Source organism: Triturus cristatus, chromosome 1_1 (assembly GCF_964204655.1).
Source record: "Triturus cristatus chromosome 1_1, aTriCri1.1, whole genome shotgun sequence".
NCBI lineage: Eukaryota > Metazoa > Chordata > Amphibia > Caudata > Salamandridae > Triturus > Triturus cristatus.
Genome location: NC_140579.1, coordinates 389718827 through 389863005, shown reverse-complemented (window position 1 = coordinate 389863005; position 144179 = coordinate 389718827).

The following is a 144179-nucleotide window of genomic DNA, read 5'->3' as shown; positions in this document are numbered from 1 at the left end:
GTCTGTATCAAAAAGGGAACTTCTACCGCCAACTCCATTACTGATGCAAACCAAATTTGCGTTATCCAAAAGGATGTTACTAACACAATTTGGCATCTCTGCCTCCTCACCTGGACCACATATCTGAATCATCACAAAAGGAGGGAAAGAAAAACCTTTCAGATTCAGCCAGTTCCAAGTGAAAGTGTCCACTCCCATTGCTCTCTGATCCAGGTGTCAACTGAAATTCTTCTACTTCTAGAATGTCAAATGGGAAGCAAACAAATCCACTCCTGTAGGGTCCAACCCTAACTATCTCCTAAAAAATGTCCCTTCTCAACCCCCAGTTACTGCAGTCTCTTAAATTGGGGTGAATTCCAACCCATCACCGAATTCTCCTTCCCTGGCAGATATTGTGTTCTACATGTAACTTGTACTTCTGACAAAACTCTCTTGCAATATCTGAAACTTTCTTTGATCTGCTTCTCCCTAACTTGTTTATATAACTCACTGCAGTTATGTTGTCCATCCCCAATAATACTCAGCCACCTTGTAAATGGGACTTGAAACTGCGTAGGGCACACAGGCCTGCCGTCATTCCCAATAAATGTATATGCTCCCCCTTCTCCTTCCAATTCCATCTCCCTCCAGTGTCCTGTCCTAAACACATAGCTCCCAGCCATAACGTCTTGCATCCGACTCTACCATAAAGTCTGGGATTGAATCAAAAATAGTGTGACCATTCCAAGCCTCCAGATTCTCATACTTTTCACCTTGTCTCCATACCATAATTCCCTTGATAACCCTGATGCTTTCAAGCGTTGTAAAGCTCTGTAATGCAAGGGTCCTGGAAAGACATGAATGAAAGATGGAAACAGACCAATAACTCCAGCCAGCTCTATCAAAGTTATTTCCTCCTCCTCTCTCAAATGACATATTTCTCTTGTTATTAACTTTATTTTCCTGTCTGGCAACAGAAGCTGAACCTTCACAGTATCTATGGCAAAACCCAAAAACTCCATTGCCTGGGAAGACCGCCTCATTAAAAATAAAATCTAAACTCTCCAAAAATCATTCACCAAAACCAGATGCCTCTTCAAAATCCCCTTCTCCTGACTCAATATCAGAATGCCATCACATATATCATCATTCTCACTCCTTAGTCCCACAAACATCCTACTACGGGCTTTAAGACCTTTGTAAAGCACCATGGAGCCAAAGGCAGCCCAAACAGAAGACATTGAAACTGGTAGAACTGGCCTTCCCATCTGAACTTAAGAAACCTTTGACTATTCTTTTCTACTGGAACAGTAAAGTAAGCATTGTTCAGATCCAGCTTCACCAGCCAATCCAACTCCTGCAGAATATCCCTCAATAAATGTATCATTTCCATCTTGTAGTGGCAATAGGTTACACAATGATTCAAAGACCTTGTATTTATCACTGGTCATCAACCCCTGCCCTCTTTCTCTACCCGAAACAAAGTGCTCACAAACATTTTCTCCCCTTCAGAAAACTTTACAGTGGCCTCTTTGTCTAATAGCTGTTGAATTTCTTTAGCTACTACTTTTCTCTGCTCGAGAACGAAAACCAACTTCCATGGTTCCTTCTCCTGAGAGGGAACCTCTTTGAATTCTATTGCATAACCTCCGACTGCTGCAACCCATGAGTTATTGACCTCCATTTCTGCAAAAAATCTCTTAACCTGACTCCCACCTTTCCAAAGGTAGAACCAAAAATACTCCTCATACTTACCTTGCGACAAGGAGGTTTGCTGACCACGTCCTCTCTAGGCTCTGTTATTCCACCTCTACCTCTCAGGGAACAAAAAACCTCTCCAGACTGATATCCTCTGTAGCCTCCTCTCCCTTGATTATATTGGGCCTTAAAGTATCCATTGCAAAGGTGTGCCCTCTACTTCTGCCCCCACCATATAAGTTGCTCTCTCAAAATACCTTTTTAATTGAATTCTGTGCTTTGTCTAAGGCTGCGAATGTTAGTACATACTTTCCAAGGGATTCAACCAGCCCACAATAAATCACAGGCCTTTTGCTTAGTCCGAGGACTCTTTCTTGGCTAATTCACTCAACTTTGGGTTTATGTGCATCAAGACAGCCTTTCTCCTCTGAGCAATTAGGTTTGCATCCAAATTGCGCAGGAAGCATATAGACCACTGACTCCAACCTCTAAGAAGCACAGTGTCAATATCACGTCCTTTAATATAAGCCTACTCTACTAAACCAAACATATGTGCCAAAGGTGCAAAAACATCCAACAACGTCTCCTCACATTGTTTCAGAGCATGTTCTAAGCCTTTTCTAGGATCTCGTTCCATTTTAAACAAAAAAGTGATTAGCTCTGGGTCCAAATTTGGAGTCATCATCTCTTCTCCCGTACAACAGGTCCAAAGCCTTCAGCTCTCATAACATTCCTTTCATCTCTCTCCAAAGGCCATCTAATTCTCTCAATCCCCACAGAGAGTGAAGAGGTTTTCACTCAAGAACATCCTCCCAATGTCTTCAATTTTATCACACAAAATACTTGAGTAATGAAGCCTATGTTTGCACTAGTCCTATCTCAGTTAGGAAACCGTTGCGTCGGGTCATCAAAAGATACTTGAGAGGTCGTCTCACCCACAACCTATTGTGGCATACTTCTTCATTGGTGACCTCTCACACGGCGGTAGGAACAATGCCACGCTAGCTGACTCAACAATGCCACGCTAGCTGACTCAACCGAAGTCCGTAGACCTGGTTGTTCTTTTAGATGTATTTCAGGACAATCACACTGGTCCAGTATACCCACAGAACTAAAACAACTGTCGCTTGCACATGCCAACAGACTCTGCGGACACGCCGGAGGCAGCCCTGCTACTGAACAGAGGGTTTGTGTTTACGACAGCCAAGACTTGGTTGCTGGCAAGAGGGACTCACTTAGCCCCCAAAGAGTGGTTTTACTATACCACGTCGTCATTCTTCATGATGGATTTATGACTTATACGCACAATATCCACACTTCAGAAAAGAATTCTGGAATACACTAAGGGGGATATTCACAAGGATCTATCTCCGATTTGACGGCACTTTAGCGCAGCCAAAGTCGTGATAAATTTACCTCCCCATTCACAAGTCGGTGCAAACTGCCCACATCACCAGTTTACCCGTGATAGCAGCTGCAAAAAACATCGCCACTGATGACCCCCACAACTATCGCTAATGAGATGCAGAGTAGGCGTTACCGTGCCAAAAGCCGCGACAACACCTCTCCACAACATTCACAACGACCAGACAGAACTGCGATAAGAACACCAAACAGGCGATAAGGCGCATTAGCAGCAAGAAAATAACACCTGCTCTGACCTGGTGCAAAGTCGGACCACAGCCTGCACCACAAAAGGGAGCACAGCCCACAGCCACATCGTAAGGGCAACAGATGCACCCAGGCAACTGAACATGCAGCCCAGAGGAGCGAAAGGGCAACAACACCTGCCGCCACCACCCCCAGGACCCCCCTCCCTGGCACCCCCCTGACAAAAGACATGCAACATCAACTACACCTAAACACGTCCAAAATAATCCGCTTGACGTCGCACAATCACAACTGGTTACATGCATGTGTCATCACAAAAATGAGCGTTTATAAGGAACAAGGAGACCCTAGGAGTCAGAAGGGACCAAGGGTGTAAATATTATTATAAAGGAACAGTGGTCCCATTCAATTCGAGTAAATTAAAGTGCCACAATTAGTTCAATGAAAAATTGGGTTTTATGTTTAAAGACAATGCAAAAATAACTAAAAAATTACTGTAAATAGTGAGAAAATTAATAAAACAGTGAGTGAGTTGGTGGCAGGGTAATAGGAAATCAGCCGATTTCCGGTACCCAGGCAAGTGATTTTAAAAGGTGACTTTTTGGTGCTCAAAGGTAATTGTTATCAAAAAGTCAATAAAACATTTCATACTCCGACATTTCAATTTTGTAATACACTGGAGTTTAGAAATGATTGTCGACGACGTTTCGATCCCTTAACACGTAGTGGGATCTCTTCAGGACAAAAAAATGATAAATAATTGCCTGGGAGAAAGCCAGGGGAGCGGCGAAAATTAGGGAGGGTTGGTCCAAAAGGGCGAGTCAGGTCTGTGTTGTACACGATAGGAATTCCGAGGCAGCCCGGTCGGGCTTGTCGATGGGTTCGAAAACCTACATTCGTGGGGCGGAAGTCCGGGAAATAAGCGAAGGAATTGGTTAAATAGTTACGATGCAAGCCGCATAACCCACGAGGACCTGGGGAGCTCGCGAGGATCAAGCTAAGCGTCAGGGTGCGGGCTGTGAAATGTCGGAGTATGAAATGTTTTATTGACTTTTTGATAACAATTACCTTTGAGCACCAAAAAGTCACCTTTTAAAATCACTTGCCTGGGTACCGGAAATCGGCTGATTTCCTATTACCCTGCCACCAACTCACTCACTGTTTTATTAATTTTCTCACTATTTACAGTAATTTGTTAGTTATTTTTGCATTGTCTTTAAACATAAAACCCAATTTTTCATTGAACTAATTGTGGCACTTTAATTTACTCGAATTGAATGGGACCACTGTTCCTTTATAATAATATCACAAAAATGAGCATCACACATTCACTTTCGAAGCAGCAATTGAAACTTTATTAACATGAACACTGAAATGAAATGATGACACCCCGCGGGTCAATCCGTAGGTCACAGCCCTGCAAGACAAAAATCATGATGAGAAGGTGTGTCCTGCGCACATCAAAGGTCAGAGAGAGAGCGAAGGAGAGAGAGAGGGAGAGAGGGAGAGAGAGAGATAAGAAGAGAGGGGGAGAGAGAGAAAAAGAGAGGGGAGAGAGAGAGAAGAAGAGGGGGAGAGAGAGAGAAGAAGAGGGGGAGAGAGAGAGAAGAGAGGGGAAGAGAGAGAAGAGGAGAGGGACAGAGAAAGAGAGAGAGAGAGAGAGAGAGAGAGTGCCGCCCCTGCGCTCCCAGGCCACACTGCTCACCTGCTGCCACCGGTGTGTCTCCAACCACTTGCCGGTATGTATAGCAGTACACCAGGTCACACATCTGAGACACACCCGTCATCTGAAACAGAGTCCAGATACACGATTGGCACAGTACACACAATTGCACACGACAAAATCGCCTGCCTGCCCATGCACACCCAGGCAGAGGCACCCCAGCCCCTCCTGCCGCCAATCGAAGCATGCCCGCCCATGCCCACCCAGGCCTCACTGCTCACCTTCTGCCACTGGTGCGTAGACAGGAAGTCCCACCACATGCTGCTGCAAGCCACAAGCCCTGGGCCCGCGGACATGGCACCCTCAATACCATGCAGCCCCGCTCCGCAGGCCACCAGGTCTCACGTTTGGTGCTGGGTCTTGATTACTCCATGGCATAGGACATACCAGTGCACCCGGCATCATCGCAGGCTGCACACCCACTCAGCTCAATGGGTGCCACTAACTCTGGGAACCCGGAAGCGACGCCATGTGGCAGTAGGCCCTGCTGCCCGCTGGCTCTGGCCTACACTGCGGCCCAGCAGGCCACACAAAACCTGAGCTGTCCTGACCACCGGGAAGGGGCATCATCGCAGGCTTCACACCCACTCAGCAGCTTAAGGTGCCACGGACTCAGTGCACCCAAAGTCATCGTCCCGTGGCGTGGTGCCTGTGCCGGCCGCAATGCTCCGGTTGCCACTAACCCTGTGCAACGCCAGTCAGCACCACGTGGAGATAGGCCCATGCTGGCCGCAAGGCCTCGGGTGCCACTAACCATGTGCGCAACAACTCATGTGGCCTTTATGATTGAGAACCGAGGAGCGTCCGTCATCCAGTCAACAGCGGCAGAGGGGAATGTGACTTTGTCAGCCCCTTATGTTGGCGGAGTCACATGGCCTGTGACGTCTGTGCATGATGGGTGTGGTGTGCGTGCAAGCCTGCCCTCAGGGAGTAGCTGTGACATGCGGACAACTAGACTAGTGACCTGCACACCACCAGCGTGTACGCCTGCGACGGGTAGCAATGAGGGCCCCTCCTCGGAGCGTAAGCGGAGTGGTCTGGCCTGCCGTACGCCAGACCAACGCAGGGCCTGCAAAAATGACTCGTGGGCTCTAGGCGTGGTTCAGTCCATGTCCGGACATGGAAGTGACTGAGGACTGATGCATGTGTCACTGTTGTAGTGTTCACGGGACCCGTTACACAATATGCAATGTGGCAACCTCTGACTGGCATCCCACAGGATGAGCATCATTGACGCAAGGGAAATCACTGTCCCTACATTCATCCACACATTCATACATGAATGATGAAAGACATGACACAGCAGTGCGTCACTGGATGTTTATTGCACATCCAGTGCAGTTCTGCAGCTGGAGCGGGACAGGGAAGTGCCGAGCACACTGCACAATATGGGAACGTGGAGCCAGCCAGAGTCCATTCGGGGATGACAAGTACTGCGGAAGAGGGAGGGTACAGTCCGCAGTCTGGCCGCCATGTCATTGGTCATCAAACAGGATATGACAGTCAATGTCGCTGTCCAAGGTGAGCGCATCGGAGTGTATCAGTGGTTAGTGGACGGTCATGAGGCCATGTGCGGCACCAAGCAGAAACAAGCCAGGGGGCATAAATGAATGCTAGTGCCTCCTGATCACAAACCCATCCACGTCCTCGTCCCCGGATGTGTGCTCTGTCTCACCTGTCGGTGTTGCAGTACCGGCTGAGGCACTGTGTGCCACTGACACATCAGGTGCCGGAGTGGATACGTCTGCCGCACTGCGAGGCAATGGTACACCAGTGGATGGTGTGAGGGCAGCAACATTCATCTGTGCCACGCCTTGTGGCAGCAATGCCATGATGTTGATCTGCAGGGCATGGTAGATCCCAGCTACATTTTGCTGATGTACAGCGGTGCCATCGTTTCCGCCTCCATCCGCACCATGTCCTCCATGAGCCTCCGCATGTGTGCCAGCTCACGGCTGGTATCGCTGGTGCTTCTCTGAGCCGACAGGTGTTCTTCTCTCCGTGTCAGGACTCCAGCGATGTCAGTCAGGGCTCGTTGGAGACCATGGAGCGGGCCTAGACACCCATGGATGGCGTCCAGTTTGGTGGCCATGAGGTCGAACCCCACCCGCACCTGCTCAGCCGTCTCCCTCTGGGTCTCCAGCACACGGCATTGGAAGGCCGTGTGTTGTTCCTGGGGGTCTTGGGAGACTGCTGGGGCCGGGGGTGCCTTCTGCTGGGTGGTTTGGGTGGTGGGCGGGGTCTCCTTGATGCAGCTGGCCAGCCCTGATCCTGGAGGTGAGTCATGGATGGTGTCAATGATGTCTAGGAGGGCTTGTGCGTTGATGCTGGGGTTGTCCTCCTCGTCATCAGTGAAGAGTGACTGGGACTGCTCTGCAGTGGGTGTTGACGGTGGCCCTGCAATGTGAAGGGGAGATGGTGTATTGCAATGTGTCCACATGTATATAGCCGCATGGTACACGTTGACATTCAGACAGCATTGCATTGTACATTGTGACAGTCTATAGATCTGAGCGATGACCAAGAGTAATTGAGTGTGTGCACTGTGCTCTGCTTGATTGAGCATGTGTGCCATCGTGGCCATCTCCACCCATCCCCCAGTACCTGGTGGTCACTCACCCTGTTGCGGTTGTATTGTGTCCTGTCGAGCAGTGTCCGGTCCCCGACTCCGGCCACAGTATCCACACTGATGACTGTCGACACCAGCTCCTCCATGTCATCCAGCATGAGCTGTGGTGCTGGGCCCCCACCTCCAGTCTGCATTGCTGCCTGCTGGTTGGCTGCGAGTTTCTCCTTGGTCTTTCTTTTGATGTCATTCCATCACCTCTTGACCTCATCCATTGTCCTTGTGTGCTCTCCGACAGCATTCACATTGTCCACGATGTCCCGCAAAATTCCAGTTTTGGTGCCCAATGACACGTTGGAGGTGACGAACAGTTGTTGGTGGTGTTCCATTGATGGAGCGGGTAATACAACATTTTGTATACCCCCCCATTCTGCATGTTTATATTAATCCGAATAATCTATTAATTGTAATATTATTAATCCGTTTGAAGTGATAACTCACCAATTATATTAACGAAAGAATTACACGTGGGATTTGCATTTTGCATGGCTAAACTAATTGTATACTAATATATGTATGCTTTTGAGACGTAATTGTAAGTTGCACCAGATGACATCACTGGGTGAATATAAACGCTTTAAATGTTGCTATTATGCTAGGTAATTACATACACATAGGGGAATTAGTGAGGGTTTAACATTTAATTAGCCATTTCTATGTTTTAATTATGTTTTGTGTTTGTTTTGCTTAAGTTGACCGTTTGGGCCTTCGTAAAGATGGCTGACTTTTGACTCGACGGCCCTAGTCACCGTTCCACGAGGTTTCGGGTGAAATGCGCCTGCGCAACAGCAAGCAACAATGGCCTCGTCCTGATCCCAGGCAAGATGTACCAACCAAGGTCGCACTGGGAGAGTTGCCAGGACCACGAAACAAAGGACTGTCTTTAAAACCGGAACCAGCAAGTGTGATGATTTAATCGAATAGACTATGTGAGAACTTCACCGAACGACCCCCAACCCACCAATCAGAAACTCTAAAACTCATTCTTGATACATTTTGACATTAAAATCATTAGAAAAGTGGTAGAATAGTGAGTTGCGAGCGCGTTCGATTTGTCTTGCTGCGAATTTCCTGACGTTATGCTGACGGAGAGGACGGTGACACTGCTGGACAGCTGTTTCCATGAATCTTTGACGGACTGAATTGCGGCCTGACTTTGATGAATTAAAGATTTTTCCACGACTTGATTGACTTAGAGGACGACTAATAGCCAGATTAGGTTAATATGATGTTCTGCGGTTTGGTCGATGATTTTCTAAAATTTGCAATTAATTAGATAAACGATGCTTTGATTAATAGACAAATGTGTTGAGTTGTTTTTTTGAAGAAATTAGATTAAGAGAAGAGTATAAATAAAAGAATTGAATTACCAAATACCCAAATTCAACTAACTGATTCATCGCCAAATGAGGGGAATATCACGAGGTTTGAAATTAATAAAGGTATTCAATTTATAGTAGGGTTTAGGTGAAAAGATATTCCTTTCATGTCAGTGTATGGAAACTTTTCCCTCCCGGGAGAGCAGATCAATGAAGTGTGAGTGTTGGTGTTATGGGCCCCACCAATGAATGTATTGAGTTAATGTGCTATTGCGATATTTGGTCTGTGACGAAGGGAGGATTTGACATTCCACGCTGCATCAGTTTTTCTGCGGGTCATCAAAAGATACTTGAGAGGTCGTCTCACCCACAACCTATTGTGGCATACTTCTTCATTGGTGACCTCTCACACGGCGGTAGGAACAATGCCACGCTAGCTGACTCAACCGAAGTCCGTAGACCTGGTTGTTCTTTTAGATGTATTTCAGGACAATCACACTGGTCCAGTATACCCACAGAACTAAAACAACTGTCGCTTGCACATGCCAACAGACTCTGCGGACACGCCGGAGGCAGCTCTGCTACTGAACAGAGGGTTTGTGTTTACGACAGCCAAGACTTGGTTGCTGGCAAGAGGGACTCACTTAGCCCCCAAAGAGTGGCTTTACTATACCACGTCGTCATTCTTCATGATGGATTTATGACTTATACGCACAATATCCACACTTCAGAAAAGAATTCTGGAATACACTAAGGGGGATATTCACAAGGATCTATCTCTGATTTGACGGCACTTTAGCGCAGCCAAAGTCGTGATAAATTTACCTCCCCATTCACAAGTCGGTGCAAACTGCCCACATCACTAGTTTACCCGTGATAGCAGCTGCAAAAAACATCGCCACTGATGACCCCCACAACTATCGCTAATGAGATGCAGAGTAGGCGTTACCGTGCCAAAAGCCGCGACAACACCTCTCCACAACATTCACAACGACCAGACAGAACTGCGATAAGAACACCAAACAGGCGATAAGGCGCGTTAGCAGCAAGAAAATAACACCTGCTCTGACCTGGTGCAAAGTCGGACCACAGCCTGCACCACAAAAGGGAGCACAGCCCACAGCCACATCGTAAGGGCAACAGATGCACCCAGGCAACTGAACATGCAGCCCAGAGGAGCGAAAGGGCAACAACACCTGCCGCCACCACCCCCAGGACCCCCCTCCCTGGCACCCCCCTGACAAAAGACATGCAACATCAACTACACCTAAACACGTCCAAAATAATCCGCTTGACGTCGCACAATCACAACTGGTTACATGCATGTGTCATCACAAAAATGAGCATCACACATTCACTTTCGAAGCAGCAATTGAAACTTTATTAACATGAACACTGAAATGAAATGATGACACATGGTGGCTCCCCGCGGGTCAATCCGTAGGTCACAGCCCTGCAAGACAAAAATCATGATGAGAAGGTGTGTCCTGCGCACATCAAAGGTCAGAGAGAGAGCGAAGGAGAGAGAGAGGAAGAGAGGGAGAGAGAGAGATAAGAAGAGAGGGGGAGAGAGAGAAAAAGAGGGGGGAGAGAGAGAGAGAAGAAGAGGGGGAGAGAGAGAGAGAAGAAGAGGGGGAGAGAGAGAGAAGAGAGGGACAGAGAGAGAGAAGAAGAGAGGGACAGAGAGAGAGAGAGAGAGAGAGAGAGAGAGAGAGAGAGAGAGAGAGAGAGAGAGAGAGAGAGAGAGTGCCGCCCCTGCGCTCCCAGGCCACACTGCTCACCTGCTGCCACCGGTGTGTCTCCAACCACTTGCCGGTATGTATAGCAGTACACCAGGTCACACATCTGAGACACACCCGTCATCTGAAACAGAGTCCAGATACACGATTGGCACAGTACACACAATTGCACACGACAAAATCGCCTGCCCGCCCATGCACACCCAGGCAGAGGCACCCCAACCCTCCTGCCGCCAATCGAAGCATGCCCGCCCATGCCCACCCAGGCCTCACTGCTCACCTTCTGCCACTGGTGCGTAGACAGGAAGTCCCACCACATGCTGCTGCAAGCCACAAGCCCTGGGCCCGCGGACATGGCACCCTCAATACCATGCAGCCCCGCTCCGCAGGCTACCAGGTCTCACGTTTGGTGCTGGGTCTTGATTTGACATTCCACGCTGCATCAGTTTTTCTGGTAGCAGAATGATGGTTGTTATTGTTTTGGTTTGGTGATTATAGCTTGTAAATTGCTTATTGACTATTGGTTATTGATTGATATTGGTTTATGTATTAACACTCTATGTTGAGTCGCGTTGAGTTCTATGTTGTTTACAGGGCTTCTGGGATGTAGGAAGTCGGAAGTTTGTAACGGTTCCGTAGTAGAGCAGAGGTAAGCGCTGCTCTCGGGAAAGACGAAATTGTTGTTGCCCTGTAGGTACACAGGGAAAAACGTGTAACGATTGAAGTTGCACGACGCATTGTCTGGGTTCGATCCGGTGACATTGTCCTGTGTTGCCATTAGAAATAACTCCTGTATGAAAGAGGTGTATGGTAGCGAAGGTCACCTGTGAAGTTTTGGTCTTAGGTACCAGGAGTCCAAATGGCACTCCGATAACGCTCATCACTAGAAAGGTAATAGGTGCTCCCTAAGCTTGTTAGAAGGATAAAGTAGAGGGAAGTGCTACTTTATCAACGTATGTCATAATTCTGTAGTAGGACAGATTGTTCGCTGTTCTCGGGAAAGACAGGATTCTGTGTGAATGTATTACATTCTCTAGTGTGAAAGTGCGTGAATGTGAAGGCATTCGGGTTAATTGTGAAACTCGAGTTTTATTTCTCAGGAGCATTGGGTCTCCAACCAAGGCGTCGATTCCGATCCTGGAGAAACCGGGTACGAACCGTCAGACGGAGCATTTTCTCCGTCCGACTCGTACCCGGTCAAAAAACATTACAAACATTACAAAAATGCAAGTACGATTCGCATGGAAACATTATTTCCATACGAATCGTACAAAACACCGACTGACGAAAATATACATACAAATGTGATCCGGGAAAGCGCCGACGTGACGTCGGGACGCATTCAGGCTGCGTTTCACGAACCAGGAAGTACAATCCGCACCGACGTCACCCCGCACGGATTAAATTCTCCGGCTGCCAAAAACTGCTGGGAAATCAGGATGACGCGCACAAGGAGCACCTGTACGCGACGGACAGCCATGGACCCGAACCTACGTGTCATCCCAGCACTCATAGCAGTCCACCTGCTCTACAGGAACCGACGCAGATGCCGCAGAAGGTCAGAACAACACCCAGGGGCAAAGTGGGGGGGGGGCAGGGGCAGGACACATAACCCCCACCCAAGTCACAAATCACACATGCCCTGGACATACCTGACCTGCAGGACCTGGTCACCTCGAGGGGGTGGGGGCGTGTCCAGCAACACAATCGTCCGCCACAACGGAAGTGGCCCGTACCCACGTTCTAAAGGCCTGGGTACGGGCCGTACCAGCATTGTTGGGGTGATGTAGGGGTACGCGTGGTACGACCCGTACCCACGCTTTGAAGGCCTGGGTACGGTGCGGACCCCCAATAGGGTGCCGTAGGGGTACGCACCGTACCCAGCCCTTCAGAGCATGGGTACGGGTCGTACCACGCGTACCCCTACATCACCCCAACAATGCTGGTACGGCCCGTACCCAGGCCTTTAGAACGTGGGTACGGGCCGTACCGCCTTTGTTGGGGTGAGGTAGGGGTGGGCGTGGTACGACCCGTACCCACGCTCTTAAGGCGTGGGTACGGTACGTACCCAGGCCTGCAGATCGTGGGTACGGGAATGTACGGAGCGTACCCCCACCCGTGTATGAATGGAGCGTACCCACACCCCACCAGTGTATGTACAGAGCGTACCCCCCACCCGTGTATGAATGGAGCGTACCCACACCCCACCAGTGTATGTACAGAGCGTACCCCCACCCGTGTATGAATGGAGCGTACCCACACCCCACCAGTGTATGTACGGAGCGTACCCCCACCCGTGTATGAATGCCCAGACACAGGAGGGGTGGGTGCCTATCACTCCCAGCAGTGCCCAGACACAGGAGGGGTGGGTGCAGAGTCCTCCCAGCAGTGCCCAGACACAGGAGGGGTGGGTGCAGAGTCCTCCCAGCAGTGCCTAGACACAGGAGGGGTGGGTGCCTATCACTCCCAGCAGTGCCCAGACACAGGAGGGGTGGGTGCAGAGTCCTCCCAGCAGTGCCTAGACACAGGAGGGGTGGGTGCCTATCACTCCCAGCAGTGCCCAGACACAGGAGGGGTGGGTGCAGAGTCCTCCCAGCAGTGTCCAGACATAGGAGAGGTGGGTGCCCATCACTCCCAGCAGTGCCCAGACACAGGAGGGGTGGGTGCAGAGTCCTCCCAGCAGTGCCCAGACATAGGAGGGGTGGGTGCCTATCACTCCCAGCAGTGCCCAGACACAGGAGGGGTGGGTGCAGAGTCCTCCCAGCAGTGCCCAGACATAGGAGGGCTGGGTGCCTATCACTCCCAGCAGTGCCCAGACACAGGAGGGGCGGGTGCAGAGTCCTCCCAGCAGTGCCCAGACATAGTAGGGGTGGGTGCATATCACTCCCAGGAGTGCCCAGACACAGGAGGGGTGGGTTCCCATCACTCCCAGCAGTGCCCAGACATAGGAGGGGTGGGTCCCCATCACTCCCAGCAGTGCCCAGACATAGGAGGGGTGGGTGCCTATCACTCCCAGCAGTGCCCAGACACAGGAGGGGTGGGTGCAGAGTCCTCCCAGCAGTGCCCAGACATAGGAGGGGTGGGTGCAGAGTCCCCCCAGCAGTGCCCATGGAAAGAAAAGGGTGCAGTACCCACAGATACAATGCCCACAATTGTCAGTCAGGTGCTCAAAGACCCTGCCGAACACGTAACATGTGTGCGAGGCTGGGAGTACACACATGCATAGTGTGTAAAAGGGAACATGTCCACATGAAGTAACTTCAATATACTCCACACACAAGTACAGTGACCACCAAGGATGCCACAAATGATGCAGGTGGAGACATTGCCCAGCATGCATGGCCAAAGTTGAACAGATCCGTCACACACCAAGGATATGTAGACACAGCTCAGCACAACATTTAGGAAACACCCTGCAGGGAAGATGTCAGGGTCCACAGAGGAAGGAACACACCTTGGGACAATGTCACCATGCAGTAAGAGCTTACATGAACAAAGTTATTCCGCAAATACCTTGTGATGGCACACAGATACCAGGGTCCACCCCATGAGCAGCACACTACTACATTTCCCAGACACCTAACACATTATCCCCACCCCAAATCATGGAGCAGCACCACCAACAGCAATACCAGAAAAGCAGTAGTGTGCAAAGGGAAAAAAACATTGCTTTATTCAGCATTAAAAAACATTTGTTATTAAAAGTTCAATATGTACAAGGCCCATAGGGCAGTCCATAGTCCAATTCCTGGTGGGGGACACATAGGGACGCGTGTCCCCTAGCTTGACTGCACAGTTCATACCTCCTTTGCTTCCACAGGGGGGGGGGCATCATGTGGGGGGGAAGGACCAGGCACCGCAGGGACAGGAGGGGCAAGGGTAGGTGTTGTGGGTGCAGGGACGGAGGACTCCACCACAGGGGGTGGGGCAGCGCCAAAGGTGGAGGTGAGAATGGCGCTGCACACGGTTGCAAGGTCCTCCAGCGTCCTCCTTCGACCGCTTGCAGGGTGGTGTCACACTGGGGCTCAGGGACAGAGCGGCCAGGAAGGATTCTTTGGTGGAATCTTGGCCAGGAGAGCTGAGGGGAGTGGATTTGGAGGGAGTGGGTTGTGATGAATGTGGACTCCCACTGTGGCTGCGTGTCTTCCGTTTGCCCCCCGACCCAGTGGGTGTGCCTACTTCACCCTGTGTGTGCGTGACAGGAGGTGTGCGCTTGGCCTTCCCTGGTGGTGTGGTGCCTGTGTCTGGTGGGGTGCGTGCATGGGTACGTCTGGGTGTGCTTTGGACAGGCATGGGAGTGGGAAGTGTGGATGGTGCAGGGGAAGGGGGGGGACGTAGCGCTGCAGGAGACCCACTGCTGCAGTCAGTGTCGAGTCTATGGACCTCAGCAACTGGCGTTGGTCAGACTGCGCAGCTGAGATGCCCTCCATGTATGCCTCCATCTGGGTGAGCACTCGTGTGTGGCCATGAAGGACATTAAGCATCGCAGTCTGACCAACCTGCAACTGGTGCAGGATATCCACAGACTCGGCATTCACGGCAGCAGTGGAGACAGGGGCAGGGGGTGCGGTGCCTGGCAAGAAGGAGACACGTGGTGACCTAGCACGGCGGGAAGGGACCAGAGCAAGTGGGAGGCCGGTGATGGGAATGGAGGGGGCGGGTAGAGATCGAGTGCTGCTTTCAGCTGTGGGAGCAGCCTCCGCCCCCTCTGGGAGCTCAGCCTCGGACCCGTCAGCGTCATATTCGGTGGTGGTACTGGACAGGTCCTCCGCCTCACTCCCCTCGGCCTCCGTGCCACTCGATGCGCCAGACAAGACAGCACTGGTGCTCGATCCCTCCTCACGGTCCGTGCCAGTGTCTCCCTCGGAGTCCCCCGACGATGCTGTGGGCAAGGTGAAGAGACAGGAAATAATCAGACACCTGTATACATATGTCACATGAGTCAAATCTACATAGGTCACAGTGCATAGCCTGAAAAGCAACACGAGTAACATCTACAATACAAGGTACATATGTAGGCCCTGCAACACACAGCTGGTTGACCCACCATGCCACTGAGAAACAATGGAGAGCATGACCCAACAGCAAATTACTTGATATCAAATTGGACAGAGGAGCCAGGCTCTGGGGACAATCGTGCACAGCATCTGTACCACACAGCGTTGCCAAAAAAGGGACGAGCAGGAACCATGTCTATTAACTTTTTGCACATGCTGCAAAGCTAATACATTAAAACATGCCCAACATGACTGGGTCACTGCACCTTGAGTGTATGTCCAGACAAACATCACACACAGGCTGTTAAAATCTGGTTTGCGATGTCAACATAATCGGCGCCATCTTGTCCCCTCCCAGGCTCGCACGCTCCCTCAAGCAGTAGCCATTTTTGAAAGCGCCATGGCCCCTCTGCCCCTCCCCCGCCGACCACCAGCGCGTTCCCTAGGCGCTGCAAAACATCCCCCGCGTGCTGGTCGCCCCCGCTCCCTCATACATAGGCCATGAACCCTCTCCTTCTGCGCGACCCTGCCATGAATCCACATCCCGCACCTGGCCAACACCTCCTTTTATCCCTTACATGGTCATACATCCTTTCGGTAACCCCTTCCTCCACGCCTGATCGTCCGAACTGATCCCAGGCCACCACCTAGCCCTGCGGACGCAGTTTTATTGCCCCTACTGTAAAGGAAGCACCTCACATCTAAGGGATTGCAGTAGATCAAGGCCCCCAACCCCTGTGACCCGATCAGTCGCACTCACCCCCCCCCCGGGAATTGGCGGAATGTCCAGCTGTGTGATAGCCATCTCCTACTGTGGGTGGGTTGGGGACTTCCACTGTAGATATGTGTGGGAACGAGCTTGAAGTGGGGATTCCAAGGATGTCTTTCCGTACATCAAAGGCTCAACAAGAATGTGTAACATGTAATAAAGCAATAAACCTGTGTATAAGAGGCCAGGCCTCAGAGATGTGGTTAGAGCACCTCGTGATGATACCTTGCTGTCTGATCTGATGTGTTCTGCTCCGACGGAATAAAACTTTGTTTCCTGCCTTCCAGTCTCCGGCGCCTGCCTCTTTTGTTGGTTAATTATCGAATGGTATAAGAGGCGATTACCGCCGGGCAATACTTGAAGGTTATCAACTGAAGGTGCCGCTACCATTTAACAATTGGCGTCCCAAACGTGGGGCCCATCAGCGACACGTGGATCCAATGAGAGAGGTCCCAACGACAGAGTGAACGACTGCAACGATCGGGAAGAGCTCCTGCCCGATAGACCCTCGTCTGGCAGCCGATCATCCGAACTTCACTGGTTCCGAGCAGACCTCTCTCGAGTGATCTACGGTCCTGACTGGGAACCATCAGGAGTGCCGCGGCAAATACGGAGAGTAGAGGACGATCAGGAGCTGGAGGCGGAAGACGAGAAACTGTCCATACGGTCCGGGTAAGGTCGTGTAACACGACAAATTACGAAACAATTGATTGATTGATTGAAAATACTAGTATTGCTGATTGGTTGTTCTTTTTGAGGTATTCGCTGCCTACAAACGGGGAAGAGTAGGAATACTCTCTCTCCCTTTGCAGATAGTGAAGGGTAGGTAACGCGGACCTTTGTCCCCCATTGTAATCTGTCGTGCCTATTTCCCTCCCCACTGATTGATTGTCCGAATATTGATTGTTTTGAAGCATAGTACTTCTTGAGATATTCTCTGTTTGCAAATAACGTAGAATAGAAATATTCTGTCTAATCTTTGCAGATAGTGAAGGATAGGTAACGCGGACTTTTGTCCCCCGTTGTAACCCGTCGTGCCTATCTCTTTCTCACCATTGATTGATTGATTGTCCGAACACTAGTTGTTCGATATTGGTTCCTAGGAGGTATTCTCTGCTTGCAAATAACGTGGAATAGAGATATTCTGTCTAGTCTTTGCAAGCAGTGAAAAGATAGTTAGTGCAGACTTTTGTCCCCGTTGTAACCCGTCATGCCTATCTTCTCCCCACTGATTGGTAGTTGGTTCTGCCCGGACCGCTTATTAGAGGTGAACCATCCGGCTCCACTGGAAGGCACCCCTAATAAGGACATGTTCACTAAATATGGACTAGTCGCTGTAGCTTATAGCAAGCTATGGCATAAATATACTGTTGCAAAGTCATCCTGTGCCCTGGGCACCCCCCAACTTTTTGCTGACTGGAACTGGTGGTAACTGACTCTGACTGACCATGGGCTCTGCCTAACCAGGCCCAGGGCCAGTGCCAAGCTGAAAGGAACACATTAGATTTATATAATAGGGCAGGGGATTGAAACTACCTAGAGGTCCCCAGTATCCTGGGGCATGGCAGTTTAGAGGCCAGCAGCTTTTCTGCACTTGCATGTGTGCTCTGCTGAAGCCTGGGGTCAGTTTAAAACCAGCCCTGGTTGCCAGGACTGCTTTTAAAAAGTAAAGAGCTGCTCAAATTCGACTTTGATGCTAGAAAACCTGGTTAAGAAAGATCTGCAATATTTCTGCAGATTCAGAACCCCTAAAGTCTCCCTTAGTTGCACAGGGGGTGGGGGTCCTGTAGAGATTAGGGAAATACTTATAAAATATGTTTTTATAAGCCCTGGTGCTAGAAAACTGACCCAAGTCATTTTCCCCATTGCAAACCCCATGGCCCATAGGTTAACATGGTAGGAAGTTATTCATTAATAAATATTGAGAGGAGAGGACTAGCCGGACCATTCAAAGACTTCCCAGAATGGTAGTAGTAAATCCAACAATATTATATTGTTGAATTTCTGCTAACGTGTACATACAAGAAGTTATAAGACTTTCTTGTTTGTAGTCCAAATTCAGCCTTCCAGTGGTCTGCCCTGATTGGTCAGAGATAAGTGGATTAGCCAGGCTGCTTTGAAGAGGTGATAAAGAACCACTCTGCTGGGAGGGCAGTGTGCTGGTCTATAATGTATGCCAGGCCAGGAGGTGGAGTTGTAAACTATGCTCTTCAAAGGCAGAGGGGAGGCCTGGGTGTCAGTTTCCCTCTGACACTCTTGACCAGGAGTCAGGGCTAGGCTTAAGGAAGGTATGTGAAGATGGTAGGGGGAGAGTCCATGGAAATAGGCCATCCCAGGGGGTGTGTTTAGCCAGCTCTTACCTCCTTGCTGGAAAATCAGCCATTATGGATTTGGAAGAAAGATGCACTCTGGGACAACATAATGCCACACTCTGCCGGATGTGGTCATAACTATGAGGAGTTACCCTGCTTTCATTGGTCAGAAGTGACCTGTGGCTTGACCCAGAGAATTTTTAATAAGTATCTGAGAGGGGCAGAGCCCTCCAGATCTGCTGCTTGAAACTTACTTGAAGCAAGACATGCCCTGCTGCGAAGTGCTGCTGTGCAAAGACTTCTAAGGCCTGACCTCTGAAAACTGCGCCATCTGAAAACTGCAGCCCTGTGGATTACCTTGCTACAAAAGGACTAAGAAGTAGACTCCCTGCAAGCTACAGGTTAACAGAGCTCACCTGGACATCCCCACAAAGAATCCCCAGCCTGGAGTGCCAGTGGATTTGAAAGGGTTTTGTTCAAGTGGATTGCGGAATTGAAGTTTCACACTTTCAAGGACCCTCTTGGAGATTACAGAACCTTGGACTGTGTGTTGGATACTTTGGAACCCGCAAGCAGAACTTCAGGAAGGAGTTCTAACTGGACCTAGCCTGCTGAAGAAGGCTACACAGTGGTGAGATATTCTTCAGAACCGTTTCTAAAGGTGTGTCCCTGTCAGAGAAAATGAAATGACTAAAAGGGGCACTGTTGGTTTCTAAGCACTAGAAAGTGACTAATCTTTAAAAATTCATAACTCTGGTTCCCTACAGTGGAATTTTTTCGTTTTGGTGTCATTTAAAAGATAAAATATTACATATTTTTATAAATTGGTGTTGGATTTTTATTTTGTGTTGTGTCTTAATTATTTACTGAAATGGTGTTTTTGAATGCTTTACATACCTGTCTTTGAAGTTAAGCCTGTCTGCTCGCAGCCACGTTACCAAGGGTTGAGCATGGGAATAATTTTCTAAGACCTATGCTGGGTCCTATTATGTGTTAGTGGCCTTATTGCCAGTGGCAGACCTACATTTGACCCTACCAATAACCCACTTTCCAACATTTGGTGTTCAGCGGTGTGGATGTGGACTTGCATTTAAAAAGTACACCTTTCAGTCAATGATTTAAGATAATAAAAATCCTCTAAATTGCCTTAGAACAAAACTTTTGAGTTTGATTTTTGGAATTTGGACTAAACTGTTTTTAATCCATTGTTTTGATTTTTCCAAATTGTTTAAGTCTGTTGTGCCTAGTTTTTTGTGACCCAAAACTAGGGAACCATGGAGCTGGACCTGGCTAAACTGTCCCAGTTCGCAGTGGGCGATCTTAGGGTACAGTGTAGGCTTAGGGGGCTGCCTGCGTCCAACAAGATTAAGAAGACAGCGTTGCTTAAGTCCCTAATGGCCTGGGCTGGGGTAGCTGAGGAGACGCAAGGGGGGTGGGAGGATGTTCCCCCCAACCTCACCCGAGAGAGGGGTGAGGATGAGACCTCTCCCATTGTGACTAGTGATAGCCAGGTGAATGAAGGTGGTGGTGGGAGTGGGGAAGGGTCCCTTACTCAGGTACCACTACTGTCCCTTGCAGAGAGACAGCTTCAGGCTCAATTAGAGCTGATTGCCTTGGAGAAGGAGAAATTCGAACTGGCTAAGAGAAGATGGGAGAGGGAGGAGGAGAAGAGGAATGGTGGCAGCGAAAGTGAAGAGGATGTTGAGATGTCCAGGGGTGGTAGATTTGAACCTAAACTTCCCAAGGGCATAGTACCTAAGTACACTGAGGGGGATGACATTGACAAGTGGCTAGCAGCTTTTGAGAGGGCCCTTAAAATGAGTAGGGTCCACTCTAGGTATTGGGGTGCACTCCTGTGGGAGTTGATTCCAGTAGCTGGGAGGGATAGGCTCCTGACCCTGAAGGGAGAGGATGCAGAATCGTACCAGCAGATGAAGGCATGCTTAGTCAAGAGATTTGGTCTGACTCCAGAGCAGTACAGGGTGAAGTTTAGAGGCATCCAGAAATTGAGTTCAAAGTCTTGGGTAGACTTTGTGGACATTTCAGTGAAGGCACTGGAAGGCTGGATTGTTGGTAACACAGTCGGCTCATATGAGGGATTGTATAATTTGTTTTTGAAAGAACATATTTTGACTCATTGCGCAGAAGAGAAGTTACGCCAGTATCTAGTGGACTCTAAGCTGACAGACCCCAGAGAGCTGGGAGAAGCAGCTGATGAGTGGGTGAGAACCCGGGTTTCCATTCAGCACCAGGGGGGTGACCAGAAGAAAGGAGGACAGGTCCCTCCCCAGGGGAAAGCCCAGGGAAATGAAGGTCAAAAACCTAAGGAGTCCTCCAAAGACCCACAAAAACCTGCACAAGGAGGGGGGGGCCGAGCCAACCCAAATTCAACAGGAGGGGGTATCAGGGAAAGCCTGGTAGGTTCTTTGATCCCTCAAAGGTGGGTAAGTGCTTTGACTGTAACCAGCCAGGGCACAAACATGGAGATGCTGTCTGCGCCAAGAAGCTCCCCCCTAAGGGGCCATCCACAGGGATTGCCAGTGTCAGTGTAGGGGTGGAGAGTGGTGCCCCAGAGAGGGGTAGTCAGGTGGTGGAAGCAACCTTAGTGTCCCTGGGTGGGGTGAATATTGCAACCCTTGCTGCCTTACCTCCAAACATGGACAAGTACAGGCAGAGGCCTAAAGTGAATGGGGCTGAGGTTGAGGCTATCAGAGACACTGGGGCTAGTGTAACTATGGTCCTGGATGAACTGGTGCCTCCAGAGAGGTTGTTACCTGGTGAGGTTCACCAGGTGACATATGCAGACAGCACTACCAAACTCCATCCTATGGCTGTGGTGGATTTGGAATGGGGAGGTGTGACAGGCCCTATGAAGGTAGCTGTGTCAAAGGTGCTCCCAGTCCAGTGTTTACTGGGCAATGATCTTGAAGCCTCTGCGTGGTCAGAGGTGGAGAGAGGACTCCATATGAAAATATTGGAGCTCCCTGAGTGGGTATGTGCTGTGACTAGGTCACAGACTAGCCAGAAGGGAGGGGCTGGACACTTGGACCCTGGAACAAAGAGCCAAGCATCCAAGGACAAGGGCACTGGGCCTGGTGAGCCAGCCCAGGTAACTCCACAGGTGCAGGAAGAATCTAACCCTGATGGGGAGGATCTGGCCTCTGAGGGAGGGACTCCATCCCTGCCAGAGCTGTCAGATTTGGCAGAACTGACAGGAGCAGGTGGACCCTCCAGAGAGGAGTTCAGTCAGGGACAGCGTGACTGTCCCACCCTTGAGAGCTTGAGGCGGATTGCTTCTAAGCAAGAGGAGGGGGATGACAGTGGGTTTCACAAACTCTACTGGGAAGATGGACTGCTTTATACTGAGGCCAGAAACCTCAAGGAGGGGGCCACAAGGAGGTTGGTGGTGCCCCAGAAGTACAGAGAGTTCATCCTGACGTTGAGTCATGATATCCCCTTGGCAGGACATTTGGGACAGACAAAGACATGGAACCGGTTGGTGAACCATTTCTACTGGCCCCTTATGTCTGAAAAGGTAAAGGAGTTTTGCAGCTCCTGTGTCACCTGTCAGGCCAGTGGCAAGGCAGGGGGCAAGACAAAGGCTCCCCTAATACCACTGCCAGTGGTTGGGGTTCCTTTTGAAAGGGTGGGGATGGACATTGTTGGTCCCCTGGACCCACCTACTGCCTCAGGGAATAGTATATCTTAGTGGTAGTTGACCACGCCACTAGATACCCAAAAGCCATACCTCTTAGAACCATTGATGCACCTGCTGTGGCTAGAGCACTGATTGGTGTGTTCACCAGAGTGGGTTTTCCAAAAGAGGTGGTATCAGATAGGGGCACAAACTTCCTGTCCAGCTATCTGACTGCTATGTGGGATGAGTGTGGTGTCAACTACAAGTTCGCCACCCCCTATCACCCACAAGGAAATGGTCTTGTTGAGAGATTCAACAAAACCCTGAAGGGCATGATAAATGGGTTGTCAGAGAAACTCAGGAGGAGATGGGATGTTCTCCTCCCATGCTTACTGTTTGCCTACAGGGAGGTGCCGCAGAAAGGGGTTGGTTTCAGTCCCTTTGAGTTGGTGTTTGGACACCCTGTGAGGGGGCCATTGAGCCTGCTAAGAGAGTCTTTAGAGAAGCCTCTTAAGGAAGCAAAGGACAATGTGCTTGATTATGTGCTAGGCCTGAGATCTAGAATGGCAGAGTACATGTACAAGGCAAACAGGAAACTGGAGGCCAGCCAGGAGCTCATGAAGCACTGGTATGATCAAAAGGCTACTATGCCTGAGTATAGTCCAGGACAATTGGTGTGGGTGTTGGAGCCTGTGGCTCCCAGGGCCCTCCATGACAAGTGGAGTGGGCCCTATCCAATCTTAGAAAAGAAGGGTGAGGTTACCTATTTGGTTGACCTTGGCACCCCCAGGAACCCTCACCGGGTCCTGCATGTGAATAGGTTGAAACCTCACCATGACAGGGCAGACATGACCATGTTACTGATCACTGATGAGGGTGTGGAGGAGGAAACTGAGCCTGTGCCCGACCTCCTCTCCACTAATGTGCAAGATGGGTCAGTGGAGGGAGTTGTACTCTCTCCCAAATTGACAGACCAGCAGCACAGAGACTGTAAGCAGGTGCTGCAGCAGTTTGCTGGCCTGTTCTCTTTGACCCCAGGCATCACTGAGTGGTGTGTGCACCACATTGACACTGGTGACAGCCTACCTGTCAAAAATAAACTGTACAGGTTGTCTGACCATGTCAGAGCCAGCACTAAAGCTGAGGTTGCTAAGATGCTGGAACTGCGGGTAATTGAACCGTCTGAGAGTCCATGGGCCAGTCCCGTGGTGCTGGTACCTAAACCTACTCCTCAGGGGGGACCCAAGGAGTTAAGGTTCTGTGTGGACTACAGAGGTTTGAATGCAGTCACAAAGACTGACGCTCACCCTATACCTAGAGCTGATGAGCTCATTGATAGGTTAGGGGCTGCTAAGTATCTGAGTACTTTTGATTTGACTTCAGGTTACTGGCAGATTGCCGTCACTGATGGAGCAAAGGAGAGGTCAGCATTCTCCACCCCAGAGGGACATTATCAGTTCAAGGTAATGCCCTTTGGATTAAAGAATGCACCTGCCACCTTCCAAAGGTTGGTGAACAGGGTCTTGTCTGGGTTGGAACAGTTCAGTGCAGCTTACCTGGATGATATAGCTGTATACAGTTCTACCTGGGGGGGATCACTTAAACCACCTAAGGGAAGTGCTTCAGGCCATGCAGCAGGCAGACCTGACTATTAAGGCAAGCAAGTGCCAAATAGGGCAGAGTTCTGTGGTGTACCTGGGCCACCTGGTAGGTGGGGGCCATGTACAGCCTCTCCAAGCTAAAATCCAAACTATTTTGGATTGGACAGCTCCTGTTACCCAGACTCAGGTCAGGGCATTCCTTGGACTGACAGGGTACTATAGAAGGTTTGTTAAAAATTACGGGACCATTGTGGGGCCCCTAACAGAACTGACTTCTAAAAAGAGGCCCAAAAAGGTGATTTGGACCCCAGAGTGTCAGAAGGCTTTTGACACTCTGAAAGCTGCTATGTGTTCAGCGCCAGTGTTACTGGCCCCTGACTATACACAAGAGTTTGTAGTTCAGACAGATGCTTCAGAGCAAGGGATTGGGGCAGTGTTGTCACAGCTAAATGAAGGGGGCCTTGATCAACCAGTTGCCTTTATTAGTAGGAGGCTTCTTCCCAGAGAGCAGAGGTGGAGTGCCATCGAGAGAGAGGCTTTTGCTGTGGTGTGGTCACTGAAAAAGTTCAGACCCTATTTGTTTGGGACTCACTTTCGTCTTCAAACTGACCACAGACCTCTCAGGTGGCTCATGCAGATGAGAGGGGAGAATCCCAAGCTGTTAAGGTGGTCCATTTCCCTACAGGGAATGGACTTTACAGTGGAACACAGACCTGGGGTTGCCCATGCCAATACAGATGGACTTTCCAGGTTTTTCCACTTAGCTGATGAGGACTACCAGGGTGTAGGTTAGTAACCCATCACCTTTCGTTTGGGGGGGGGGCTATGTTGCAAAGTCATCCTGTGCCCTGGGCACCCCCCAACTTTTTGCTGACTGGAACTGGTGGTAACTGACTCTGACTGACCCTGGGCTCTGCCTAACCAGGCCCAGGGCCAGTGCCAAGCTGAAAGGAACACCTTAGATTTATATATAATATGGCAGGGGATTGAAACTACCTAGAGGTCCCCAGAATCCTGGGGCACGGCAGTTTAGAGGCCAGCAGCTTTTCTGCACTTGCATGTGTGCTCTGCTGAAGCCTGGGGTCAGTTTAAAACCAGCCCTGGTTGCCAGGACTGCTTTTAAAAAGTAAAGAGCTGCTCAAATTCGACTTTGATGCTAGAAAACCTGGTTAAGAAAGATCTGCAATATTTCTGCAGATTCAGAACCCCTAAAGTCTCCCTTAGTTGCACAGGGGGTGGGGGTCCTGTAGAGATTAGGGAAATACTTATAAAATATGTTTTTATAAGCCCTGGTGCTAGAAAACTGACCCAAGTCATTTTCCCCATTGCAAACCCCATGGCCCATATGTTAACATGGTAGGAAGTTATTCATTAATAAATATTGAGAGGAGAGGACTAGCCAGACCATTCAAAGACTTCCCAGAATGGTAGTAGTAAATCCAACAATATTATATTGTTGAATTTCTGCTAACGTGTACATACAAGAAGTTATAAGACTTTCTTGTTTGTAGTCCAAATTCAGCCTTCCAGTGGTCTGCCCTGATTGGTCAGAGATAAGTGGATTAGCCAGGCTGCTTTGAAGAGGTGATAAAGAACCACTCTGCTGGGAGGGCAGTGTGCTGGTCTATAATGTATGCCAGGCCAGGAGGTGGAGTCGTAAACTATGCTCTTCAAAGGCAGAGGGGAGGCCTGGGTGTCAGTTTCCCTCTGACACTCTTGACCAGGAGTCAGGGCTAGGCTTAAGGAAGGTATGTGCAGATGGTAGGGGGAGAGTCCATGGAAATAGGCCATCCCAGGGGGTGTGTTTAGCCAGCTCTTACCTCCTTGCTGGAAAATCAGCCATTATGGATTTGGAAGAAAGATGCACTCTGGGACAACATAATGCCACACTCTGCCGGATGTGGTCATAACTATGAGGAGTTACCCTGCTTTCATTGGTCAGAAGTGACCTGTGGCTTGACCCAGAGAATTTTGAATAAGTATCTGAGAGGGGCAGAGCCCTCCAGATCTGCTGCTTGAAACTTACTTGAAGCAAGACATGCCCTGCTGCGAAGTGCTGCTGTGCAAAGACTTCTAAGGCCTGACCTCTGAAAACTGCGCCATCTGAAAACTGCAGCCCTGTGGATTACCTTGCTACAAAAGGACTAAGAAGTAGACTCCCTGCAAGCTACAGGTTAACAGAGCTCACCTGGACATCCCCACAAAGAATCCCCAGCCTGGAGTGCCAGTGGATTTGAAAGGGTTTTGGTCAAGTGGATTGCGGAATTGAAGTTTCACACTTTCAAGGACCCTCTTGGAGATTCCAGAACCTTGGACTGTGTGTTGGATACTTTGGAACCCGCAGCAGAACTTCAGGAAGGAGTTCTAACTGGACCTAGCCTGCTGAAGAAGGCTACACAGTGGTGAGATATTCTTCAGAACCGTTTCTAAAGGTGTGTCCCTGTCAGAGAAAACAAAATGACTAAAAGGGGCACTGTTGGTTTCTAAGCACTAGAAAGTGACTAATATTTAAAAATTCATAACTCTGGTTCCCTACAGTGGATTTTTTTCGTTTTGGTGTCATTTAAAAGATAAAAATATTACATATTTTTATAAATTGGTGTTGGATTTTTATTTTGTGTTGTGTCTTAATTATTTACTGAAATGGTGTTTTTGAATGCTTTACATACCTGTCTTTGAAGTTAAGCCTGTCTGCTCGCAGCCACGTTACCAAGGGTTGAGCATGGGAATAATTTTCTAAGACCTATGCTGGGTCCTATTATGTGTTAGTGGCCTTATTGCCAGTGGCAGACCTACATTTGCCCCTACCAATAACCCACTTTCCAACATATACAAAGAAGGACCCCGAGAGTCAGTGGCCACTGATGGGATCCTTTGATGATCATAAAATAGAAACACTAGAAATAGCTCTACGAAGTAATAAAACGACGCCTACTATGCTCGACAGTTTCGGCATGTGGCGCAAAGAAACAACACAACGAAAAAAAGAGAGAAGAAGTAAAAGCAGAAAAGGAGTTACGAAAGGCAGCTCACCTTGCCGCTAGAAAGTTAGAGGAAGAGATAAAGGAGAGAAAGGAAGCTAAACTAAAACCAGAGTCTGAAACATCAGGCCAGTGCCCTGTTAGGACCCCCTCTACGCTCTACCCTGAGTTGCCTTCCAAGCAACGGGCGAACGATGAATTGATATTAGGTCCCCCGATCATCTACATGCCCCCTCCATACGCCCCCTCCCAGCATATATATGTCACACTCCCAACAAAATAGTATGATTAAAACGCTTTTAATAACTTGTAGGTATATGCAACACTTCAACAGGGTAAAACACGTTAAACACAACTATTTACATGGCAGCCTGCTGCAACATCCACCTCCAAAGCATTTTACCGTCCGCGTAACACAGTCCCCGCCCCTCCTTCTTCGAAGTAGCAACATTGCTGTCTCTTAGTCGGCTTTGGGCTATAAAAAGGGCCTACAAAATCCATCCGCCTGTGAGACGGCATCAGTAACGGTCCGTTGTGCGAAGAGGCCGGAGGCAACACGACGCTCCGAGACCCGGGCGGCGCCGAGGTGATGTCCAGCAAGTTGTTGCACTGGTCTTGCCAGCCTACAATACTGCGCAGAAAGACAACGGGGGGGTGCCCTGGGGGGAGGCGACGAGAAACGGGCCTCCCCCGCCTCCCCAGGTGGAGGCTCACCAGTTGCAGTAGGGCACCCCTTGACGCTTCACTCACCAGCCAGCCGCAGCAGGGCAGCCATTAACCGTTTTACCTGCCGGACGACCACCCGGGCGGAAGTTCCTTTCTGCACCAAGATTGCCCTTGGCGTTCCACCCAAGAAGTGGGCCCCCGCAGTTGGTTGGTCGGGGGACCCGCTCTGGTGACCGTGGTGGAGAACTGCTGCTGCCACAGGAGTCTCAAAAATGGCGGCCGGCTCTTCGGATTCGGGCCTGGTCCACTAAGATGGCTCTGGGCTACCTCGGAACTCGGAAGCTTGCCTGCTCAGGCGTGGGCCCCACCCTTGAAGACGTCCTCTCAGCCTTGCAGATTCTACGGGAGTCATTAGCCCTCGACTCCCACGGACTTCCGGTGGGGGCAACCGCCACTATCGCTCGATCATTCCACATTAACATGCCTTTGCCACGGGCGGCAGCCACCTTGTCCCCGTTTGGTGCCGTGAGAGAGGCTGATTCAGGGTATCGGCGGAGAGGCACGACTGCTGTCTCGCTCTCCGAAAGGACCACGGTGTCGCTGCAAGATGGTGGTGCCCTCATGCGGACGCCAGTTTCTGTTTGAATTACCAGGAGACACTGTAGTCTACCAACCCGAAGCAGTTCTGGTGGAACCTCAGCACGATCCGGTAGGAAACAACTTTGCTTTCCCCACCTTCGAGTCACGATTCATGCTGTCTGTTCTTTCTGTTGGCATTAATGGAAACTTTTTGGACTGCCGAAAGGGATTCTCGTCCGACCGTTAGCTAGTGGAAACATCTAGACTGTACACTGGACCCACCCGACCTCGCCCCAAAATGGCGCCGATGTAGGAGGGGCCTACAACTCCTTATGGCGTTCCAGGTTACTTGGCATTGATGTTAAGGGATATGTATACGGTCTTTTTGCACATGGCGGGCGGGGGACAGGGAGGATACTGACTGGACATACGGACAACCTTATTGATGCTGGTCATCTCATTATTGATTATTTTTATTAAGGTAGTATTGCTCATGATACTCGACACCTCTTGCACCGTGGCCGGCCTATACGGTTGTAGGCCCGTATTTGTATACTGAAATTTTTCACAATAAAGGGTTTTTCGAAGGAATTATGGAATCAGCGTCATAACAATCGTCTAGGTTGGTAAGGTTCTGAATGACGGCTGTCATTCCCACACAATAGAAGACAGATAATGCAGACCCTTTGCCCGAATTTTGGATTGATGAAAATTTGTATCCATGTAAGATATGGTATTTTGTCCAATAATATACGGCTAGTTGAGAAACAAATGCACGAAGAGGGAACTCGAATTTAGGGAAAAATAAAAATGAAGAAATTTTGGTATAGTAGAAAAAAAAAAAAAGGATATAGTACACAGAAAGAAAAATGCGAAAAGGATAGTCAAGATCTATGGTATTGTACGTTCCTGCAGCTAGTCTGGTACGTGGTAAGTAGAACTTTTTCGTGTCAATGCGCGCTGATGTGCTTTGAATGCTGCCCCCCCCCCCTTTCTTTTCTTCTCTGTAGGTTACATCGGCGTTCCGACTGAAGAATGGAGTGGACATAGACCGCACCGTGTTTCATGTAGGGAAAGACATAAACATGCGCTGTGAGATGGTGCGTGGAGTGCAGACCATCACTGGAAATGTGAAAAACTGTATGGTATGACTGTGCGTATGTGCCCTGATTGAACGGTATGAATGTGTATGTATTGCGTATGCCTGGGTCGTTGGAGAGAACGCCTTTGTATGACTGAAATACTTGTCTATCGATCAAGGGGATGGGAATATAAGCCCGAATATGGTAACTCCTCGTTTGTAGAAACAACTCTCCCTCACCCGGAAGCTTGTAAATTGGAGAGTGACTTACACCAGAAACTTGCTGTGCTTGATGTATGTACTGTTACACCCTATCCGGTATTTGTGTGTACGTGAACGTTGGATTTATGTTTCCCCCAGCTTGTGTTTTTGTACGAATAACTGACCCATGCTGCTCTATGTTGTGTGTACACCAAGTTGCCTATTATCGTACACGTTTGTCTCTCTCTCTCCCGTTTTATGTCGTACGTGTACCCAATAGCTTACTTGATGCGCACGTCTCTCTCTCTCTCTCTCTCTCTCTCTCTCTCTCTCTCTCTCGCTGAAGGCTCCCTTGCCCTCTCTTGATTAGATGACAACACTGTACCTCCCCGGTATATGTATAATTGGCCTAAACACGACAGTGTTCGAACAAATTGACAGAAACAAAACGACCGTATTTTGCCACACTACTACCTCTCCTTTCTGTAAAATGATGGAACTTAATTGACTGAGAAAGAAAGGACAGGTAAGACGACTGATGTCTCCCAATCTGGCCCTTATAACGGGAGTTATATGTCAGTGGTTTTTGTTGTTTTATGGCTCCAACGACTCCACCTCCATCACTCAGAATCGCCCCGCCCATTGCACAGAAATAGAGCGCCTAAACACCCCATCCTTCCAGAATAGTCCTAGTTATATTTTAAGCAATACAGCTGATGACCTTGTTTTTAAAGATACATCGCCTAGAACTGATAAAGGTTAACTATTGTCTCCAGCAAGAAAAATGTATAGCGCGTGTTCCTCCCCGAAACAGATATTTGTGAGCCCATGACAGTAGCACCTCGCACTTTTTCATAAACTTAGCAGTCCCTGGAGAAAAATATGAATCAGCAGGGCTTGCGTTAGAAAGACGAGTCTCTGCCGGAGAAGCCGGTTCGAATTTTGATAGACCAGGAAGTTGATAGATGTCAGACTTCTTGCTACGTTTATAAGGTACAGGAATCGACACCTAGCAGGCCAGACGATGGAAATTTGCAGGAACACCCACAAAACCTGCACCACAACAATGAATAATAAGTTAGTAACATACACCGACATAAGAGTTAAAAGACATCCATCATAGAGCGACCGATAAAACCTTTCCCCGACTACTCGGTGGTTGGGAGAGAGAATGAAGTATGTAAATGTCTTCCCTGCCAGCTCTCTAAGAATTTGTTTCTTGTACTCATTCAAAGATAACATGCGGTCATCGGAAGAGAGGGGTCGGACGTGACGCACAGCCTGGCTGCGGATCATGGAACACCTATGGCATCGACCAAGGGGGAGCCACGAAGCAAAAGGATGCGGGACGAGGCACCATTCTCAGCATGGAAAGCGATAGAACGAAGGGTTATCCCGAAGCCCCCTGCTCGCTGATCAGCTCGTGCCTGAAGTCCCAACCCGTAGGGCCCGATTGATGGGCCCAGTGCTGAAAGATTCTGCTCTCCTTGGCCCACCTTTTAATCCGATCCCACTCCACCCCCTCTTCCCTCGGCCTCCCAAAGCACCCCCATTTTTTAACTTGACTTGACAAAAGAAGAATGAGAGGCGGGTACTCCGTCTCAAGGTACCTATGATAAGACCAGTCAAGGGACAGGACAGAACAGGACTGTGATCCAAGAACAAAGAATGGTCACACCCTACAACGCGAAAGCCTGGATTTGAGCTGGACCTTAGCTCCACCGCCGATGCTCAACAGTGCCAACGAAAGAAGAAGAACAATGAGAGCTTACCAGTGATGGCTCGATGCAATAAGACACTGGAAAGGAGAAACACCCCCCTCCCTGACTGTAACTCATGTTGAGTTGTATTCCTCTCCCAACCACTTTTTAATTGACTATCTTCCAATCAAGTTTCCAAGGTCCTTTATCGGTCACTTCCAACTACACACTAATATCCAGCTCGGTATAAATGACAATTGTATAGCATCAGCCGTACACATGACTATGCTGTTTAGTTTGACCCACACAAAGTCTAGGCCTTGAGTAATGTGCAAAATATTCCTTGTCTTGCCGGACCACCTCTTACGGTATCGAATTTGTGTTCAAGCGAGCTTCCCTCCACCTATCTCCGGGTCTGACATATGACGCAGCTGATGTAATTTTGTATACGCTACCTCTTCGCCTGTCACATCAACCACATGTAACTATGTACAATTGTGTCAGATTATTCCTGTCCGCCCTAAGACTCTGTACTTTGAAACAGGAACGCATGAAAGCAATTACGATGTCGTGGATAAGAATTTAACGAAGATAGATGCCGGCTAGACAAGCTGGCTAGATATGTTGAAAAGGGAGGACTGTTAAAATCTGGTTTGCGATGTCAACATAATCGGCGCCATCTTGTCCCCTCCCAGGCTCGCAGGCTCCCTCAAGCAGTAGCCATTTTTGAAAGCGCCATGGCCCCTCTGCCCCTCCCCTCCCCCGCCGACCACCAGCGCGTTCCCTAGGCGCTGCAAAACATCCCCCGCGCGCTGGTCGCCCCCGTTCCCTCATACATAGGCCATGAACCCCTCTCCTTCTGCGCGACCCTGCCATTAATCCACATCCCGCACCTGGCCAACACCTCCTTTTATCCCTTACATGGTCATACATCCTTTCGGTAACCCCTTCCTCCACGCCTGATCGTCCGAACTGATCCCAGGCCACCACCTAGCCCTGCGGATGCAGTTTTATTGCCCCTACTGTAAAGGAAGCACCTCACATCTAAGGGATTGCAGTAGATCAAGGCCCCCAACCCCTGTGACCCGATCAGTCGCACTCACCCCCCCCCCCCCGGGAATTGGCGGAATGTCCAGCTGTGTGATAGCCATCTCCTACTGTGGGTGGGGTGGGGACTTCCACTGTAGATATGTGTGGGAACGAGCTTGAAGTGGGGATTCCAAGGATGTCTTTCCGTACATCAAAGGCTCAACAAGAATGTGTAACATGTAATAAAGCAATAAACCTGTGTATAAGAGGCCAGGCCTCAGAGATGTGGTTAGAGCACCTCGTGATGATACCTTGCTGTCTGATCTGATGTGTTCTGCTCCGACGGAATAAAACTTTGTTTCCTGCCTTCCAGTCTCCGGCGCCTGCCTCTTTTGTTGGTTAATTATCGAATGGTATAAGAGGCGATTACCGCCGGGCAATACTTGAAGGTTATCAACTGAAGGTGCCGCTACCATTTAACACAGGCCAGACCTAGCAGGGAGACTTCAGATTTGGACATGTAGGCCTTGCCCGCACAAACCACCCCCTACCTGAGACAATGTGATTGAGACCGAGAAGTACTTACACCTCTTACTCTGGGATAAAAACACATGGCCTGCACTAAATCGTGATTGTACACAAACTAGCCCTGGTGCGCCGGTCCACATATATCATTGACAATCAACCATCATCAGATTGTCGTTCCAAGACACACAGGCACTGCCCACTGTGAGTATGCACAAGCAAAATTGGGTCACACTGTACAGTGGACACATGCAGCACAGTTTACATCAATACAGATGAGGCCAGGGTACAATGCCACAGAGCCCAACCTATGCCGAAGACGCAGAGAATGTCCACATTGTTGGATGACACACATGATACCTAGGAAAAGGTGCTCCAGGGCACGGTAGTGGCCACACTCCTCCATGGTCCTGGATGGATATGACTGCAACTGAAGCAACCGTCCCTGCACTATGCATTACTCCCACTCATGCACATCATGTCAGAGGGCACAACATTGGACATGCATGCTGGAAGGCAGTACACTTTTAAGACACACTCCTATGTTGGGACTCAGCATCAGTGCCAACTGACATGGACCCCACAATGACTGAACTGGCCAGGGCACAGCCAAGGTCCCAAAACCTGTTACACTCCACCCCCACACATGATGCTGCAAGCATTGGGCACTTGGATTAACTGCCAGCCTAGATTACCTTGTGCAAGAGTGACTACACACAGACCAGGCAAGGAGGGGAAGGGAGGAAGAACAGCACTGGTTTACTTTGGGGAACTGGTTATGCACTGCACATTTAAACCCTGGCAGTGTATCCATGCAACCGCGCACTTCCAAAAGCTGGTGACACACAACAAACACACATGTACCTACCCCCTTCCTGCTGCTGCTTCTCTTGTAAGCGCCTATCCAAGTCGGGGAAGACCACCGCCAGCACACGCTTATGGATGTGGGTCAGACGCCGGCACCCATGGTTCTTCTGGCTCTCAGGTGAGTCCCCCAGCAGGACCCGTGCAATCCTCCTCGTCCAGCACCGGATATCCTGCCAGCGTTTCCTCACCTGGGCTAGGCGCCGCTTCCGACCCTCCGTCATCCTCATGGCACTGACGGCTTGATTCCATATCTCCCCCTTGGCATGGACGCCTATCTGTGAGGATGCAAAAGTGAGAATACTTTAATACAACTGAGAAATGACACAGAGACACACATATTAACAATTTGTCTTGTTTGAACAGGCCATGGTATGCAGGCAACTCATTGCACATTTGTCATAGGGACATAATCCTCTGTGGAAGGCAAAATGCACTACGTGGCATTGAAAGTACACAGGTGGCATGAGGGGTGCCACACAATCAATGATCCTGGATCACACTGTGCATCACAAGCTACACAAGAATTATGGACAGCACCTCAAAGCAGTCACATGCCCCAGCCCACTGACGCAACCTCAGCAGAGTACACAGACACACTCAGGCACAGGACAATCACCTGCCATTGCCAACTGCGGGTACAAACCTCACTCTGCCCATGTGCCACTAGACTGGGGGGTGTCACAGGTGTGGGGCTGGCTCAGCATGGCAGTTACACAGCACTGCTCCCTGCTCACATCAGATGGGCAGGGTATATCCATCCCTCATGGGACCGTACGGTCCGTATCACTATGGCGTACGCATACGCCAGCACTCCCATAGTGATAGGGACCCTACACACGCGTGTATGGTCCGTATCACTATGGCGTACGCATACGCCAGCACTCCCATAGTGATAAGGACCCTACACACGCGTGTACGGTCCGTATCACTATGGCGTACGCATACGCCAGCACTCCCAAAGTGATAGGGACCCTACACACGCGTGTACGGTCCGTATCACTATGGCGTAAACATACGCCAGCACTCCCATAGTGATAGGGACCCTACACACGCACTCAGAGCGTATGTACGGTGCGTTTCACACCTGACAGTGGTGACAGGCGGCACACAGACAGGAATAGAGCTGTCATACTTGGCCAAGGCTGGACATCAAGGCATTGTCTGTGCAGTACTACATGTGTCGGGCACAGGCGGGTCAGGCTGTGATGTGGCACTTTACTCCTGAGGTGTGAAGCAAATAAAAGTATGATGAGCTGTGTACACATGTCATGTGTGATGGTGCCCTATGTGCCACACATCCCCTTCACTCCTTTGACATGTGTGCATGTAGTACAGACTTGTTGAGCCATGCGTCACTGGCATGGCACAGTCACCGACACCCGCAACTGTCCCCTGATGCCAGGTACACAGAATATTACCCCTGACATGTGAATGCCCGCGTTGCACGCTGTAACTATGTCATGTGTGTGTCATGTGTTCCCATAGGTTTGCTGTAGGTGTTTGGTCAAATGCATCTACAGTTGCTGCAACCAACATGTCTGTGTGTAGATGGGCATGGCACACTGTTACGCACACCAGCCCACATGTGTAATCCGACGTAAGGTGTGTATGTATGCATCGACACGGAGTTTCAAAAGAAGGACATATCTGCATACTCTCAATGTATGTGTGATCAGTCTTGACATGTACTCCTTCATGGCAAGGTGTGTGGTCTGTCCTTTTTCTATGACATGTGACCTGTGCCTCTAGTGTTCCGCAACCTGTCTGTACAATAAACATCCTTCTTCTGCACATATGTGGATGTCTGTAACTCCTGTAATGCGTCTGCCTGTTCACTTACACTGGCCCACAGCTAGTTTCATGGCATGGCATATTGAGGTTGAGAATCAACGTTTGTAGCTGGCTCTTGGTAGGAATGTCACCTGCCTGGCATACGTGTCCAGGGCATATTGCACAGACCTGACTCTGTATGTAGCATATGTGTATTGCCTGTTGAACATGTGCTAAGTACATTGACATTGGTGGTGTACTGTACTCACTCTTCGTTGTCCCTTCAAATTCACTGCAGGGCTCTGCCTCTCCCTCGACCAATTCCGGACTTAGCTGACCTGAGGGAACATGACTGTATACGGCGCTACCGCTTCCCCCAACAGTTGATTGAGGACTTGACACGGCTGGCACCACACCTCCAACCACTACACAGGTATCCTACTGCACTGACACCCAAGATGAAGGTGATGGCAGCCCTACATTTCTTTGCCACGGGTACCTTTCAACATACAATTGCTCATGTTGGTGGCATGTCCCAAACCATGTTCAGCCGTGTCCTGCATGATTTTTTAGAGGCCATGTTGGATCACCTGGATGAGTTAATAAAATTCCCAACACCTGAGCAGTTGACAGGTGTCAAGCGTGAGTTCTATGCCCTGGGAGGGATGCCCCATGTCATTGGGTCCCTAGATGGAACACATGTGGCTTTGGTACCACCACAGGCACAGGAGGTAGCGTATAGGAACCGCAAGCATTACCACTCCATTAATGCCCTTGTGGTGTGTCTTGCCAACATGGTGATTTCACATGTCTGTGCTCGTTTTCCAGGATCAGCACACGATGCCTACATCATGAGGCGTAGCAGGGTGCCTGAAATGATGCTGCAGCTGCGCAACGAACGAGCATGTATTGTTGGTGGGTATACTCTGGCAGTCCTGTATTTAACGTCATCTTACTGTCTTACTGCTTCTCCTGACCCACTTTTGTCCATGATGTTTCCATGTAGGAGACGCTGGCTATCCCAACATGCCATGGCTGATCACGCCTCTCCGCAACCCCAGCACGGCTGCCGAGCACCGCTACAACAACGCCCATGGGTGGACCAGGCGAGTGATAGAGAGGACGTTTGGCCTCCTGAAGAGCCGATTCCGTTGCCTCCACAAGACCGGTGGCGCACTCCCATATGCACCGGTGAAGGTCTGCAAGATCTTCCTCGTGTGCTGCATGCTGCACAACATGGCAGTGGAGAAAGCTGTGCCACTCATCCTGGATCCAGATGAGCAGGACCATCCACCCGTGGAGGATGAAGGGCTTGGTCACGAGGCAAGTGATGTGGAGGAGGAGGAGGCGGTAGAGGACATCCGGAGTCGGCTCATACTCAACTTCTTTGCTTAGTGGCGAGTTCCAGTGTCTGAGTGTGCACGCATTGGGCCGTGTGTGGCATGTGTTGCAATGTGTGTGTCCATCTGCATGTCTGCCAAGTGAGTCAGAGGTGTGTTTGGATGTGTCACTCGAGTGATGGTGCAATAGAAGAATGTTTTTCCAGAGTCATCATTGTCACCTAGCATGTTGACAACCTTATACGTGTCGAGTACATGCACATGCATGCGGATGTGCTTCTTTTGGCTGACTTCTGGTGTGTCTCTCATCCACAGGTACTTGCGCATGCTGTCTGCTGGTGGCATTGTTGTGCTCCTGCTATTCCTCATGAACACAGCAACATGTGCTGAATCAGCGTTACATGCACGGACAAGTTTGAAAATCTCCTTAGGGTAAGGGATGCAGCACGGCTTTTTGGGAGTGGTATTTGTTTTGAATGTGTGTGCACTGCTCCTGTTACAACCTTGTGGCACTGTGATCCAACACCCCATTGTGCCATCTCCATGCATCCAACCTTGGCCGGCCCACCATTCTCCACATCCACCTGACTCAAGCATGCAGGACATGGTTCTGCCACGTGTCTACACATACCTGGGAGTAGCACCCCAGGACACTCCACATGATCCCTGACCTCTGCGCATGACTGTTGCTCTTCTAAATAGGTCGGTAGGCACAGTTGTGCGGGCACCCCCTCAGCTGGTTGGGCCCATCACAGGTGAGTATGGTGCTCCATGTCTGTATTGGATGATACATTGTGACCCATGTGTGTCCTGTGCCAGACTCAGACCCCAGGGTATGGATGGTTGGAGTTACTTCTGAAATCAGGCATGGTTTGACTTTACAACACACACATGTAGTGGAATAATGCAAAATGACGGCATCATCTCGTGATTGTGATGATTTTTATTTGTGGTGGGGTACGTGTTTGGGGGGATGACAAGAGGTGCTTGGCGGGAGTGTAGAATCCAGGGGGAGTTGGTATCCTTGCCATTGGAAGTCATCAGAGTCTATGCCACAGTCTTTGTCAACATTGGTCAGACAGTGACCAGCAAGGCCATGTGGCAGAGAATGTCATTTCCTGATGTGCTGCTGTTGGGCCAGAGGGCCAGGTGCCAGGCCAGGTGACCTGGGAGATGGTGATGTTCCGCTGACTCTCACGGTCTTTTGCGTAGACGACCCACCTTCCTGCGGGGACCCTCAGAAGCAGGCTGTGACGATGCTTGTGATGCTCCGTCGGATGAATCCCCCTCCTCCTGATCCCTCCCTGTGGGTGGTGATGTTCTTCGCCTGGTGGCACAGGGAGGGTTGCCCATGTTTTCGGCAATCCGACGGAGTACACGGGTCATGTCCGTTTGCACCGCCACAAGCTCAGCCTGTCTTGCCTCCATCCTTCCTTGGTGTCGCTGTTGACAGGCATGTTGCTCGGTCTGCAGGGTCTTCATCTCCTCGAGGGTCCCCTTGATGTCTGTGAGGGTGGACGCAATCTGGACCATGCCCCTGGCATCACGCCGGTATGTGTCCAGGATGTTGCTGACGTGTGACATTACCGGTTCCTGAGCCAACTGGTCAGGTTCGCGCCTCCGCCGTCCTCCACTCCCACCACCCCTGCCCACTTGCGCCTGGCCTGCCGTTGTGGGCACATCGGGTCTCCGGGACCCCTGAGGGATGGCATTTGCGGTGTCGCCTGCCTCCTCCTGGGTGCCCGGAGAACCTTGTCCCTCCTGGACAGACTGGCTGTGTTGTTGTGTGCGGGCAGGGCTCCTGGGTGTCTCCTGGGATGTGGCAGGAATGGGGGTGGTGGTTGGCACAGTTGTACCTGACGCAGGTGCTGCAGGTGGTTGGACACCAGAGGGGCCAGGTTGGTCTGGGTCATCCACGGAGTGGTGAGAGTCGTCGCTGCCGGTGGGGTCCTCTTCACGCAGAGCCTGGTCCTGTGAGTTTTCCCCACCAGTGTTGGGGGGAGATCGACGAAGTTGACCTGTGTGTGAGAGAGACAATGTTAATTGTGTTACATGCGACATCCATGTTTCATTCATTTTTGAGTTGGCACAGTTCCTCTGGGTGGTTGGATTTGGCTTGCATTCCTCTCACAGTGCACTTGTGCATGGGTATGTCCCTTGGCCACAGCTTTCGACACTTTAACTATGTGTGACACCATCTTAGTTGATGCATCTTTTTGGAACGCAGTCAGCAGTGTAGTGAGCGGGCGTAGCAAGCCATGCAGAGCCGCCTTACGTGTTGCACTGTACGTGGCCAAATGGTGTTTATTCCATGCTATTTGAGAATGCAGGTAGGTAACTTAAGCATTTGTGACAGGGTTCTGACAAACACAGTGGGTGGGTATACTGGGTGTAAGGTTAGGTTTGTGCCTGCAGCACGGATGTACTCGTGCACAGATTGACACATGGCCCAGTGTTTATCAAAGGTTGAAGGGGGGGTTCACGCACTGCCAAACCTTGTCTACATGCACACAGTCCACCTGCTGACGAGCGGACATGGCCACACCACCCAAGGGTGATTTGGTCTCCCTCTGTCTCCCTTTCTCCCTCCCTCTGTCAGCCTCCTCCCTCTGTCCGTCTCCCTTTCTCCCTCCCTCTGTCACCCTCCTCCCACTGTCGGTCTCCCTCTGTCTCCCTTTCTCCCTCCCTCTGTCAGCCTCCTCCCTCTGTCCGTCTCCCTCTGTCTCCCTTTCTCCCTCCCTCTGTCACCCTCCTCCCACTGTCCGTCTCCCTCTGTCAACCTCCTCCCTCTGTCCGTCTCCCTCTGTCTCCCTTGCTCCCTCCCTCTGTCTGTCTCCCTGTCTCCACCTCTGTCTCCGTCCCTCTCTCTCCCCCTCTCCCTCCCTCTGTGTGTCACCCTCCGTCACCTCAGCCCAGCTTCCTGGGCACACACAGTTTGCAGGTCTTTCAAAGGCCATTGGCTTGTTCATGTGGGTTTGTTTCTTATCTCCGGGCACCCATTGTGCGGAGTGTCTGAGTCTGCGCTGCTGCTGTAGCGGTGTGTGCTGACACTCTTTCAGAGTGATGCGTCTTCATTAGCTGCTGTTATGTGCAAATTGTGCCTTCATACCCATGTCATCCTGCAACGCAGCCACCATTTGCAGGCAACACAATACTGTGTGGGGACACACTGTTTGTATGGCTGTGCCCTAGGCCATATGGGCTGAGGGCATTGTTGTGTGCTTCAGAGTTGCTCTATGTTAGTTTTGACGCCCACCCTCCCGGCATCGGGGACATCCTGTCTTGTGTTGGTGTTTTGTGTGGCCTGTGACTTGGCATGGCCTTGCTTGGGGCATGGGGCATGGAGGCGCTAGTGGCATGTGTGTGTTTTTGGAGTGTGGATGTGTACGGTGCTGGCTTTGGGGGGGGTTGCATGCATGATTGGTATTTTGGTTGTGTATGGCGTTCCCCCCATGTGAGGTGAGTTGTTTGTGTACTCACCAGGCTCTCGGACTCCTTCTACTCCATCTAGTCCCACCTTCTCCTCCCAGGGATGGTAGTGTACCGGTCTGCGGGGCGGCCCTCCTCCAGTGATGTTCCCCTGGTTGTGATCGTCTGTCATTTTGCAGCGGACCGTCCTCCGCAGATCGTACCACCTGGCTTGGTACTCATGCCTGGTCCTTCTGGTGGACCCAACAGCATTCACAGAATTAACAATCCTCTCCCACATGGCTGATTTTTCAGATATGCTGGTCCGTCTGACCAATGTTCCAAAGAGCTGTGGCTCGACTCTGACGATTTCGTCGACAAGGACCTCCAGCTCCTCCTTTGTGAACTTTGGATTCTTGTTAGTGGGCATGGTGTGGGGTGTGGGTGTGGGTGTGGATGGTTGTGGGGGTGTGGGTGTGGATGGTTGTGGGGGTGTGAGTGTGGTTGTGCAGGTGTGTGTGTGTGAATGTGATGAGGGTGTGTTTGTGATGGTGGTTGTGTGAAGGAGTGCAAGTGTAAGGTGTATTGATGGATGTAGTATGCTGCAGTGCGTTGTCTCTGTGGTCTGGCAGTAGTGGATCTGTTGCAAAGGATCATGGTTTGTGTGTGCTGGGCCTTTTTATTGGTCCATTTGTGGGTGTGGCTGTGTTTGAACTTTGGGTGGGTGTGTTATAAGGAGTGGTTGTGTTTTGGGCCTCTGTTTAGCTGTTTGGCAGTTGCAGGTCAGTGTATAGGATGTATTTGGGCTTGTTGGACATGTTTTGTGGTGTTGTGTGCATCGAATTGACTCTCCTTGTGTTGTTTTGGTTTGTCCTGGTTCAGTACGAGTGTTTTTTGCGTCTGTACGGTGCGTACATGGGCCATGTTGTTGTACAGTGCTGTCCTTTGCTATGGCTTAGTACGACTCGTACATGCGCGATGTTGGGTGAGGGTGCTGGTGTATGGGCCTGGGGTAGGGAGCGTACAGACACGGGCAGGGTGTTGGTCCGCACCGTCCATCGGTGGTGGTGCTTCGCACCGTACATACAGGGGGGGCTGGGTGTACGCTCCGTACATACACGGGTGGGGGTACGCTCCGTACATACACTGGTGGGGTGTGGGTACGCTCCAATCATACACAGGTGTGAGTACGCTCCGTACATACACTGGTGGGGTGTTGGTACGCTCCATTCATACACGGGTGGGGGTACGGTCCGTACATCCCCTGTGGGGGTACGCTCCGTACATACACTGGTGGGGGTACGCTCCATACATACATGGGTGGGGAGTTGGTACGCTCCATGCATACACGGGTGGGGGTACGCTGTGTACATACACGGGTGGGGGTACACTCCGTACATACACTGGTGGGGTGTGGGTACGCTCCATTCATACACGGGTGGGGGTACGGTCCGTACATACATGGGTGGGGGTACGCTCCGTACATACACGGGTGGGGGTACGCTCCATACATACACGGGTGGGGAGTTGGTACGCTCCATGCATACACGGGTGGGGGTATGCTGCATACATACACGGGTGGGGGTACGCTCTGTACATACACTGGTGGGGTGTGGGTACGCTCCAATCATACACGGGTGTGAGTACGCTCCGTACATACACTGGTGGGGTGTTGGTACGCTCCATTCATACACGGATGGGGGTACGGTCCGTACAAACACTGGTGGGGGTACGCTCCGTACATACACGGGTGGGGGTACGCTCCGTACATACACTGGTGGGTGTGGGTACGCTCCATACATACACGGGTGGGGGTACGCTCCGTACATACACTGGTGGGGTGTTGGTACGCTCCGTACATACACAGGTGGGGGTACGCTCCATACATACACTGGTGGGGTGTGGGTACGCTCCATTCATACACGGGTGGGGGTACGCTCCGTACATACACTGGTGGGGGTTCGGCGCATACATCCGCAGCCGGGGGGCGTTTGGCGCGTACATGCTGGGGCTGGGGGGGGTTCGGCACGTACATACAAGGGCTGGGGGTTGTTCTGCACGTACATACGGGGTCTGGGGTGGGGTGTTCGGTGCGTATGCGGGCACATGTCTCCATGGTTGCTATAGGATTTCGGTCCGTACGGTGTTTTTTCCATACGGTTGTAAAATCGAAAGGACGGGACTGATCGTACTTGCGCGGTCGGACTTCATTTTTCCGATTCGTACGGTAAATCGTCCGGGGATGTGTCGGACACATTTTCGGACCCGAGGACGTGTGGGGAAATTTTCCCAATGCGATTCGTATGGACTTTTTCCCATGCGAATCGTACTTGGCAGTTTGTACGCTACTTGTACGATTCGTACGGAAAAAAATCCGGATACGATTCGTACGGGGAAATTTTTCCAGGATCGGAATCGGCCCCCAAGTGTCTTAATTCTGGAGAAGCGGTTAGCTAATGCTTGTTAGAAGGGTAAGGTAGAGGGATGTGCTACTTTATCAACGGAAGTAACGATTCCGTAGTAGGGCAGAGGTAAGCGCTGCTCTCGGGAAAGACGGAATTCTCGTGAGAAAGGTCTATTGCTATTCCTTGGTTAACGAAGCGGACAATGGTGGTGTTTTTATGTTGTTACTAACAGAATTGTAAATTTGAAACAAAACTTACCGAGTGGATTTTGTAAAGGAGGGGTAGACAGGAGCAGGAGCTGCGGCAGCGGCTGCTGACATTAGAACGACCGCGCTGGGATTGGCCAGTCAGTCGAAACGTAGAACGCTCTGGATTGGTGCGTTAGTGTAAGCCGTGCTAGGAGTGGAGAAGCACAGGGTGACGTAGACGCTTCTGAGTGGTGCATTAGTGTGAGTCGCGCTGGGATTGGAGAATTGCAAAAGTGACGTAGACGCTCCGGATTGGTGCGTTAGTGTGAGCCGCGCTACGATTGGACAGAATAGCGGTACAGTTGTAAAGAAAGACTAGCGATACACGGAAGACAGGAAAATGTATTACGATCCACCAGAAAAGGAGAAAAGGTCCTGGTTTGGACAAATTAAGAAGTGGTTTAAAAAGGACAAACCGATTGTGACAAGGGAAGGACAGTTACTTCCTCCACCGAAAACCCCTGCATCCTTTATGGTTGCGAAATATGGATATCATACTTGTATTTGGTTAGCCAATTGGGTAAAGTATACAAGAAATGACGGAGTCTTGGCTTTCCCAGAACATGGTTCATTTAACTTGGCAGTAATGAGAAATTTAAGAGAGAAAATTATGAATTTAGAACCAAGACCTAGACCAACACAATTTGAAGCATTGACAGAATGGGAAGATGAGATGCATGACCGAGAGAACAGAGGAGTGGCGGAAGGTATAGGTACATGTTTGGTAGACCATACGGACATGAGAATCATGATGATCGGATGAGAAGGTGGCGGAATGTAGTATGACTGAAGGATTGTTCCCTGTAAGAACTGCAGAGGATAATGGAGAAAGAAAATGTACAGAGAAAAGACATAATGTGGAAATGAGAGGGAATGGAGTGAATGAATCAGAGGATGATGTTCTTGATGACATATTCTATAGAAATCCACCCCCATATCAGCCAGAACCAGAAATATTAACCCCAAGTGCCCCAATGAAAGAAACTTTACGAATCATAAAATCAGAACCAGAGTTCCAAGATTTGGGAAAAAACAATTCCATTAGAGAGGTAGAAAAGAAGTCCGGAGGTAGAATAAATGGTGAAAATTCAGCGGAACCAGCAAAGACAACCTTAGAATTAACAGAGAAAATAAGAGAATTGACCAAAAATCTGGAAACTGTAACAGTTCCAGTGACGATAGGTCCAGTAATGCCTATTTTTGATGAACAAAAAGATGTCGAACATTGTTTAACGGTCCCTTATAAAAGCAATAAGCAGGTTGAACAACCAAAACTGAGTCAAAATGATAATCCATGGACAGACAATAAGTATGATTGAACCAAATGTTTCAAATAATCCGTTTATAGGCCAGAATTGTGCAGAAAGATGTATAACAACAGTGGAGTCAATATTAGAAACACAAAAGGATTCTGGACAAGGAAATGTAGATAAGTCAGTAGGACCATCTACAGAGGAATTAAGTGAATGGTTAAGAAGCTTGCAGAAGAAAGACAAAGAATCTCAGTCAATAGATGTGGCCAAACTACGAATGGTACTGGAAGAGTTACTAGTAGGAACTATCCCTACGGAGAAGTTAAAAACCTACCAGGATGAGGAGTTGTTATTTCTGTGTAAAAGCATAACTTGGAGAGCAAAAAGTCTCCATGAAAGATTAGAAGGAGTGGCAAATGAAATGGGTATAGATATTGAAAAGGTAAAAGCCCTACAGAAACCATATCGAATAGATTTCACTGAGAAGGACATTGAAAATATGAATACCACAGGACGAATGAGTCAGATTAAGGAAATAATTATTTTGTTAAGGAAATGGGGAGATGTGGACAAATGGAAAAGTAGATGGTATCGAAAACGTAATGATGTTTCAGATAAAACCTTTTCAGCTTTCCCTGTTAGAGAAAAAGAGAAGGTAGTAACAGAATGCCCTATGAGAGAAATTCCAGGAGGAGGATATGTACATGTCCCATGGACTAGGCAAGATATTTTGTCATTTACAAATGACTTCCCTCGACTACGTGAAAAACCAGTCGAGTGGTATAGACAGGTGGACAGATTTGTAAAATTGTCCAAAGTATTGTGGATTGATCTAAACAGCTTGTTTGACATAATAGTACCAGCAGATCTATGGACAGAGTGCAAAATCATGATAGATTGGCCAACACAAGAATATCCAAGGGATCCAAAAACAGGGGCTCCAGACCCCGAGGTAATGAAGAAATACGAACAGGTTATTGCGTTTCTGAAAAACAAAGTACCTCCTAAAGAGACAGATTGGGTGAAAATTGACAGAACACATCAGGAAAGCAAAGAGTCAGTACACGCATATTATGAAAGACTGATCTTGCCCTTTAAACAGTTTAGTGGAGATGAAAATCTGAGTGAAAAGGATTTAAGTCATTTTGTATACAGATTTGTATATGGTCTACGTCCAGAAATTAGTGAGATGATAAAACAACATACTGTAGATTGGCAAAATAAAAAAATAGATGAAGTATTAAGACATGCTAAATATTTCAGTGATGAGATTGAAGCAAAACAGCGAAAATTGAAAGAAAAGGCTATGTGGGCACAAGTAAAGGTAGCGGAGAGACAGGAAGCTCAATTAGCAGAACAAGCGAATAATACAGGATCAAGACAAAAATGTAGTCCTGGGAAAGGTAAAGGAAACATAGAGGAAGCTAAGAAGAAATTTCCGTGTCATAATTGCGGTAGGATAGGGTATTGGAAATCCGAGTGTAAATTTCCCCCAAGTACTAATGATGAAAATGCATCATTGAATCCACAGGTGCAGAATGAGGTGAGTGGTCAACCGCAGCGACAGCAGCAGGTTGTTACCCAACAGAATCAGGTGCCAAAACCGCCTTTTCCACAGAGCAAAAACTCTCAGAAATGTAGTCATGAAGCGGGATTCTACAATGAAGAACAGGTAAATAAGCTACCGCGTGCTAGTGCTGCTTCGCAGTATTGGCTGCAACATGATGAGAGTGATTCAGAAGAGGGTTATTGACGGTGCTGAAGGGAGGAAGAAGAGTGCGTACTTGGCGCAACTCTAGAAGTAGACCAGACAGGCCCATTTGTAGATGGAAAGGTTAATAATGAAAACATTACTTTCTTAGTTGATACTGGTGCTACTCGATCAACTGTTAGATCAGCTGATGTTAAGAATCTTCCTCTCTCGGATGAAACGATCCAAGTAATTGGTGTATCCAACAGGCAGATTAAAACTTACCGTACAGAACCGGTGAAAGTGAGCATAGGAAAATTTTCTGAAGTGCACCACTTTGTCGTGTGCGATACCAGTCCTGTAAATTTATTGGGTAGGAATTTGTTGTGCAAAATGAACTGCACTATATTTTGTACCCCGGATGGCATAGCATTTGAAACCCCAGATGATGATGTGTTGTATAAAATGACAATGGCAAACAGGGAGAAGGAGGTTACTGAAACCTATGCTGTATTTAATCCTGATGAATTACCTAATGAATTGAAACAGTCTGTAAAAGCAGAAGTTTGGGATTTCACAGGAGAAGATGTGGGATTAATGAGGAATATAGATCCAGTAAAAATAACAGTAAAGGAAGGAATAATTTATCCCAATGTCCCTCAATATAAATTGACACCTGAAATAATTGAAGGAGTAACTCCTGTGATTGAGAAAATGATAAAACAAGGAATTTTGAGGGAAATAATGAGTAGTCCATGTAATTCACCAATAATGGGACTAAAAAAGCCTAATGGGAAGTTCAGGATAGTACAAGATCTGGGAAAGATAAACAAAATTGATGTGTCATGCTGTCCCATTGTACCAAATCCATCTGTGATTTTATATCAGATTCCCCATGATGCAGAATGTGATTGATCTATGCCATGCTTTCTTTTCCATCCCATTGCACCATGACAGTCAGCAAATATTTGCATTTCGTTTCGGCAAGCGTATTTTGGCTTGGTGCTGAATTCCACAGGGGTATACAGAAAGCCCCTCAATATTTAATCAGCTATTGAAGAAATCCTTGGAAAGTCTAGAAATGCCAGAAAATTCAGTGTTAGTTCAATACATCGTTGACCTTCTTGTGGCATCGAAAACCCGTGAAGCTTGTGAGGTAGACACGATAGCCTTGCTAAATCATTTGGCAGATGGAGGACTAAAGGTATCATCATCAACATTACAATTTTGTAAGAAAGAAGTACAATATTTAGGACATAACATTGAAAAAGGACTGAGAAAAATAACAATAGACAGAATCAGGATCATAAAAGGAATGAGAGCACCCATGACCCAAAGAGAAGTGAAAATGTTTTTGGGAATGGTTGGATATTGTCGTCAATGGATCAGCAATTTTTCGTTGATCGCAAAACCTTTGGTACGACTGACGAGAAGCGATGTGAAAGATCCCATTGATTTGAACAAGGAAGAATTGGCAGCATTTAAATGATTGAGAGATGGACTGTGTGAAGCACCTGCATTAGGTATGCCTGATTATGAGAAAGAGTTTGAGTTGTATTGCAGTGAGAGAAATGGATGTGCACTCTCTGTTCTAATACAGAAGCATGGAAAACTGAGGAGACCAATTGCATATTTTTCATCAATGCTTGACCCAGTAACTGTAGCCCTACCTGGATGTTTGAAAGCAGTAGCTGCTACATGTCGGAGTTTGGAACAGAGTGAGGGAATTGTGATGGGATATCCTGTGAAAGTGTTTGTACCTCATGATGTGGCGATCCTTTTAACAAGGAGTTGTACTCAGTATATGACACATAGTCGGCTGACTAAGTATGAAAAGGTCATATTAGGTGCAACAAATGTAAGCCTTGTGAGATGCTTGAATGTGAATCCTTCAACATTGCTGCCTGATGCTGAGAATGTGGAAGTAAGAGATGAAGCAGATCATGACTGTCTGGATGTACTTGATTTCTGTACAAAACCACGACCTGACATAAAAGATGAACCCTTACCAGAAAGTGATTTAGTTATGTTTGTTGATGGGTCTTGTTTGAGGACAGATGATGGAGTGTTAAGTGCAGCATATGCGGTATGCACAGTTGCAGCAGTAATGGAAGCATCCTATTTGAAAGGAGTAAAATCGGCCCAGGTAGCTGAACTTGTTGCTTTGACGAGAGCATGCAAGATTGAGAAAAGTGTGAGAGTGACTGTGATAACTGACAGCCAGTATGGCTTCGGAGTCGTCCACGACTTCGGCCAGATATGGCTGCAGAGAGGATTCTTAACATCAAGTGGAACTCCCATTAAGAATGCTGAAGTGGTTGGAAAGTTGCTTGAGGCGATACAGCTGCCTAGGCAATTGGCTGTTGTAAAGTGTGCTGCCCACAGTCACAGTGGTGATTATATCGCCACTGGAAATAAATTTGCGAATGACATGGCACAATACTGTGCACGAAATCAGAATTCCATTAATCGGGCTAAGGAAAGAGAAGTGGTTTCTTGCTCGTTGATGTTTACTAACATTGTGGGAACATGGGAAGAAGTAAGACAATTGCAGGAAGAAGCAGGAGATGAGGAAATGAAGCAGTGGGTAAAAGCAGGATGTGCACCAAGAGAGAAGGATCATGTGTGGGTCTATCAGGATGGAAGACCAGTTATGCCTGATAGCATGATGTCTGCCATGCGGATGTATCATGGTCAAGGACACATAGGGAGAGATGCCATGATCCGGTCATTTAAACAAACCTGGTACAATGCAAAGTTCAGACTTGAAGCAGAAAGTCTTTGTCAGAGATGCTTAATATGTCAGCAATACAATCCTGGAAGAAAGACAGTAGTGAGTCTAGGAACATTAGGTCGAGAAGGAGGGCCTTTTACCAGAATGCAGGTGGACTTTATTGAGATGCCTCCCTGTAACAGGTTGAGGTATGTTTTGGTTATGGTCTGTCTATTTTCAGATGGGTAGAGGCATTTCCAACAAGAAGAAATGATGGGATGACAGTGGCAAAATTACTTTTGAGGGAATTTATCCCTAGATTTGGGTTCCCAGTGACAATTGAATCAGACCGAGGAGGACATTTCCATAATGAGATCATAAAACTGATTTGTGAAGCCTTGAATGTACGACAAAAACTACATTGTGCCTACCGACTAGAGGCTTCTGGTGTGGTGGAACAGATGAATTGTACTATCAAAAACAGGATAGGGAAAATGTGTTTAGCCACAAGTATGAAATGGCCTGATGTCTTGCCTCTGGTACTCATGACTATTAGATCGATATCAGACAGAACTACAGTGTTAAGCCCCCATGAAATCAACAAGCTGATGACTATAACTGATGACATGGTGTTGGAATACTGTAAAAGCCTGGCTGACGCAGTTCATTCTGTGTTTCCTCAGATTGGAGCGGATGCCACCACCCTTGAAAAGAAGCCAGCCCAGGATCCAAGCCCAGGGGACTGGGTAAGGATAAAAGTCCACAGAAGAAGAAACTGTTTGGTTCTAAGGTGGGGAAAACCAAGACAAGTCACCTTGACCACAACAACAGCTGTGAAGTGTGCTGGATTGAAAAACTGGATCCATGCAAGCCATACTTTGAGAATTCCAAATCCAGTGGACTGCACAGAAAAAGAGTATTTTGATGAATCAGAATCTAGTACTGAGTCAGATGACAGAGAGCCAAAAGCCAAAGAAAACCCTGAAAGGAGGGAAACAGAACCAAGTTTAACATTTGTCCCCAGAAGTAGTTCCCTGAGGAGAAGGTTACAGATTTCTGATACCAGTTCAGACTCAGAATCCGAACAAGGAGCACAATGTTCCAGGAAAGAACAAAGAAAAAGACAGTGAAGAGACGATAAAAGAAATTAATGAAAAGGAAGTGCCAAATGAAAGATTAAGAGAAATTCCACCTGAAACAACACATTTAGATGGACAGGTGCCAGATATAGAGAGAGAGAAAGATTATTGCGGAAGACCCCGGAGGAGGTGTAGGGAACTCCAACATCCAGTTAGAAGCAGTGACAAGTAGTCAGCAGGAAGATTGCGTGTCAGAGATTCAAGGAGGGACAGAAGTAGGGAAAACAAAACAAGTGGTGGAAAAAGAAACTGTTGAGAGTAAAAAGCAAGTTGAAACAGAGTCAGAGGAAAGCAAAGATGAAATACCTGAAGGTCGAGTTCTAAGAAAGAGAGCTTGGAGAACTGAAAAGAACGATAAAGGGAGTAAATTGAAAAGAACTGCAAAAGACGACGTTTGGCCGAATAAAATAAAAAGATTGAGATATCGACTGACATGAGTAAATTCACCAAGGGCTGAACAGGTGAATGAAGTGACGAGTCAGGAAAAATCAAAAGAAGAAGAAACAATTGTAGTTAAAGAAAGCAAAAGAACAAGGAAACCTAACCAGAAGTATAAATCACCAGAATGGACGTATGTGGCCCTGCCTGAAGTAAAAGAAGAGGCGGATAGCCAAGGAAATCCAGAGGTGGTTGTACTAGAAGTGGTTGAGGAAGACGAAGAATCGGAAATCGTGAGAGTTATCTTGTCCGATATTGGAGAAGAAGCGGATGTTCAGGATATTCTGTATACAGATCACGAAGGAAAAGTGAAAGATGATGAAATGCCAAACTGAATGAGATAAGAAAACTATTGATGGAAGGACAATAAAATACAGAAAAAGACAAAAACTGGTAGAACCAAGTAGGTGCTTGGAGCCTTGGGTTAGAAAAACTAGTTGTGAAGTAGAAGAGGCTAAGTCAAAAGACACGGTCCATTTTAGCAAAAATGGCAAACATAGATAGTAGCAAAGGTAGATGTACATTTTTGAGGATATGGTGTAAAATGTGTTGTTGTTGTACAGGATTACTAATGTTTCTATGGAGCATACTTGCTCTCCTGATCTCATTCAAAGTTACAATAGATACACTAGAAGGACATAGTGAGAATAAAACTAATATAGAAAAGATTCAATAGGTAGTACCGACCAGAATAGATAAAAATTATTTACATAAAGACAGGTCTATAACTGATTTTTCGAATAATGTGTTTTCAAAATTGTTGTGTGAATATGTAAAGACAATGGACATAAGGGACTGCTACGTTTGTATGCAGTTACCTGCCTCTGTATCGGAGGGAGTGACTTATCACCACCTTCCAGTAACTTATGGAATAACATGTAGTGTAATAGCTAGTCTATTTTATCAAACAGGGAAATTAGAGTATTATTTTTCAGATGTAGATACTATATTTTCACAAGTACCGTCAATTAAGAAGCTAAACAAGGTAAAACCTGCAAAAGTATTAGGTGAATTTTTCTTGGAGACTAACTAACATTAGAATATATATTTAAGAACAATTTGACATGCAGTTTAAAGAAAGAGGAAAATACATTTTTGAGATATGGTTGAAGTAAGGGGACTGAAAATGCACAGATGCGCCCATGATGGATGACCAAAGGGTACCTTTGCTCATGTTCACCGATGATACTCTGATTCTATCGAAAACTAGGCAGGGCCTTCAGTTGGCACTGTCTCGTTTTGAGGAGTTCTGTAGCGACCATGAGCTAGCGATTAACGTGGGTAAGACCAAATTTATGGTACTCCATGGGGCGAGGCCTGTTACTATATGAGCGGGAAGCTCCTGGAACAGGCCAACGTATTCGCCTATTTGGGTATCACCATAGGAGAAAAATTGAGTTGGTCCCCCCAGGTGAATTTACTTGCACTGAAAATTTCCCAGCTAGCTGGGGCGCTGATAAAGGAACACAGGCTGTCCCAGACCAAGCCAATAGCTCCAGTTGTAAAAATGTACACCCTGAAAATCATACCAGCTATTCTCTATGGTGCCGAGATCTGGGGTTGTAGTAATTTAACCGATTTAACATTGGCCCAAAACAAGTTTTTAAGATCTATTGTGGGCCTCCCCCGATCGACTCCCCGTATTCCCCTCCTTCTTGACCTGGGTTGCAATGCAATCGAGGACATTGTGCATTTTAGAATGCTGGCTTTCTGGAGAAGGCTCTGGACGGTTCCAGAATTACTCCCATTTGCTAACGCTTTACTCGAAATAAGGGGTCTGGATCGTTCAAACAAGATTTTATGGCTTCTCAGAATTAAAACTCTTCTCACTGAGATGGGGATGAAGGACTTATGGGTGTCTCCAGAGTCGGCTGTATTCCCAATGAAAGTACTGTACAAAGCAGCCTTCTGGGACTTAATCAAAAACCGGAGGCACTGCACCACGGGTGGTTTCCCACGGACAAAGCTTTTTTTAACTTTAAAGATGACCCCCGGATGGAATGCTACTGGGATTTGATCACGAAACCTAGAGATCGCAGGTTGTTTCACCAGTTTCGAGTAGAAACTCTCCTGCTTAGGGAATTCACCCGCAACTGGTCAACTGGCAAGGGAGACAAGTGTCCATTTTGCCCAGACTTTGTTGAAAATATTGACCACCTTTTATATGTTTTCCCTGCTTACCGTTTACCCAGAAGCTTGTGGCTTAAACCACTGTGTAGAAATTTGGGTACGAACTCAGCAATGATTGCTAAAAGGCTTCTGAAAAATGGTGGCGACTCCACTATTATAATAGGGGTCGCCAAGTTTCTGAGTTGGTCCTGGGCAATTCGTGAAAAAGAAGGAGGGTGATGATTGTCAGTCAAGGACATATTCAGCATTGTTTTATCACATGCTTAAAACCAGATGTATGTATGTATGCAAAGCCCTTGGAATTATGAGTTTACCCCCTTGTACTCTGCACTTTATATTTTGCCATGCACTATATGCACTTTAGATCGTGACCTCCTGGCCCGATATTGGGAATGCCATCATTAGGGATTTTTTGTCCCCGTCCGAGTCGTCTTTCCGCGCCTTGCACTTTATAAATGTTTTGTACCTCATTATATATCATGTCTCAGCTTATTGGTTTGATACCAGAAACACTCATACAGGGACCCTCTTGGTATTCGTCTGTGCAGGCTTTGTATGGATTTCCACACAATATTTATGGTGGAATTAGGAAAAACAAGGCCTACTTGTACTTGAATGATTTTGCTCTTTTGCACATTGTATTTTATAATGTTTTTGTACTATATTGTTGTACTTTTAGATTATGGTCATAGGGTCTGATATCAGGAATACTTTAGCTTTTTTTAAACTGTGTAACTGAAATGTATTGTTGTATGATATGATCACTTTTAAGGCATTAAGTTGTCGAATAAGGTATTCTTGAATTGAATTGAAATGCAAAGAAAAGCATCTGAAGGACAAGTGGAGAAGACAGTCTAGGAAGTAGAAATGGAAAAACATCTGAAAGGTGAAGCTAGTCCAACTATGGCTTTAGATTGGGCTCAGACAAGGAAATTGTGAATTAGAAGGAATTAAACTGCATATGATAATTATTTTGTAGGTAATAGTGAGTGCCATGATACATACCGAATCATGGGTGGATGGGGATTTAAAGGTGGAAAAGATCCAGTTTTACCTGGGTTATATTTCATTTGTGGGAATAGGGCATATTATCGTTTGCCAGACCATTGGTATGGCACATGTTATGTAGGCCTGGTTTTTCCAAAGATTTTTCATATGGATAGAGGAGAAGATGGTGTACATAGTTTAGGTAGTTATTTAGCACGCAGTAAGAGAGAATCTTGGACAGAAATTGTGGGTGACATTTTTGGAGCATTGATACCAGCAGTGGGAATATCTCTGAATGCAAACAAAATTAGAAGACTTTCAACAGTAGTGGATTGCTTGTCCACAAGCACCGCTGGAGGATTTTTATTAGTAAATACTGAAATGGTTGCCATGCGTGCTATGGTAATGCAAAATTGACTTGCCCTTGATATATTATTGGCAAAAGAGGGTGGAGTCTGTGGAATGCTGAAAGTTCAACACTGTTGACTTACGTTCCTGACAAAAGTAAAGATTTGAAAATGTATATTAAAAATATTACAGAATTGCATGACGAAATTGCACCACTGGAGGTTGAAGGCGTTTGGGAAAAGATTGGAAAGAAATTATCAGCTATTAAAGATTTCATAGTAAAACTAGGTAGTACGTTTTTAGGTAAGATATTATTTTCATTAACATGTGTGATTTTCATAGTATTAATAATTAAATTAGGGTGTATTTGTCGTAAAAAGGATAAAAATCAGAAAAAGTTAAGAAGAGAAAATTTAAGGATAAGTGATCAGAAACAAGAAAGAGAATTTGAAAAGCTGGAATTGGAGGAGTTTAAGGAAAGCATGTATAAATCAGCAAAAAGAGAAGAAACAGGGGAAACTGAAATATGAATAAAAACAAGAAATCACTTTGAAATTCCGTAAAAGGGATACAAAATGTTGTTGGTGTGGTGATATAATCACCAAAGGGGGGATTGATGGAGCGGGTAGTACAACATTTTGTATACCCCCCCCCATTCTGCATGTTTATATTAATCCGAATAATCTATTAATTGTAATATTATTAATCCGTTTGAAGTGATAACTCACCAATTATATTAACGAAAGAATTACACGTGGGATTTGCATTTTGCATGGCTAAACTAATTGTATACTAATATATGTACGCATACTAATGGTAGAAAATTAGAATATTACATGATATATGTTGCTTTTGTGACGTAATTGTAAGTTGCACCAGATGACATCACTGGGTGAATATAAACGCTTTAAATGTTGCTATTATGCTAGGTAATTACATACACATAGGGGAATTAGTGAGGGTGTAACATTTTATTAGCCATTTCTATGTTTTAATTATGTTTTGTGTTTGTTTTGCTTAAGTTGACCGTTTGGGCCTTCGTAAAGATGGCTGACTTTTGACTCGACGGCCCTAGTCACCGTTCCACGAGGTTTCGGGTGAAATGCGCCTGCGCAACAGCAAGCAACAATGGCCTCGTCCTGATCCCAGGCAAGATGTACCAACCAAGGTCGCACTGGCAGAGTTGCCAGGACCACGAAACAAAGGACTGTCTTTAAAACCGGAACCAGTAAGTGTGATGACTTAATCGAATAGACTATGTGAGAACTTCACCGAACGACCCCAAACCCACCAATCAGAACTGCCTAAAACTCATTCTTGATACATTTTGACATTAAAATCATTATAAAAGTGGTAGAATAGTGAGTTGCGTGCGCATTCGATTTGTCTTGCTGCGAATTTCCTGACGTTATGCTGACGGAGAGGACGGTGACACTGCTGGACAGCTGTTTCCATGAATCTTTGACAGACTGAATTGCGGCCTGACTTTGATGAATTAAAGATTTTTCCACGACTTGATTGACTTAGAGGACGACTAATAGCCAGATTAGGTTAATATGATGTTCTGCGGTTTGGTCGATGATTTTCTAAAATTTGCAATTAATTAGATAAACGATGCTTTGATTAATAGACACATGTGTTGAGTTGTTTTTTTGAAGAAATTAGATTAAAAGAAGAGTATAAATAAAAGAATTGAATTACCAAATACCCAAATTCAACTAACTGATTCATCGCCAAATGAGGGGAATATCACAAGGTTTGAAATTAATAAAGGTATTCAATTTATAGTAGGGTTTAGGTGAAAAGATATTCCTTTCATGTCAGTGTATGGAAACTTATCCCTCCCGGGAGAGCAGATCAATGAAGTGTGAGTGTTGGTGTTATGGGCCCCACCAATGAATGTATTGAGTTAATGTGCTATTGCGATATTTGGTCTGTGACGAAGGGAAGATTTGACATTCCACGCTGCATCACCATCACCTCCGTGACTATGATCCTGTTCGCCTGCGGACTGAACTTCGTCTTCCTCTTCTTCTTGTCCTTGCCCTTCCCTGTCCCGAGGTCCCGAGCTGGTCGTCCGGGGTGCTTGTGGTGTTGCGCTCGTCCTCTGCTCCTGCTCTGTTGCCTCCATGGTACTTGGGTGTTGGTCAGTTTGTGTTTGGGAGTTTTTTCTACTTTTATGGTGATTTTTCCCGCCTGCCAGGTTTGTGTTGCAGCAAAAACCAAAGGAAATGATGGACGGAGTGTTGAACATTGCAAGCACTCACCCCCAGTCAACTGATCTGGGTTTAATCCATCACCGTTATTTAGCCCACTCTGCCACCCCAGTTCAGACATGGCCATATGCAAATCAGTCTGACCCTGTGCCTCATGGGAACAGTGCAGCCCGAACTGCCAAGCCATGTCTTCCCTGGACCGGAAACAAGCTTCCTAGGACCAGTTTCTGGCATTGTGTTGCAGGCCTGGCGCTGCTTTTCGCTGATTTCTTCATTGCGCTTTGGCCCATCTGAGGTTTTTTGTCATTGGGGTTTGTGTTTTTATATCCGCCGAGGTGGTTGTATCGTGGGCATTTGCCACGGTTTCGGCAAACTATTGCATGGGGCCGCCTTGTTGTGAATTGACACTGGGTTGTTTTCCCTCGATAGGCTGCGATGTTGAGAGTTGCGTTACGCTACTCTTGCGGTAGTTATCACATGTTCTTGTGAATATCCCCCTGAATCTTGGACACAGTAATCACTGTTGCCTTTTACTGTGCAAATATCACTGGAGAACTAGAGCCCATTCCAGGTCGGAAATACAACCGGAACTGAGGATCCTTACAAAGAGATTAGAGCCCTGAAGAATTCGCTGCGCACAACAATTAAGCACAACGAAACATGTGTTGGCTAAGGATCTCAAGATTAAACTGAAGTGATCGGTTCAACGGAGGAACAAGATTGTTTTTTATTATTGTCAATGATACATAATATATACTGTTGGCATGTGCAAGGGACTGCTGTTTTGGTTTATCAGTGGTTATCCACACATTGGGGAGGAGGGTGGCTCTCCCCACCCTTATGCACCGCAATCATAATTGTACACTAGTATATACTCACTACGTATTTCCCAGGAGCGCCATTACCCTACACAATCCACCGACCAAGAAGTCCCACTATACCCACAGAACTACCTTTGTTATTTAGTGCCCCTGTTATTGATTAAAAACAAAAGGTGTGGCCAATCAATGAAATACAATGATTCATCCCACCACACAAATACACAAACTACCAACATGTTTTGACCAAAATTTTATGCCAAGAAATTGTCAAAGTTCTTCATCAGGGTAATAGAACTTCCTAGCTATACTGTTCATTCATTTCATGCAAAAAATTGGAAAATGTTTCTCTGCCTATTGTACTCAGCAACAAGCTTTAATGGTCACCAGTCCAAACTTCTATGATGTCCCCTATCCTTAGGATCAAGTAACTTCTGATCTAAATGATCTTTAATGAATGTCTCAAAAACCACCTTCACTTCATTCGAATATCCAAACTTATTTCCTGAAAAATTATCAAGCTAAAAGACATATTCATCCCATTCATGATCTCTTTCTCCTGAATTGGCATGTGTCAAACCCCAAACATTATCATTAGTTTTACTGGTTATAATATAAAACCATCAAAGTACAATGAAAACAATAACGGAATGCAATAATGCAAAAAATTTAAAACACAGAGTGAAAAAATATATATATATATATATATATATATATTTATATGCATTTATTCAAAATATATAAGTGGAAGAAACAAATATTTTAAATGTTGGTACCCAATATATCGTGCTATGCTTGAAATATAAAATACAATAGCGAATGTAAATATAATACAATTCATCAAAAATCAATATCAAATGCTCTCCCAGGGACACAAGTATATTCTTTAAACTATGTGTGAACCAGCATAGGGTTTCAAACAGATGTACTTGCTGCTAAGACAAGTATTCATGTTTACACAAAATGCAAGTTTTAAATTTGCAATTACAGACCAAACAGCACAAGTAACTAAATATCCATGAGCAACTTTCATTCATTTCTAGACAAGCCTAGTACCAAAGTAAAAAATGTCAAAATATTATAAGACGCTAAACCACAGAAATGAAATAAAGTACCTATTAGAAGTCCAGTAAAAGTACTTCCAATCAAGTTAAAAAGTTGCCCTTCTTGTGCCACACGCCCAACAGAAAATAGCTCACAGCAAATACTGTGGGGTTGGAAGTGTCAGATTTCAATATTTTAAGGGCAACTAGGTATCTCGTGTTCCTAGGTTCAGACACACTGGTCGAAACCAATTATATTGTACGCATTGGTACACTGGTCAGCATAATAATATATGCTCCTATGTTTCAGGGACCATTACCAAAAGCAGGACAAGCTCTAACTATTACATCATTTTGCCATCTCACACTGAGTGCATTAAGTGGCAAATTCCCCAAATGGAATCTCACAAATGAAATTTTGGGAAAGGGGGTGTAATATTATCTATGAAATTTGCAAACTGAGGGAAAAGTTAACGCCAGAAAACTGATTGGTTAGGTGCCCATTGCCTGGGATTATAAACAAAGGTACAATTGTGCGACTTTAAAACTTCCACATCTGTTTTTCTGATGGAATTCAGGGTATCCCAATACCCTCTGAAACCTATCTTAGTAAACCAACTAAAAACATCCTTTATCCAAGGAATTTTGTGGGAATGTGCTATACTTATGATTTCCTTAAGGCAGTTCCCATAGGAAACTAATTGAGGGGTAGACCACAGCCTTTGTCAATAAACTAAGGGTTTCAGTTTATCTAAGTCAGATATTCTTTTAAGCCAGATATTGAAGAACAATGGTCTAATGGGTGTACTGACTGGAGTGGAGACCAGGGATCTTATGAAGTTGTTCTCTGCCAATTTCTGAGGTTCATTATAAACACTCAGCTATGCACCATAAAGGGCTGCATTTTGTGCCTTTGCTCTATAGGTCTCCAGGGCTGGGAAAAATTGAATGCAAGCAGGTTCTAAAGTGCATGTGTGCAATACCTTTTGATCTATGGTGGATAAGTTGGGAACTTTTATTAATTTTGGATTCCAGAACATTTTCAGGGCCCGCATGCCTCTCTTGCGTGCTTCGAGCACGTTCTTCTGAGAGTCACTTTGGACTCCAAATCCGGAATCTCCGGGTATTTCCTCTACTGATAAATGTCTCTTCTTTCTTATATACTTACCTCCTGGACCTTTAATAGAAATATCTTCATCATCTGATTAAGACTAAAATTCCTCATCCTCATAAATAATGGACTTCTCTTCCTATCATTCTTCAAAACCGATTTCACTGATTCCTTAACAGTCTCTTTTAATTTTGACAATCTCTCTTCTCCATCACTCTCATTGTCCTCTGCCACCCTAAGAACGGAAATCAAGAATCACAATATTTTCCTCCAATTTATATAGCCTCTCTGTGGTATTTACTAAATGTGGTAAACTGTACTTATGTAATTACTCTAGAGTGTATTTTGAACCTTCTACATGTCATGTAGATTTCAAGCATGTGAAAGTTCTGCATATCGTCAGTTGTTGGTGTCTCCTGCTTGCTGATGGATGAGATCCTCTTTCAAGGAATAAACCTGAAACTTCATATTCCTAACCTGTGTCAACATTTATTTAAGCAAAATGCTTCACTGGCGTAGTCGGCAGTCTTAAGAGGATCTCAACACGAAAACAAGTTTTGGTGAGAGATATATTTATTTTTATAAAGGATATAAAGACTTCCTTTTTAGGTCTCGGTATGCGTTATACGAGGCTTTTTGGAATCGATACAATACGATTCCAAAAGCCTCGTCATTGTGCATCACAAATTATGCCAAAGCCAGTGCAAAGATTGCACTGTAGGCATGCCACTCGCTGCTTGCTGCCACCCTGTCTCCTTTTCTCCACGCCCTGCGGGATTGGATCTCTTACCGGCGGCAGTACACACAGTTCTTCATTAGTCGGTGTGCATTGTTTTCTTCACTTTGCTGTACACATTCTTTAATTGCGTTAATTGTATACATTATAAAGGACGCAAATGTTTTCACTTTACCATATTTGCCTGAAAATCATGTCCTTTGCAACAATGTATGTTGTGCATATCCTTTATTCAACTCTAATAAAAAGGTTCTCCATAAGATGTGCTTTGCAGAAAACAATCAGGACCCAAATCAGAATAGCCATGAATACGTGTGACTAACGATTGTAGTACTCACGGTCTACTTCAGAAATCAAGGAGTGAGCCTGAAATACTGAAAGGGAACGTCATAGCAAAATCTTTTTGAATCGGATCCTTTGTGTTCTTCGCCCATGCAATGCCCTCATACAGAAAAATGTCAGCAAAAGTCAAACCTGCATTTAAAAAAATCTGCATGCATTTGCCATTGAGCATTGAAAAGCTCTGAAAAATAAATCTGATACACAGAAGATATCTTTGCTCGAGCCAAGGTAAACTGGGAAATGAAGGCAAAAAACTGAGAACTTGGCGAAACGGTCTCAGCACTTTTGCGGGTGGTGTGTGTCCCATATTAGTAAAATTTGCCAAAGTTTGAGCTAAAAATGTTACTTTCTAAGGTACAACTCTAATTATTCGTATAAAGGGGGCTGTCGACTCAGAAACCGCACATGTACAGAGCCTGCAGTTCGACAAACCATTCTATTTTCCACAGCCCTGATGAGTTATTCATCTAATTACTGAGTCTAAACACAATACCGAGGGGGGCTCCATAGCTTGGGTGCAGTGGAGTAACACAATAGCACGTGCCGCGGGCATCTGCCTGGCATCTGGGCCGCACGTGCCTGCCATCTGAAGAGCCCAGGTCCCTGCGGGTGGGCTTTAGCCAGGTGGAGCAGGGCTGACGTCATGACAGGTGTACCCAAGCAGAGCAAGGGTAGGGTTTGAGCGCCCTGCTACAGACCAGTCACCTGTTACTCACTGGCTATAAAGCAAGCCAAGAGGGAGAAGGGGCTGGCAGCAAAACGCTTCGCTTGCCTTTGTGACTAAACTATGCTTCGAGTCTGGAGACAAGCCCTGCACGAAACTGTATAACAAGTCCATGTGAAATCAAAAGCAATACATGATTAATAAGAGCTCTTTATAGGATGCTTAATTAACCACAGGCTTTCTGCCATATGAATCTGCTGTATAAGAACATATTAAAAAGTATTAACTGTCAATCAATGGTGTATTTGTTGTGTCTTGACCTTCTGTGCTCTCGGTGCCTGCTCCTGTTTGGAAGTTATGCGATGTCAAGTAGCCAATGTTGTGCCTGTGTCTGTTGGAAGCTACTACACACTCACTGCTCTCTACTATTCTCTACTACTCACTTTCTACTACACACTCTATACTACACACTCACTAATCTCTACTACACACTCTCTACTACTCACTCTCTACTACACACTCTAGTACACTACTACTCTCTACTACTCACTCTCTACTACACACTCACTACTCTACTATACACTCTACTACACACTCTCTACTACACACTCTACTACACTACTACTCTCTACTTCTCACTCTCTACTACACACTCTCTACTACACACTCTCTACTACACACTCTCTACTACACACTCTCTACTACACACTCTACACACTCTCTACTACACACTCTACACACTCTCTACTCTCTACTATTCTCTACTACTCACTCTCTACTATACACTCTCTACTACACACTCACTACTCTATACTACACACTATCTACTACACAAACTACTACACTACTACTCAATACTACTCACTCTCTACTACACACTCTCTACTACACACTCTCTACTACACACTCTCTACTACACACTCACTAATCTCTACTATTCTCTACTACTCACTCTCTCCTACATACTCTCTACTACACACTCACTACACTCTATTACACACTCTCTACTACACACTCTCTACTACTCACACTCTACTACACTACTACTCACTCTCTACTACTCACTCTCTACTACTCACTCTCTACTACTCACTCTCTACTACTCACTCTCTACTACACACTACTACACTACTACTCACTCTCTACTACTCTACTATTCACTCTACTACTCTACTACTCACTCTCTACTACTCACTCGAATACTCTCTACTACACACTCTCTACTACACACTCACTACGACACACTCACTACGACACACTCTACTACTCTACTATTCTCTACCACTCACTCTATACTACACACTCTCTACTACACACCCTACTACACTAATACTCTCTAATACACACTTTACTACACTACTACTCTCTACTACACTCTACTACACACTCTACTGCACACTCTACTACACTACTACTCACTCTCTAATACACACTCTCTACTACTCACTCCCCACTACTCACTCTACTACTCTCTACTACACACTGTACTACACTCTCGACTACACATTCTCGACTACACACTCACTACCAGACACTACTACACACTCACTACTACACACTCTACTACTCTACTACTCAATCTCTACTACTCACTCTAATACTCTCTACTACACACTCACTACTCTCTATTATTCTCTACTACTCACTCTATACTACACACTTACTACTCTACTACACACTTGACTACACACTCTCTACTACTCTCTCTACTACACACTATACTACACACTCTCAACTACACACTCAACTACACACTCTCAACTACACACTCTACTCCACTACTACTCTCTACTACTCACTCTCTACTACACATTCTCTACTACTCACTCTCTACTACTATACTACTCTACTACTCACTCTCTACTACTCACTCTACTACTCTCTGCTACACACTCTACTACCCACTCTCTACTACACACTCACTACTACACACTCACTACTGCACACTCACTACTGCACACTCTACTATTCTCTACCACTCACTCTATACTACACACTCTCTACTACACACTCTACTACACTAATACTCTCTAATACACACTCTACTACATTACTACTCTCTACTGCACACTCTCTACTACACAATCACTACTACACACTCATTACTACACACTCACTACTACACACTCACTACTCTCTACTATTCTCTACTACTCACTCTATACTACACACTCTCTACTACACACTCTCTACTACACACTCTCTACTACACACTCTACTACACTAATACTCTCTAATACACACTCTACTACATTACTACTCTCTACTGCACACTCTCTACTACACAATCACTACTACACACTCATTACTACACACTCACTACTACACACTCACTACTCTCTACTATTCTCTACTACTCACTCTATACTACACACTCTCTACTACACACTCTCTACTACACACTCACTACTCTACTACACACTCTCTACTACACACTCTCTACTACTCACTCTCTACTACTCACTCTCTACTACTCTACTACTCACTCTACTACTACTCTACTACTCACTCTACTATGCACTCTCGACTACACACTCACTACTACACACTCTATTACTCTCTACTATTCTCTACTACTCACTCTATACTACACACTCTCTACTACACACTCTACTACACTACTAATCTCTCTACTACTCACTCTCTACTACACACTCTCTACTACCCACTCTCTACTATCCTCTACTACTCACTCCATACTACACACTCTCTATTACACACTCTTTACTTTCTACTACACACTCTCTACTACTTACTCTCTACTACACACTCTACTACACACTCTACTACACTACTCTCTCTACTACACACTCTACTACACTACTCTCTCTACTACACTACTCTCTCTACTACACACTCTCTACTACACACTCTCTACTACACACTCTCTACTACACACTCTCTACTACACACTCACTCTCTACTACACACTCTCTACTACACACTCTCTACTACACACTCTCTACTACACCCTCTCTACTACACACTCACTGCTCTCTACTACACACTCTCTACTACTCACTCTCTCCTACTCACTCTCTACTACTCTACTAAACACTCTCGACTACACACTCACTACTCTCTACTACACTCTCTACTACTCACTCTCTACTACACACTCTACTACACACTACTATGCACTCTACAACAATACTACTCTCTACTACACACTCTCTACTATGCACTCTCTACTATACACTCTCTACTACACACTCTCTACTACACACTCTCTACTACTCTATCAATCTCATAACTTTATTCGATATAAAACAAAATACCATAAAAGTACAGATAAAATGCATCAGTTTTAAAAACCAATTTAACAATCTAAAATTCTCCATAATACACATTCAATATATCAAAAAATGGGAGCATTGTCAATCTAACACTTAGGGTTTCACATTATACTCTTTTCTAGAACAGGTAGTGGGTGTAATCTAATTCGATCGCACTTGCTGAAAAGTGATTATCTTTAGACACACCATCCTCCATTACGGATTCTCCTATTGACTTGTGGAAACGCCCATGGTTGTGTGTGTGTGGGGGGGGGGGAGGGGCGTGGTGGGGGACAATCCTGTGCTAGACTTTATTCGATATATAAAAACAATATCAGAAAAGCAAACAGTTTTCATGATAGTACAAAACACAATAATAAAGGTCCACCTGAAAAATAAATACTTTAAAAATGCATTTAAAAGAGCACAGGTTGCATCGAAACCCTGACTCTGACAATCGCTTTTAAATAAGCGGAAACAGCTGCGATGACGAGGGGGTTGTCTAAGGTTTTTAACTTGTAATAGGCTGCTCTACAAGAGCGTATACCCCAAGATTTTAATAGGGGTTTCAAAAAGCTTACCCTCGGAAGCTGATAAAACCTACAAAAAAGGATGCAATGAATGTTTGTCTGCGGTGAGATACAATCACATGGGCATTTCCCCAAGTTTCTGGTCCAACTGTTTTGACGTAGGAATGTTATTAGTCTGGAAAAAGTTTCAGTTCGAAAACGGGTCAGGAGCATACACGTAAAAGGTGATGGTTCTTGTATTAAGTAGTGTTGGATCCCTTCCAAAGAGGTTGACAGTTGATACTCAACCACCATGCTCTTGCCCTGTTCCACGAGCCATCGATGACTGTCCAGGTGCTGTAAGATCATTTTTTTAAAGGTAGCCCTAGGCAGTTTATTCATGGATGGTGGATTAGAAAAAAATTGAGGGTGTCCAAGATTGTTTAACATGTTTCTCACATACTTTAACCATTTGATGTTATCAGCCCCCGCCAAGCTAAGACCATCTTTTATAACTTCCCTATTCAAGTTAGTTTCCTGATTGGTCCATACACTGTGCCACAGTAAAATTGGTGATGAATTAATGATGTCCGTGATGTATGTGAGGCCTAATTCCTTATGTACCGCGTATGTTGAAGTTCCACGTGGGACGGCAAGGAGATAGCGGAGGAAGGAATTCTCGGAGCATTGGAGGCTGTGTAGGTGCTCAATCCCCCATATCCCAGATCCATAGGTACCAGTAGATGTACATTTGGCCCTGTAGATCTGTAATAAGGGCTTGACCGGTCTCCCTCCCAGTTTTTTTGAAAAATTGATGAGAGCGCCCGTAGCCCTAGAAAACGCAATTCCCCTTGCCTGTGCGGCGGCCAGCCAAGTGCCCCTCTTATCAAAATTAATACCCAGATACGAAAACCTATCTATGTGCTCTATCCTTCTTCCGTTCAATAGGATTGGGCGTTGTTTCTTAAAGTGGCCAAGTCCGCAAGACATGGTAAAAGTTTTAGACACATTTTAGACTATGTTTCATGAAGTCGGTAAACTTCACTACTGCCCTTTGTAATCCCATGGACGTTTGGGACAGAATTGCAGCGTCGTCTGCATACAATAATATCGGTATTGGTGTACCGTTTATAGTAGGATAATCGTGGTAAGTTTTATTGAGGTGGTTACCAACTGAGTTTATATATAGGGTAAACAATACGGGTGCTAGTATACATCCCTTTCTAACGCCTCTGCGGATCTGGAATGTATCGGAACATTCGCCCCCTCTCCCGAATGTTTCACGTGCTCCTGCTCCCCTGTAGAGTTCTTTAATAAAAGAGAGAATGTATTTCTCTAGTCCAATCTCTGCGAGTGTGGCCCAGAGCAACTCATGGTCAACACAGTCAAAAGCGGAACTTAGGTCAACAAATGTCACAAAGAGGTTACCTTTTTTTGCCTGAGTGTATTTAGCGATTATAAGAGCTAAATTTAAACCTTGTTCGATAGTCCCTTTTCCTGGTCTAAAGCCGTATTGTAAATTGGAAATTACATCGTGCTCATTTGTCCACTCCTGGATTCTATTTAGGATAATTCTTCCAGCAACTTTCATTAGGGCATCAAGTAGTGATATTGGACGGTAGCAGGAGGGATCGTTCCTGTCACCTTTTTTGAAAATTGGCACTACGATAGCTTCTTGCCAGGTAGAGATGAATCCGGTGGTGTTTAGCGAATTCAGCACGTTTGTGAGCAGAGGGGCCCAGAGATCCAACTGAGATTTAAAGATGTCAATTGGTATGCAATCCGGGCCCGGAGCTTTGCCCAAAGGACTTTGTTTCAAGGCCATGAGGACCTCCTCATAGTCAAATGTAATGCCTATTGGAAAAGGACTAGGAATATTTTGCCCTAGAGGTATACCAGGGTCAGAATGCTGTATGCCCAGATATCCTGCAACTTCCCGGCTGTCATATAGGCTACCAAAGTGTCTGACCCAGGTATCACCAGGTATTACTAAGTCTATATTTGGGGACATCGTACTCTGCAAGAAAGGGGCTTCTACTGCCTTCCAAAAGGCTATATTATCCCTCCTATCAGACGCCTCCTGCAAGGCCATCCAAGCCTCTCTCTTCAGTTGCTTTTTCCTGCTTGATAGGGCAGCACGATACGCTTGCCTAGCTAACCGGATTTGCGCCTGTTGTCTAGGGATAGTGTGTAAGGCCGTTTTTAGGGCTTTCAAAGCCTTGGTACAACTCACATTAAACCAGCCTTGGCTATGCGGAGATGCTATTCCAGGTACCCTGACCAGTAATCTTTTGATCTCTAGGGAGAGTTTAGAAAAAGAGTTGCTAACTATCTGGGGGTCTTCAGCGATTGAAAGACAAGATTAGATGTAGTCATAAGTGTTTTTAAGCAGGGCTTTAAGGAAGTCGGAAGGGACTACTTTGTCCCATTTAAGATAATACCCATTGGTACTAGCCAATGTAACCGGTGGAGTATAAAAACGGCTGTTCTTTTTATTTACGGTGGCATATGTGCTTAGTGTTGAGAACACAGAGATGGGATAATGGTCGCTGAGAGCGATATCTAGTGTGGCCCAAAAATCCGATTGGCCGCACTCTGCTCATCCTACCAGCGTGTTACCCCAAAGCATTGTGGTCCATGAAGTAGCGTCGGCGGGTACGCCTATGCCAAAAGTTTAAAATGAATGTCGCGTTAGCCATCCCTGGACACGTGTTTCGAGGTAGTTGCCTCTCGTCAGCAGGGAGTAGGTGTGTGTGTAGGGTTGCTGCGTAGGCTGCCAAAAAATATTCTCAGGTAAAGTACCACTCAAGGCGCGCAGGTGCGTAGCCATGGGCTCGTCAGCCCCACCGGCTCAAGGGAGCCTGAATATAAACAAAAATCCGATTGGCCGCACTCTGCTCATCCTACCAGCGTGTTACCCCAAAGCATTGTGGTCCATGAAGTAGCGTCGGCGGGTACGCCTATGCCAAAAGTTTAAAATGAATGTCGCGTTAGCCATCCCTGGACACGTGTTTCGAGGTAGTTGCCTCTCGTCAGCAGGGAGTAGGTGTGTGTGTAGGGTTGCTGCGTAGGCTGCCAAAAAATATTCTCAGGTAAAGTACCACTCAAGGCGCGCAGGTGCGTAGCCATGGGCTCGTCAGCCCCACCGGCTCAAGGGAGCCTGAATATAAACAAAAATCCGATTGGCCGCACTCTGCTCATCCTACCAGCGTGTTACCCCAAAGCATTGTGGTCCATGAAGTAGCGTCGGCGGGTACGCCTATGCCAAAAGTTTAAAATGAATGTCGCGTTAGCCATCCCTGGACACGTGTTTCGAGGTAGTTGCCTCTCGTCAGCAGGGAGTAGGTGTGTGTGTAGGGTTGCTGCGTAGGCTGCCAAAAAATATTCTCAGGTAAAGTACCACTCAAGGCGCGCAGGTGCGTAGCCATGGGCTCGTCAGCCCCACCGGCTCAAGGGAGCCTGAATATAAACAAAAATCCGATTGGCCGCACTCTGCTCATCCTACCAGCGTGTTACCCCAAAGCATTGTGGTCCATGAAGTAGCGTCGGCGGGTACGCCTATGCCAAAAGTTTAAAATGAATGTCGCGTTAGCCATCCCTGGACACGTGTTTCGAGGTAGTTGCCTCTCGTCAGCAGGGAGTAGGTGTGTGTGTAGGGTTGCTGCGTAGGCTGCCAAAAAATATTCTCAGGTAAAGTACCACTCAAGGCGGGCATGGCCCAGTCATGCAATATCCCCAAGTGCCTAGATGATAAGAGTATAAAATCAATTATAGAATGACAACCTCTCCCATTATAGGTTGGTTGAAAAGGCTTCGGTGGGGTGCACGGTTCGTTTACATAAGAGAGATCAAAGTGAAAGATCAGACTGTTAAGAAAATCCCCCAATTTACTGTGTGAAAAATGTGTAGGGGTGTCTTCCCTACACTTTCCCAATCCACAGACGCCCAGATTACTCCAAGGGCACAGAGGGCAATTGAAGTACCCTGTCCAAAGGAGGACCACATCAGCTCCCGCCTGTTCTTCTATCTTTATTAAGTCCGTCTTTAAGTTAGTAAGAACTGATTCAACAGAGGGAGTTGGAACATTGTTATAAAAATTTACCAAAATGAGATCTTTTAAGTGTCCCCATGAGAGGACAAGAATTTGATAAAATTCCATCCCAGTAAACTTTACTGGTGTCAAGCCACACTCAGTTGAGATATATGTACATAATCCCCCCTTGTTTCTGCCATGCAAACTAGATATTGCTGGTGTGTGTAAAGTCTTATAGCCCAGAAGATGAATCTCTTCGATGTTCCAGGTTTCTTGTAAGCAAATGATGCTACATCGGGTCACGGTATCTGCCCATAGAGGAATAGTGAGCTTGTTAGATAAACCTGCCACATTCCACTATAGTAGGTTATGCATCTAGACATCCTTATTAGTAGGGGCAGTGCAATCAGGACAAGCTGTTAATCCCTGCCTAGAACCCTGGGCAGGTAAAAAAGTCGAAAGCAAACCGTGAGTCTTATCACTATTTAATAGTTGCATTGATGGAGCATTAACTAATGGCAGGCAGTTTGATTTGTCTGGCTCAGAGATTAATGGAAAGCTATCCGGACCGATGTTTAATAACTTTGTGTTGGCAGCACAAGATACCGTTGCCAAACGTGATGCCTTGCTCGAATTCATACAATCAAGCTGTGTATCTTCCAATTCTCGATTAGGGGTCGCTTGCGTTGCTATATAATTTAGAGTGTGTAGGGGATTCCTGGCCCTAAGCACCGGATTGAGGAGTCAGTCCACTCCATCCAGGCTAGAAAAGATGGCAAAGCGATTAAAAATGGGGATGTCAAAAAGTGGGCCTTCGCAAATGCCCGAGTATGTTGGGCCAGGTCTTTGCTGGTTAGAAGATAAGGAGCGAGGGTAGAAGTAACTTAAATCATGTGTCAATATTCCTCCCCCGCCTCTCTCAGTATACCAGTCTACTATGTGACTTGTTGCCCTTCGATCTTTAAAGTTAATAATGATAACATCCCCCTGAATGTCCTTCGGTCTAAGCCCCACACATCCTAGTCTTCTCACATGTAAAATTTGGCCGTCAATGTTTGGAGGTAGTGGTCTATTTTGCCTCAGCCAGTAAACCACTTTATTCTTGAGTTCCTGATACCTTTCTGATTTGCCAGCTGCTAATTCTGGAACACCTGTAAGTACTACTACGTAGGGTGCTGCCTCCGGAGGCAGGTCTATATGTTGTATATTACCCATCAAGTTCTTCAAAGGTGGGTGATTTTTAATACTATTTCTTAAAGAAAGATCCGGTTTGATTGCCTGCCCTCCTTTGCTGCCTTGGCTATGTGTGATTTGTCCTTTCCCAGGAGGCCTAGCTGCCAGTGTGTGGTCTTCAAAAATAGGTAGCCGGTTCTGGCTAGTCGTTTCGTTATTTAATGCCGGCCCTGTGGGGATTACATGTGTGAGCGGTTTAAACGTATGAGAAGACAGCTTAGTTAGAAGTTCAGTGTTAGTGGTAGTCATGACTTCTAATGATGCTAGTTGTTCTGCAATTTTCTTCATCCTCTCCACTAATGGTAATATTAGGGATTTTACCAGCTGCTCAATGTTTCCCAATAAATCCAAGGAGGGGGGAACAGATGGCCAAAAGTTGTCCCGAGAGACCTTTCTAGCAGGTGTCTTAGGACTCTTTGAGGTACTCAGAAGGGGTTTTAGTGTAATTGTATTTCTGCTGTTTTGCCCATTTGTTCCACACCTTCTATTTTTATTTTGGTTCCCTGCGGCAATGGTTTTGTTGGAAGTTTTCATTCTCTTAGTATGCTTGAGAGATGGTTGGATCATATATATTGCTATCCCTGTTTAGTTCAGGTAATGTGTGTGAATCTTGTGACTGCGAGGGAACACCGCTATCGCTAATTGAAACAGTTGCCCTAACGTCAGCTGGGGGCGTGGTTACAAACTGAATGTGACCTAGAGACGACCGTTTGTTGTGCAGGGAATCTAGGGAAAGGCGACGTTCTGTAATGGCAATCTCATGTTCCAACACCGAGGCGGCCCTAGTGACGAAGTGATCTAGGGTCCCTCTAACAGAACCGGCCACCAGAGAATTCCTCGGCTTGCTAGCACGGGAAGCCATAACACCGCTGTTAATAACAGAAAAATCGTGGGCAGTCACAGCACAAGAACAGGGTACCTCAGAAGTTAATAAAGAGTTTGTAATAAACAATAATTGACGGACTTCAGATTACTTGGACGAACCCATAAAGGAATCTGGGTCATTACAGAATGCAGCAAGCTACTATCAATATAACATTCAGGCGAATTCAAGGGGGGTGACCCAGCCCAGTCTCGTCTGGCCGCGGACGGCCACAGACGGCCCGCCCTTTGCTCGGCCTTCGCACGGCCCGCGCGCGTCCGGCGCAGCGGGAGCGGCAAGTTGTATTTAAATCCCTTGGAGTAATCAGGTGCGGCGAGTCGACAGACCCGCAGAGCCTCCTGGGCGCTGAAGTCCTCAGCAACGGCAAAGTCAGGGAAACAGGCTGCAGGTAACTTCCAAACGGCGAAGCGGCTCCCGCACAGCGGGAGCGGCGAGTTGTATTTAAATCACTTGGAGTACTGAGGTGCGGCGAGTTGACAGACCCTCAGAGCCTCCTGGGCGCTGAAGTCCTCAGCAACGGCAAAGTCAGGGAAACAGGCTGCAGGTAACTTCCAAACGGCGAAGCGGCTCCCGCGCAGCGGGAGCGGCGAGTTGTATTTAAATCCCTTGGAGTACTCGGGTGCGGCGAGTAGACAGACCCGCAGTGCCTCCTGGGCGCTGAAGTCCTCAGCAACGGCAAAGTCAGGGAAACAGGCTGCAGGTAACTTCCAAACGGCGAGGCGGCTCCCGCGCAGCGGGAGCGGCGAGTTGTATTTAAATCCCTTGGAGTACTGAGGTGCGGCGAGTTGACAGACCCTCAGAGCCTCCTGGGCGCTGAAGTCCTCAGCAACGGCAAAGTCAGGGAAACAGGGTGCAGGTAACTTCCAAACGGCGAGTTGTATTTAAATCCCTTGGAGTACTCAGGTGCGGCGAGTTGACAGACCCGCAGAGCCTCCTGGGCGCTGAAGTCCTCAGCAACGGCAAAGTCAGGGAAACAGGCTGCAGGTAACTTCCAAACAGCGAAGCGGCCCCCCTACTACTACTCACTCTCTACTCTCTACTACTCACTCTACTACTCTCTACTACACACTCTCTAATACACACTCTCTAATACACACTCACTACTACACACTCACTACTCTCTACTATTATCTACTACTCACTCTATACTACACACTCTCTACTACTCACTCTACTACTCACTCTACTACTCTCGACTACACACTCGCTACTACACACTCACTACTCTCTACTAAACACTCTCTACTACACACTCACTACTCTACTACACACTCTACTACACACTCTCTACTACACACTCTCTACTACACACTCTCTACTACACACTCTCTACTACACTACTACTCACTCTCTAATACACACTCTCTAATACACACTCTCTGCTACACACTCTCTGCTACACAAACTACTACAATACTACTCACTCTACTACACTCTCTACTACACACTCTCTACTACACACTCTCTACTACACACTCTCTACTACACACTCTCTACTCTCTACTACTCACTCTCCACTACATACTCTCTACTACACACTCTCTACTACACACTCACTACTCTCTACTACACACTCTCTACTACTCACTCTCTACTAAACACTCTCTACTAAACACTCTCTACTAAACACTCTCTACTACACTACTACTCTACTACTCACTCTCTACTACACTTTCTCTACTACACACTCTCTACTACTCACTCTCTACTACACACTCTCTACTACACACTCTCTACTACACACTCTCTACTACACACTCTCTACTACACTACTACTCTCTACTACACACTCTCTACTACTCTACTACTCATTCTAATACTCTACTATACACTCTCTACTACACACTCACTACTATACACTCACTACTCTCTATTATTTTCTACTACTCACTCTATACTACACACTCTCTACTACACACTTACTACTCTACTACACACTTGACTACACACTCTCTACTACTCACTCTCTACTACACACTACTACACACTCTACTCCACGACTACTATCTACTACACACTCTCTACTACTACACTACTATACTACTCTACTACTATACTACTCTACTACTCACTCTCTACTACTCACTCTACTACTCTCTGCTACACTCACTACTACACACTCACTACTACACACTCACTACTACACACTCACTACTACACACTCACTACTACACACTGTACTACTCTCTACTATTCTCTACCACTCACTCTATACTACACACTCTCTACTACACACTCTACTACACTAATACTCTCTAATACACACTCTACTACACTACTAATCTCTACTACACTCTACTACACACTCTACTACACTACTACTCACTCTCTAATACACACTCTCTACTACTCACTCTCTACTACTCAATTACTCTCTACTACTCTACTACTCACTCTCTACTACTCTCTCTACTACTCTCTACTACACACTCTACTACACTCTTGACTACACACTCGAATACACACTCTCGACTACACACTAAACTACTCACTCTACTATTCTCTACTACACACTCTCTACTACACACTCTACTACTACACTACTACTCTACTACACACTCTACTACCCTCTACTACACACTCTACTATACACTCTCTACTACTCTACTACTCACTCTCTACTACTCACTCTAATACTCTCTACTACACACTCTCTACTACACACTCACTACTACACACTCACTACCCTCTATTATTCTCTACTACTCTATACTACACACTCTGTACTACACACTTACTACTCTACTACACACTTTACTACACACTCTACTACTCTCTACTACACACTATACTACACACTCTACTCCTAATCTCTACTACTCACTCTCTACTACTCACTCTACTACTATACTACTCTACTACCCACTCACTACTACACACTCACTACTACACACTCTACTTCTCTCTACTATTCTCTACCACTCACTCTATACTACACACTCTCTACTACAAACTCTACTACACTAATACTCTCTAATGCACACTCTACTACATTACTACTCTCTACTACACACTATACTACACACTCTCTTCTACTCTACTACTCACTCTACTACTCTCTACTACACACTCTCTACTACACAATCACGACTACACACTCATTACTCTACTACACACTCTACTAAACACTCTACTACACACTCTACTACACACTCTCTACTACACACACTCTACTACACTAATACTCTCTAATACACACTCTACTGCATTACTACTCTCTACTACACACTCTCTACTACACACTCTACTACACACTCTCTACTACACACTCTCTACTACACACTCACTACTACACACTCACTACTCTCTACTATTCTCTACTACTCACTCTATACTACACACTCTCTACTACACACTCACTACTCTACTACACACTCTCTACTACACACTCTCTACTACACACTCTCTACTACACACTCTCTACTACACTACTACTCTCTACTACACACTCTCTACTACACACTCTACTATATACTCGACTATACACTCACTACTCCACACTCACTAGTACACACTCTATTACTCTCTACTATTCTCTACTACTAACTGTATACTACACACTCTCTACTACACACTCTACTACACTACACACTCTCTACTACACACTCACTACTCTCTACTACACACTCACTACTCTACTACACACTCTACTACACACTCTACTACACACACTCTACTACACACTCTCTACTACTCACTCTACTACTCACTCTCTACTACACACTCTCTACTACACACTCTCTACTACACACTCTCTACTACACACTCTCTACTACACTACTACTCACTCTATACTACACACTCTCTACTACACACTCTCTACTACACACTCTCTACTACACACTCTCTACTCTACTACACACTCTACTACACACTCTACTACTCACTCTACTACACACTCTACTACACACTCTCTACTACACACTCTCTACTACACACTCTCTACTACACACTCTACTATACACTCTACTACACTACTACTCACTCTATACTACACACTCTACTACACACTCACTACTCTACTACACTCTATACTACTCACTCTACTACTCACTCTACTACTCACTCTACTACTCACTCTACTACTCACTCTCTACTACTCACTCTCTACTACACACTTCCTACTACACACTCTACTACTCACTCTCTAATACACACTCTCTACTACTCACTCACTACTACTCACTCTCTACTACTCTACTACTCTTCTACTCTACTACTCACTCTCTACTACTCACTCTACTACTCTCTACTACACACTCGACTACACACTCTCGACTACACATTCACTACTGCACTCACTACTATACACTCAGGTTTCATACGTCTTTATTTCGATTGTTATATCATAAAAGACAATTGCATAAAAAAATATTAAGATCAATCAATCATACATGCAAATTATTTAAAACACCATATTAGTGCATAGCAATGCACGATTTAAGAAAGAATTAAACAGTATTTAAAGACGCAGTATAAAGTGGAGTAAAACCCAATGTTAACATTGAAAAACCAGGATAATTAAGAGTGTCTGGCACACTCTCTACTACTCACTCTACTACTCACTCTCTACTACACACTCTCTACTACACACTCGCTACTACGCACTCTCTACTACACACTCTCTACTACACACTCTCTACTACACACTCTCTACTACACACTCTCTACTACACACTCTACTATACACTCTACTACACTACTACTCACTCTATACTACACACTCTACTACACACTCACTACTCTACTACACTCTCTACTACTCACTCTACTACTCACTCTACTACTCACTCTACTACTCACTCTCTACTACACACTTCCTACTACACACTTCCTACTACACACTCTACTACTCACTCTCTAATACACACTCTCTACTACTCACTCTCTACTACTCTACTACTCTTCTACTCTACTACTCACTCTCTACTACTCACTCTACTACTCTCTACTACACACTCGACTACACACTCTCGACTACACATTCACTACTGCACTCACTACTACACACTCAGGTTTCATACGTCTTTATTTCGATTGTTATATCATAAAAGACAATTGCATAAAAAAATATTAAGATCAATCAATCATACATGCAAATTATTTAAAACACCATATTAGTGCATAGCAATGCACGATTTAAGAAATAATTAAACAGTATTTAAAGACGCAGTATAAAGTGGAGTAAAACCCAATGTTAACATTGAAAAACCAGGATAATTAAGAGTGTCTGGCACACTCTCTACTACTCACTCTACTACTCACTCTCTACTACACACTCACTACTACTCACTCTATACTACACACTCTCTACTCTCTACTATTCTCTACTACTCACTCTATACTACACACTCTCTACTACACACTCACTACTCTACTACACACTCTACTACACACTCACTACTCTACTACACTCTCTACTACTCACTAACTACTCTACTACACTCTACTACTCACTCTACTACTCACTCTACTACTCACTCTCTACTACACACTTCCTACTACACACTTCCTACTACACACTTCCTACTACACACTTCCTACTACACACTTCCTACTACACACTTCCTACTACACACTCTACTACACTACTACTCACTCTCTAATACACACTCTCTACTACTCACTCTCTACTACTCTACTACTCTTCTACTCTACTACTCACTCTCTACTGCTCACTCTACTACTCTCTACTACACACTCTACTACACTCTCGACTACACACTCTCGACTACACATTCACTACTGCACTCACTACTACACACTCAGGTTTCATACGTCTTTATTTCGATTGTTATATCATAAAAGACAATTGCATAAAAAAATATTAAGATCAATCAATCATACATGCAAATTATTTAAAACACCATATTAGTGCATAGCAATGCACGATTTAAGAAAGAATTAAACAGTATTTAAAGACGCAGTATAAAGTGGAGTAAAACCCAATGTTAACATTGAAAAACCAGGATAATTAAGAGTGTCTGGCACACTCTCTACTACTCACTCTACTACTCACTCTCTACTACACACTCTCTACTACACACTCGCTACTATGCACTCTCTACTACACACTCTCTACTACACACTCTCTACTACTCACTCTCTACTACTCACTCTCTACTACTCACTCTACTACACACTCTCTAATACACACTCTCTACTACACACTCACTACTCTCTACTATTCTCTACTACTCACTCTATACTACACACTCTCTACTACTACCTACTACTCACTCTACTACTCTCTACTACACACTCGCTACTACACACTCGCTACTACACACTCACTACTCTCTACTATTCTCTACTACACACTCACTACTTCACACTCTACTACACTACTATTCTCTACTACACACTCTACTACACTACTACCCTCTAGTACACACTCTACTACACTACTACTCTCTACTACACACTCTCTATTACTCTACTACTCACTCTCTACTACTCACTCTAATACCCTCTACTACACAATCTCTACTACACACTAACTACTCTCTACTACACACTCTCTACTACACACTCTCTACTCTCTACTATTCTCTACTATTCACTCTATACTACACACTCTCTACTACACACTCACTACTCTACTACACACTCTACTACACACTCTCTACTACTCACTCTACTACTCACTCTATACTACACACTCTCTACTACTCCACTACTCACTCTACTACTCTCCTACACACTCGCTACTACACACTCACTACTCTCTACTATTCTCTACTACACACTCTCTACTACACACTCACTACTACACACTCTACTACACACTCTACTACACACTCTCTACTACACACTCTCTACTACACACTCTACTACACACTCTATACTACACACTCTCTACTACACACTCTCTACTACACACTCTCTACTACACACTCTCTACTCTACTACACACTCTACTACACACTCTACTACTCTCTCTACTACACACTCTCTACTACACACTCTCTACTACACACTCTCTACTACACACTCTCTACTACACACTCTCTTCTACACACTCTCTACTACACACTCTCTACTACACACTCTCTACTACACACTCTCTACTACACACTCTACTATACACTCTACTACACTACTACTCACTCTATACTACACACTCTACTACACACTCACTACTCTACTACACTCTCTACTACTCACTCTACTACTCACTCTACTACTCACTCTCTACTACACACTTCCTACTACACACTTCCTACTACACACTCTACTACTCACTCTCTAATGCACACTCTCTACTACTCTACTACTCTTCTACTCTACTACTCACTCTCTACTACTCACTCTACTACTCTCTACTACACACTCGACTACACACTCTCGACTACACATTCACTACTGCACTCACTACTACACACTCAGGTTTCATACGTCTTTATTTCGATTGTTATATCATAAAAGACAATTGCATAAAAAAATATTAAGATCAATCAATCATACATGCAAATTATTTAAAACACCATATTAGTGCATAGCAATGCACGATTTAAGAAAGAATTAAACAGTATTTAAAGACGCAGTATAAAGTGGAGTAAAACCCAATGTTAACATTGAAAAACCAGGATAATTAAGAGTGTCTGGCACACTCTCTACTACTCACTCTACTACTCACTCTCTACTACACACTCTCTACTACACACTCGCTACTATGCACTCTCTACTACACACTCTCTACTACACACTATCTACTACTCTACTACTCACTCTCTACTACTCACTCTACTACACACTCTCTAATACACACTCTCTACTACACACTCTCTACTATTCTCTACTACTCACTCTATACTACACACTCTCTACTACTCACTCTCTACTACTACCTACTACTCACTCTACTACTCGCTACTACACACTCGCTACTACACACTCACTACTCTCTACTATTCTCTACTACACACTCACTACTTCACACTCTACTACACTACTATTCTCTACTACACACTCTACTACACTACTACCCTCTAGTACACACTCTACTACACTACTACACACTCTACTACACACTTTCTATTACTCTACTACTCACTCTCTACTACTCACTCTAATACCCTCTACTACACAATCTCTACTACACACTCACTACTACACACTAACTACTCTCTACTATTCCTTACTACTCACTCTATACTACACTCTCTACTACACACTTACTACTCTACTACACACTCAACTACACACTCTCTACTACTCACTCTACTACACTACTACTCTCTACTACTCACTCTTTACTACACACACTCTACTACTTACTCTCTAATACTCTACTACTCACTCTACTACTCTCTACTACACACTCTACTACCCACCCTCTACTACACACACACTACTACACACTCTACTACTCTCTACTGTTCTCTACTACTCACTCTATACTACACACTCTCTACTACACACTCTACTACACTAATACTCTCTAATCAACACTCTACTACACTACTACTCTCTACTACACACTCTCTGCTACTCTACTACTCACTCTACTACACACTCTCTACTACACACTCACTACTCTACTACACCCTCTACTACACTCTCTACTACACTCACTACTCTCTACTATTCTCTACTACTCACTCTATACTACACACTCTCTACTACTACCTACTACTCACTCTACTACTCTCTACTACACACTCGCTACTACACACTCGCTACTACACACTCACTACTCTCTACTATTCTCTACTACACACTCACTACTTCACACTCTACTACACTACTATTCTCTACTACACACTCTACTACACTACTACCCTCTAGTACACACTCTACTACACTACTACTCTCTACTACACACTCTCTATTACTCTACTACTCACTCTCTACTACTCACTCTAATACCCTCTACTACACAATCTCTACTACACACTAACTACTCTCTACTACACACTCTCTACTACACACTCTCTACTCTCTACTATTCTCTACTATTCACTCTATACTACACACTCTCTACTACACACTCACTACTCTACTACACACTCTACTACACACTCTCTACTACTCACTCTACTACTCACTCTATACTACACACTCTCTACTACTCCACTACTCACTCTACTACTCTCCTACACACTCGCTACTACACACTCACTACTCTCTACTATTCTCTACTACACACTCTCTACTACACACTCACTACTACACACTCTACTACACACTCTACTACACACTCTCTACTACACACTCTCTACTACACACTCTACTACACACTCTATACTACACACTCTCTACTACACACTCTCTACTACACACTCTCTACTACACACTCTCTACTCTACTACACACTCTACTACACACTCTACTACTCTCTCTACTACACACTCTCTACTACACACTCTCTACTACACACTCTCTACTACACACTCTCTACTACACACTCTCTTCTACACACTCTCTACTACACACTCTCTACTACACACTCTCTACTACACACTCTCTACTACACACTCTACTATACACTCTACTACACTACTACTCACTCTATACTACACACTCTACTACACACTCACTACTCTACTACACTCTCTACTACTCACTCTACTACTCACTCTACTACTCACTCTCTACTACACACTTCCTACTACACACTTCCTACTACACACTCTACTACTCACTCTCTAATACACACTCTCTACTACTCTACTACTCTTCTACTCTACTACTCACTCTCTACTACTCACTCTACTACTCTCTACTACACACTCGACTACACACTCTCGACTACACATTCACTACTGCACTCACTACTACACACTCAGGTTTCATACGTCTTTATTTCGATTGTTATATCATAAAAGACAATTGCATAAAAAAATATTAAGATCAATCAATCATACATGCAAATTATTTAAAACACCATATTAGTGCATAGCAATGCACGATTTAAGAAAGAATTAAACAGTATTTAAAGACGCAGTATAAAGTGGAGTAAAACCCAATGTTAACATTGAAAAACCAGGATAATTAAGAGTGTCTGGCACACTCTCTACTACTCACTCTACTACTCACTCTCTACTACACACTCTCTACTACACACTCGCTACTATGCACTCTCTACTACACACTCTCTACTACACACTATCTACTACTCTACTACTCACTCTCTACTACTCACTCTACTACACACTCTCTAATACACACTCTCTACTACACACTCTCTACTATTCTCTACTACTCACTCTATACTACACACTCTCTACTACTCACTCTCTACTACTACCTACTACTCACTCTACTACTCGCTACTACACACTCGCTACTACACACTCACTACTCTCTACTATTCTCTACTACACACTCACTACTTCACACTCTACTACACTACTATTCTCTACTACACACTCTACTACACTACTACCCTCTAGTACACACTCTACTACACTACTACACACTCTACTACACACTCTCTATTACTCTACTACTCACTCTCTACTACTCACTCTAATACCCTCTACTACACAATCTCTACTACACACTCACTACTACACACTAACTACTCTCTACTATTCCTTACTACTCACTCTATACTACACTCTCTACTACACACTTACTACTCTACTACACACTCAACTACACACTCTCTACTACTCACTCTACTACACTACTACTCTCTACTACTCACTCTTTACTACACACACTCTACTACTTACTCTCTAATACTCTACTACTCACTCTACTACTCTCTACTACACACTCTACTACCCACCCTCTACTACACACACACTACTACACACTCTACTACTCTCTACTGTTCTCTACTACTCACTCTATACTACACACTCTCTACTACACACTCTACTACACTAATACTCTCTAATCAACACTCTACTACACTACTACTCTCTACTACACACTCTCTGCTACTCTACTACTCACTCTACTACACACTCTCTACTACACACTCACTACTCTACTACACCCTCTACTACACACTCTACTACACTACTACTCTCTACTACTCTACTACTCACTCTCTACTACTCTCTACTACACACTCTCGACTACACACTCACTACTACACTCTCTACTACACACTCACTACTCTCTACTACACACTCTACTACACTACTCACTCTCTACTACTCACTCTCTAGTACTCTACTACACTCTCTACTACACACTCTCTACTACACACTCACTTCTCTCTTCTACACACTCTCTACTACTCACTTTCTACTACTCACTCTCTCCCACTCACTATCTACTACACACTCTCTACTACACACTCTCTACTACTCTCTACTACACACTCTCTACTCTCTATTCTCTACATCTCTCTCTACCTCTCTCTCTCTACTACTCTCTACCTCCAACTCTCTACCTCTACCTCTCTAACTCTACCTCTCTACCTCTACCTCTCTACCTCTCTCTACCTCTCTTTACCTCTCTCTATGTGCACACATATGGATATATATATATATATATATATATATATATATATATATATATATATATATATATATATATATATATATATATATATATATATATATGCGCATGTGTATTGATATATATGTATATGTGTATATATATACATACATATATATACATATGCATATCTATATAAATACATGCATACATATGCATATACATATATGCATACATATGCATGTTATGTACATGACAGTTTGAAAAACACTAAAAAAAGCAAAGCTAGAAAACCACCTAATTACAAACAAAATTGCTTTAACTTAAACGAGGGCGAGACCTATTGCATTTTCAATGCTTGTTTCTCTTTGGTATTCATTAAGCACTAAACACACTCTTCTGGATTGGGAGCTTCGCTGCATGCTCACCCTTTTGTAAATTGTGTGGGGTTGGGAGGCATTTAGTCGATGCGGGCTCCTCCTTAATTGTGCTGTATATACTGTTTAATAAATCGCTTAATCTTTTGGTCGGTAAATTGCTGAGTAAGGCATCGATGACAAAAGCTCATCCGTAACGTTGGAGCACATTTTATTTACTGCCTTTAGACTTTGAAATCGACATTTTGTTTAATGCCTTTTGACTTTGATATCGATTGATAGCTGATCTGTGCTTTAACGATAAAGTTTAAAAGTAAACAGTGAATCATTTTCGTTACCTGAAAAATGACGGAATTCTTCATTGCTGGCTCCTATCCTGCTTCTGGAACTTTGTGGTTGTCTACGTTTCCCATTCCGCTATGCGAAACAATGCTGGAGCCATCTTGGATGAAGCAGATTTCTTTCACATGCGTCCACGTCATCCCGTTGCGTAGATTAACGTGGGTGCCATTTTGGGTGATTCTTGTTTGGTGAATAGTCGCCTAGCAACGTTGGTAGTGTTCTTCCGTGAAATTTTATTGCACTGCAGCAACGTGCACAGCATCTGTATGTCAAGTCACTGATGTGCACAGCATCTTTCTGTCAAGTCGCTGATGCGCACAGCTTGCCATAAAGTTAAAACACTGGTGATTGTTGTTTTGGAATTAATCATCTAGCAACGTGCACAGCATCTTCCTGTCAGGTCACTGATGCTCGCAGCTTGTCACAAAGTTGAAAAACTGGCGATTGTCGTGTTATAGTTAATTTCTCAACAAAGCGAACAGCATCTTTATGTCAAGTCGCATATGCGCACAGCTTGTCATGGAAATTTACGCGCACAGCATTTTTCTGTCAAGTCACTGATGCGCACAGCTTGTCATGAAAATTTATAACCAAGCAAAGCTTAGCATGCATTAGTCATTAATTCTCACAATTTGTTGTTTGCGCTCAGTATTGCTCATTATCTATTGACTTCCAACTGTCATTCAATTATTATTGTGTGCATTTGTGAACACAAAGTAATGTTTTTTTTATGTAGTTTCAGTGGCACGCACACTTAAACATAAAGCGTATCTCTCCAGTGTGCATAGTTGAAGAATCTTCAGTGGCACGCACACTTTTAAACTTGTCAATTTAGGAGCAAACCTTTAGGGACTCGCTCATTCATACATTTTGCGCTTTAAACAACATAGTTGCTTAAATTCTTTATTTTGTGGCTTTTCTATAAGTTACATTATGCAGAATGTCACAGCAGCTCCTTTCTTTTTTATCTAGCCCTGGAACTCCACCCGTACTATGGAAAAAGTGGAAAGTGGTTTTTGAAAGGTATGCCAGGGTTTGTGGTCCTTCGCTTAGTGCAGAAAGGAAATCGTTGTTGCTTCTACATTGTCTGGGATCTGAAGGACAGGATGTTTTCGATCACTTGCCTGATCTCACTCCAGGAGAAGCCAGAGATTTGAATGACTATGAAATCTGTATAAAAAAATGGACAAGCACTATCCTCCTAAAGTCAGTACCATACTAGAACGATATCAATTTGCAAAGCGAATGCAAGAAACTGATGAAACAATTGAGAGTTATGTTACTCATTTAAGGAAGCTTGCTTCATCTTGCAAGTTTGAGGAACTTACGGATGAGCGTATACGAGATCAATTTATGTTTGGGTGTAGCATTGAGAAAGTTAGAGAAGAACTGTGGTTGAGAGATGAGCCCACTCTAGAGGAGGTTTTAACAGCTGCCAAACGAATTGAACATTCTCTTAAATGTGTAGCTGTTATTAAGAAAGATTCTGAAAAATATCTTAAAGTTCATGTGGTTAAGGACACACGTAAGAAAAAGTTTGTTAAAGATAAAAAAGAGGATGTCAGAACCTGGACAGATAGAAAGTGTTATAGGTGTGGCAAAGTTGGGCATCTTGCTAATGACAAAAGGTGTCCGGCTTTTAATCAAACTTGTTCTAAATGTAAAGTAAAGGGACATCTTACTGCGCTATGTAAAACTAAGTCTAAGCCTAAAGTCAAGGAGGTTGATGTCTATGAAGGTTCTGTGGGTGGATCCAGTTCTGAGGATTTTGAGTGTGGTCAGATAATAGTCCAAGTTGACAATAAATCTATTAAGAAATCGTTTGATGAGATTATGGTTGGAGGGGAAAAGACAAGAGTATTATTTGACTCAGGTGTAAAGATCACTATAATTTCTTCTGAGTTCTACAATAAAATGCTAAAAGAGAAGATTTCTGTATTGAAACCGGATATCATTCCCTTAGCTTATGGTGGGGAACCGATTAAGTTACACGGTAATTTTATGGGACTCATAGAATACAAGGAAAGATTAGTCTCTGGGAAAATGTATGTATCAAAGAGAGGAGACAGTATAATCAGCTGGATTCATCAAGGTGATCTTGGTGTGTTCTTGGACCCTAATGCTGATCCACCTATACAACTTAGAGATAGTGTTCATTCTGTGGATAAAAAAAAGTGATGATGCATTCATTTGAAATTTGAAGGCTGAATTTCCAAATATTTTTAAAGAAAGTTTAGGATGTTTAAAGGGATATAAGCACAAAATTCAGTTGAAGAAAGATGCTATTCCTGTGTGCTGTAAGGTTAGAAATGTACTCCTTTCTGTCAGGGATTATATGAAAGAAGAGATTAAATAATTGAAAGATTGGGGAATCATAGAAGAAGTTGAGGGGGCGGAATGGATGGCTCCGGTTGTTGCTGCATGAAAAGCCAATGGAGTCTTGCGTCTCTGCATTGATTTGAGACAACTCAACAAATGTGTAGTTGTAGATAGGTTACCCCTTACCAAATATTACTGAGTTATTAGTGTTGCTTGATGGTGCTAAAGTTTTTCGTACCATTGATCTTACATCTGCCTACCATCAGATAGAGTTAGAAGAATCATGCAGAAGTTATACATCTTTTATTACTCCTTTTGGTACTTTTAGGTTTAAGAGAATGCCATTTGGGTTAGTGTCTGCTTCTTCAGTGTTTCAGTGAGTGATGGAAAAGGTGCTTAAGGATCTTCCTGGTGTATGTATATATCAAGATGATATTTTAATTTATGCCAAGGATGAGTCTGAGCATAATTTAATACTCGGGTCTGTATTGGAGAATTTGTGCAAGCATAATCTTACTGTTAAGGCAGGGAAATGCAAATTTAAATTTAACCCGATTAATTATTTGGGACATCATATAACTAGTGAGGGAGTGAAACCAAAAGCTGAATTGATCAACACCATCACAAATATGTGCTCAACTTCAAATAAAACTGAGTTAATGAAATTTCTAGGTATGATTGAATATTGTGCTACATTTGTGATGGGTTTTGCTGATTCTACTGTTAACATGAGGAATTTGTTGTGTAAAGGTACAGACTTTGTGCGGTCTGATCTTTGTGAAAAAGAATTTATTGCTATAAAAGAAAAGCTTGGACATGCACCTTCTCTTAGAAGTTTTAATCCTACAAGTAAATCTATTTTAATAACAGACGCTAGTGAGAAGGGATTAGGAGCTGTACTACAACAACGAGGTCCTGATGGAATGCAAACTATTATATTTTTATCAAGGAGTTTGAGGGATCCAGAAACTCGTTATTCTGTTGTGGAAAGAGAATATTTAGCGGTATTTTGGGCAATAAAAAAACTCAAGAAATTTCTTTGGGGTTTAAATTTTGAAGTACACACTGATCATAAACCCTTGGTGGAAATTTTCAGTAAGAAGGGTTTAGATCTGGTTTCCAGTAGGATAACCAAGTGGATTATTGGTTTGCAAAAATACAATTTTACTCTCACATATATTCCTGGAATTGATAATGGTGTAGCGGATGTGTTGTCAAGTTTAGTTACAAATGACCATTCACAAGGTGATGATTTGGATGATGAAGATGAATGGGTGTGTGTTGTAGACCATGACATTATTTCAGAGAAAAGGTGGTATGAGGAATTGAATCTTGATATATCTTTGTGTGAAGTAATGTCTCAAATACAAAAAGGATGGAATAGTAATAAGGATGGTTCGGAAGGTACTAAACCATTTTGGGTTGTACGAAATGAGTTATCTGTGGAAAATGGATTGTTATTTCGTGGATCTAGATTAATTCCGCCTGACAGCCTTAGAAAGGAATTGATTGATTTGGTACATGTTGCTCATTCTGGTTTATCAAAGTGTAAAGAAAGATTGAGATCATCATATTGGTGGCCTGGAATGGATAAAATGGTAGAAAGGGTCATAAGAGATTGTGTTCCGTGCACTCTCAGTGATAAACCTAAGAGCACCAATGTACAGCCCATGCTTTTAAGAAAGCATCCTAGTGGACCATTGCAAGATATTGCTTTAGATATTGTTGGTCCTATTCATGGTAATGGGACGCACATGCTTTTGTTAGTAGTCATTGATATGTATTCAAGGTGGCCAGAAGTTTTCTTTTTATCTGTTATTGATTCCAGTAATGTAATTAAATCCCTGAAAAGCTTATTTGATAGAGAAGGTTTACCAGTGTCCATTTTAACAGATAATGGTGTTCAATTAATTTCAAAAGAGATGGAAGAGTTTTTATCATCCAGGGCTATTGTGCATAAAACCTGTTCTCTTTATCATCCTGAGGCTAATGGCATGATTGAGAGATTTAACAAGGTTGTTAAAGAAACTATTGTTTTGGCCAAATCTATGTCTTTAGATTGGAAAAAAGAGGTCATGGCGAAGGTGGAAGAATATAGGTTATCCCCACATGCAACGACTGGGAAAACTCCTTTCTTATTATTTCGTGGTAGAGTGGCTAATACTTGTGTGGAACCACATTGGGTTAATGAATATGAGTTGAAAAAAGGGAAAGAGAGTGTGTGTGACAAGTCTTTGGTAGAGAGAATGGAAGAAGAAAAAGCAAGGAAGAGGAAAGAATATTTCGATGTCAAGAATGCTGTAAAGAAAACTGATGTAAGAATTGGTGATTGGGTCATGATTAGACGTCCAGGTATTGTGGGAGGTGGTGCAACTAAATTTATGAAACCTATTAAAGTGATTAAAATTTTTAACAATGCTTTACAAACTCAAGACCATCGCATTTGGAATTTAAATAGAGTGGTGGTTGTTAAAGGTAATTTTGAAGGTGCAAGAAGGGCGGATTCAACTAATGAAGATCATTCAACAAATGAGGACGAGGATGGAATTGACAATTGTCCTAAGTCTAATGTGGACAAAGCTTTTAGGAAAAGTAGAACTTCATCCAGGGTTATAAGGAGACCTGGGTATCTTACTGATTTTGTTTAGTCTTTTGATATTTGTGTATAGAGATAGTTATTTCAATTTAAGTTATAAGGAAGGGAGATGTGTGGTATTTACTAAATGTGGTAAACTGTTCTTATGTAATTACTCCAGAGTGTTGTTTTATGAATGCTTAATGTTGAGCTTTATTTGGAACCTTCTACATGTCATGTAGATTCCAAGCATGTGAAGGTTCTGCATATTTTCAGTTGTTGGTGTCTCCTGCTTGCTGATGGATGAGATCCTCTTTCAAGGAATAAACCTGAAACTTCATATTCCTAACCTGTGTCAACATTTATTTAAGCAAAATGCTTCACTCTCTCAAAGCTCACAGCTCTAAAACACCTTCCTCACCTGTCTCCTCAACAGTAACTCTTCACCCTCATAAATGCATTCCTTAGCACACTCTAACCCAGTCAAGGTTATGTGAACTGCAGCGACGTTTCCTCTACAAGAGGATGCGTCTCAAGCGTGAGGCCAAATTCATTTTGTTTAAAAATTACCTGCAATGCAGTGCATGCCCAAAACAAAGCCTGCTAGGGCAGCATATGTCTTCACTTGAATGCACAAGTTACAAAGCTCAAGACTCGCTTCAATGCCAGCTCAGAAGATCAGAGAGTTACCACCAACCCATAAACCGATAACAAAAAGAGTATATAAACTTATCTTAAAGATTTAACATCTCATTCTTAAAAAAGAGTAGAATTTATTAAATGTGACTTGCTTGCCGCAAACGGTCAAATACTAATTACTTTAAATCGGGGGAAAAAGCATTTACTTATCCAAATTCATAAAACATATAGAAACAGAATACCAGGCATCTTAACCAGCCACGACCTGTCCATATGGACGATGAGGCTGTGCCACCTCAACTTTTTCCAGAGAGGAAGAATGCCTGTCATGCTGAGCAAAGGTCAGCCTGACAGACAGTCTTCTTGTTCATGTCTGGCTGCCAGGAGCTAGACATGCACTAAACCCGCAGGCCCCTGGCTGCATGAGCTGAACTTTGCCAGGCTGACAGTTTCACTGCCCTGTGGGCGTGACCTCCTCAGCCTGGCAAAAGAGCCCCAGGGCCCTCCCTCTTGTAATGAGGGGGGAGTGTCAACTATTGCCTCAGACCTGAACACTTCCATTTTAAGGCCCTGAAGTGTTCTGGGATGAGTGTCAATCAGTGACACTTTTTCACAGAGTGGGTTGGGATCAGCAACTCTCACTGAAGCAATAACCCTCTATGACGAGTTTGGGACTGCTACTTTAGGTCAGCCTACGAGGGAATGCAGTGGTCCCAAGCATCCTGGGACCGCCAAGGCTTTCCTTTCCCAGCCCTGCAGGCCAGGTATTTTTTTTGTTTTTGAATGTCTGGTGCGTGCGTAAGAGTATGTATAAATGTATAAATGTGTTGTGAGTGAGTGTTGTGAATGAGTGAGTGTGTGTGCGTGTTAGTGAATGCATGGGTGTGAGTGAGTGTATATGTGTATATGTGTGGCTGGCCCACCTGCTCCCTCCCTGTCAAAATGACCGGCCTCCACTGATCTTAACACACCATATTGTCACCATTTCCAATCCATAAATTGGATTGAACATGAACACTCACTCAAACTTTTAAATAATACTAAATCTCCCCGATAAAACATTATGTGCTTATCTGCTCAGAAGCAGCAAACAAAAGAGGGAGAAGTTGGAATGGTGATGTTTAGGACTGGGGGTCTCTAGTTGGCAGAAGTAAGACCTTTGTCCAAACAGGGTGCTTGCCTTCTAGTCAGGGTAAGGGGAATGCACACTCTAGATAACCCCTGCCCACCTCCTTGGTAGCTTGGCATGAGCAGACTTATCCCAAAGGCAATGTGTAAAGTATTTGTACTTAAAACACACAGTAATACAGTGAAAACAGCACAAATGGACACCACACCACAGGGTGCTTGGCTTCTAGTCAGGGTAAGGGGAATGCACACTCTAGATAACCCCTGCCCACCTCCTTGGTAGCTTGGCATGAGCAGACAGACTTTTCCCAAAGGCAATGTGTAAAGTATTTGTACTTAAAACACACAGTAATACAGTGAAAACAGCACAAATGGACACCACACCAGTTTAGAAAAATAAAGTACGGCGCTGACAACGAGGTGCGCAGCGTCAGGCAAGGAGTCACACAGACCCCTAAACAAACAGTACCTAGTAAAAGTCTATGACGATGCACAGTGTCGTGGAGATGAGGCATCAGTGCCGAAGTCGAGGCCGGCTCCATGGCTGCCACCAGGAAGGCGAGGCGTCGTATTCGTGAGAAGGCTAAGTGTCAAATCCAGGAAAGGGGAATTCGGTTGTGTCGGCGGAGAGGAGGGGTTTTGGTGAGATGATGCAAAGTCCGCGAGTTTGTGCAGTCACCCTCGGCCGTTCTCTGCGCCGCGATAACAGGATGCAGGCGCTGGCGGTGATGATGTCAGTGCGAGCGCTGGCATAGGGAAGGCTGATAACTGCAGGCGTTGAAGGGCATCAGAGCCTCAGTGCAGGCAGGGCGATGCATTGTGCACTTCACAAGCGGTGCCACTGACCTCGGTGCAGGTTGCAGCATTGAGGTGATGTCGCTGACAGCACCAAAGATGGGTTTTCTTGCTTCTCTTAGGTTTCTTCCAGCTCCCAACAGCAGAAAACACCTCCAGTGGCCCACAACTGGAACAAGTATTCCAAAAGAAAGGGTATGCAGTTCCTCAAGTTAAAGGAAAAGAGGGAGAGAGAGTGTGTGTGACAAGGAGACCGTGTATAGGAGGAAAGGAATTCCTCTTGTCGGAACTAGGTTCCTCACACACCAAGCAAGCTAGGTGTCATGCCTCATCATATGGACCTGCTCCTCGTCGGGTCGGCGCTGCAATACCCGACGGGCACCCATAAAGGGGCTCTTTAGCAGAGATCTTTTGTTCCTGGCCGTATGGTGTGAGGGGCCTAGTGGTGTCGATGTGAGTGAATGGGGGTAATTTAAAACAAGTTGGATAGTCCAAAATATGACTTTATTAAGGCTGGCTATCCACCTGGTTAAAAACAAGCTAACAGTGGCAGCTTGTTGACGTGAGGGTTCAGCTCAGCTATGCTCATCTCTGGTGATCAACATGTTTCATGCCTAGTGGTCCTAATGATCCTTGGCAATTCTTCAGGACCTAATGTGAAAGAACTATCGACACAATGTGGTGGGTGCAGATGCTACGTGGTTCGAGCGGCGTTAGGTAGGTCTTCCAGCCCACTCCGGTAACAATCTAAATGACACCAGAATCTTGGTGTCCCGGAACAGCATCAGACATGGATTGGAGCAGGTGGTAATACTTATCTAGGTTACCCGACATACATGAAGAGACTGTTCCCATAGTATTCAGCGTGGTAGGTAGCATTTGCACCCACCACATTGTGTAGATAGTTTCTTCACGTTCTCCTTGTCACACACACTCTCTCTCCCTCTTTCCCTTTACCTTGAGGAACTGCATACCCTTTCTTTCGGAATACTTGATAGGGCATGTATGCTGGACCTCTCACAAAAGCCCTATAGTCCCCCTAGTTGGTAATATACCACAACTGGAACAGGAATCTCCTGGCAGGTCAGACGTCTCAGCAGTAGAGTTCAGGGGAGCTGGGAGTGAAGTCTTTGTGTCCTAAAGACTTCAGAACAGGAGACCAACACACACAAGCCCTTGGAGATGCTTCTTCAAGCAGGTTTCTCAGCAAAGTCCCAGTCTTTGTCCTTTCCTTGGCAGAAGCACCAACTGCAGGCCAACCCCACGCAGCACACAGCAGGACATGTCACACACACCAGTACATGTCCTATCTTTTACATAAACTGCACCCTGCCGATGGGGGTACCTTGGGCCTGCCTGAGGGGTGTCTCACATTTAAGAAAAGAAAAGGTTAGGGCCTGGGTGCACTTGCTAGGTCGACCTGCCAGGTAAAACTGCGCGCATACACTGCAGTAGCAGATCTGAGTTACATTTGCAGGGCTACTTAGGTGAGTGGCACAATCAGTGCTGTAGGCCCACTAGTAGCATTTGATTTATAGGCCTGGGGCACACTCAGTGCACTTTACTCAGGGACTTACCGGTTAAACAAATATGCCAATCAATGACACCCAATTGTAATAACAATTTGTACAGGGAGTACTTGCACTTTGACACTGATCAGCAGTGGAAAAGTGCCCAAAAGCATCTAAGCCAGCAAAAACGAAATCCAGCATAGAATCAAAAATACAGGAAGAAGAGGCAAAAAGTTAGGGGAAACCACACCAAGGATTCCAAGTCTAACAGATGGGTTATATGGACTAAAGTGTTTTGTTTGGTTTATGAGTCATACGTTGTACTATTCTTGGAACTTTAAAATGTTTGCTGCTTTGAGGTGGTAAATAAAAGGGGTTGTGCATAATGCTAGCCTCCTGTCTCGCCATAAAATTTGCAAGCCAAATCAAGGCTTTTGCTGGACTGGTTAGTTCACAGCGAAAGACGACAAAATTTATTTATTTTTTCAAACACGTAGTTTATTGGTTTTTTGTACAAACACATATAAATCCATACAAAAAATGTATCTGCGTACTCCCGAGGAGTAATCAAAAGCCCCCCGCCAGTTATACAGTGCATAGTACGAGGCTATGTAAGTCCTGCCGGAGCTGTGCGTCAAACAAACCAAAAACCTTCGTAACTAAAACCCTACCCTTAAACGCTATAAAAATTATAGATTCCCTCCCCCTCCCTCAGTCCTCACCAACAGCGCAGGTAGCCGCCTCTATCCTCTTGTATCCTACATTCCGAGGGATAACTATGTGTTGAGTTATGCGATGTACCCAGCTTGTTCCGGGGCTATCCCCCCATCCCCGACCTGTCCTCCACCATCATCATACGGCTCATAGTCTTGTAGTGCCTGTACTAGCGCCTCCCATGCAGTTGCTGCCTCTAGCGCCTTATCGTCGCTTCGTCTGCGCGCCCATTGATAACGCAGCACGCCCTCACTGGTGGCCCATTTGAGAAATTCCCCCTTCTATCTTTTACTAGTGGGACCCTGTGGCGACTGGTCAGGGATAGACAGGACTCGAATGGTAGGTACGGTAGGTTTTATTGAAAGATAGCTTTTCTTTCTACTAGTCTTTTAGTCTTTCTTTCCTTGGGGTCCGTGATGAAGGGTTTCGTGTTTTCGTCTCCCCCTCTCTCCCGTCTGCTTCAGGCTTTCGTGGGCGTCAGTTTGTATCGTCACTGGTTCTCCCCCACTCGGACAGGATGGGTCCCAGAAATAAAAGAAAGAAAAAGGATCGTTCAGGAGAATAGTCTCTCTCGAGGAGGTACACCCTAAAACCAGGGCCGGGGGTGAGGGAATACCATAATAGTGTGTCAACGTGCCACTCAATACGTGCTACGCCTCCGTGGGCGGGTTCGTAGTGTAGGTAGTGCGGGTTTATGGTCAGGTGGGGGGTGATTGAGGGGAACACGGGTCACACAGGGGGATTGGTTGGTTTCTCCCCTCTGCCCATCCACCCCGCCATACGCCCTCGTACCTGTTCGAGCCACACCCCTCCCCTGGGAGTGTGGCGGGGCGCTTCGCGGTGTCCTGAGCCTCCTGGCGTTTTCCGTCCGTCTTCGCTCCTCTCCCTTTCGTCGTCCCCTGGACCGGATCTCTCCTCCTTTCCTCGGGGCGCCTCCTCCAAGTCGCTTCGCTCTTCCCGTCCACCGCTTTCCTCCTCGCCTTCGTTCTCCTCACTCCTTTCCTCGCCTCGTCGCAACTCGTCTCCTAAACTCCTCCGGGGATCGCCGTCCGTCCTGTGCTGACTCTCCTTCCTTTTTGACGTCTCTCGCGTCATGACGTCACTCAGGGGCGTGTACCAGCTGTCATCGGGATTCCACTTAAAGGGCCCGGCGTCGTCCGTCTCTAGAGGGCTTCCCCTGTCCGGTGACGGAAGCCATTCTCGCTGCTGGGGGGGGATAAGAGGGTGTAAGTTCGTATTGTGCACCCACCAGTCCACTACCCCCCCCTGATCCTCGGTCCCTGCTCCGTCACACACCTCCCCCCCTGGATTCTCCCGATCGGGGAGAGGAGGGTATCGTGATAGAAAGTCAGCATTGTTATTGTCCCTCCCCTTACGGTGTTTAACCACAAAAGAAAAAGGTTGTAATGACAGAAACCAATGAAGAATCCTCTGGTTCTGGCTTTTGTTTCTGTACATCCATTTTAAGGGGGCGTGGTCTGTGTACAGGACAAAAGGTTTACCTTCCAGGTAGTAACTCAGTTTTTCAATAGCCCATTTAATGGCCAGGCATTCGCGTTCAATCGTGGGATACTTGATTTCCCGGGGAAACAACTTTCGACTTACGTATAGCAAGGGGTGTTCCATCCCATCCACCCCAATCTGTGAGAGGACCGCCCCGATCCCTGTATTGGAGGCATCGGTGGCTACAATAAAGGGTTTGTTGAAGTCAGGGGAAATTAGGACAGGGGTTGTGGTTATGGCCGCTTTTAAGTCCTGGAAGGCCCGTAAAGCACTCTCACTCGGGTGTGTTAGCCTACTGATGGGGCTGTTTTTCTGGAGCAGATCGGTCAGTGGTGAGGCTAATTCGGCAAACTGTGGTATGAACCGCCGGTAGTAACCTATAAGACCAAGGAACCCTCTAAGCTGTTTTTTTGTGGCCGGAAAGGGAGTTTTGGTAATCGCTTTCACTTTTTCGGCTTGGGGAGCTATAACGCCATCCCCAAGGACATACCCCAGGTATTTGACCTTATGAAAGGCGGCTTTTGATTTCTTGGCGTTGATGTGTAGGCCCGCTTGTCTAAGGGCACTCAATATGGTCGTTAGATGGTGTTGATGTTGTTCCCAGGTGGTGCTATACACCACAATATCATCCAGGTAGGCTGAACTAAAGGATATATATGGTTGGAGTACCGCATTCATTAACCGTTGAAAGGTGGCCGGGGCCCCGTGGAGGCCGAACGGTAACACTGTAAATTCGAACAAACCTTGATCTGTGGCGAATGCGGTTTTCTTTCGATCCGCTTCCTTCAGGGGCACTTGCCAGTAGCCTTTGGTGAGATCGAAGGTCGTGATGTAGCTGGCATCCCCTATCCTCTCTATGAGTTCGTCCACCCTTGGGATTGGGTATGCATCGAACGTGGATATCTCATTTAACGCTCGGAAATCCATACAGAACCGAGTGGATCCGTCCGGCTTCGGGATCATCACAATGGGTGACGTCCACTCGCTGGTGGATGGTCTAATAACTCCGAGTTGTAACATGTCGTTGACTTCTTTCCTTATGGCTTCTCTCCTGGCCACCGGGATTCTGTAGGGTTTTTGCCAGATTATCTTTCCGGGGAGGGTATGGATTTGATGTTCTATCAGCTGGGTCCTCCCTGGTTTATTGGAGAACAATTCCTCAAAAGGTTTCAATGTTTCTGCCAGGTCCTGTTGCTGGGATCTGGAAAGGTCAGGATTTACTACAATTTCATGAACCGTCGATTCCTTAAGGGAGGGGGTCGGCACTAAAAAATTGGCAGGTCTGGGTGGGGGTCCAATCCATTTTTCAAGCAGGTTTATGTGATAGGTCTGTATTTTGGAGTTCGTCATCCGTATCCCATATGTAGTGTTGCCTATCACCTTCTCCACTTGAAAGGGGCCCTGCCATTCTTTTGTGAATTTGCTACTGGTGGAGGGAAGCAAGATCAACACCCAGTCTCCCTTCTGTAGTCTTCTTAACTTGGTTCCTTGATCATAGTACCTTTTTTGTTTTTCTTGGCTCCTTTCCAACGTGGCGTGTGCCATCCGTCTTAATTTTCCTATCTTGGACTTCAGTTGGGTCGTATAATCGAGTAGAGTACAATAGTCCTGTCTCTCCTCAGTTTCCCATGCGTCCTTTGTCATTTCCAATAATGATCGTGGCTGCCGTCCGTATAGGAGTTCAAACGCTGAACAACCTAGGCTGCTCTGTACCTGGGATCGTAGGACGTATAATGCCAAAGGAAGTAGTTTGTCCCATTCTCGGCCTTCCACTGCCAACATTTTTTTCAGAGTACTCTTCAGGGTGCGGTTGTATCTCTCGACTAGTCCGTCGGTTTGTGGGTGGTACACCGAGGTCCTTAACTGGTGGATGTCCAAGGTTTGGCATACCTCCTTCATTAGGCGGGAAGTGAACGGAGTGCCCTGGTCTGTGATAACTTCCTTGGGAAACCCTACTCGTGAAAAAAGCTCTATGAGCTTGTCAGCCACGTTTTTGGTGTTAGGCTTCGAAAGGGGGTAGGCCTCCACAAAACGGGTGGCATAATCCACTATCACGAGAGCGTGTAGATGTCCTTTCCGAGTCTGGGGAAGTGGTCCAATTAAATCCATTCCCACCCTTTCAAAGGGGACTCCTATGATTGGTAGCGGGCGGAGAGGAGCCAGGGGAGGCCGATAGGAGTTCTTCTTCTGGCAGGTTTCGCAGGACTGACAGTGCCGTTCAATATCCCTATAGATTCCTGGCCAGTAAAAGTGTCGTAAGATACTTGAGGTAGTCTTCTCTTTGCCCGCGTGCCCTGCCGTTAAATGGGTGTGTGAAAAAAACAGGACCTGTTCTCTAAACGGCTGAGGTACCAACAATTGTAGGGGCTCGTTCTTCTTGCCCTCCCTATATAACAGGTCGTTCTTGATAAGAAACCTGGGGAATACTTCTTCAGTTCTGGTTGTATTCTGATGGGCTTGTTCCCATGCATTAAAAAGGGTTCGGTCGTTGGCCTGGGAAAACCTAAAACTGCGGTCGATAATCCAGGGGTCTGTAGCTAACAGGTTCGGAGCGGGTCTTTTCCTTTCTTCCTTCTGTTCCCTCAATTCCTCCCTGAACAGTGACATGAACCCGGGATTATCCACCCCAAGAATGACGTCCTCGGGTAATGTGTCTACCACCCCTACTCTCACTACCTGAGTGGGATGGTTGTGTGGGGTAATCGGGACTCGGGCCAAGGGGTAGGGCTTGACATCCCCATGTATGCATCTGATTAGAACAGTGTTGTTTTGCAGATATTGGTCGGGAAGTACTAGGGCCCTCTTTACCACGGACTGTCTGCAGCCGGAGTCTAACAAGGCTTTTACCATCTTTTTATTTATAGTTACCCTTACGTAATATGAAGGTCCAAACTCTGCAGAATACAACACGGCCTTTGGCAGATATCCGACCTCCATGGGCTCTTCATGCCTCTTTTTGGGACAAAGGCGGGCGATATGCCCCCATTCTCCGCAATCATAACACTGGGGCCCCCGTATGGATCCCAAGTCCACTTTTCCCGTTCTGGGGCGGACTATCTCAGGGAAACTTTTGACTTTCTTCTCTGTCCTTGTCGACGGTCCTGGTTTGTGGGTTTTCTCATACTCCAGGGCGGGGTGTCGGGGTTGGGCCCTACTGAACTGGGTAGCCATTTCGATGGTTTGGGCTACCATTAAGTTGGGATGCTGTCTCAGCCACCGCTGAGTCCCATATGGTAAGGCCTCTAGAAATTGTTCCAAACAAATTCGGGACATTATCTCTTCTTTAGAACTGGAGTCCGGTCGCAACCATTTTTCCGAGGCCATTTTGAGGTGAAAGTATAAAGTCTTTGGGTTCTCCCCAACCATACCTCTCTCCTTGCGGAACCGCACTCTATACGCCTCTGCGTCTAATCTGAGGTGTTCCAGGATAACCTCTTTTATCACGGAATAGGGAGTGGTCCCTGTTGGGTTTGCGGCTTGGTAGGCTGCCTGGGCTTCTGCGGACAGAAGGGGGGCCAAGAAGAAGGGCCACTTGTCCTCGGCCCATCCACAGGCTCGGGCCGCCCTTTCAAAGTTCGTTAAAAATGCGTCCGGGTCTTCTCCCGGGACATACTTTTGCAGGGCGATTCCTGAGGGATGAGGACTGTGCTGTCTCGTGAGTGGTGTCCCGGTGGTGACGGGGCCTTTTTGTAGGGCTTCCAATTGCGCCGCCATGGTGTTGTGAAAGGCCTCCCGGTCAGCCTGGGCGGAGGTCATCTGACGTTCCACTGCCCATCCGAGTTTTTCCTGACATTGCACCAAATGCTGTATGAGGGCCTCCATCTGGTAGCAGGTGGAGTAAGATGGAATAGATCCCACTTCTGGCACCAGTTGTGGCGACTGGTCAGGGATAGACAGGACTCGAATGGTAGGTACGGTAGGTTTTATTGAAAGATAGCTTTTCTTTCTACTAGTCTTTCTTTCCTTGGGGTCCGTGATGAAGAGTTTCGTGTTTTCGTCTCCCCCTCTCTCCCGTCTGCTTCAGGCTTTCGTGGGCATCAGTTTGGATCGTCACTGGTTCTCCCCCACTCTGACAGGATGGGTCCCAGAAATAAAAGAAAGAAAAAGGATCGTTCAGGAGAATAGTCTCTCTCGAGGAGGTACACCCTAAAACCAGGGCCGGGGGTGAGGGACTACCATAATAGTGTGTCAACGTGCCACTCAATACGTGCTACGCCTCCGTGGGCGGGTTCGTAGTGTAGGTAGTGCGGGTTTATGGTCAGGTGGGGGGTGGTTGAGGGGAACACGGGTCACACAGGGGGATTGGTTGGTTTCTCCCCTCTGCCCATCCACCCCGCCATACGGCCTCGTACCTGTTCGAGCCACACCCCTCCCCTGGGAGTGTGGCGGGGCGCTTCGCGGTGTCCTGAGCCTCCTGGCGTTTTCCGTCCGTCTTCGCTCCTTTCCCTTTCGTCGTCCTCCGGACCGGATCTCTCCTCCTTTCCTCGGGGCGCCTCCTCCAAGTCGCTTCGCTCTTCCCGTCCACCGCTTTCCTCCTCGCCTTCGTTCTCCTCACTCCTTTCCTCGCCTCGTCGCAACTCGTCTCCTAAACTCCTCCGGGGATCGCCGTCCGTCCTGTGCTGACTCTCCTTCCTTTTTGACGTCTCTCGCGTCATGACGTCACTCAGGGGCGTGTACCAGCTGTCATCGGGATTCCACTTAAAGGGCCCGGCGTCGTCCGTCTCTAGAGGGCTTCCCCTGTCCGGTGACGGAAGCCATTCTCGCTGCTGGGGGGGGATAAGAGGGTGTAAGTTCGTATTGTGCACCCACCAGTCCACTACCCCCCCCTGATCCTCGGTCCCTGCTCCGTCACAGACCCACTGTTGCTTTCCGACGTTTCGTGATTTCTCGTTTTGCTAATATAAGTCCCATATCTATGAATTTGCTTGTGATCTTATTCTTGGGCGGGTGGGGGAACCAGTGCAGTATACTAACGGCCATATGAAACCCCAGCCGCCTCTCTGTCACCTCATTCAGGGTATCTCCCACCTCCGTCCAGTAAAGACCCATCGCTGGGCAAGACCACAGCATATGTTCCAATTCCACCCCTGTTCTCATACATCGGGGACATGCCGCCTCCTGAACCTTAAAATATTTCTGGATTTTCCCAGGTGTCAAATATGCTCTGTGGAGTATATAGAAGTGCACTAGCTGAAACCTTGCGTTCCTCGTGCTTTTCCAGGCTCGTCGCACTATCTGCGCCCAGGCTGTCTCAGGGATATCTTTACCTAGATCAGTTTCCCACTTCCCCTTCAATTCAGCAAGGGGCGGTAGGTTTTCAAGAAGCATTCTAGAGTATAGGCATGTGACCGCCTTGAAAGTCCCTGCCGCCATCATGGTGTACTGGCAGGCCATCGACGTCTTAGGCTCCATCAGTCCCTCCCTCCAGTGCGCCTGCATCGCTCTGGTAAGCGCTGCGTGCAGCAAGAAATCTCCCCTTGGCAAATCAAACCTCTCTTGGATAGCTTGGTAGGGTAGCAGAATCCCGTCTTCATATAAATCTCCCACCACCTGCAGTCCCGCTTCTTCCCAGAGTTGTAGATGTGACCAATCTCCGCCGTGCGGTAATGCCGTCAGCATCCCCAGCGGTATCTCCGGCGCATACGGATGCAACACTCCCGCCCTGCGCTGGGACCGATTCCAGCAGAGTCTGAAGGTTATCTCCTCTGTGAGGAGGTCCCTGGGCTCCAGTTTCTGCTGCAAGGCAATATAGGAAAGGACGTGGCGTGGTGTTCCCCCTCCCCTCCTGAATTCCGGGCCTCGGAACACCCGCGCTATATTTTGGGTGAAGATCTGCAATTGAGCCGCTAAATAGTATAATTCAAAGTCTGGGCCCGCCAGTCCTCCTTCAATCTTGGGTCGTATAAGCGTTGTCTGTGCTACTCTACGCCTACCCGCACCCCATAAAAAAGATACCACCATCGATTTCAGCAATCTGAAAGTGGAGCTGGTTATCCACACCGGTAGTGTCCTAAAATAGTATAAGAAACGAGGGAGTGCAACCATTTTCAGAAGGGATGTGCGGCCTGTCACCGACAACGGAAGGGTGGCCCAAAAGGCCATACTCCCTCTCAGCGCTCTCACACTGCGGCCCACATTCCCCTCCAGTATATCGGCCGTCGTGTGATAGATGTGTACGCCGAGGTATTTCAGGCAGGTAGGTTCTCATCGCACCGCTCGAGTCATGTCCGGTCTAGTCTCTCCTTGTCTCACCGGGAACAGGCATGTCTTAGACCAATTAACTCTCAGGCCTGAGATATCCCCAAAATCCGAGAGTAAACTCTCCGCACCTGCCAGTGCCCTATCGGTGTCTTCAAGGAATAGCAATAGGTCGTCTGCATAAAGCGATATATGCTGTCGTCCGTCTCTGCTATCCAGGCCCCCGTAGTATTGACCTGTCCGAATCTTAGCCGCGAGGGGCTCCACCGCCAAGGCGAACAGTAAGGGGGAGAGCGGGCATCCCTGCCTCGTCCCACGTTCCACCAGATATGTCGGTGAGATCAAAGAACCCGTTCGCACTCTAGCCACTGCTGAAGTATAGAGCACCTTCGTCCACTGGAGATAACCCTCTCCTAATCCAAACTGTCGCAAAACTTTATACAAATATCCCCATTCTAAGCTATCAAAAGCTTTCTCGATATCTACTGAGAGTATCATCGGCTGTGGGGCTTCTGGGTGATCATTGTCTAGCAGTCGCACCAACCTCCTGATGTTCACAGTCGTGTTGCGCGTTGGTATGAACCCAGCTTGGTCTTCATGGACCAAGGTGGTCATGTATTGCAGTAACCGGGCCGCCAGTATGCTACTCAGTATTTTATAGTCGGTGGTTAACATCGACAGTGGTCTATAGGAGGTCACATTCTCACTTTCCCTCCCTGGCTTCAACAACGGGATCACCAGCGCTTCCCGCATCGATTGGGGTAACCGTCCTAATTCCCTAGCTTCTCTATAGACTTCTTGGAGCCGCGGCACCAGCAAGTCAGCATATTTTCCATAGAATTCTATGGGTAATCCGTCTAGCCCCGGTGTTTTGTTGCGGGTCATGCGCTTGATGGCATCTCAAATTTCTCCTGGTTCTACGTCTTTCCCCAAGTCCGTCGCCTGCTCCTGGTCCAGCCCTGGCAACTTCAACTCATCCAAGAAAGTGTCAACGGCAGGGTCCCCGATTTCTAATCTACTTTTATAGAGTGTCTCATAATAGCGCTTGAAGCACTGCATAATTTCGGTTTGGGTGTAGACCATTCCTCCCTCCGCCGTCCCTAAAGCCAGGATAGGGGAACTCCTCTTTGTGGGGTTGGCTAACCAAGCCAATAATGTCCCTGCTTTATCTCCCTCAGCATGGGCCCTCATCATGTAGCCTCTATGGTCAAAGCTGCGCAAGCGCTCCACTTCAACTGCCACCGCTTCTTTAGCTGCATGAACCACTTCCTGAAGCTCAGGGTGGCCAGGCCTCGCCATCTCCGCCTCCCGCAGCTTGGAATCCGCTTTGTTCAGATCGTCCAGAAGCGTTTTCCGTATACCCGCATGTTTCCCTATGCAGAGCCCCCTGATGACGACTTTGAAGGCATCCCATTCTATCGCCCTCGTCGCAGCCGTGCCCGCGTTTTCCGCAAAATACTGTGTTATGCCCTCTTCCAGCGCGGCATGGAACAGTGGGTCATCTAACGCTTCGGGTCTCAGTTTCCAAGTAGGAACGCACGAGACCCCAGCCATCCAATCCATACTGATTAAGAGGGGGTTATGATAAGAGATCGTTCTGGTCAGATATTCAGTGCGCACTATAGTTGGCATTACTGTCGGGGAGCATAGTATCGCATCCAAATGGACATGTAGTTCATGCATGCCAGAAAAATAGGAGTAGTCTCGGTCTCCCGGGTGCTGCGCACGCCAAGCGTCTATCAGTGCCCAGCGCACCTGCCAATCTAGTCTACCTTTGGTCAAGCGATGCACCGGGGAGTCGGCCAATGGTGGGTGAGATCTATCGAGGGAAACATCTACAACGGAGTTGAAGTCCCCCCCCATCACCAGCGTGCTCGCTAAGTAATGGGCCAAAGCTCCAGATATCCTCGCCAGAAAGCCCAACTGGTCAACATTGGGCGCGTATACACTGCAAAAGGCGATGTCTCTTCCTCGTAGCTTCCCCTCAACAGCCACGTATCTACCCTTAGGATCAACCGCTTGTCTAGCCACTTGAAACGGGACTCCCGCCCTAATCCAGATCAGCGCCCCTCTAGCAAACGCAGAGTACGTGGTGTTGAATATCTGGCCCCTCCATCTACGCTGCAGCGCTATCCCTTCTGCCTTTGTGAAGTGTGTTTCTTGGAGTAGTGCTATGTGTACTCCCCTGCGGATTAGGTAAGCATGGACCTTATGTCGTTTCGTCATAGTGTGAAGCCCCCTCACATTCCAGGTTATACATCTCAAATTTGTTAAATCAGCCATTCTCCCATAGCATCCTGCTGAATCGAGAGCATTCCTCCGCTGTTCTGTCTGTGAGGATCCCTCCCCAACATCCACCCAACAATCCCAAACCCCCCGCCCCCCCAAGAACAGGACCTAGGAACTCCCATCTAGCTCCCATCCAAACTATGATTCCTGTGAAACAACTGTTAAGCCCAACAGCAGACACTGTGGGCATGCCTTATGGGCAACGAGGGGGGACCGGTTGCCAACGGACAGCTGCCTCAATTCCTCCAAGTCGCGTTGTCCCGCTGAGCCCATTGCAATCAAACCCCCCGGGGACCCCCCTTCCCCTCCCCACAGCGCAGCAGCCAACAGTCTCAGCAGGCTATACTCAGGGGACCATGTCATGTCCAGGACCGCAGTCCGGCCGGCTCTTCCGGCTCGCCTGTCGCCACTCTCATCCGCACTGCCCTGCCTCCCACCGCCCTCCACCCTCCCCCCATGCCAAACCCGCAGTGGGAAGTCCAGCAAGCCCAGGATGGTTCTCGAGAGGCAGCCTCGGAACCGCCCTAACCCTCGTCCAGCATTCCGTCCGCCGTAGCCGGCGTGACTGACGGCAGTTGTACACTGTCTGTCTCAGACCGGTCATCATCTGAGCCATCTTTGCCTGTATCCGAGCCTATCCGCCCTGGAGTGTGGGGATCCTGGGAGCTCGACAGTGCCATCACCGCATCCAGCGCATCCCTCCGCTCTGCCTCCGCCTCCTGCGAGAGCGGACCCCTCACACTCCCTCGTCGGTGTCGGGACTTTCGCGATCTCTTCTGCTGAAGAACCTCTGTTGGGGTTCGTGCAGAGCGCTCCATACGACCTTTTCCTGCTCTGTATAGTTCCAACCATGCACAGGCGCCTTCTGGCGTCTCAAAAAAGTTCGAGGAGCCATCCACAATGATTCGCAGTTTGGCTGGGAACAGCAGCGAGTATTGGAGGCCCTCCTCTCGCAGTCCTCTCTTAACAGCTAGGAAGGAGGAGCGTCGACGCTGGGTTTCATATGTGTAGTCAGGGAACAGGGTTCCCTTGCTGTTCCCCACCTGGAAGGGCCCATACAGTCGCGCCCTCTGGAGCAGAAAGTCTCTGTCCCGGTAATGCAGCAGTCTCACCACCACCGGTCGGGGGGGTCGTCCCTGCTGAGGAGGTCTAGCGGGCACTCTGTGTGCTCGTTCCAGCGAGTAGAAGGACGACAGGCCCTCCCGAGCCACCACCGTCTTGAACCATTCTTCCAAATACTTCACCATATCATCTCCCTCCGTTTTTTCAGGTAGCCCTACTATGCGGACATTGTTCCGGCGGTTGCGCCCTTCTGCCTCCTCCGCCCTCTTCTCCAGCGCCCCAACGCGAGCTAGGACATCAGACATAGTAGCCTTGAGAGTAATTTGAAGTGGGCTCACGGTCTGAAGCGTATCCTCCACCTCTGTGACTCTGTCCACAAGCTTGCCATGGTCCGCCCGTAGGAGCCCGAGGCCCGTCGCCACCTGCGCTATCTCTTGCTGCAGCGTTGTTTTGGTGTCCACTATCGCCGCCAGGATTTTGTCGAGTTGCCGTTGCAGTTGCGGGTCCTGTTCCTCCTGCTCGCCATGACCCGAGAGTTCAGTGTCCGATTGCTGCTGAGTCCCCTCTTTCTTCCCTCTTGGCTTCCCCATATTGCGTCCCCGCAAAGGTGAGGCCTCCTCCTCTTCCGATCTATAGGGATGCCAGAGGCATTCACTGAGAAGGGTCGTACCCAAGCGCCACCCAGGGGCCAAGGCGGCGGTTCACGCACTCCCAACCAATTGAAATCCTATGTTATGCAATTGCAGCCTCGAAGTGCCCTAGCCCTCACCTCCGTTGTATTGCCGGTGGCAGCCAATTCTCACAGTTCCTCCCCGACGTCTCTCCTGCGCGGATCGCCGCTGGCCCCTAATCCACCACGCCCCGGTCCGTCCCCGTCTCTCCCGAACTGCGGGGCAGCATGCTGTGCGGCTAGAGCTTGTGGGGCATCATCCAGCTCCTCAGACCAGAATCTGATGGGGTTGGTCGGCTTCCGCGTGGCGTCGCCTAGCGCCACACCGCCAAGGGGTGAAGGGCGATGCGCGGCCGCCAGTCTCTACTCAGGTAGTGCTGTACTATGGGGTGAGGTGCGGGCCTTGGTTAACAGCTCTACTTTGGCACTTGTCCTCACCTGGTTCACCACGCAGTCCCCCGATCCACTGGCCGCACCGGGTTAAATAGGCGTTCCTCGCTCCCGCAGGGTGTCAGGGATCCCGCTTCCACCCCAGGCCGAGGAGCTCCTACAGCAGGTACCAGTTTGCCCCGGCTGTGAACCGTCTCGCCGCCTCTGCTCTGCTGCTCCCAATGCAGGCTCGGCACCAGGGAGGGTCCCCACGGGCTCCCGGCGCAGCTCAAGGTTGGCGCTGGCAGACGCGGGAGGCGGGTCTCAGGGAAACCGACCCTCACCCCCGGTGTATGTAGAGCTGCGATGCTCTCCACCGCAGCTGCCCTCAACAGGGCTCCGATGGTCTCTGGTCTGTAGGCATCGCGAGGGCCCCTGACACACCCCAGTTCCACAGCGGGCGGGGCCCCGCCAGCCCGCGGACCAGACAGGCCAGGAGTGTACTCAGGTGCCGGGCGCTGCAATGGGCCAACCCCCACGTTTCGGGCCGCTAGGGAGTGCCAATCTGTGGTCGCTTGTTCGGCTCTCCCCTCGTCGTAGTCGTGCTACCGACCTCGGGCTCCTCAGCTCCTCCAATTCCACATCGCAAGGCGGCCGCGTGACAGGGGGGGCGGAATGCCCCTTCTCTCCTGGAGTCAAACGCCTGTGTCCCGACACTCGTGGACCGCCAGCCTGCCGCCCGCTGAGTGCGAGAGCAAGGCGCCAGCGCTCAGTCGTTCCGATCAGCTCCGGACCTCCGACTCCCCATTAGACCGCCATCTTGGGTGCTACATCGCTGTTCGTCCCGGCCAGGTTTTCAATCGCCAGCTCGCGGTCCGTCGGCCGCCAATCTCCTCTGGATCAGCACCGAGTGAACTCAGCCCCGTCCACCATCGGCTGAGCGGGACGGGGGGGCCCCGGGCATCGTTTCTTCAGGAGAATTGCGGGCTCAGTTGCGGAGCTCGCGAGTTAGACGGCCGCTCCAAGCCACGCCGTCGATAAAATGTATTTATATGTAAAACATAAGTTGGACAATACTAAAATGTTACATGACAGAAAGAGAGTACTAGGTGAGCAGAGGGTGAGCGCAGTGAGGGTAAAGTTACATGGAACAGACAAGTGTTCACTATTATTCTTAAGTCTGGTCAGAGTGACAGAATTTTCTGATAATTAAGAGAAAGTTTAAGGTAAGGAGGTGTAATCAAGTCAAGCTTGAAGGAAAGAACATAACAGATTCTAACCTGTAGACAAAGATGAAGGGTAGATTAAATCCTCGGTCTAATTTTGTAAATTGACTGTTCCATTTGCTATTTTCATATGTTGATAAGATTATGTCTCTAGATGATGTGTATGATGCGTGAATGTGGAAGGAGAAGCTGTATACTGGCCTGGGCATGCTTTGTGTGTATGTGTTTGTGTGAGTGCGTGCATGCACAATGTGTGAGTGGGAAGTCTGTTATGCTGAATGAGTAGATGCCCCATTTTCTATATTAGGATGATAATGTACTTAATATAATCATGATCTTGAAAATTAGATTTTTTAAAATAGACCTACTTTAATTTGGTTCTATTTGCTCCTCATGATCTTCCAGTCTCTAGCTTCTGGGTACAGGCCCATGGGTGGGCTAAGGTTAAACATTGAGTTCAAGGCTTTAACTGTCTTGATCCCCTAGTCTTAACCCTTGACCGAAGTCATCCGACAGCAGATACATTTCTGGGGCTAGGTGTTTCAGCTGGAGCAGAAACATAGACTCTAGTAAGGAAAATCAAATGGTGACCCTTTCAGTCCACACAGGTGGTCAAATGGCTCGGCAACGGAAATATCAGGTATAAGAACTGACTTGGGTGGGCAACTTCTAACACAATGGGACACAATGACCAAAGAACTATTAGATTTCATCCTGGGGTGCATGCGTTGCTCGCAACCCATAAAGCCATTGCAACGCTACCCATACAAACAGCTGCTGAAACAGGACATCAATCCCTCAAGGAAGAACCTAAGGAGAACCATCCAATTATGTAAAATCAACCCCACGAGTAAAAACATAAAGGCAGTAAAAGACTCGCGGAAAGCACATAAAAAAGTTATCTTGCCCAACAAGGGAAAACGCAATTTCTGAATCCGAATGGGAGAAACATGTAAGTGGCCTTTTTTCTGCTCATTACAAAACAGACAAAAAGGGGCTCACCCCACAGCAAACTGAAGACCCACAAGAATTAACCTCATCATCCCAAATTGTAAAACTGATTAAGGATATGAAAGGCGACAGAGCACATGCCCCTAATGGTCTCCCAGCTGGCATCTTTAAATGTGCACCAGAGGATTGGGTAGCTCTTCTGACTGCACCTTTCAACTCAGCCTACAGCTTAGATCAAATTCCAGAAGCTTGGAGAGGTTCAACCCTATGCCCAATATTCATAAAAGGCGATCCTCTAAAGCCAAGTAACTACCACCTAATAGCTCTGGTAGACTTGGAGGCAAAAGCTTACGCCCAAATTTTGAAGAAAAATCTGGAAAGCTGGGCATCAGAAAATTAGCTGCTCCCCTTTTTCCAGATAGGCTTTTGTGGATGTGCAGCCACTAATGAGAATATCATTGCACTAGCCGCCCTTAGCCACCAAGCCACGCAGCATAACCAACTCCCACTTTTAGCTATGTTATCGATTTTACTGCAGCATTTGGCAAAGTTAACAGACAGACTTTGTGGAGGAAACAAACTATTATGTTGGGGTATTCCCTCACCTCTTTTAACAGCCATAATCTCCCTGTCTTCTTCAACTTGGGTTTGTGTGAAAACGAGCCCGACAACACTCTCTCCCAAAATACCCACTTCCAGGGGTTTGAAACAAGGCTGTGTTAGCGCCTCTACTTTTTAATCATATACAGCAGACCTGGGGAAAGACCTGGCCAATAGCTGGCTCGCCCTCCCTCATTTAGGTCATAGATAACTTCACATTCTGCAATATACGGACAACATTGTTATTATGGACCACACCAAAGTGGGGCTCCAATGAGCACTGACCTGCCTACATGCATCAAATGTAAAGAATGTTCTTACCATCAACCCAGACAAAACCAAAATGCTTGTATTCGGTCGCTGCAAGAAACAAGTCTCATGTACTATGGGTCCCACGATTATCACTTTGGCCCTCAAATAGAAGTACCTGGGGGTGTGATTCACTGAATCCGCTCAACCATCCGCTCACAAAAATGAATTTAAAAAGAAATCAACAGCAATCACCTATGGCTTAGCCAGGCTTAATAAAAACTTAAAAATCCCTTCTGCAGGGGGAATAAAGAAAGTCCTTCTTCCAGCACTTCAATATGGCCATCAAGCCTTCCGTGGAGCATGCTCAGAACTGCTGGAGCATGCGCAGTGTGTGCGATACAAGAAAACTTTCCAACTGCCGAAATATCTTCGTAGAGCAAGATTCATATTGGAACTTGGGCTGGTGAAACAAGCCTTCATTATCGTGGCAGAATTCCTCCAATTTGATATTTGCACAATAAAATCACCAGAGAACTCTCTCAAGGCCTCAGAAAATCCAGGTTCCCTGTGGAACAAACAACTTCAGAGATCGGTAGCAACTACAGCGATAAATCAAACAGCGAGCCCATCTCCTACACAATATGGAAAAAGGCCATCAACAGACAAGTGCGACTGGCCTCATTTGAGCAAGACCAAACTTCCTTACAAACAACAGAGTTCTTGGGCCCTTTAAACTCTTTGTATTTGGTAGCTAAACCCCAGCCCTATCTATCAGCTACCCTCAAACTTAGAACCCGGAGAGAGATCATGTATATGCAATTGCTGGCCCTACCGATCCTGGATTTCAATCCAACCTGGGCCACCCAAGACAATTGAGGCACTTGCAGGTTTTGCAATTATAAACACAAATCATGGCCTCACCTTTTGAGCTGTTGTCCTGCCAAGAAAGAATAATTTTACTCAGGCAATTATTTCTGAAACAAGGTGCCCATACTTATATTGAGGCCTCAGCAGTATGCTTTTCAAAAGCGGAGGCTTCCACCCTTGCTCGCTGTGGGAGATTCGTAAAAATACTCAGCGATGCATTACACCCCCAGCCTGAACCTTTCCAGCGTCCTTATAAAGTCCAGAAATTGATATCGGATTATTACACAAAGGAAGTGGGAGACAAAAAATTTCGCCCACAGCACTGGATTTTTAAGGATAACGAAAGAGTTGAAGTAACATCTTGATCTCATGCTGTTATTGCAGCACGTCGCATCGCCAAAGGCAGGCTCTCTGCAAGCGCCCAGAGTAACGTTGTTAGAACCACAACTATCACTGAGCTAAGAACGCTAGTTTGAGCAAATAAATAGAATACAATAAAAAATAAATAAAAAATAAACAGGCTTGAGGAAAAGTAATTTACCCTAGCCAGTCAGCACATAATTTCCTAAAGTTTCCAGTTGATTATGAGCACCAAGGTAACTACGGGTGAAAGCTGTATTTTATAGACACTAAAATAAGAAACTGCTACATACTACTACAGAGAGGGTCACTTCGCCTTACTACCTTTCACCCTTAGGAAGGTGATCTGCTTTCAATCTGCAACGTTCACAACACAGAAAGTCAATCTAAATCCTGCAGTGAGTGGACAAATTAATTTGAAGAAAAGTCCGAGTATCATCTGTATGGGCGATACAAATGCACCCCAAAACTGAATATTATTTTATCCAATGAACTGATACAGATGTTGAAGAGTTCTCAGCGTGGAATAGTGTGGTACACCCCAGTAAATGGCCAGGAAGTGATGAATGTAAAAGTCCCAGAACCAGCTAGTGGTAGTGAACCGATACAAAAGAGGAAATCCATTCCTGTGCTCTACCCTCCATTACACAACTGTCGGGTGCCCAACACAGTACCTAAAGCGATGGTGTACTATACTACCCAAAGAATGAAACAGAATGCCAGCCAAGACACCACCCCCTCCTCCGCCTACTGGGGACCATGAATCACGGCTAACAGGGCTGAAACAGGCTTTTACCTGACCTAAAAACTGTTTGAAAAGGGTTTGGAGGTTGTTTTTAAGAACGTTCTGTAGGTTTTTAAAATTATTTTGGTAAGTTGGGATTTGAATGGAAATTACTCAGCTTTCCAGTATTTAGCAAAGGTTTCTTTTGGGGGGGTGTTACCCCTTCCTATGGGCTAAAGGGGCCAGCCCTGAGCGCCAGGAGCTGGTGAGGGATGGAGTGACCACTGGGTCAATTCCCTCTGATATTTTGTTTAACATTATTCAAAGACAGCTCTCTTGGCATGAACTCATACCGTGTTTCTAAATACAGAATATGAGGATATCAGTACATGCAAAGACCTTTCTGAAAGTCAAATGGAAATTTTCCAGCAGACTTCAAAGGACAGGTGTAATCCATGGTGAGTTGCAGCATCGAATAATGGATACTAGTGCTCCGGCCCATTTTAGTATCTGGCAATTATCTACTAGAACCCACTCTGGTCGGATGGAACTTTTTACTTGCCAAATAGAGTAGAGGGAATAAACACAATTATCAGAAAATGCTGTCCGCAATTTGTCATAATCAAGGTCTCGAGACTTAATCTCTTGGCTCTCTGGCTTTTATTATCAGCATAAAGATTTGAAGATACAAACTCCTCAATACGAGGCACAACAAGTACATAGGCACTAACACAAATGCTACTCTACGAAGAATCCGCATACGACTAAAAATAACTAAAAGCACAATTTCTAAAAGCATGAGGTAGAAAACTACCAAGCCAATGTCGATATTAGGGACACTGGACCATACCATCTCTGTCCCTACTCTGTACTAGATGACATCCCTACTTAGCAATCCCTTGAGACCCTCACTCGAAAAAGGTGTCAGAGTGAAACTTCCTAAGAAGTCTTCACTTAGAGAGCTTGATCTAAAATTGCCCCCTCTAGCTCTTCGCCTAACTCTTCTCTGCCCTGGGCTGCTCTGATCTCCCTCCACCCTCGGGGCGTTTTCCCTAATACAGAACCCCAAGTCCCAGAATACGCCCTTTGCGCCTCCTCTTCAGCCGGGTCGTTCCTCAGTAACTTTCCATAGAGCGCTGTCCAGTTCCATCGTCCATCAGCTTGGCCTTGAGTCCCAGACACCGTCCGCACTAGGAGTTACGATTGGCACATTCCAATGCACTCCCATGTCTGGCTTTAACTACATAAGTCAATTCGTGAACAAAGAACTTCTCTACTAACGAGCAACTGTCCTTGCACCTGGGGTGAGATCATGGAAGGCAGACATACTTCGCATCTTTTAACTTTGCAATTTACTACAGCCTAAAACCTCTACTGGAATAAATCCTTTTTGGCCTATTGCCCTCGGCTAACATAAGAAAAATAACAGGCCTTTCGCCTCAACGATATATGTGAATTCTGGCCACTACTTCGGTTACACAAGCATGTCTAAATCACACTATTGACATTTACGTCTTTCTTTCATGTACGTTTAACTAAACAGTCTACATGCACGCATTCTAGGCTACACATTTTACATCGCCTGGGGTTTATATTTACCAAGCTCTTATGAATTTCTCTAATACATTCACAATATGCTTGTACATAGCTAACACCTCTATTTAAATCGATATAGGTTATACAATTCTTTATACATTGCACACAAAATACCTGAGTACACATTTGATTATATGCGGGTGCCGACTAACAGTGAATATAACGCACCCCTACAATTTTCAACCTTTTAAACGCTACATCAGTTCCCCCCTTTGATGACATCTGTCATCACACCATTACAATCTCCTTCTTTAGAACTGATTTAAACCGTACTGGTCATGACTCTGCCATGTCAAACTCCCTCCAATCTCTTAAGACTCTCATATTGCTGATCCTGAAACTTCGCCATTCTTTTCTCATTTGCTCTAAGAGCTCTTTCAACTTTGCCTCCTTGATACCACTTCCACGCTTTCACGCATCCCCACAAACAAATCACACAAACTACAGCAATGATAATTGGCTTCAACACTGATCCAAGAAATCCTCTTCCCAAATTCGCAAACCACGTTCCCACTCTTCCAAATCCTTGTCCAATCTTTTCCCACACATTCTCCTCCGTCAAATCCATAATTTCCTTATGAATAGTAGTGATATTGTCTATGTACTTCCCCAACTCCTTCGTGTTGTCTGGAATATATGTGCAGCATTCTTGAACCTTCAATAATTTACAGACTCCGCCTTCCTTAGCTAATAACACGTCTAACGCAAGGCAATTCTGCATAACCATATTTCGTATCGACAACATCTCTCCAGCCATCAACAACAAAGACCTCGCCGTATTCATAGACAGCTCATCAACTACAGTCGCCAACCTGCTGATCTTCACGTCATTCAACACCACACCCATACTAGGTATCATTGCTCCATATATATCACCAATCACTGCACCTGCATTTACAGCCCTACGTCTTCTAGAATGTTGTCTCGTCTCTAACAACTCCAAGTTCTCTGTGTGATAAATCTTCGGGAATATGATAGCCAAATAACATATCCCATACCAATTTGCAGGTAGTCTGACATAAGCATTCTTCCCACATACATAATACACTGTAGGAATCACTTGTACTGCACCTTGCATAAAATCCTTAACAGAAGCCTCTATAGTGAAGGTCTGAGAACAGGTGCTATGTCCTACTGCGACCTTCTCCGTAGCTGATTGAGGCCGTCCAATACACAAATTCCCTTTCTGCACTTCATCTAATGCTATTGGTCCATAACTTCCCTTGGACTTGTGAGATCTCTCCTCCTCTGGACTATCTCCGGTGTCTCGTGTCTGGGTCAACTTTCTATATCTGTCCTCTACTTGATCAATGAATTTCTTCTCCGTTTCAGATAACGCACATGTCAGGTTATGCCTGTGAGCATGCGCAGTGTCCAACTTCACAGTAGGTCTAAAATACTTCAGGAGTCTGTCCTCTTTCTTATAATAATCGTATTTATTCAAATGCTTGATTGCTGGAACTTCAGGAAGTACCGTATCAAAATTTGAAAAGAAATACTCGAACTGTCTCCTGTCGTAAAATAAACTGAGCAATAAACTACAAGAAATCCCATATGTCAATGGGAGATGATGATACTTGATACCTTCATCCACCGAAGCAGGCAACTGCATACACACATAACACTCCTTCACATCCATCGCATCAACATATTCGTACAACAACTTCGCATAAGCATTAAGCCTAAAATCACCCTTCGACAAATCCATGTGGAGTCTGCGATCCCCCCTTAACTTTGATGTTTCCTGTTCTCTGATACTGACACCTCTCTGTCCTGGGGTAATAGGTGTGGGTGCTCCCTGAACCTTCCCCTCTTGCCTGTGAGCCACTATGTATGAACTTATCACTACTGCAAATATAGTGACTATCACAACTCCTACCAATGTGCCTATTATCAATTTAGCCCTACGATGTGTATTTGCAGGATCTGCCATCTTCGGAATATACTCAATATCCAATACAGTCTCTGAAATGGTAAGTCTCTTTCTCATTAATGTCTCTTTTGTGAACTTTGGCAAACCTCCCTAACTTTTCTTCGTTCTACAACGGAAAAAGTCCCTAATTTTATTCTTCTTCCGCTCGGATCTAGGTTATCTTCTTCCCTGCTTTACAACTCTCTTGAATCAGTCCAACATAACTGCCGGTCCCAACAGTTCCAGGACCCCCTGCAATATCTCGAGCTTAAGGATGATCAGTTCTTGTGGATCTGGCACAGCTGTGAACGTCGGGAACTCCAAGTTGTCCAAGATCATACCACAAATAACGCTCAGAAATGGTGGACTCGGAACGTGGATAGTCAGGATTCCCTCGATCTCCAATCCCGGAACTTTCAGCAACACCTCCACTCTCTGGAGCGGAACACTGTTGACCAATGTCATCGACCTCAATCTTCCCGTGCTCGGTAAACCTGGCATCAGTCACTGGATATGCCCACTCAGGTGAGGCGCACTTTCGACTTGGCACTCTAGTTCTCTTTGACCTCCTCAGAGTACCTTGAGGATGCTCCTCGTCACTTGATTCTTCTTCTGGCTCCTCCGAAACTGGTGCAAGATCTGTGTCCGGTACCAACCTCAGGTTTACCCGTTTCTGACTTGCGGGCCAAACCCTTTCTGCTTCCGTGGCACCTCCGGTCTTCCCTTCGATACCCTGTGCACTGGCCTCCTCCTCCTCGGCAGAACTCGATTCTGCACTGCCCACTGCACCTCTTGCTCCTTCACCTGTTTCGGGGTCAGTGCTTCTCTCACGTTCTTCTTCCGCTCGATTCAGTGCACCATCAGCTGCTTCAGCAACCCTTACAGCTTGACTGGCCCTCTCAGGTGGTTCTGTCGGCTCAGCTGGGTTTTCGTTCTCGAGAGGGGCTGTATCTTCTAAGGGTGCTGGAACTCTACGGGTATGGGAAGCATGCACCCAGTTCGGTAAACCTCCACACTTGACTGCTGTGTTCGTGATGAGGATCACTTGAAACGGGCCTCGCCACCTAGCATCCAGGCAACTCTTCCTCACGTGCTTTCAGACTAGGACCCAATCTCCTGGGCATAAGTCGTGGCACAGGTCACTCGCAGCTGGAACCGTTGCTGTCTGCACCTGCTGAGACACAGAACGGACCACGTCAGCAAGGCCTTTACAATAGTCCAGGATCATATCATCAGTGATATTTATCAAAGCAGTGGCAGGTATTGCAGGCAAACGCATCGCTCTCCCCATGAGGATTTCATGGGGTGACAATCCAGTCCTTCTATCAGGCACACTTCGGAGGCTCATGAGGACCAAAGGTAATGCGTCAGGCCATTTCAAGGACGTTGACGAACACACTTTCGCCATCCGAGCCTTCAGAGTTCCATTCACCTGCTCCACTATCCCTGAAGCTTCTGGTCTATAGCTACAATGTAACCTCTGATCTATATTTAAGGCAGCACAAAGCAACTTCATGACTTCACTGTGGAAATGAGTTCCTCTGTCCGATTCAAAGGACGTCGGGAACCCGTACCTTGGAATGAGTTCTCTCAATAATAGTTTTGCTACCGTGAGTGTGTCACATCTGCGTGTAGGGTATGCCTCCACCCACCTGGAAAAGACACATACTATCACTAATATGTACCTTAACCCATTACACTTCGGCATTTCAACGAAATCCAGCTGCATCCTATTGAAAGGTCCACCTGACCTCCCTATGTGACTCAATGTCACAGCCGTCCTCTTTCCTACATTCATCTGTTGACAAGTGACACACCTCTGGCACACGGTTTCAGCCACCGCCCGAAACTTCAGGTTGTACCAGGTCTGGCAAAACACTCTCATCATTGCATCCCTACCAAGATGTACAGCACCATGTATAAACCTCGCCATGGGATTCAATAAACATTCCGGCAACACCGCTCGTCCATCATTCGAAACCCATATATCCACATCTCCTTTCTCACATCCAGCTCGTATCCAACTGTCTCGCTCTTGATCCGAGACCCCTTCCTGAAGCTGCTTCAGTTCCTCCCATGTGTCTGCCATTGCTAACATCTGATCATACACTGTTTTCTCCTCGGTTTCCTCAATATGAGTCTCCGTGAAATTGCATCCCTGCTCTGCACAAAACCGAGCTACTTCATCTGTATAATTGTTACCCAATGAAACAAAATCATTTCCCTTCGTGTGTGCAGCACTCTTGACAACAGCAATTTCATCAGGACCTTGCAATGCTTCAAGCAATTTTCGCACATAGTCACCATTTCTTATGGGTGAACCTGAAGACGTCATAAACGCTCTCTGGGACCATAGTTGTCCGAAGTCATGAACCACACCAAACCCATACTGGCTGTCCGTGCAAATCGTCACACGGATCTTATCAGCTGCCACACAGGCACGAGTCAAGGCAATAAGCTCAGCCACCTGCGCGGAGTGTACTCCTTCTAAACAAGCGGCTTCAACCACCCCGCGATGGTGCATACAGCGAACGCTGCTCTCAATCGACCAACACTGTCTCTTAAGCATGAACCGTCCACAAAGAAGATCTCATCTGAAACTGGGAGCGGTTCATCGACAATGTCAGGTCTCGGTTTGGTGCATAGTTCAGTCACGTCGAGACAATCATGGTCCTCACAATCTTCATTATCATCTACATTTGGAACAGGTAACAATGTAGCAGGATTTAAAACAGCACACCTCTTCAGTATCACATTATTGGATGCAAGGATAACTTGCTCATAACGAGTCAGCCTATTATTCGTGAGGTGCTGTGTTTTAGTCCTAGTCATCAACAATTCAACAGAATGTGGCACATGTACAGTAAGAGGGTGACCCATCACAATGCTCTCACATCTCTTGATGCTGACACCTGTTGCCGCAATGGATCTGAGACATCCGGGCAACGCAGAAGCTACCGGATCTAAGGTAGCTGAGAAATAGGCAACTGGTCTACGGACACCTCCATGATTCTGAGTTAATACTGCTAATGCGCAACCTTCTCTTTCGCACCAGAATAATGCAAATGCCTTGTTATAATCCGGCATTCCCAACGCAGGAGCGCTACATAAGGCTTCTCTCAGCCTCAGAAATGATTTCAAACAGTCGTCGTCCCATGGTACCGGATCACTTACATCCTTTCGCGTTAGCCGCTGTAAAGGCTTCGCTTCAAAGGAAAAGTTTGGGATCCATTGGCGGCAATAGCCCACCATTCCCAAAAACATTTTAACTTCCCTCTGCGTCGAGGGAACTGGCATTCTCAGAATCGCATCAATGCGATCTGGAGACACCTTCCTTTTGCCCTTCTCAATCCTGTGCCCCAAATACTGTACCTCAGGTAAACAGTATTGCAGCTTGTTTGGGGACACCTTGTGACCATTTTCTCCCAAGAAATTCAGAAACGCAATCGTATCCGTTCTGCAAGCGTCTTTGGTTTCCGACGCGACAAGCAGATCGTCAATGTATTGCACTAAAACAGAGTTTTGTGGCAACACAAGACTTTCGAGATTTTTCTTCAAAAGTTGATTAAAAATCGATGGGCTTTCCGTATACCCCTGTGGGATACGACACCACGTTAATACACGATTTTCTAGTCTAAATGCAAAAAGAAATCTGCTCTCTTCATGTAAGGGAATCGAAAAAAATGCTTGACAAAAGTCAATCACTGTGAACCATTCAGCTTCACATGGGATCTGAAACAGTATCACAGATGGATTCGGTACCACTGGACAACAGGGGACAACTATGTCGTTTATTTTTCGCAAATATTGCACTATCCTGAACTTCCCACTTGGTTTCTGCAGTCCCATAATGGGCGAATTGCATGGACTACCCATGATTTCCACCAGTATTCCCTGCTTAATCATGGACTCAATCACCGGTTTAATCCCTGCAATCGTTTCAGGTGATAGTTTATACTGAGGGGTTCTCGGGAATTTCGCGTTTGGCTTGACCTGTATCTTCACTGGTTCCACTCCCCTAACTAAGTCAATCTCCTCTCCACTTAGGTCCCACACATCAGCCGATACTGACTCCCTCAAATCATGTGGAAGCTCCTCCACTGTCAAAGCTGGGTACATTTCCACACACACCCGCTGATTCGCAACCTTAAAGGTCGCGTCATCATCCCTCGTCTGTACCTCTACTTCTCTTGGGGTACAGTAGATTGTGCAATTGAGCTTGCACAATAAGTCTCTCCCCAACAAACAGACAGGACTAGAATCGCACACCACGAACTGGTGTCGATCCCTAAAGTTTCCTATCCTGACTGGAATCAGTTCTGTCAAAGGGCTGACTAGCCTCCTATTCGCCACTCCAACCACCTGAATACTTTCCCCGGAGAGGGCCACCCCCGGAACTACTGCCGATCTTATAGTCGACCTAGTAGCCCCCGTATCAACCAAAAAGGTAGTAGGGTGTCCGTCGAGCTCTGCTTCCACAAAGGGTCCTCTCTGGTCTACTTCTAAAATGGCCCTAAGTATGCAGTCATCATCTTGGCTTAAACTCAACCGGGCCAGCAAATCTATATCCTTCTCCTCGCTTACTTCAAACATGGGCATCTGCAAATAAGTTCGGGCTCCCTGCTGTACGTTCAGTATCCTGGGTGGCTGGGGAATCTGCACTTGCGGGATGCCGGTCCCCCCTTGCATCATCCTTGGTGTAGTCACCGTCTGTACCTGTTCCGCCCCAGGGACCTGAACTATTCCTCCCTCCATCTGTTGCTGGTTGTAGGGGTTCAGGGGACACTCGCGCCTCCAGTGTCCCACCTGGTGAAACTGGTGACAAGCAGTCGTCTTTTTCAGTATCGCTACATCTATGCCTGTCCTAGGATCTATAGGCCTTGGTCTTCCCTGACCCTGAACATTCTGATTTCCTGCCTGATAATTTCCCTGTCTCCTTACCACTGGACCTCCATTCGGCGGTCCCTGAGCAGCTTGCATCTGTATAAGCAACAAATTATCTTTCATCTTCTTATGCTTCGACTCAATCTCATCCGTGCAGTACCTGGCGTACCGCAAGATTTCATCCACGGGCTTATTCTGCCAACAGATCAAATGCTGCTGTATCATGAGACTAACCTCGGGCTTCAAACCCAGCACAAACTTAGAAACAAACTGTCCCATATCTTTTGTTTCTAACTCATCTAGGCCGCTGTACTGCTTAAAAGCCTTCAAGAGTCTCTCATAAAACTCATGTACTGTCTCCTTTGGTTCTTGCACTGTCCTGTCTATTTTCACCCAATCAATGTCTTGGGGTGAAACCTTCGATTTCAACCAGGTAATTACTTTATCATACAGCCTCATCACAGCTGGCGACGGACAATTTGTAAGCATGTTCCTATCAGGCTCATAGTCCGGCCAATCAACAGCAACCTTACATGCATTCTACAGATCTCCTGGAATCACGATATCAAATAAGGTATTCAGATCGATCCATAATACCTTCGAAATTTTAACAAAGCGCTCAACTTGCTTGTACCATTCTGCAGGCTTCTCCCTGAGCCTGGGAAAATCATTTGTAAATGATGCCAAATCCCCCCTGCTCCATGGTACATGCACATATCCTCCGTTCGCCACTTCCCTCAATGGGAAGGTCTTTGTCAGTAGCAACCCTTCACCCGGAGCTCCTCCTTCCGCTCCCTTAGAGGTCTTTTTCTTAGACCATTTCTCCTCCCATTTATCAAGCATCAGCCATGGCCGCATGGCTAAAATCAGTTCTCTGGCATGTGACCTTAATCCAACAACCCTTTTCTCCTCCAGCTCTCGCTCGGTATAATGCATCCTATGACTTCCTTGCAACGCCCTGGTCTTGGATAAATCCACATCATATTCTTTCGCCAATCCCCTTAATTTCTCATGTGCCATTCGTGCTTTACGAGTCACATCTTTCGCTACAAAAAACAGCTCATCCGGATTATAGGATACTATTCTCTCAAGAGGTAGACTTCCATATATTATTTCATCTACCTCTGCTTTGAGCCTTACTATGTCTACCAACCCTGCTCTCAAGGCTCCTTTCAACACCTGACAGCTTGCTCCACGTCCCTCATCATATTCACATTCCGGTTCCTTCTCTCTCCTCTCTTCTGGTGCTTCTATAGGAGCAGAATAAATCCTAAAGTTATCCCGAGCTCTCTCTGATTGGACCACATTCTGATTCAGATGCCTCTCTGACGGTACCCATGACCTTAAATCTGATCTCGATTCCATCAGATTTCTCGGCCTCACCGGTCTCTGTTCCTCTTCGCCCCTAGATGTATCTGACACCGCTACCAATGGGGTACTCCATTGTACAGGGCTTGGAGGTCGGGCCATTGTCCAACCCACTTTCCTCGCTTTCCCTCCTCGTTCTTTCTGCTACCTGTTCGGACCTCTCCCTTTCCTCCGATTCCGGACTATAAATCGACACAATCGGCCCAATGGTGACCGGTACCCTCAATGCATCCGGTAACCTCATCTCTCTTTCAGTCCTCCCACTAGCCTCAGACTGACTCCGTGGACTCTCTGTTCCAAATGAAACCAACCCCTCCACTCGAGTCTCGGGTTGAATCGTTACCCTTCTAGTTTCCCCTCTCTCACCCCACCTGTCGTCTGCTTCATCTGGATTGTAAGGAGGTGGTCTCTCGTCTAACAATCTTTGCAATACTCCGTCATCGGAGTCACTCTCTTCATCCTGTGCCTTTACATGCCTTATCCCCGTCGAGTCTATCAATAAGGGATACAGTTTCTCTTCCTCAATTGCCTGCACTCTCCATCTTTTCTCCGCTGCGTTCCACTTGGCATCCTGGAATGCCCTGATCGATTTTCTCATCCTTTCCTGTCTCCTTCCCTTTTCTTTATCATGCGCTGCTCTAATCCACGCATGTAATGCTTCGAACTGTGTTGGCCTCGGCAAGGGTCTTAAGGACCCCATCACCGACTTCAGCTGGTATAGCACCGCTAGTCTAAATGAGCCATACCTCGGGAAAGCTAGTTCCCCTTCACCTTGTGTAATCTTGTGCCAATTCTCGATCCAAACTATGGTATGTAACCCCACATTCGTTGCCATGTAATGTGCTGGGGTATCCTTGGGAGGGGCTTCTTCTCCCTTCCGAGTGACCACATGCTTGTCGCCTCTACACAATTCTCGTAAAACCTTAAGACACTTCATGACGAGCAAGTTCGATCTCGCGCTCTGTTTACTTCTTGCTCTTAAATCCTCCAATAACAGCGCAACTCACACCAACCGGCCTATCACAGCGTGACACTCTCTGACGTCACCTTCCTCCGTTTGCAGCAGTTCCCTTCTCCAGACACGTTTCGCCTACTCTCGTCCCATTCATACACTGAAATAACCGATTAAGTTATTTCTCTGGCTGTCCGTCCACAGCCTCTGACTGTTCGTCCACAGTCTCTCGACCTTGTTGACCTCGATTGGAGACCGTCTGCCCCCGTCCGGCCAGACAGATCGCCACTGATAGGTTACTAACACTCCGATCCGCACACAACAACCCACGACCAGCGTTAAGTTGCCATACACACACATGTTCGCTCCCCCTATCTCGGTCCAGGTGATCGATGGTACCTCACGATCTCCTTTGGGTGGTCAACAAAATCTATCTCAGGTGTCTTCTACACCACAACTCCCGGACTGCGCGCGCTCAAAGCCTGATCTCACAATCACACAACATACACATCAACTCCGCAAGACTTCACACAACAAATCAACACCGTAATCTACAACATCTCATTTTGTTCATACTCACTCCTGGAACTGCTGCTTCCTGCCGCACTGCTACTCGTCGTCGATGCTCATCTGCCGCCGTCGTCTCCCGCTCACCATCTGATGATCCACCATCACTTATCGTCTATGGGCCTCAAGGATCACTTATCCCTATCTAATCTAATCGTCCCTCGCTATCGGAAGTAACCATCCGTCTCTGCTACCAACTGCTCCGGCCCATTTTAGTATCTGGCAATTATCTACTAGAACCCACTCTGGTCGGATGGAACTTTTTACTTGCCCAATAGCGTAGAGGGAATAAACACAATTATCAGAAAATGCTGTCCGCAATTTGTCATAATCAAGGACTCGAGACTTAATCTCTTGGCTCTCTGGCTTTTATTATCAGCATAAAGATTTGAAGATACAAACTCCTCAATACGAGGCACAACAAGTACATAGGCACTAACACAAATGCTACTCTACGAAGAATCCGCATACGACTAAAAATAACTAAAAGCACAATTTCTAAAAGCATGAGGTAGAAAACTACCAAGCCAATGTCGATATTAGGGACACTGGACCATACCATCTCTGTCCCTACTCTGTACTAGATGACATCCCTACTTAGCAATCCCTTGAGACCCTCACTCGAAAAAGGTGTCAGAGTGAAACTTCCTAAGAAGTCTTCACTTAGAGAGCTTGATCTAAAATTGCCCCCTCTAGCTCTTCGCCTAACTCTTCTCTGCCCTGGGCTGCTCTGATCTCCCTCCACCCTCTGGGCGCTTTCCCTAATACAGAACCCCAAGTCTCAGAACACGCCCTTTGCGCCTCCTCTTCAGCCGGGTCGTTCCTCAGTAACTTTCCATAGAGCGCTGTCCAGTTCCATCGTCCATCAGCTTGGCCTTGAGTCCCAGACACCGTCCGCACTAGGAGTTACGATTGGCACATTCCAATGCACTCCCATGTCTGGCTTTAACTACATAAGTCAATTCGTGAACAAAGAACTTCTCTACTAACGAGCAACTGTCCTTGCACCTGGGGTGAGATCATGGAAGGCAGACATACTTCGCATCTTTTAACTTTGCAATTTACTACAGCCTAAAACCTCTACTGGAATAAATCCTTTTTGGCCTATTGCCCTCGGCTAACATAAGAAAAATAACAGGCCTTTCGCCTCAACGATATATGTGAATTCTGGCCACTACTTCGGTTACACAAGCATGTCTAAATCACACTATTGACATTCACGTCTTTCTTTCATGTACGTTTAACTAAACAGTCTACATGCACGCATTCTAGGCTACACATTTTACATCGCCTGGGGTTTATATTTACCAAGCTCTTATGAATTTCTCTAATACATTCACAATATGCTTGTACATAGCTAACACCTCTATTTAAATCGATATATGTTATACAATTCTTTATACATTGCACACAAAATACCTGAGTACACATTTGATTATATGCGGGTGCCGACTAACAGTGAATATAACGCACCCCTACAATTTTCAACCTTTTAAACGCTACATCACTAGCCAGTTGGTGATGAAATAGCCATTTAGTGTTTTGCTTGTGAAGGGATGCATTGCATTGTAACAGGAGCATCTAAATCTCTAAGGATCTGAACTATTTCATCATTGATGATCACGGAAGGATTTACTAGAGTAGCCCCCTTGTTTGCTTCTTGTATCGAGTTTCTCCTGCAGTGCTCACTGAAAATGGCCGGCTCCTCTAGTATTTCGGTTCTAATGTGTATGGACAGCTTTTCTCCATCAGCAGATCGCCTGGGAATCACGTGCTGCGGGCACAACCACCAGTTTCAGTTTTCTTTTTAGTGAGAGGAAGGATTCTAGAGCGTTTACATCCAGTCCACATACAATGTCGAAATGGCATATACATTTGGGTTGGGTTCAGAACAAGGATGCGGATAATAAAACAGGATTCACAGATTTTTGAGTCCAGCCTATCAACCTTAGCCTCTGCTAAGCTTGGTATAAAGGATACCAACAACTATTTCCAAGTGATCTTTCCATGGTTTGGCAAATGGAATACGGAGCACAATCAAAGCCTCTCCCTAGAAACAAGATTTAGAGTGTCCTAGTCTTTATAAGTAGGACTTGTAACCTTCGGAGCAAGCTTAATGCTATCATTGTCTCAGGCAGAGCTTTGACGCCTGAATTGGTACCCAGCTCGACCCATGTCTCACATTGTCATAGAAGAAGTAGCCTGGATGCCTCCAGTATGTACAAGATATAGCCTGTTATTGACTTATTGGAATTTCCATTGTAATCACATGCACGGTACATGATCATTATTGTGACTGAGTAGGAGGAAGAACCCTAATGAAATCCCTTGTCATTAGCACCACACCACTGAAGGTGGAACACTGTGTAGTGTATATATCAACGTTTTGCACACGAGTTTGTGTGGCACAATACAATACAAAATGTAGCTGAGATTTACAGTATATAATAAAAGCCAGCAGGCATTGATGAAGGAAGACCTTGGTAAAAATAACTCTAATAGGCTTGTATGCTTCTGTATTGATATTGGAATTAATGCCACATGGTCCTCCTTAGGCCAAGATTTGTTGAGTGTTGGGAGGCATGGCTTATGCCTATGTGTATGACGTAGGCAGTTAATGTGTGGAGAGTGGGTGCGTAGTGCCCTGGCATTATCCAAGTTTGTATGTCAAGATATTAGGATGTGGTAATTGAGTCAGTTTCAGATGCCAGTGGAGCAGTAAGCTGCAACACAATAAAGTAATAGAATGAAAGCTTCAAATAATCTCAGCCACTAGCAATCACTCTGGTCACCTATCAGTTCATAACTGGTCACCCACCATGCCACTCTCAACAGGGTTCTGTCATACGCAAATCAGCCTAGGCCTGATCTTGTGGGAAGAGTTCAGCCGAACTACGGGGCCATTAGTAAGGACGTTCACATTCCTGAGTCTCTTTCCTGAACAAACACTTTTGTCAGTGTGGACACAATCATAGATGCATGACACATATCCTCTCCCAGCCTTAAAAAAGCTCAGATGGGCAACACTATTACCAAAATTTGGAAAGCTGCCATGCTGAAAAGTCAGCAAATGAACTGTTTATAGGCTAAGTCAGACCTGCAATTCAAAGGTGCAATATAACTCGGTTTCTTTCTAAGTCATGGAAGTGATAAATATCTTATTGGCTGTCTACCAACGCCGAGGAGGATGTTGAGCAGAAAAAATAGCATAAAAATAAAAAAAATAAAAAAATATATAGGCAGAAGTGCCTTATGAGCCTGGTGATCCCAGGACAGGACAAAAGTGAAAGTTTCAGATGTTCATTGAACTCTGCTGCAGTGGTGGATAGGGAGATTTAGGTCCAAGATGAAGAGGCCAACAGCTGAAATATTGACCTCCTAAAGTAAAAGGACAGCTGAACTTAGTTAAGATGTCTTCCACACCTAAAAGGCAGTGGGATGTCGGTATGAGAATGCAATCTAATTTATTTTCTAATGTATGGAATTAGTAAATGAAGTGTTGGCTGGCTACCAAAGCAGAAAAATGCATCTATAGTATTGTTTACTATTCTGAGGGCAACTTGCTGTGGTGAGGACCTATTTCTAAGGCTAAAGGGTGTAATTTCTTCTCTTCTGCAATTGGCGAGGGCCAGACCGCGCTCTGGGGTCTGCTGTACAGAAGCTCTAGCAGGTCTGCAGCTGCAGAACCGACTTCCAGAGACTGCAAAAATATTTATTCCTTTGCAAGCCTGAGACAAAATACCCCGTGGGGAGTTTGGGGAAATCAGGGGCATAGGAATTCCTTTAAAGAATTTACAGTTTAACCATGGTAGGCGCTGAAGAGGAAAACCCTGCCCCTGAGAACTATTTTGATGTTTTGGCTTTACTTTATAGAAACTATGTACGGGTCAGCTGTTCAAGGCTGATGGCGTTATTTGGAATTTTCGTTTCTGTGAACCCTGCGAGTTGAAATACAGACAGATAATCAGCAAACTCCATTATTTAGCACAGTTGACTAATGAATGCACAGAAGGTGTTTGTGTTAGTCCACTTGGTCACTAATTTGAATCCTCTTAGTTCTATTCAACTTTTCATCCTCCCAAGGGTTATGTGATTAGTATCAGAACCGTGGGAAACAAGAATATCTGTGAATGTGCAAATACATTATATTGTGTAGTCTTGTTTTAAGATGTGTTATGTAATGTTGTGTTATGTTTACCGTGGCTGCTTTTACCCCATCTCCTGCTGGGTAGTGCTCCTCATAATTTGCCGACGAATCCCCCACCTGACTAGTGTGGGAGGAGGCGACAGGTGCTGTCGCTCCTGCCGCTACAGCCAGTGCCTATCTTCTGAACTGATGAATGGCTTCATCTTCCCAGTCAGCCAACTGTAATCAGAGAAAAGGCATGGGTGCATCCTGGAGGGGTGTAGATTTTGTTTCAGCAGCTTTGCACCTTGGCCTCCACGAGGGATGTTTTCTCTTTGGTCATTCAGTAACCAGTTGTGTATAATTGTACCATACTCCACCACCACATTCAAGCAAGGTCCCACTTGCACAGCACATTCGGAACAGATAGAACTTGGGGTAACTTGCCAGAAATTATGCCTTTTCACGTTACAGACATGAGCGCAGTAATGAATGAATGAACGGGCATTTATAAAGTGCTCTGTTACTCCACAGAGTGCCCTGGTGTTCTGCACCTCTACCTACACATCGCTCAGAATTGGTTACACAACCATGTCTTCAGTTTTTTTCTGAATAATGTATAATGTGCGTTCATTCAAATAAGTATAGTTTGCCTAACCTGCTTTTCCTGCCCTTAAGAGATACACAATAAATGGTTATGTTTTTTAACACTACTGGATGTAGTGCTTGTTATAGATACTATTCGCAACACTGCCTACTTTCCTGAAGTAACGTATTAATGCTCCCTGTTGTATCAGCTTTGCTAGGTTTACCCTACCCTGCCTACAATGCCTGCCCAGTCTCCCTGTCTCTTCCACTCCAGGACCTTGAGTGCTTTATCTTGGGGTGGGATCTCAAGTTTACCAGGGTAACCTAGGATCATCTAATCACACACATGGACATCATCAAAGTCAAACCCTTTATACCGGAGACCTGAAATGATAGCGTGGGTCACAGTCTTGAAAGGGGTTTTTATGTGTTTTCTGGAATGGCACATTCTATTCCATCGATCGCACGTGGCCTCGTTGCCTGTTCTAACAGGACCAACCGGAAAGGTTAGTTTGCCTGCTCTGCGTTGTTTGCGCTTATGTTGATTTGTGTGACCTTTTCCATCAGAGTTCAGTCCTCTCCCTTGATCATAGAGAGTGGCAGGCACTGCTCCAGCAATGAACGTACGGGAGCACATGTCTCTTTAGCCCAACCATACACGGGGCGGGGCTCCTGGTATTAAACAGGTCAAGGTCCAGTGGCCTGCAAATTGTGCCTAAGTTCATTACAACATAGAAATGAAAAGCTACTTTATATGTAGAGGCACAGCTTTATCTTAGGGACCGACTTATCCACCAGGCCCAATGAAGGGAATGTGTCACTGAAGCATTAATCTAGTGCTCTGAATAGACCTTCTGGACTCTATGGGGGATATTCTCAAGGACTTATCGCCAAATTAGCGGCACTTTATCGAGCCAAAGAGGTGATAAATTCATCGCACCATTCTCAAGCTGCTGCTAACAGCTCATATCACCTGTTCTCCTGCGACAGTAGCCGCAAAAAACAACGCCACGGATGACACCGGCAACTAACTCTAATGATATGCAGACTAGGCGTTCCCGCGCAAAAAGCCGCAACAACACCACTTCGCAATATTCTCAACGACCAGCCAGATCAGCAATAAGATCCCAAAAGATGAGATAAGGCGCGTTAGCAGCAGGAATTTAACACCTGGTCTTACCTGGTGTTAAGTCGGCCGACAACCTGCACCATGAAAGGGAGCCCAGTCCACAGCCACACCTGAAGAACAACAGATGCCATGAAGCTACTGATCATGTTGCTCGGACACCCAAGAGGGCCACAACACCCACCGCCACCACCCCTAGGACTCCCACCACCTCCCTGGGCCCTACCCCGGGTCCCCCCTTCCTCGGACGATGATAGTTCACATCAACTTTACAAATCCATGAACCAAACAAATCACCTGATGCTGCACAATAACAACAATAAACATTCATGCATGGACAGAAAAAGGAGAATCATTCACTCATCTTTGAATTTCCAAAAATATTAATTCATTCAAATGTAACTCAATACTACTATTGGAAGAATCATGGCGGGCTATTGGTCATGCAGTGTCACTTGCATTGTCAGTGTGGCCCACAGGGCCGCTGCTTTGCTGAGCTCAGCACATGGGCATGGGTAGGTTGTGAGATTGGTGATAGGGGGGGTCCCTTTGTGCATATAGTGGACGTGGTCCTACTTGGTGTTTCTATGTGTGCAGAAGTGTGCCAAGGGTATCAGGGACATGATACACAGTCATTGTGGGTGTGCAGTGTGCTAAACATGATTGTGCATGTGTGCCATTGTGCCCATCTCCCCTGTCCCCCCCGTCCCTGGTTGTTACTCACCCTGTTGCTGTTGGATCAGGTCATGTCATGCAGTATCCACACCCCGACTCCTTGCACCGTCTCCACACTGATGACTGTGGCCACCATTTCCTCCAGCTCCTCCTGTGGCGCAGCACTCCCACCTCCAGTCGCCGTTGCTGCATTCCGGTTGGCAGCGAGTTTCTGCTTGGTTTGGCTTGTTACATCATGCCAGCGCCTCTTGACCTCCTCCATTGACCTCCTCAACACTCCGACTGCATTCACGTTGTTCACAATGGACTGCCATATTTCCGTTTAAGTTGACAATGACACAGTGGAGGTGACGAACAGTTGTTGGTAGTGTTCTATCACCTCCGTGACAATGATCCGGTTTTCCTGCGGACTGAACCCCTTCTTCCTCTTCTCCTTGCCCTTCCCCGACGCCGGGGTTCCTGGCTGGTCCTCCGTGGGGCTTGTGGGGTTCAAGTTGTCCTCTGCACTCAGTCCGGGTGCATCCATGGTGCAGCGCAGTTTATCTTCGCTTTAGGGTATTTTTTGGGTTGCTTTTATAGTGCATTTTCCCGCATGACGCGTGGGAATTGCAGGCCTGTCGCTGGTTATCACTGATTTTTTTATCGCGGTTGGCCACATAGCCACTTTTTTCGCGTTGCTATTTCGCATTTTTTCGGCGTCGCGATGATTTTAACGCGGTCATTTGGCACGTTATCTTGGGACAATCACATGGTGCCGCCGGGTTGAGAATACAAAGTTAACACGGTGTTATTTTCCCACGATAGACTGCGATGTGCAAAGTTGCGTTAAGCGAATCTGGAGATAATTAACACACGTTCTTGAGAATATCCCCCACTGTGTTGTTAAATCTCACAGGCATGTTGGATGCACACCTGAGGAGACCATGGCAGAATAAATAAAAAGATTGATCTAGAATGGGCTGTGGTAAATATGTAGCAGAGTTTGTGACCAGTAGAAGCATGACTCAGAGAATGCATGGATTCAGAGCCTGTTTTCTTTGGAGCTCGAAGCAGGTACATTGTGCACACATGCAAATCAGTCCATGAATTCAAACACTGATAACCACTTTAGCCTGGAGGTCTTTTGGTCTCAAATGCTGGCCGTGTGCCTTGTCATTTAAACCGATACCATTTCAAATGCAACAGTGCTGCCCATGCATGCACCTCTGCAGCTGTTCCTATACACAGGAACTCATGCATGTAACATATATGCAAATTCTAAATTTGTAACCATTTTGTAGTAATAATCGGTGATGCAAGAAGCAGCGGAAAACCAAAGTGTATACACCATCATATATTGCCAGTCGCGTACTGCTCAGAGCGGAACTGGAGGCGCAAACCCCACACTTTTTAAGCCTAGAAGTAGTTATCCAGTCTGGAATGGTGAAGACTCAGGAACAGTAAACGTAAATATATCACAAAATATATTTTTTTATCTCAAACGAAACATTATGCCACAGAATCACACTCAAAATCAAAACGAGAAGAAACAGTGTATAGTCTAAACATGACAACATGTTTTTTTCACATATCGTAAAATCTTCTTTGGAAATTACACATGTTGTTCTCGATCTCAAATACTGTCTTTTATACTGCCAGTTCGAATACATGTATTTATTGATGTTTGTATCTGAGCGCATGTGTGGGTCCGTGAGTTTATGTGTGTTTGTATGAATTTGAGTGCATGTTTGTGAGAGCATGGGGTGAGGATGCCTAATGGTACTCATTCTTGAGATATTGAACATCCTTTATATATTGGTGGATATTTCTGCCATAATGGTGGCCCGTCTTTATTACATCGTGCAAAAGACACACAATTTATGGACGGAATGCAGAAAAAATCAAAACATTAACCCCCAGTCAAGAGATCTGGGTTAAATCCATCATTCTTTTGCTCACCATGCCACCCCAGTATAGACCTGGCTATATGTAAATCAGTCTTGACCCTGTGCCTCATGGGAACAGTCCAGCCCGAACAGCCGAGCCAGATCCTCCCTGGACCGGAAACAAGCATCCTAGGACCGGTTTTGGGGTTTCACCCCTCTTCAGCCAGAATAGCTTGATTCCAGTGGCACAGTGAGCCCAGGACTCACGTCTGAGCATACCTGGCGCACTTAGGGCAAGAAAGCAAAAGACACACAATTGATGGACGGAATGCAGAACAAATCAAAACATTCACCCCCAGTCAAGAGATCTGGGTTAAATCCATCATTCTTTTGCTCACCATGCCACCCCAGTTTAGACCTGGCTGTATGCAAATCAGTCTTGACCCTGTGCCTCATGGGAACAGTCCAGCCCGAACTGCCAAGCCAGGTCCTCCCTGGACCGGAAACAAGCATGCTTGTTTCCAGTCCAGGGAGGACCTGGCTTAGCAGTTCGGGCTGGACTGTTCCCATGAGGCACAGGGTCAAGACTGATTTGCATATGGCTGGGTTCAAACTGGAATGGCATGGTGAGCAAAAAAACGATGGATTTAGGCCCAGATCTCTGTACTGGGGTAAATGTATGATTGTTCTGCATTCTGTCCATCAATTGTTGGTTTTGCATTTGTCACCCCGAGTGGGACGGGTATGCTCAGACGTGAGTCCCGTGCTCTCCATGCCACTGGAATCCAGCAATCCTGGCTGAAGAGGGATGAAACCCCGAAACTGGTCCTAGGATGCTTGTTTCCAGTCCAGGGAGGACCTGGCTTAGCAGTTCAGGCTGGAATGTTCCCATGAGGCACAGGGTCAAGACTGATTTGTATATGGCTGGGTTCAAACTGGAATGGCATGGTGAGCAAAAAAACGATGGATTTAGGCCCAGATCTCTGTACTGGGGTGAATGTATGATTGTTCTGCATTCTGTCCATCAATTGTTGTTTAGATCTCGCCTGACCCAGCGCATGCGCTGGTCTGGCGAGACTTATTGAGAGGGCTCCAAAAAGTGCTACCAGGCCAGCCTAGAGCTACAGTGCATGTGCGCGGGTGCCCGCGCCGCGCTTTACCGCGATTACTTTCACTTTCGCGGCCGCACAGCCGCTTGTTTACACTTAATGTCCCTCCTGTATGCTTTGTGTCCTACTGGGCATCATGGTGCTCCACGTGCTCCACCGCCAGGCTCTGGTGGTACTTCAGATCTTCCGTGTACTTTGTCATGCCACCCTGGGTATTTAACTGGCATATTCACCCACCGCTTACCTCTAGGCTCTCTGTGAGCCTTCCAGCCCTCTTGTTTCTTCGTGTCCCGCTCTCCTTTTTCTTTGCACACTCCAGTGGCTCTCTTGGTTCTTCATGCTCACAGCTATCTTGGCACTTTGTGGCCCTTTCCAAGCTCTCTTGGCGCTTTGAGGCCCTTCCCCAGCTCTCTTGGCGCTTTGTGGCCCTTCCCCAGCTCTCTTGGTGCTTTGTGGCCCCTTCTTAGTGATGCCAGTGCTTTGCAGTTTCTCTCCCAGCCCGTGCCCTTTGGGGCTCCATGCCAGCCCTCTCTGTGTTATTCTAAGTCCTTTTCTCTGCTGTGTCAGTTCAGTGTTTATGGTAACTTCTCTAGGGTACATTTGGCACCCTTCCTGTTCCCTGTAACCCAGTCCCACCCCTCGTTACTTGGTAACCGCAGTCACGGCCCTCCGTGCTCGGTGCCATAACCTCGAACCCTCTGGTTTTGTGTTCTGGTGTGCCTACATGCCTACCCCATCTGCCGCTTCTCACCTCCCCAGTGGTGTATCCTTTAACTTTTCAAATAAGCATGAGGCTTGCTTCTGTTTTCTGTATTTCATCTTTAATGGAGTCTGCTGCGGTGTGAATAGAAGGGTTTATCATGCGCCTCCTGATCCATACGGTCTATTAGCTTGCTTTGTGCTAGGATGGTTTGAGGCCTGCTGATTGTAACCATTAGAGCTAAGTAAAGTTGCTTGGGGTTTTTCAGTTTGTAGTCAATCTGAAGTGGAGTCAGTTTTTTTGCCAACTTGTTCTGCAACGGAGGATCCGAGAAGCATTGGGTACAGTTAGCGAGATTTTGGGACCCGTGCTGTACCTTATACATTGCCCGTCAGGCTTCTTCGTGTGCTCTGATTCTGAGTGACTGATTGTTTACAGCCGGTTGTGCTAATTTCGCAAACTCGCCATTTTTCCCAGTGCACTTTCTGCAAAGCAGTGCCTCGTTAAATGTGCATGGAGAAAATTCGGAACGAAGGAAAGTGTGTAGACTTTAGGTGCAGTGACTCAATACTGCACCCAATACCCTCTTCAAACTCAGAAAACTAGGAATGGGAAGGTAAAATAAAGCCGCTATGTGCAATAATGAATGAACTCTTGGGTTATGTCCCTGCCTTATAAATCTGAGAACCAAACAAGACCGTTACTCTTGTCAAGTTACCATTAATGTGCTGTGACCTACATTTCCGCGTGAAAGAACATCACATCTTCTACCATTACGGATTCTTGCCATCATCCAAACAGTTATCATGGGTGAAAATCTAGAATTAGGATATTGCTGTAGTACATTGCAGGTCCTGTTACATTTCACCTGCATTATGTCTGTCCCTCTTTTTTTTGTTGTTTTTTTTGTGCATATTTATATAGCGCGAACTCAACCTGAAGGTATTGGAGCGCTTTACACGAGCACCGTATTTACATTACACATTCAGGCATGGGGAGATTAAGTGATTTGACCAGAATCACAGGATCTGGAAGCGACCCCGAGGCTCGAACCTTGGTTTTGGCCTGCCAGGTTTTCAGTGCCCATCCTCAGGTTCCTTCCCTCAATCGTATCACCCAAGGAAGGTGAAAAAATCAATCCCTGTAGTGGTGCCCACCCGTGGGTGCATGCTTGGCATGCTGGTGCTTTTTTTCAGGCAATCTGTGTGCGCATTTCAATGTTGCAGAAAGGGCCTCCTTCTGTCCTGAGCTGTCTGTGCCTTATTGTGTCATCCAGGTGATCACCCTGTGCTTGGGCCTTGGTGGATCTAGTGGCGGTGGGACTGATTTTGGCTGATCTTTTTGAACTCTTGTGAGCACTGGTGGGGATCGCTTTGGAATAAGCACTAGTTTGCCTAAAATAGACGCTGATTAGCATCCATTTCTACCTCTCAGTCTAATTAGAAGAAAGCTGTTTAAGATTGCAATGGTGTCCTGTAAGAGGAAGGCGGTTTCACTGATTTGTCTTTATAAATTCTATGTTGTGTTGTAACTCGCAGCAAAAGGCAACCCAACATTATAGCACATGTAAGGAAATGAGGGGGTGACAATCGAATGGCGTCTGTGCCACTGGTCATGGTGAGGAAACGTTAACTGAGAGGGATACTTTTTATGCAGCAAGTATCTCTAGGACAGACACACAGGCATCTGAACCCTTTTTTCAGGTCGAAACCTACCAGACATTGCTCTACCACACCATGCATACTCAACTCAGCTCCACCACAGCATCACTCAGCTCCACCACAGCATCACTCAGCACCACCTCATCATCACTCAGCGCCACTACAGTTTCACTCAGCACCACTTCAGCGCCTCCTCAATATCACTCAGCACCACCACAGCATCACTCAGCGCCACCTCAGCATCACTCAGAGCCGCCCCAGCATCACTCAGTGCCACCACAGCATCACTCAGCATCACCTCAGCATCACTCTGCGCCACTACAGTGTCACCCAGCATCACTTCAGCGCCTCCTCAATATCACTCAGCAGCGCCACCTCAGCATCACTCAGAGCCACCCCTGCATCACTCTCCGCCTACAGCATTACTCAAGGCCACCACAGCATCACTCAGTGCCACTACAGTGGCACTCAGAGCCACCTCAACGCCTCCTCAACATTACTCAGCACCACCACAGCATCACTCAGTACCACCTCAGAATCACTCAGCGCCACAACAGCATCAGTCAGCGCCACCTCAGCATCAATTCAGCACCAACGCGGCACCACTTCAGCATTAGCACCACCTCAGCATCAGTGCAGCACCACCTCAGCACAGCACCATCTCAGCAGCACTCAGCACCCCCTGAGCACCAGTTCTGCGACCCCCTGAGCACACGTGTAGCACCACCACCTCCACATGACTCAGCACCACGGCATCAGTCAGCACCACCTCGGCATCACTCGGCACCACCTCAGTATCACTCAGCATCGCCTGTGCATCATCTCTGCACCAGTCACCACCACCACCACCTCAACATCACTCAGCACCACCTCAGTCTGCTCTCAGAATCTGGCATCTGTTGATTCTCCTCTAGCGTCCGTCCGCTGCTAGTGTTATAATACAAGTACTATTTCCCAACCTTTACCCTCCCGTTGTTTATGCCCCCAATAACAACAAAAAAACTATAACAAACAACCATTGAACAGGCAGAAAGAAGTTGCCAGCATTGCAAGCATAAAAGGAAAACTGAGGACTTTTTTTATTGTAAATACTTTTTTAAATATGGTCGTTCAGTTGTACATAGTGCCTGCTTGGTCATATATAAGGTAACAAAATTGCTTCTGACACTTTTTTATCATAACTTGTCAACATGCTGCACAGCAGTCACGCTTCTATACAGCATACCTTAAAGAAATTGGCAAAGTCAATGTCTCTGGCTCAATATTTATGAGGTCCCAAAGGCGAGACCTATTGGCTATGCCAATGCTTGTTTTGCATTTGTCACCCCGAGTGGGACGGGTATGCTCAGACGTGAGCCCCATACTCTCCATGCCACTGGAATCAAGCTATCCTGGCTGAAGAGGGGTGAAACCCCGAAACCGGTTCTTGGATGCTTGTTTCCAGTCCAGGGAGGACCTGGCCTGGCAGTTCGGGCTGGACTGGTCCCATTGGGCACAGGGTCAAGACTGATTTGCATATGGCTGGGTTCAAACTGGAATGGCATGGTGAGCAAAAAAACGATGGATTTAGGCCCAGATGTCTGTACTGGGGTGAATGTATGACATTGTTCTGCATTCTGTCCATCAGTTGTTGTTTTTGCTTATTACATCGTGGGCATACTTAGCATAATTGTTGCCATCCCTGTCATTAGAACACCGGAGACCTAATCGCACCCATCGCTGACACGTTGTGCACATTCATTAGCATAATGCCGCCCTGATCCTATGCCTACCCCTTGTGCCAATCCTTGAAATGGTGTGGATATTCTTGAAATAATGGCGTCCTGTCCTAATGATGCGCATCCTTCATGTATTGTAGATATTCTTGGATACCTGGCCTAATGCTGCCCAACCTTGACACATTGTGAGAATGAATTCCTAGCATGATTGTTGCTATGTATAGAAGAAATGAGGCCTGTTATGATAGTGTTCATCCTTTCTATCCTATAGACAGTATCTACATAAATCTAGCTGTCCCCGGCATAGCAGTGGAGAAAATCCTTGCATTATGATGGACCTTCCAGATATTTGATGATCATACGAAATAGACATGAAAGGTAGAATCTTTCCATGTGTGACAGTAGTAAGCAAGTGCTGAATGAATATTAGAAGCTGATGTTTGGGGACATGTATGTATCAGAAATGCAATTCTGATATTTCCAAACAATAACAGTGTTTTCATTCGTGTAAATATTAAACGCCTGATTGGGCGGGATTAATTTATTTAGCAAAATCAACATGCTATATTTTATAGGAAATGACTGTGTTTTCTGAAAGAGGCAACTCATGTTTTGTGACAAATATATTGTTTTTCTGAAATACATGTTTATCCGTCAGTGATAATTCTTGCTGAGTTCTGGAAGCTTATTGCTGATTTTAGGTCCTTGGTACAACAGGGCATCAGCTACCATTAAGTTGCTGCAAGGTGTGCGGCAGGGATCATCTCTGAGTCCCAAGCTCTTTAAAATCTACCTTGCTCCTCTATCACAAACTGTACAATCCTTTGATTTTGCCTTCGTTTTGTATGCTGACGACACCAGCTTGTGGTGTCAATCTCTGATCAGACCTCATATACTCTAGAACATTTTAAGAACTGATTATCGGCTACAGATAAATGGATGCACAATTGCAAAATAGCTGTTTATAGCTCACCTTCTGGCCTTTGGCCATTCTAGCAATAATTGGTACTTGACTTTGTGGCATCTGAATTGAGCAGACTACTATCTCATCTATTAAGGCTGCGAATCTTGCCATACAGTTTGAAAATGATCCGTCCACATGCTAACACTAGCTCTCTACCCCAACCAGCTTTGACACAATTTGCAACTTCAACCATTCTTGATTGGTTGGCTAAGCTGCCTGCTACCTATATTGCTAGTCTGACCTGTGTACTTCGCTAGCGGCTGTTGTTATCCCTCAGCTGCCCCTTTCGCACATAGAAAACACAATGGCCCCCTCAACTGGAGGAAGTGGTACCCAGGAGGGTCTTCACAGCCCTTTGGCTGTGGGTCTTGACCAGGGGAAGGGCATGTGTTCTCAGTCTGTCAAAGCCATGCCTTAATCTGCCCCCCTAATGCTAACCGTCTGTTGACATCATGACAGGAGTTCTAGCACCAACCCCTAATCACGAGGAGTCCACTCTCTAGCTGAAAAGTAAAGTGTGTCATTGGTTGAGTTGTAACTCAAAATTTAACATCAGTGAATATAATACAAAATTGAATGCGAGGAAGGTTGGGTAGGTGAGGATGGCTGGGCGATTGGCCTTACACACCTACAGTTAAATATTTGAGGTGTGATCCCTAGAGTTAAACACTTGAGGGGGAATTGTGTGGAGATTAATTGCAAGTATCCAAGCTCCGCCAGGCATCTAATTTATAATGTAAACATGCAGTACTCCTTGGAGGACGACATCAACATCCTTCAACTGGGCTTCTTTCACCCACATTTACAACACAGATTACTGTCAGGGCATTATGGATCCTCCCCGGTGGTGCGGGAAACTGAGAGACATTGCGTTCCAACCTCCAATAGACTTCTCCTCTGTCGGAACTGGATCAGAAAGACTGACGCTCAAACCATTCTCCTACCTGCCCTGATATTGGCCAGCCATCCACAGCAAGCACCCTCCTAGAGTTGTGGGTCCTAATTTTAACACTACACTGTTGGACTTGGCCCTTTTTGCAGGGTCATCCCTAAACTTTTTGCCTTTCTCCTAGCCTTTTTTAGATCTCGCCTAGCGTTGATGCGCACATGCGTAACTCGCTCAGTGAGATTTAATGTACATAAGTACTTTTACAAAAGGGCTTTAAGCCCCGCCACACATTTCCATTGCCTGGCGTCACCGTTTATGCTAAACGGTGGCCAGCCATTGGAAATGAGCTATCTATGTTGCCTCCCTATGGCTTTTTGTGCCGGCCCACTTGGACTGGCTCTCCTGCTTTCCTTCTGGCGTAAACAATTTCTTATCTTTATGGGGCCATGTGTTTAAACACATGGCCCCATAAAGACAAGAGATCCTCGCTCTTTCACTTTCGGGACCGCCTAAAACAGGGAAGAAAGAAACACGCCCACCTTCAAATGAGACGAGAAATTAAACCCTGGGGATGATCTTTCAAGCAGAACGATACTACGTGAGACAATGTACTCCCCAGTGCGGCCTGTGAGTTCACTCGGCCACAAGGAATGCGTAAAACAAACAGAGCTGGGGATGAGCTCACTGTATGGAGAAAGTGCGAGAACATACATTCAGAGGCAAGGGAAATAATCGGTTGACGGCCATGATACAGTAACTGCAGTGAAAAAAGAACATATAAATCTCGGGGGAGAAATGCTCTAGCCACGTTATACTAACCTCAAACATTTTGCACAGAGTTGACGTGTTCTCAGTGGGCTTTTTGCTGAGGTAAAACACAAAGTGCAGTTGCGTTTCTCGGTGTCTTTCCTGCCGTGTTTTATGTCCAACATGGAGAAAGTTGGCCTACTAATAGAATTGTAAAGGAATAGAATGCTCCGATGTGGTATTTGTTTAATCTAAGTGATATATGATGCGCAAAGCGTCAGTGAGCATCAGTGCGCCTTACAGAGAACTTTTCATCTCAACAACAGAAGGTCTCAGGCAGGCAGTGACGCAGGCAGAGTATGCAGGGCCGCTGAAACCAGAGTGCATAACCCAAGGTGTGATGAGGAAGTGAATTTATGACAGATTACTAGACAGTTCCGATTCTGAGCAAAGGGATAAAGCAATACATTTCGGTAAAAAAATAAAACTAACGCGATTTGCCTAAAATCACACTGACTGGGTGCCAGATTAGAAGCCAAGCCTCGAAGAACAAGTAGCCCCTTTAAAACTTTATGTTTTAGTGTTTGAGCCCATCGCCTCGCGCTCACCATAGTATTATCATCAGCTCCTATTGCTTTGAACATTATATGAGTTAATTCATTCTTCAGCCCACCTCTCTTGGTTACCAAATACTAGAAAGTGAATTCAACAAGTTAACATTTTCTAGCCAGCAGCCTAGTCTGCAAGGAAAATCTAACACTTGGATGTGATTCAATAATAATTCATCACCAAATACGCTTGTAAAACTGACAGGTAAGACTGAAGGACGAACTTGGAACACAGCCCAAAAAGGAAATAGAAATAAAAGCGTCCAGTTATGAGAAAGCAACTGTACTAGAAAGTTCTGGCAGTCGCGAAGAAGGAACACTTTTTACGAGGCTACCTGGAGGTCTAACGCCCCCACCCCCACACTGGAGGAGCGCTTCGACTTTTATGGCAACCGTATTGGATCGACGCTTAAGGGACTTTTTCAGAGCGCTTTACAGCCATTCCCATTTGTCATTACAAAGGGTCATTGTTAGAAATGGGATTTCTGGTTGGCTAGGGCTTGCGCCAAAGCCAGGCAGAAACCACCATTCGAGTCAGGGCTGGGGAGTTACACGCCAAAGATAACCCCTGCTCACCCCCATGGTAGCTTGGCACGAGCAGTCAGGCTTATCCCGGAGGCAATGTGTAAAGCGTTTGCGCGCGCACCCAGCAACAACACCCAAGGCCCACCACTAAGGAAACTCCACACAAGGTATTATATAAAAATAGCCTTTGTATTATACCAAAACACATTAGATAATATTCACACAAATTACACTGTGCCAACTGGCACTGGGCGGAATTTACAGGGGACTATTTACACAAGACAGGGCCACATGGACCACTGTCAGAATCATCACAAATCACCAAATTATAAATGTAGAAATGTAGAACAAATAATGAAGGTAGCGCACAACCAGTAACCACTGGTAACAGGTAAGTACACCCTACGCAATCCTAAAACACCTTAGGTACTCATCACGCAGGGAACCATGAACACACTAGCATAGTCTCTACTAGCAAAACAATCTCCTAGGCATAAACACAGTTTAGGAGTGAAAATAGCATAAAGGCAGTGCACATTGCGCAAAAGTATACATGTTAAAAATCACCATGTACCCTTTTGATCTCGTTCCCCGGAAGTTGCTGTGGTCCACACTAAAGAAGCTAGACATCCCTGGCGAGCTACTTAATGAACTCATCAAACTTCATACAGGGAACTATGCAAAAATCAGATGGGGAAAAGCTGGAGAATTATCTAAAGCGATTCCTGTAGATAGAGGGGTGCGTCAAGGATGCGTATTAGCACCCACACTGTTCTCATTGTATGTTAATGATATCCCAACATACCTGAGGAACTGTGCCCACGACTCCCCAAAGTTAGTTGGTGAATTAATTACCTCCTTACTTTTTGCCGACGATACTATCCTTATCTCCCAGACCCCGAGAGGCTTGCAAAATTTGGTTAATACTTTCCATAATTATTGCGTGGAAAAGGGGCTAGAAATTAACCCAATGAAAACAAAATACATGGCCATAAACCCAACCAAAACGTTTAGGAAAAACTTGCTCTTAGAGAACCGCATACTGGAAAAGGTAGAAAGCTTTAACTACTTGGGTTTGATATTAGATAACAAGTTGACCTGGCAAGGCCAGCAGAATAAAAGCTTACTGTCCCTTAAACAGAACTCTTTCCCTATCCTAAAGGTGCACGGAGCAAGTAGCTCCAAAGCCATTACACCAGCACTGGAGGTTTTTAAAGCCAAGGCTCAATCAGCAGCCCTTTATGGTGCCGAGATATGGGGATACAGTAATTCTACCAAATTTGCGTTGATAGAAAATTAATTTGTGCGTAGTCTACTTAAAATACCGACTCGTACTCCAGTTGTCCCCTTGTTTTTAGACATCAATCTCAAAAGAACAGAGCACTTAGCTTCATTAAGACCATTATTGTACTGGATTAGGATATGGTCAACCCCTGAGCTGATAGACTATAAGGATGGGTTGATCGAACTAATTAAATTGGACGTGTATTTGAAAACCCCATGGCTGAAATATATTTGCACGTCATTTAAGAGATTAGGGCTTCTTAATTTTTGGGAGGAGCCCCATAATTTGACTCAGTTTTCCAAAAAACTCCTCAAGGACACCTTTTGGTCCCATGTTAATGGTGAACTAACTCTGGGCTCTCGTATTGGTACTTTGACCCAGAATTTTTTAAACGTAAAAGATTCACCTAATTTCGAGGAATTTATGGATGAGATTGCTCCTCCCTTAGCAAAATCTCTTTATCTACAATTTAGGTATGGGGTTTTATTGATAAACTCCTACACATGTAGGTGGGCTGGGGAAAATGGAACGGATTTGTGTACTATGTGTCCCCTTGGGGCTAGGGAAGATATTCCCCACATTCTTTTTTTCTGTCCGGCTTACAAGAAACCAAGGACTTCTTGGATCAAACCCCTTTGTAGGAATATGGGGGTTGAGTCATACAAAGTAGCGGAGCGCATATTAAAATCTAACTCCTCCCAAGTAATGGTATATGGCATAAGTAGATATTTATTCAATGTGTACTTTATTAGGAAACGTCGCGGTTATAAACTGTAATCGCAGAAAGAGGAACTATGGACTACTCTAGCTACCAGATCATCCTCAAGTCTACCTCACTTTTAGTATTACTTATTATAAGATTCTGGCTTTTAGCTAATTTAATGTGTTATTTATATTTTATTTGGTATTGCTTAATCATGGACAAATATCCACCTTTATCAATTGTATGTAATTTGTTTATCATGGACTTATGTATTGTGTTTTATGTGTTGACTTTTATGGCTATTGTTAGCCGAAATAAAGTATTGACTGACTGACTGACCACTCATTCTCCTGATCTGATTCTCTGCAAGATTGGAATGTGTGCAAGCAGAAGTCCTGTTGAGCTAGATATCTGGGTGAATGATGGAAGGGTTTGCGACTGTTCAGGTAGGTGGGGCCTATGTTGTGTTTCCTTGAATGTATGTGCTAATTGTTTGAAATGAGCACGTTTGTGTTTTGGGAGCCAATGGAGCTCCCTGAGGTGTAATGTGATGTGAGTTTTGTGTGGGAGTTTGAGGTTTAGTCTGGCTGCTGAGTTCTGAATGGTTTGTAGACTCCTAGGGAGTTGCTTGGTGGTCCCGGCGTAAAGGGTGTTCCTGCCGTCCGACTAGCTGATGACTGGGGCTTGAGTGACAGTTCTTCTAGTGTTGCTTAGGAGCCATGTGAAGATCTTCCTCAGCATTTTCAGGGTGTGGAAGCAGCAACACAGTGAGGGCATTCATTTGTGTGGTCATGTCCAGTTTGCTGTCAATGATTATTCTCACATTCCTGGCGTGGTTGCTGGGCTTGGGACTGAGTTCAGCCAGCCACCAGTTGGAGTCGCATGGTGAGGTGTTCTGGCCAAAGATAACTATTTCTGTCTTGTTGGTTTTGAGCTTGAGACAGTTGACTTTCATTCAGTTAGTAACTTCGCTCATGCAGGCGTTGAATTTGTTTCTTGCGTTGGGGGACTTACCTGAGAGGGAGAGTATGAGTTGCGTGTCATCGTAGGAGAAGATGTTGATGGCGTGTGTGGATGACATTGGCCAGAGGGATCATGTATGCATTGAAGAGGATGGGGCTGAGTGAACTTTGAGGCACTTCACAGATGAGTTTGAGGGTTTTCCGAGGAGTAAGGTGCCAGGCTGATAACTTGTATTCTATCCATTAAAAAGGAGCAGATCCAGCAGAGAGGGGCTATTTGGATGCCAGTCTTGTGCAGTTGCCTTATAAGGATGGGGTGTGAGATTTCTGATTCTCTTAGAGATTCCCCCTTTTGTACAAACTTGAGAACACAACTATATTCCATTGACCTTTCATTTATCTCCATGTTTCTGTTTTACTTCATTTTCCTGTCTCAAAACTTTTTTTTCATGAACCTATGAATTCTTTTTGATTTATTTCATATCACTGAAATATATGCTAATGGAATTCTCTCATCTTCTATTACATGTCAAGTACTTGGAAATCTCCCCACTGACAGTGACAATATAGTATATTGCCTTGAAAAAGTGGCAAGTGTCATGAAACACGTCGGCTGTACTGTTACCCTGCTTTTGTTCTTACTAATTACAAACTTGTGTTGGAAATTTGGTTATTTACATTCTCATGCCACTTTGATCTTATTACTGCACATAAGAGTTATGTTTGGGGACTGTTAGTTACTGTTGTATGGCAATGAGGATAACAGTATAAGACAAAATAGCCTTTTCAGTTTGAATAATTATATAATTTAAAATGATAATAAATGTGTATTCTTTAACAAGGAATCACATTCTGGATTCCTTAATTTGGGTCTCTCTTCCAGTTGGTCATTTTGTCCTCTTCATCTATCTCACATGGGCTTGAGGGATGATGTCCTTTGATGATTTGTTTTATTCCTAACCATAAAAAACTGGTTAGGATTGGAAATAAGGCCTATGTTCCCACTACTGTCACTGGAGTAGTACCTCAGGAATCTATAATTGTGACCATGCTGTTCAACTTTTAAATGGGACAACTAAGAATTTTGAAGGAGAAGTCGGATTGTGTAGATGATACTCAGTTTTATTTAAAAATATCACCACCACAAGACATCTGCAAAATCTTCTCAAAGCTACATAATTGGATGTGAATTAACTTCCTTAAATTAAATCCTAAAAAAAAACTGATTGATACTCATCAGGCATCCCCATTAATCTGAATTAAAAACGGGCTACTGGAGCTCAACATGAAAAGTTTCTCAACCAATCTAGTAGATGAGCTTAAGTCACGGGGGTTGTTGATTGATAACTATCTGTCTCTGAACTCATAAATCACTCCATTCTCTAAACAATTCGAGCCTCTACTCCAATCTCAAGACTGCTGCACTGCCGTTCAGGTTATTGCTCTAACGTGGCTGGACTATGGTCCTTCCACCTACGTGAGCCTGCCAAGGTCATCATAAGCTCTTTTTAAAGTCATTCTACATTTAGCAGCAAGGATGATTTTGAAATCAGAAAGTTTGACTACATATTGGCTTCCTGTAGAAGACAGAATAAAATTAAAATGGGCATTTATTGTATATGAGGAGATTCATAATTAATACCTGGACTAGCTAAGAGCACCTATCTAGAATCTCTAGTGACTTTCAGAACTTGTGGAGTATCAGTAAACATACTCTTGAATCTAAAAAATTAAACTCCTGTGAAGGTGCCACACAGTTCTTCTCCGGTGCAGCTCCTAAAGATGCTCTAAAGACCTACTACAAATGCACTTGTGTACCTACTCCTGATTATTCTCCTGATTAGCTTCCTCTTCAGTCTCCATTTAACCATTTACAATCCTCTTGACTCTACTGTTCCAAAATCAACCTTCTCATCTCTGCCTGTGTCTGTATCCTACTTTATCTCCGCCAGTTTCTTCAGATAAAGTCAAGTTATCTTCATAATTGAAATTATTTTTTACAATAGAATTCTTGCCTGTTCCTAAATCACCCTTTAATGCACCTTTTCCGTAAACTTCTTCCTCACCCAAATATCTTGCCTCCTCTGTTCTTTAAACCATATATCTGTTTTGTTGTGGAAACCATTTGCCCTCTATCCCAGCTTTGTCTATGTATCCTACTGTTTGTTTGCCCTTTCTCTTCTTGTGAAGCTGTTGATCCTTTTCCACTTGAGGTTACTCTTTAAAGTTCTTGCTTTTTCCTACTCTCTTTCTAATGCTCTCCCCCCTTTATCTTTGCTCCATCTCACCTCTTCCACTCTTTAAACAGAATGATAGCTGTTTCTTTTTTTCTGTAAACCCTAATCAGACTTCTCCATATTCCTCGTTTTCCCAATAGTCTGTTTTTTCACAGGCTCAAAATGAAAACCCAGATTGCTCCCCAGGAAGTGGCCATAATGGTGGATAATTCTCAATAGCCCATTCAAGTCAAATGGAACCTGCAGCCATTGGAAATAATGGTTGTTAAAGGTACTGAACGCAAGTTAAATTATAGTTGTTAAAGGACCCCAAAACTGATCTTTATGCCGGAACCACAGGCGAAGGGCCTATAATGAAGAGCCATGCATTTAACAACTATTAGAACATTGGAATGTTGGTAGCTCCATTGAAACAATGGAGTGCTCCGCGCTTATAATGGCTGGGATAAGCCCGGAGTGCCAACATTCCAATGTTTCTTTGTTCACAGATCTGGCTGTGAACAAAGGCTTCAGGGAGCCTGAGGGGATTTCAATCCCCTCACGCTCCCTGAAGGCTTTGTTTTCTGTTAGAACATTCTGCCCTCTAGTGGCAGAATGTTCTAATAGCCTTATAGCCCTTCGTAGCAGGGATATACAGGCAATTAAAGTCCCGCTGCTTTGTTAAAGTCCCTCGCCTTCGGCTCCGGCCTTTAATGCTGCAGCGGGCCTTTAATAGCCGATATAGCCCGGTTCAGCAGGCTATAAGGCTATAATATATTGTGAAGCACAGGGGCTATACAATTATTAGAACATTCCTACCACTGAGGGTAGAATGTTCTAAAATAAAGAGTGAGAAACAAAAAGACATTGGAATGTTGGAGCAGAAGACCTATTATGAGCCCTGAACCGCTTCATTGTTGTCAATGGAGATCACAACACTCCAGTGTTCTAATAACAATTGTGTACTTGCTTATGTGCCAAAGCTCAAGCTGCCATGGTTTCTGTGCTTTCTAAGATAGATAACGCATTAACGCATATTCTACCACGGAACATGTTTGTATATAAAATGAAGATGGCAATGTGATTTCTTGTTGTGACAAATAAATAATGGTGTTATGATTTTTCCCATATAATAAAATTTTGCTGGATGAACATGCATTGCATAAGGGACAAGAATGTCGTTGGATTTT